The sequence below is a fragment of the Magallana gigas genome, chromosome 3 (assembly GCF_963853765.1).
Source record: "Magallana gigas chromosome 3, xbMagGiga1.1, whole genome shotgun sequence".
NCBI lineage: Eukaryota > Metazoa > Mollusca > Bivalvia > Ostreida > Ostreidae > Magallana > Magallana gigas.
This window is the reverse complement of record NC_088855.1, coordinates 18905960-19047971: the sequence shown is the minus strand read 5'-3', so window position 1 is coordinate 19047971 and position 142012 is coordinate 18905960. Positions and strand designations below refer to the sequence as shown.

The window sequence follows — 142012 nt, the reverse complement described above, 5'->3', positions numbered from 1 at the left end:
CTGCATCCCTGTATATTTTTTTCCTGGAATGTCCAACAACGTGTATGTACAAGTACAAATTTGGTAAGACTTCATTTGTCAAACCGGTGTACGCCGAACACGCCGATTGACCCGGCTTGTTGATTCATTTGATCCACAGGCACCTGACGTTATATATATTTTCTCATAATTATTAGGTATATATTTTTTGGTATCATGTTTGTTCGCCCTACATGTAACTTCCCGTTCGCCAAGGGTCTGGTCGCCATAATTAATGTTCGCCATACACATGTACCTTGTTGCTCCATATCCCGTTTGATTTATTGTACATATTATGTTCAAATATCGCATTGATTTTGTCACCTTTTCATTTGCTGTATTTATTTGACTGTTTTATATTTTAAGATGTACAGATACTGTTGTAATGGTTATAATTATACTAGTACAGTAAATTACATTGTGTTCACGTCATAGTTTGAAAATAAACAAATAAATAAATAAATAAATAAAAGGAAAATCAGCTCTTTTGATTTTGAGTAATATATTCAATTTTTTACCAGCTAAAGTATTTCATTCATCTTTTCCAAGACCATGTAGCTGGGTCAGTCTGGTCATTAGACTATGTATTGTATTCACTGTGTGCAAGTTTGTTTTTATATAAATAATTTGATACTGTATTTATAAAGACATAGCGGATTCCAATAGCTTAGGGTTAGATGATGTAATGAGATGAACAAATGTAGATATATATTTATTAATAAATCGGCATATTCATTGATTGCAATTAGTAAACGAACGTACGTTCGTTTAAAACGTTATACATGTACAATATGACGTTTAATGAAAACAAGTCTATAGGTTTCCTGGTGTTATTTTGTCAGATTTTGAACAAAAAATATACAGATTACAGTAAATTCAGTTTGCCCTTTTTTGACCACTCATTTGTAAAATTGGTATTTCAAACACAACACTAAGATATTTTTCTCAACTATATATATATATATATATATATATATATCTCTCTTTTGCAATGTGCGAGCTGAAAAAATCGTACAATGGATTGTTAATACATGTATCAAATAATCACAGGAACGGAAGGTTAGATTTTTAAAAAAATATATACAATGCCCCCCCCCCCTCCCCCCCCCCCCCAAAAAAAAAAATATATATATATAAAGTAAAACGTTGTGTACATTTGTGTACAAAGTATGTTTTTTCCACTACGTATTTCATTGAAAATCAACATTTTCAAAGAATTGTTAAAAAGTAACGCCTTGACCAATTTTCAAGAGATTTGAACTGATAAATTCAGAATTTTTCTAGCCTTTTTTTGATGATTGGTGATTTATTATGGGAAATGTTACACCTTTTCGCCATTCGGAACTTTAAAAAAAAATTGATTAACTCAACGATATATTTGAAGTTTAAGGTTTCAGGTAGTCATTATTTTTACCATTGGATATTGAAAAAGTACTAAAATATTGATTTTTTATCATGAATTACAAATTAACAAATATAATTCCATACTTTCTATTCATTTAATTCGATAAAGTAATTTAATATCAATTTTAAAAATGCATACTGTTGCCATAGTGTGGTCATTAAACATATGTTCACTCCATAAAGAAACAGTTTAATGGGATGAATTATTTTCCTAATTAACAACATTTTCTGACACCAAATAAAAAAAAAATCATTACGTATGGGGAAGGGGGGAGGGGGTCATGGGAAAATTCAAATATTTGTTCATACAAATAGAATCCTTAAAATCCCTATCATTCACGGATCTTTTGAGCCAAGTTTAGTTGAAAATTGGCTAGAAGTTGAAAATGCTAAAACAGTTTACACACATGTACACATAAACTATGTTTTGTTCACAACATATAAATATTAAAATGAAGCTTATGGCCAATTCAAACGCCCTCAACATATACATGTGGTAATTTAGTCTCCCAAACGAAATTTTCTAGTCTCCCTCCCAAACGAAGTTTGGAGACTTATTGTGATTGCTCAGATTCTTCTGCTTTTTTAGCCCTGAACTTGTCCATCGCGTTTTTCAAAATGACCGACTAGAATGTTACAACGCTCTGCACCCTGTCTTTTTTTTTTTTTTTTTAATCTAGGATTGTAGGGTTGGCCAATCACTTTTTTGGGCAGGCACCAAGGGGGGGGGGGGGGGGTCATTGCAAAAAACATCGACAAGCAAAAAAATAAAAAAAAATAAACACGAAAAAAGGAACTTCCCATGAAAATGCTAATCCCGGGGGGGGGGGGGGGGTTGTTAAGGGGAAGGTGGTGGTAGCGTAGTCTAGTTTATCTATAACTTCATGTTCTGTCTTAATTTCGTTATTTCCTTTCAATATCTTACATTCTCCCAAAAAAGTGGGGGGGGGGGGGGGGGGGCAACTCCATCATTCACAGCTTTATATGTAAATTTTACAAAAAATCTTTGCTGCAACAAAAAGTGGGCTGGGGGTAGCCCTCCCCCCCCCCCCACGATGCTACGTCCCTGTGGGGTGGTCAATGGGGTGTGGGGTCTAACATAGCATCTTATGTGAAAATCGTAGACTCTATTGTAAATGCTTATAACTTGAAAACGGCCATAGATAATGATATGGGGTCTTCAGAATCATATATTTACTGTTACAGGCAAGATAAGGGTCACATTGGATTTGACCCCTGGGTCATCCCCTACCCCCAGGATTAGGAAATGACCAAATATAAAAAAAAACCCCAAAAAGGCTGGGATCTTGACCCCTAAACCTTCTATATTCTTGTTCTCTAGTTACAAGGTAGTAGGTATGTAGGTTATGAGCCCCGAGAGTGGCCCTGACCCCCCCCCCCCCCCCCCCCCCCCCCCCCCCCCCCCCGTAACATGAAGTGGCCCAATATTTTGAAAATGGTTGGAATTCCCACCCCAAACCTAGATATATTCTTGTTCCTTGTGTCAAGGGCCATCAAATGGAACATAGGTCATGATGACCATATGGGATTGTCCCCACGTCTTGAAACAGGAAGTGCCAAAATATCTTGAAAATAGTCGAGATTCCCACCCTTAAACCATATACATTCTTGTTCCCTGTGTCAACATAATATACAGGATATGACCTCTGTGGGACATCATAATTTTCAAGAACTGGAAATAATCAGGTATTGAATCAATTTTATATGTAAAGTTTGATCCATGTGGGTCAACCCAACCCCGAATGATGACCTCGCTTTGTTTGGGAGACATAATCACCCAGATTATAATTACATCTTCTTTTAAATAAATGCATGAAGTCATATAGGACAATCACAACCCAAATCAAAACACATTCATTGAAATTTAACAACTTTATTTGTGAACAACTAGCTATCTGAATACAATTAAAGTAAAAAAAATTAAAAAAAAAGTTTATATATTACAAATGCCATATCTTTGGCATTTGCCTTTTTGTTCATCTCAAACAAACTAAGTCACAATTCAGGTATCATATGACAAAAAAGTTGAATACAACAGAAATATAAAGATACAGACCATGTATAAAAAAAAAAAATTAATAAAAAACATTGAAACATCGAAACAACTTACTTAGTTCATTACAAAATAACTTGCACATGTTTGTGAAATTCTAAATAAAATGATATGCATACAAATACTATTGATCTGGACACTAAGGGGATTAGGGAGTAACAGCCTAATGTAGTTTGAAGGAAGACAACTCTGGGTGGACTTAAATCAGAAACATGGAAGCTGCTCAGAATAAAAGAGAAAATACTTGAGTACTGTTGAGACAAGAGATCAGAGCATTTTAAGGAAAGAGGGAATTCACAAAGAGTAAACGGAAAGGAGAATCTTATGACAGAAAATTCCAGAATGTGCAGGAATAAGAAGGAAAGAAATGAGGAGTCTTGAAACCATGTGGCGTATCAATGTCAATGGTTAAAAGACACCAGAAAAACAATGAAAGAAAACTTGAAAGTGACAAATTCTTAAAAAGAATCTTGGGGAGAAAATAAGTGCAATTGCTTTCATGACTTTTGAGTCCTTACACAGTTCAGGAAGTAGACTACATATACTAGTATCCGATATACTAAGCTGGAAACGCAAGATTGGCATTGCTTACATACTTTTTTCAAAAGATCTCTGAGGTAGTTTTCAGCATATGAAGCTGGAAAAGAAACTAAGGTATTTTAGAGAATCTAAGATAGAAACTGAAATCAAGAGAGAAACAAGAGAAAGTGAGAGACAAAGACAGAGAGATAGACACGATCTGGAACCAAAGGGACACAGATGACGTTGAACAGTTAAAGTTGAACAGTTAAAAGTCAATGGCACTGAGACAGGGGATAACACAATTATTTGGGATGGAGTATTGAGAAACAGAGCACAAGATTGTAGATGAAAACAAGTTGATGAGATACCAGTAAATGACACATGTATTAAGAAATATCAATATCAGTAAAATCAGATTCGTTGATCCACTTATGTGGATTGCTACAGTGGCAATATATGCGAGCAGATCAAGGAATCTGATTTGTACAAATAAACTGAAGAAATATGGAGCAGACAGAAGATGAAAACATCCTAGAAAACAGAGACTTGAAAAATGTTGAACACATTGTACCCGTAGTCTTTTTAATATGAGAACACTATATACATGTATAAAAAAAACCAACAATGGATTATTGATTTTGAAACTTTGATAACAGGCAGGATATGGCACTTAAAAATTTGTAAATTCTATCTAACCTGTATGGGCTATCTATGAAAACGAACACATGTGGCATTTGGTTGAAAAATTGAAAAAAAATTTGCATTACTGGGCAAAGATTATGAATTATGTCTTCTAGTTATGGAAATACCCAATCTCTTTACGACTATCCATAAACTGATGTTGAATAATATAGCTACGGCCGTTAACATACTTTTTACCTCCCATTGAAAACTATAACATGCACATGTATATATTGATCAAAAATTACAAAAATTGTACACGTGAAAAAAACCCATAAACCAATGTACATGTTATTTTGTACATTTAAATCTATAATGCCTTTATGTATTCTAACTAATACAGGCCGGTACATGAACATGACCATGTACATTGGATTATTGCAAAAGGACAAAAAGCTAACAACCTATGACAAAACATATAGAAAATAATTCTATGTACATCTAGCAATATCATGAAATAGTATCAAACAATGGACTGGCCTTTTTTTTTTAAAACTTGTACAAAATTTTCTTGTGGCATAATCTACAGCACTCAACTGGTTAAACATTTTGCTTGTTCATCCAAAATCAACTGACAAAAAAAAATCCTAAGCCTCAAAAATTTCTTTTTTTTTTCTTTTCTCAAATACAATTCAATGGCTTTTTGGATACCTCCCTTTCTTTTCACATTTAAAGATGAGTTGGAGATAATCAGAACATACTAGATTCATTAACCCTCTGTGATCAGGCATTTGTGGTGCGAAAACGAAACCATCAGTCGAGTGTTGTCTGGAAACTTGAAGTTATGCATTTCCTGAAAAGAGAACACAATAAATGGTAACTGTATGTCACCCACATAGGACAATGATAATTACAAGAGACAAAGAAGATGAATCTGAAAAATTGTCCTTAAAAATGGTAAATTTGTTAAGGGCAAATTTGTTCTCTGTTTTTAACCAACACTGCATGCATTTATTCAGTCCGAAATATCTGATGTTTTGCTGGCTTAGTTACTGATTTTGATATTTTACTTGCCAGTAAAATTACAATAATAGAATAGGATATGATTTCCCCCAGACTTAGTATCTACAGTCATTACAGCTTTGAGAACCTGTTATAAGTAGAGTGAACCTTGTTTGTCATAAAAACATTGAAAACCTATTAACCCCAGGAGTATGACCTTACCATTATAGCAGTAACAGCCTACCTAACTTATAATAAGAGCATTGACAGCCTGCTCAATCGTAAACATTACTTACCATAATAGTAGAAACTGTCTGCTCCACCCTCCACAGTAAACCTTACTAACAATAATAGCAGTAACAGCCTGCTCCACAGTCCATAGTAAACCTTACTTACCATTATAGCAGTAACAGCCTGATTCACACTCCACAGTAAACCTCACTTACCAAAATAGCAGTGACAGCCTGCTCCACACTCCACCGTAAACCTTACTTACCATAAAAGTAGTAAATGCCTGCTCCACAGACCACAATAAACCTTTCTTACCATAATAGCAGTGACAGCCTGCACCACCCTCAACAGTAACCTTACTTACCATTATAGCAGTGACAGTCTGCTCCACATTCCATAGTAAACCTTACTATTATAGCAGTAACAGCCTGCTCCACACTCCACTGTAGACCTTACTTACCATAGAAGCAGTGACAGCCTGCGCCACAGTAAACCTTTCTAACCATTATAGCTCACTCTGGAGTGACAGCCTGCTCCACACTCCACAGTAAACCTAACTTACCATAAAAGCAGTGACAGCCTGCTCCACACTCCACAGTAAACCTTACTTGTCATTATAGCAGTGACAGCCTGCTCCACACTCCACAGTAAACATTACTTACCATGATAGCAGTGACAGCCTGCTTCTCACTCAATAGTAAACTTTACTTACCATTATAGCACTAACAGCCTGCTCCATTTTCCATAGTAAACCTTACTTACCATAATAGCAGTGACAGTCTGCTCCACAGTAAACCTTTCTTACCATTATAGCATTGACAGCCTGCTCCACACTACAGTAAACATTACTTACCATTATAGCAGTGACAGCCTGCTCCACAGAAGCGAACTTGAGCAGCGCTCCTTGACATCCTCTGGATCTGAAACATGGATGAGAGTATTATAAATACCGGTACATGACAGTGCAAGTCTCAATTTAGCTTAGTATAAAGAAATAAAAAAGTTCTTAGAAAGCGTTTCTTCAATATACTGTATGCATGAATGAATCTAACAGTCACCTTAGCCTAAACATCTCAAAAATAATCAGGAGTGGCAGGGCATAGAAAGGGATTGTACTATGTGCTACATGTATACTAGCACATGTATACAGGTGAGACATGCATACTAGCACATGTATACACGTGCTTCATGTATACTAGCACATGTGTACAGGTGAGACATGTATACTAGCACATGTATACCGGTTAGACATGTATACTAGCACATGTATACATGTGCTACATGTTCATGTATACATGTGCTACATGCAAATATGAGCTACATGTATACTAGCACATGTATACATGTCTGTGTGCTAAATGTACATGTATACTTTTGATAAATAAATGTAGTGCAATACATAATGGTGCCCTGGGTTATGCAGAGCATTTGTTTAATTCTATATGGTGACCACCAAACCAATCACCACATCAGATTCACAATTTACCATGGGTCACAACAGATCTCTTGAGTCTTCCATGAACAGAAACAAAAGAAACAGAAAATTGAGAAAACGCACATACTGGAAAATTTTCAGTTCCAACACATTTCCATATTCTGAGAATACATCGATGATGTCTTCTCTTTTGATGCTTTCTCTGAAAATAAAATTTACTCATGAAGAGAAAGAACCCTGTTGAATTGCTTATACACTGTAAATATGCATGTATATGTACTTTAATTTGGAAAATACATGCAAATAAATTTTGCAATATACATGTATTTGTAGTGCACCAAGGGCTCAGGGTGATTCAAAAATCCTTTTAACCTTTTTTTTTAAATTAAATTTCTAAATAAAAATGATGATTACTGGTATATGCTGTTCACTTCTTGAGTTAAGTACTAAACGTGCATCAGATACACTAAAAGACTTGTATATGGTGAAAAATATTCATGACAACTAAGTTTTTGAAAACCTTCTGAAATTTTCTTGCACCTGTGACGGTCAGACCGGTTCCAATACCGGCGCCAGATAGCTCAGTTGGTAGAGCACCTGACTAGAGATTCAGGGGGCCCGGGTTCGAAACCTGGTCTGGTCCGTCATTATTTCTCCCATCCCGTTACATTTGGTGCCCTGACCAACCCCTGGAACTGACAGGTGAACTCCTGCCAGGGGAAGAGCCTGGGGTGATCTTCGGGAACGAAGATCATTTAAGGGGAGAGGAATGTGACGGTCAGACCGGTTCAGTTGGTAGAGCACCTGACTAGAGATTCAGGGGGCCCGGGTTCGAAACCCGGTCTGGTCATGTCATTATTTCTCCCATCCTGTTACACACCTAAATAAAAGTTCATTTAAAGGAAACACCCCACACAAAATCATAGTGTGATTTCTTACTGATGCCCAAAGGACTTCCCTTCCCCCCAAAATCAAAATTGGTTCAACAAAATACATGTACATGTATATACATTTTATGTAAACTATTTTATATGACTTTTAAAAGCAATTTGCTTTCCAATGAAATATAATTGAATCTTTGCAGTGAATGACAAACTTTCATATTTCTGAACAAATGCTTTTGCTTAATGATTTTTGTTGCCAGATGAGTTAAGGTGGAATGGGACACCTCCATGTTGTGACGTATTGTTTATTGAAATAAACAATAAAATGAAGTGTAATTATATAAGTACCAGTAGTTTATTTCAGGATATTGTCACCTTACAGCGTAGAGCAGTGGGTTAGAGGGTTTACTACAAATTGGCAAGTTATGAGTTCGAACCCCGCTGGGGGTTTAACATTTTTTTTACCTCTCCAAATATTTTCAAAAGAGATTTTTTCGGTTAAATATTGTAAAATTTGAAAATTTTACACCATTAAAAGTATTTTAATTATAGTGTACTTAAATCCACATTGAAATCAACAGATATCTCGTACCACCTTAAGAATACTCATCAAGTAAGACTTACGGCAGGTGGGACATATGAATGACAGCAGATGGAGCGCAGGCCGTCATCACATAGTTGAAAGTGACCCCTCCTCTGTGTAGCTTACTTTTTCTGTAGTCGGCTGTCATCTACAATCGAGATACCTTTAAGAATACATTACCATTCCTTCAATAAAAACATTGCTGATCCTGAAACATTTACAGTGAATTTCTTATTGTGGATCGAGGCTGGCTTGCTGCATGAATATTTTTAGATTTAATGGATACTACAATTTATTTACAAGACCATGAACCTGGTACATATTTGCATTAACATATACAGACAGGCCTCTTTGTGTTGCGACTGTCACGGCTAGTATTCCACAAATTTTGAACTTCATCCCCACAGACTATTAATTGCTTGATTTCACACAAATATTGGTCTTGACAAAATAAAACAATTCCGCATTTAAATTGTCAATATTGAAACAAACCATATTGGTACATTCATCACATTTAATCATTTTTACTAAAATCATAGGTTATCAATGTGAATGCATTCAAATTATAAAAAATGATGTTAAAATTCAAAACTATCAGTTCCTTGATTGTTAATACATGTAATGATAATATTATGCAACAAATAACAAAATAGTTTAATAGATCTACATGTATGCACTAGCTCATCCATATAAAAATCAAATCAAACTTATTGGTGAATATAAAAAGAATCAACTACATCAGCTCAAAAAATTAATTCAATTTAGGGAGGCTGGGTGGTCAACAAATTCACCATCAGATCTAGTTTAAAGCTCTTCTTCTTAAGGAGATCAATAGAGTCAAAAAATAGCTACAACCATTGAGCCCTCTTAACTGATATAAATAATGTGTATACATTCAGACCAAGCATGATTACAAGTCCGAATTACATGTAACTGTGTTTCTATAGTTGTCAAATCACTTACTTTGAAATTTTCATCAGTGTTGATTGACTTGACTCTAGAATATTGAATATGCAAAGTCTTGTTCTGCACAACCACCCTATCCAAATGTCCCAAGGCTGAAATAAAAAATAATAATAAATAAACATGAGTTTGATGAACACAGATGCTTTGAAAAGTGAATGATCTTAGGCCAAATTAAAATTATTGTTTGTTTGGAATTGCCTCCTGCCTCCTTGAAATACCCTCTGCTGATAAAATTATATTAAAGAAGAACTTTTTTGATATTGAGATTTTTGTTTTTTACAATTTTTTAATTAGTTAATATTCAAGTTTGAAAAAAAAAATTCCCTCCCTCCCTCTTGGGTCTAGAAATCTTCAACTGGCAATTCCAAACAAACACTTTTAAAAGGATGGCCTAAGTTTGACTTAATTGGGAAGAAAACAAACCACTAGCAGCATGTTCCTCTGTATCCATCTGGACCAGGCCAGAGTTTTTCTTCTTGAAAAACAGCTTAATAATATCCACTCTTCCATACAAGCCTGCAAATACCATCATAGACCCATTTCTTTAGAATCACATGTATTTTGCATCTCTGACATTTAGACTGGTTTGGTTCACCAGCACTTGATAGCTCAACTGGAAGAGTACCTGACTAGAGATTCAGGCCTGGATTCGAATCCCTGTCAGGTCCGTTATTACTCTTGTATTTTTGGACAAGATTTGTTTAAAAGTGTACCTATTTATTGTCATATTGCAATTATTTACAGTTCTTTAAAGATTATTTTTGACAATTAGATATTAACAGTTTTCAAGTTACAAATATAAATATATTTTCTTATTCATTATGTTTATAAGAAGATTTCTAAAATTCTATAAGTCTTCTGAAAACCTAAATCTGGCTCTATCATATCTAAGTTAACTTAAAAGAGCTCCCTTGTGATAGATATCAGTCTCACTTTTACAAAGGGAGGATATGGAAACTGTGTTGGAAATGTGAGACTGAGATCTAGTAAGTACTTACTGAAGAGATTGAAAAGTTTCTCTGTGGTGATACTCTGAAAAAGATATTAATTTCATGTCAATCTAAATTTATCATAAATCTGTGAATAATATCCCAACAAATACATTTATATACAATGTATGAAAATCTCAAATTTAAAACAAAAACAGTAATTCCAACATAAATTTACTTTGCCCATATTGACACATTGCTTAATCATTATAAAAATGTGCTTTTAATGAGTGAATATGACTTTCAAAATTAGATGACAAATTTAGTTTCCAGAAACATGGAATTGTAAAGATCTAGAGTTAAACATTATTAACCACATACTTCTTCATTAAGGTTGTGTATGAAGAGGATCCGACCTTTTGCCTCCCTCCCACTTTCTGGAAGTGAAGATGCTGAGGAAGCACTGTGAGGTGAAATACTGACTGACTTTGGGAAAGTCATGAGATCATCTTCATCTGTATCACCTCCCATAAAAACCCCAAAAAACATTATTATGAGAAGCTAATTCAAAACTTTAAACTTTGCTGAAGAGTATAAACTGGACGTATACATGACATCAGAGACATAAATAACAGAGATTGGCAACTCCGCCATTAGCGTGTTTTGATGTTGAAAAATGTTACGGGACTAATCTTACTTTGAGAACTACATATTAGTAAAACTGAGATAATGGTCTTAAACCAAAAGCTTATTGTTTTTATGAAAAATGTGCAGAGGTTTTAGACGTTTTTTTTTTAAACAAAAAATTGAAATACATGTATAAGATTAATAATAAAGAAAATATAATGGCCAGCTATAAAACATTGGCAAAATCTCGGACAACGGGTAGCCAACTGCCTCCTAAAACTTCTCTTTAAATATTGTTTATAAGACATAAACTCATGAAACTATAATATTTTGAATGTTTTGGTAATAGAGTTTAGCTGTTTATATTTCAATATAATTGTTTATTAGAAAGATATACTGATTTAAACTGGCGATATTTTACAATAGGGACCGCAAGATTTTGCGAAATTTTAGTCAGTTGCCAACCTCTGTTATTTATGTCTCTGACGTCATGATGGAGAAATAAATTTTAAAGTATATAAAAATTTGGGGATTAAAACGATTAAAAAGATTAAAACACTGCTATTTAAAGGTCATGCGGGCAGCAATGGTATTTACCCTTAAAAATTACTTCAGTCAATGCATAATGATCTAAATTAATTTAAAACTTAGAAACTGAATTATCTTGCTTTATGTAACTCAATACCTGGAGTAACAAGTGAGTCCAGAAAAGAGTTCTGGTGTAATTTGGTCTCTTGCTTAAAGGACAGTTTCTTTATCTGAGCTTGGAGACCTGAGGAACACTCTGGGCCTACAGTGCCTGTACCATTACGAGAAGGAAAGAAGTCATGGTTGACTTCCCATCCACACTGATCACAGAACATCTGATCTCGTTCGATCCAAGTTCCACATTTCTCTTCACTGCTCAGCACAATGTTTGGACAAGAGATGGCTTCTTTTGAGAATATTTCAGGATCTATTTTCCATCCACACAGCTTGCAGAATTTATTTTTTTGTTCCAAAATATTAGTACATGGTCGACCGTTTTTCTGAAATCCTGGACAAAGCACCATTCTGTCTGAACATCTAAAGGTGAAAAACACATCATTTAAAGGCAAATATACTGATATAGAGAGAGAGAGAGAGAGAGCAACAACAGAAAAAAATAGTGGCCTGAAATTCGAGTATGTTTGCACAGACCCATTAAAAAGACAAATCACAAATAAATTAAAATACGAAATTATCTATTTTGCTATACTGACATGCAAAGCCCTTAATTTATCAGCAAAATTTCTTTGGCGTGTTCCGATTGAGAAGAAAACGTTTCATGCAACTTTTAGCAGGAAATTAAAATCGAACGGTAAAATGAAAACCAAAATCGGAACAAAACAATAACCGGAATTATTATTATTTGAAAATTCTTAATTTTTATCATTAGCTGTATATTTTATAAAAGAGACTACTATTAGTTAGAAACTTTACTGACTATAGGTAATAAATTAAAAAAAATCATTTTTATGTCGAAATGAAGAGTTATCTTTTCATTGTAAGCTTTGCAGGTGCGCGCTTAGCAACCAATCACGGCAAGGGTAAGAACTCGGACAGTGGAAGTGGATGTAAATAATGTCGTTCAGAGCGATGCTGAAGAGTAAACACAGATAACAAGGTACAGCTCAAGTGTTTTCTGTTTAATCTCTCAGCAATAGCTCTAGTTCTGATATTCACGTTCAATTTTTTTTAATGTACAATATGCATGCCATATTTAGTTAAGACTGGTTTAATATGCACTGTTCCTATAGCTAGCTGACACTAGCTCAAATTGAAACAGCATGCTCGGTTAACTATAAGTTAATAAAATTCAGAATTGCGTTTTTTGTAACATCATTATTGCAATATACAGTGACAACATTGCAAAAGGGTAATTTTAATTATTAAACTAATAATTCACGCGCCATTTCCCAGGATTTTTCTTAAATTTTTTGTCATTCTTTGTGACTTACAAATACATGTTCACAGATTAATATACATGTAAATATAAATTTTTCCTGCAGACTTAAACATGAATATATTTTATTTCAATACCATGTAGATTGTAATATAAAATATTCTTTCAGAGTGACAAGTTATAATTAAGGATGGGAAGCCGATCAGGCATGAAGTAATTAACTGTGTTGCTTACTATGTAATCACTGTTATATATATTGATTTGTATGTAAACAATTTTTGTATAATATATAGCCAGATGTGAAAGAATTCTCTTTACATTGTACACAGATTTCCTCGCTAATTCAAAATCAGTATTTACGTTTTTCAGGTATATATGCATTATCTCTTTGCATTGCTTTTGATACTATTTTCATTGGCAGTAACTTGATCAGTCTGGTTTTTAAGCAAATTAAAGTCAATGATAATTACCAATTTGTGATAAAAACAATTTAATGGTAAAACAAATTTCCAGCATAAAAGCCAAGGTTATGAAATGAATAAGAATTCCCTGATTTAAAAATTTTGAATGTTGCTGGATCAGATTGGACACCGAAAAAAAAAAAAGAAGCTAGGAAAATTACCAGCAAAATCCATCCACTCTTCCATATAGAGCAAATAGAAACTATTGTACTATCAGCAGTACAGTAAATTTAGTTGTACAAACCCATCAACAAAGTATTTCTGCTTTACTCATGTTGCAGGGATAAGTATGGAATATGTATACAGTATTTTTGATATGCTTCCTACAGTGCCTTTAAATTTGTTCTATGCTTAAATGTATCATGGTACGGAGCTTTTGTCTGTGATCTGGATACCATAAACCAACTTTTATTCACAGCAACTTTATTTCAAGAAGTTTTGGAGATATAATGAAGATACAATGGTTTGCAGTGACCATTTTTTTGCGATCAGGATGTAGATTATCTGGAAAATAACAGAGACATAAGAGGATCGATTCGCAGTAAAAATATTCGCAACGACAAGGCTCTTGCAAAAATTTCTTGCACGTGAATAAAAGTTGGTTTACAGTACTTTGAACCAGCTTTTGTTCACAACCGATTGCAATTTTTGGGCCTCTACAGCAGAGCTCGAAAAAACAAAATTAAAACTGGTGTTGAATTTTCTCAACCAAGAAATATTCACAATGACAAGGTTCTCTGGTAAATGTCAAAATTTTCTCTTGGTGACTAAAAGTTGGTTTACAGTACACTTATATATTCTAGTATCAACTAGCTTAATTGTGCATACATTCAATTGGCTTAAAGGTATATAGATTTGAAATGTTGTATGATATATGATATATGATGTCTTGTTTATTTGTGATATATTCATATATTCTGAAGTTTTATGTGTCTGAGTAGCAGTTCTATAAAACATATGTAGTATCACAACTTTAAATAATTTTTTTTTTTTTTTTTTTTTAACAATTTCTCTCTTTAATTAATATGATATTGATATTTGATCGATCTGATGCATACAAGAATGATGTACTAAAAAGAAATGATTGAAATCTATTCAAAAATTTGTATTAAACAATTAAACCAGAAAGGACAATAGAGGCATTGTAATCTGTGTTAATTGACTACTTCAATACAGCGTAGAATGTTTATTATTGATACTATTTACACCGACATTGAATTTAATATTAACACAGAATACCAGCCAATATTTCTTTGTGTGCCAATTAGACCCAATGTCTATTTATGGCCTTTCCAACAAAAGTCTTGTTTTATTTGCCATTTGGGAAATAAAGTCATAACCCTGTCATGAAAGGGTGCAATCTCCAGGCAATAGAAATCAATTGGAAAACAATACCGCCTTAGATAACTTGTCCTTGGACCCTATGAACTTAAAAGTCTATGTCAAATGAACTAATGTTTTAATTCATACACATGCTAAAATTAAATGTTGTATATGATGACAGTTCATTTTTAACAACCAAGATTTGCTGTTATATTTTGTGACTTTATATAACTCTTGCTTGTTTTATATAGGACAAGTGCCATCAACATGGCGGATGAATTTGATGCCTCAGGGTGGGCCCAGATCCACCAAGCGGCCAACAGGGGCTACCTCAAATCGATCCAATTTTTCGTCAAAGATGACCCATCTCTACTGGAATTGGAGACCACAGATGGCAAGAATCTCACGCCGTTTCTGTGTGCAGTGGATGGTGGGAAGATTGAGGCTGTACATCAAATGATCGAGCTCGGCTCAAAGATTGATGCCATAAATTCCCAAAACCATGGAGCAGTGGAGATGTGTGCCCTGAAGAGCTATATCGATTTGCTGAATTATTTCATTGAAAAAGATTTCGAAAAGATACCGGTGTGGAAGAATTTATTGAGATTTGTTACATCGGAGAGTGATGAAGAAGCAGAGGCTGCTGGGAAGTCTCTGAGGACTTTGACCCAGGGTAGTCAGGCAGATGGTATAAACCCCAACTGGAAGTCATTTTACGATCATGGTGGAGTTCCAGTCATAATCAAGGTTGCCAAGTCCAGCATAGGAGAGGAGGCAAAAATACCTGCTTTTCAAACACTGTTAAACATCATTGAGCGAGAAGAAGTGAAAGAACAGGTACTAAGTTCCGGGGGAATTCCAACATTTATCAAACTTCTGAAGTCTACCAATCATTTCCTGATTCAGCTGTCAGCTGAAATTCTAAAAGAAATGGCAACTGTGACGGACTATGCTGAGGCAATATCCCAGAATAATGGGATACAGAGCTTGATCAAGGTTTTGCAGACCATCCACAACCCAGAGGTACTTGTCCAAGTGTTAGACTGTTTGGGTAACATTGCAGAACATGACAAAAAGTACCAGGACTTGGTGGGACAACAACAGGGATGTGTACAGACCATAGTGCAGCTTCTGGAGTATGAGAAAGACAAGGACTTCTTGAACTCTGCTTGTCGAACTGTCGGTAAAGTCTGCTACAACAATGAAACCAACCAAAACAGCTTCGTTGATGCCAGCGCCATTCCACATGTTCTTGCTGTCACAAGGCTACGAAACAAGGACATTCAGGTGACGGCTGTGGAGTGTATTCGTAAAGTGGCAGCAAACAATCCTTATTCACAGAAACAAATGCAGACCGATCAAGTGCAGGAACTTCTTTTGAAACTTCTAGGCACAACGCGTTCTGAAGTTGTGAAAGAAAAGACAGCTTTGGCCCTGTGGGCCATTGCTGGTCGAGAGTTTGATGTAAAACGCCTCATAGCAGAACGCATGGGTGTAGGTACTCTAGTAGAATTCATCAACAGTATGTCAGAGGACTTAAATTTTATTGGCTCAGAAGGACTTGGGGTTCTTGCCCAAGGTCCACTGAGCTACCATTCTGATATAGCCAACGCTAATGGCATAGCGCCCCTGGGTAGACTAATACGCTCTGAGAAAGAGTACATTGTGTTGAGTGTGATCTGTGCCATCAGATTCCTGTGTCTTGGAGTGGGCTATGTGCCCCACAAAAAGAATCAGAACACCATTATGACAATCCGAGGAATCAAACTGATCGTGGCTCTGATGGTGCATTCTAGGAACCAGATGATCCAAGTTGAGGCTGCTCTTACATTAGCGAGTGTTTCACTAGGTGAGGAGTCAATCTCTATGTCACTCTCTTTGTCCATCTGTCTGTCTATCTGTCTTACAGTCTTCCTTGTCTCAAATGGTTGAGAGCCCCAAAAATTGAATTTGTAATTACATTTTTCTATTTCCCCAAAAAGTGTCTCTTGGAGTTATATATTCAATGTATATTATATTCATACAAGTGTAATGCAATGAAATTCTAAGACCCAACATTTTATTTGTATCAATTAAATGAATGACACCCTCAGGGTATGTGATGAAATTTAAAACTTCCATTAAGTGTTAAGTGATCGAATTTCTAAAGGTGGACGTAACTTCAAAGTTTCTATTTGATCTATGAATGGCAAAACATTAAGTAATAAACACACACTGTGATTGAGTGATCAATTTTTTCGTTGAAATACGCAGATATTTCAGCTTATATTTTATCTCTGTATTTAAACTCTATTGTCAAGATACTCTAAAAAAGCCAGGATCAATTGGATTTTGGAAGATAAAATGTGGAAAAATCTTGATAAATCTTGCACAGAGTAATACCATTTTTCCAAGTTCATACTTATCCGTGTTATTTAAACAACCCCCAAGGCATTGAATTAACTCCATAATAAGAGAAAATTTCAGAAGAATTTAAAGGACTGTTTTCCAGAGGCTAATTACCATTACAAAGTATTGATATTATTTTGACAGCAAATTAACAGGAGAAATAAAAGATGTTTTCTAGTGTGAGAGTGTATTTAGTAACAGCCAGGACACATTTCAAAAGAATCAATAAACATACCGGTACAGATATACCGTGACATATGGGGGCAAATTGTGATTTCCTTGAATTAATAAAAAAAACTAAACAAAAGACCGATTTAAATTTGACTGAAAGTTTGAAGGACTGTTCGGTAGGGGAGTTAAAAGTATGTCGATCTGATTGAAATGTCTTGGCCTTCGGAGATCTACCGGTAGCTCTTTTATTTCTCAAACAATAGCAGCAATCTTTAACATTGTTACCCATTTATTGAACAAGACAGAAATGTTTGGCAGATTTAAAACCTTGCCCTTTGTGGCATATGCATGATTCATGTTGAGATTAATTGAAACCCCTAATCCTTGGTACTTAGGCCACCGTTGATTATCTCGCTGGAATTAAAACGTACCTGACACTGTTCCAAATCTTGGAATGCAGCCTTATGAAATAATGGGACTCATTTATATCCTTATACATGTAAAAAGGGTTAATCCACTTCAATAGTGCACATGTATCAAGCACACCTAACACTAGATGGTGATTTCCAAACATTGAACCAAAAAAAGATTGTACATGAAAAAATGTAGAATGTGTACATTGTAATCATTTAATTGAAGAAATACCTATCACCCAATGTACAAAGTTAAAAATAATCTACAATTCAGTAAAAAGAAAAAGGGTAGAAGCAGTGTATTCACAGTTAAGACCAGGATATTAAAAAGATATCTTTTATTTCACTCATAAACTACAATTTCGCCAACCAAGCTTAAAACTTCCAAACCTACAATGCTGTAAATTTGAAGACCATAGATAGTTCCATCAGGCTTTCTATATAATTATATATATATATACCCACAGCTCAAATGTAGCATCTCTAGGTCTCTCCAGTCTCTCACCAGTTCTTCGAGTCCCCTCAGCATCTTCATTGCAAGTCTCTGTACTGTATCTCTCAGGGTTTCTGCAGCACAACTTTAAGTTGTGTCTCGTAATGGGAGTTATCTTAGTGTCTTTAGATCAAATCCCAAGTTCATTCCTTACAGGGTCTTTCAACCTTTAATAATACTGTGGAATCATCACTGTTCATGGGGGACCAATGTTAGTGGCTTTTGTGGGCAAGCCTTGTCCACGAATTTACATCCCCACGAACTTATATATACAAACATATGTTTAATATTTATTTACAATGTATGAAAGTACGTCCCTACGAACAAGGAAAATCTTGGCCACCAATGAACATTAACCCCAGGAATAAAAATGATTCCACAGTATTCAGTTACCTGGCACAAGTGGCAAATTATCACATAGAGAATGCCTATGCTACAATTTGTACCTGTACCAGGGTATTTAGTGAATTGGAAATGAGAAACAAACTTGAGAAGTAAAAAAATGTTAATGCATACATGTATATGTTTTGGAATTTATTTTTTCTCCAGTGGATAGTCGTTTTCTTAATTATAATGATAATTATGAATGATTCTAAACTAAACTGTCATTTTTCATTGTAGGAAACCAGGCCATATTAGATGATATTCACTCAAACATAGACTTTAGTTATGTCAGAATCCTGAAGATGATGTACTCCATGGATCCCGATGTTCGACTTCTAGCTGGGCTAGCTCTGGCCACATTTGCCTACAACAACGTGAACCAACAGAAGGAGATCGCAGACCAGGGCGGTGTCCGATTTAACTGCTTCTGTCCATTCCTTCAGTCGGAAGATGAATACTACAGGTGCTTGGCAGCATTTCAGGTAAAAATGCTGTTTCAATATTTGACCAATGCAACAGAAAGTAGGAGGGACAATGTTGATAGTTAGACCAGGGTTATGGCCATAAAGATACATTAGCTCACTTTTATGATAATACAAGTCTCAATTTCCCCATATACACTAAAACACGGTTATAGCAAAGCACTATATATGAGCAGTTCTGATTTGATGTAGCAGTTATTTACATCATGTAAAGTTTATGGTACATTTTTAAAATTCTAAAGGCAACTTTGCTGGAATGTGAATTTGCTATAAGAATGTTCGTGTTTTACTGTATAATCCTCGTGTAAAAGTGAGAGATAAAAAAAATTGGCTTGATATCTGACAGGTGGTTGTCCTTGCGAGGATTATTCCTGATAAAAAATTGGCTTAATTTCTGACAGGTGGTTGTCCTTGCAAGGATTATCCCTGATGAGGAGCAGGCTTTGTCCTCAGCTGCTGGGATCAAGCTCCTTGTGGATCTCCTCCAAGACTCCTCCAATAACGAGACCCTCTCTCTTGCCGCAGACTGTATTGCTAGGCTAGCCCACACAAGGGCAGGTGAGTGCAAGTCTGGAGAGGTGAAGGAATTGAAAGTCATGCATGGCCATTGCTATTGGTCTCACAACTGCCATTATGATTCATAAACAATTCATGATATTTGGTGTGCGTGGTATACAATTGGAATAATCTATCATCAAACTTTACTAACTTTACTTAACTAATTAGAATTGAAATTTTGGCACTATAAAAATAACTTCTAAATCTAAATCCTCATGTAGAAGTTATACAGTTGGTAAATCTTTTCTTTTTCAAGAATGAAAAATTCAATAAAATTTAATTGTCATGGCTATATATAACCTTTTTAACTTAACATTTATAAATCAGTGTAAATTAAGATCATGCAGACTTTTCATAATCTATTTATCAAAATGATTTTTTCTTTTCCAATAGGAGTACCCGCAGCCATGATTTCCATTAATGTAATAGAACATCTATGTAAACTGTTGGTGTCTACAGCGGAACAAGTGAGGGGCTCGGCAGCCATTGCCCTGGGGTATCTCTCTTACAACCACACGGGGGAGAGACAGCTTCTTAACAAGTGAGTAAAAATAACCACCCCAAAACATGACCATATGACCATCAAATAACTACATTAAAGAAGTAAAAAATTAATAGAAATAATTAACAAGCAAAAAAAAGCTGTATTGTACAAAAGGGAATCAATCCAATTACAATATGCTGTTCTGATACAGTGACTGTGGATAGTATGACAACAGCTGATTTTATGGTAATCATGCTTTTGAAAGTAAAAGTGTTTAATAAACTGTATACATGTGTATGATGTTCTTGATTCTGAATTTGTTCTTTGTAGGTGTCGTACTGACCCCTATTTAATGAGGATTCTCCTTCACTACACCAAGAGGAGCAAGATCAGTCCCTGTTTCCTGGAGGCATGGCAACATTACAAAAAAGTGGGACTCCCTCCAATACCGTAAGTGTTACTACACAAAATGGTACTTATTCTAAAAGAGAAGAGAACAATTTCAATTGCCTCTGGTAATTAAATTTCATCTCTGCAGTCATTTGTAATTTTTTAGAGTAATGAAATGTTGTCGTCATGATCAGTTAAACAAAATTTTCATTAGCAACAAGTTACCGGTAATAACCAACGATAACTTATGATAAGTGTTTCATCATCGAGAAATTGATTTTTAGCTCACCGAGACGTAGTCAGGGGGAGCTTATGCTATACCCTCGGCGTCGGCGTCCAGACCTGGTTAAAGTTTTTGTTGCAGGTCCTGTATCTAAGCTATTACTTGTCCTGTCTTCACCAAACTTGCATGGATGATGCATCCGGACCTACTTATGGACTTGAAAGACTTGGATGCTGAATGTGAGTCCTAAATTTCAGATGCTGGAGGAGGTTAAGGTTGTTGGACCAGGTTAAAGTTTTTGTTGCAGGTGCCCTTTGATAGCAATATCTAAGTTACTGCTGGTCCGTACTTCACCAAACTTGCATTGATGGTGTGTCTTATGATACTGATGCACCAGGCAGGCTTGGATGCTGAATCTGAGCTATAGGTTACAGATGCTGAAGGAGGTTAAGGTTTTTAGAGCTGGTGAAAGTTTTTGTTGCAAGTGCCCTCTGATGATTATATCTTAGTTACCGGTACTACCTGTCCTAACTTCACCAGACTTCCATGGATGGTGCGTCTTATGATACTGATGCACCAGACAGGCTTGAATGCTAAGTCTGAGCCATAGGTTTCGGATGCTGGAGGAGGTTAAGGTTTTTAGAGATGGTTAAAGTTTTTGAAACAGGTGCCCTCTGAAGATTTTATCTTAGTTATTACAGGTCCTAACTACACCAGACTTCCATGGATGGTGCGTCTTATGATACTGATGCACCTGACAGGCTTGAATGCTGAGTCTGAGCCATAGGTTTCAGATGCTGGATATGGTTAAGTTTTTTGGAACAGGTCACATGTTTAATAGATAATAGTACTATTTCAAACTTGCATAGTTAATTAAACTGTAATATGAATGAATCACAGATGAAGCTTCAGATGCAGAGCTTGATCTCCATTATCAAGGATGCTAAAAAATATATCTTAGTTATTACAGGTCCTAACTTCACCAAACTTGAATGGATGGTGTGTCTTATGATACAGATGCACCTGACAGGCATGGATGTTGAATCTGAGCCATAGGTTGCGGATGCTGGAGCAGGTTAAGGTTTTAATTGCTAGTGCCCTCTGATGATGATATCTTAGTTATTACTGGTCTGAACTTCACAAAAATTGCAAGGAGATGCGTCTTATGGATACTGATGCACCTGACAGGCGTGAATGCTGAATCTGAGCCATAGGTTTCGGATGCTGGATGAGGTTTAGTTTTTTTGGAACAGGTCACATGTTTTATAGATGATAGCTTGAAAAGTTGATTTAACTATATTATAAATGAAACGCAGAGGTTGCTTCAGATGCAGAGCCTGATCTCCATTATCAAGGATGCTAATGAAATCTCCTACCTCACTCAAACCTGCTCGATAGATAGATGTGTTTGTTGATAAATGATATAACATGATTCCTATGATATAGTATTGTATGGTTTGAAACAATATTGTTTTAATATGATACAATATAATGTCATATGTAATATTATAAAAAGTTATATAATATGATATGATATTGTATCAATTTTTTTGATATTTTATGTTATGATATTGTTACATGATATCATTATGTATAGTATTGTATATTTTTATACAATATTGTATAATATTATATTGTATTATTAATTTATTATTTTATCACGATACTATAACATAAGATATTGCAAAATATAATATTGTATCCTATGATACAATATTGTATATTCTATAATATTGTATTATACGGTATTGTATAATATGATATTAGTTTCAGTTATTGTATTATATAATTATATATGTTGTAAATATGATAGGATGCAATATTTGATTTTATATTATTGTATTGATTAACATATGAACATATGATTATCATACAATTTTTTAACAGATGATATACGATATTGTGTCAAAACAGAATCCATGAATATCCAAGATCATAAAGTATGATTTTCATTTAATATGATAAAGGTGGTCTCATAAAAGTGAAGTCTCATAAGGGTGATGTCTCGTTTCGGTGAGCTTTGTAATCTGTGATTACCTATGTTTATGTTTTATAGTGAAGGAAGAACCAACCTGATAGGAAATCATCCCTTAGGAATGGACGGTAACCGCCCAGTCACTTTCCTCAGTATTGACCCCGAAGGAGAAACTGGTAGCAACACTCGAAGTTCGACCTCAAACATTGGGGGAGAGGACGGAAGGATCACTGGGCGATCCTCTCGAGCCTCTGGGTCAAGACAGGCCACCACCCCCAGGCAGTCAGGGACCCCACTCAATGCCACCACACCCCTAAATGCCAGCCAGATTTCTTTGGACTCCCAGCATTCCTCACGATCTTTACTTCCTGTTACAGCTGAAGGAAATGCATAACATGTCTTGTGAAACCATGCATCACCCTCCCCCTTTCCCCCAAAAAGACTGTGCCTGTGCTCCCTCCCCCTTTTCCCAAAGAAAAAAGGGCTGATGAATTTCATTGCAGCAGGCTTTCACTAGTCATCATTTTGTAGATCATTTGATAATTCCTAATCATTTCCATTGATCAATTTTCAGGATGATACATGTACAGAGTATAACTGTCACAGTGAACCATTGTGTTTCTTGCTTTAACAGGCTTTTCACCGGCTTATGTTTCTCAGACTTCTTAGCTGCCATGTTCTTATTTACTCCTATGATTGTAATTTACAGTACTTTGAAAGTGAACCATATTTACTTGCATATATTTTTCTTTCTAAGCAATTTTACACAGATACATGTATATGTACATATGTTTCTCTCCTCAAGTTCATGTTCTCTCCCAATACTCTGTTGAAAAAAAGTTGAGTTATATGCATTTTTTGAAAATGTAAAGCAGCATACATAAATAGCATAAATTTAATAAATCCTTCTGTCTCCATCCTACACCCAATTGTCAATTTTAAGAACACCATACCACCCCAAGACATTTTTTTCAAAACTATATTTTTTCTTGTTTTAATCCATGTACTAAACTAGCTGTAGTAGGAATTTTTCCAGAATTGTTAACATACTGACCATGGAGTAATTTGGTGGGTTTAGTGCTTGCACCGTTAGTGATTTTTTTGGTGATTATTTTTAGTGTGTATTTTTCTTTTAAGAGAACTGTCAATGCATGCTACATGTATGCTGCAACTGGCAAAGAGAAGCAGATCTGTGATATTATTTAACTGTATAGCTTGGTTTGAGGTTTGTGTTTGTTGTGACTGCAATATTTAATATTTATTGATAAATCTAAAATACATGTATTTTACACATTCTACATTTGGTAAATACATGCAATATTATATATTTCTGGTCTCTTTTAAATTCATTAAAATCTCATCCTGCTTTTTTTTTTTTACACTGTTTTTCTCATAGTTGTTGAATTTTAGATTATATAAAATTTCATTTCATAGAATTTATTTCATAACTCTGATTTGGGTCTTTTGTATGTACCATCTTTTAGTAACAAGAACATGACTTTGTGCCAAATACGGAAAAACATTGTGTACTGGTATTTTACCTATCAAATTGTGTTTACCAGTAAGAGTAGGGGAAAACTGTAATTGTTTAAGAGTAATCTCTGTCAGACACTTTCTTCTCATTCTTTATATCTCTTGATTTAATTTGTAATGAGGATATGTTGGTATGATATATATTGACAATAAACATAATTTTGCCATCAGATGAAGGGTTAGTTATTAATAAATTACGTATGATTTCCCGTCTGTTGTTGAATCTGCCTACTCTATATTACTCCAAGTTCAAGAGATCATAACTGTTTTTTTTGACAAAACTCAGTTTTAAACATGTATTTATTCGCAATTTTTGTGAATTGTTAATCAGATAATTGACCTGTACATGTATGAGGAGTAACCTTCACATAAACTGGCTAGTGTTAAGTTTAGCTAAGTAATAAAGTTACCATGTTTTAAAAAGTGATTTACAATACCATGTATTTTATTTAATGGTACTCAATATATGAAGTGTTGCATTTTGTCCAGAGTGTCACATGATTTTTACCAGAAAGTCACGTGATCACTGTCTAAAATTTGCAGTTGGAAGACCTAGATATTGATACATGTATATGATGGATATTAATCAATTATTAAAATCCACTTTTGGAATTTATATCTATTTACATAGATTCATATTTTTAGGTATACAATCCCATACCTATAAAATTATACATGTACAACTTTAAGAAATTATGAATTTGATCCAATGGTATACATGTATTTATTATTCAGGAAAAGGAAATCACAATATGACATCTTCATTAACCTATGAAAAAACTGTCAATCCAAGAAAAACTGGCCTCAAATTGTGATTATAAACGCAGGTCGGGAAGTGTTCAGGGTTGTTTTGCAAATATAAGTACATGTACCATCATCGTCCATGCATGATTTATGATCAGGCAATTCAGTGTTATATAAAAACTTGCCTTTTTTTAATTGTCATTTATGATCTGTTTCAAGGCAATAAATATTTCATTTCTTTCTCTTATTTAGCCTTGCTATGTGTATAAGTTTACTATGTTGAGTTGCATAAACTAAGTGCACTCTGTTTCAGAGAAAGAATGCAATTTCATTTTCTGATTAAATAGCTTTTTATTTCCAATTCAGACAACATGAGAGCTTGTAGAAACTTACATATACAAATTTTCTGCCTCTACAAATAGATTGTTTGGTGACAGTAATATAAGATAATTGATTTAGATATTATTTAAGAAGATGGGGAATAAGATGGCGCAAATGCCCATTCGATTTAGTCGTGAAATACAATTTTGAATTTATTTTTTCCCAATTAAATCTATTCAAATATATTATAATACGAGTTTGCCAAAGCACAATTTCTAACTATATTCAGTTTTTAATATATTTTACTAAAAATACGAAAAAAAAATATTGCCAGAAATTTTGGTGGTATCAAACCCATACCATAAAAACCCTAGATATATAAGGTGAGCTTTCTGTCAGGAACTCTAACCACTGAGCCATTTCAGACACAATAAAGTGGCTCTTTAAATATTATGTGTCACTTTGGCTACAAATTTACGAACTTGTATTATTTTTTCAAAACGTACAATTGTTGGGATACAAAATAATATTTTTAATGTATAGTGGGTCATCTCTCAACATTTTGGTTGATTGAAATTGGTTTGTTTTCCATAAGACCTTAATTAGACTGTGAGAAAAATATGGAGCCCAGACCCACTCTATAAAAGAAAATGCCTTAAAGGTCTAAAAAATGACACTATTTGCAGGTTTTGATACGTATACGCCTGTTTGAGTCAACATATTCCAAGTATTGACCATATTCATAGATATGTTAAATATATATTGTTTTAAATGATTTTTAAAAAAATATATAAGATTTATAGATATTTTACTTTTTCAGTAGCTTGTCCGACCGTGTATGGGAATTTTACACGCCTTATCCACCCATCTTCTTTCAATATGTGTTGTATATGTACTTAGTAGGGTAAAAAATTTCATAAATTGTGTTTTATGTCAAAAGATCAAAAACATCACTATAGTGGTTGCTCTCTCTCTCTCTCTCTCTCTCTCTCTCTCTCTCTCTCTCTCTCTCTCTCTCTCTCTCAAAATAACAGTTCAGTACTTCATTAGTTCCATTTACCAATGCATCAATGCCAACTAGCATACATTTGTATAAATTGCAGAAACAAGTTTAAGTTACCTGTACATGATTGTTTTTTAAACGCAGTAAAAGCATAATCATGTAAAATGATGACTCCGTGTATTAATTATTCAAAGCAACATAATAAAAATATGTCAACACATATACAGGTAATAGTTTAGCATGTGCAGACAAGTCTTGTATTCTGGCTCAGATGACAGATAACTGACAGTCAATTGTAAAAAAAAAACCGACCATGTTGTAAAATGCACTCTGCCATCTGACCTAGACTATACAGAACAAAACAAAACTGCTGTGGGTTCATTTTCTAATTGCCAATCCCATGTCACTATAATTCGTTAATGGATTATGACACTATATCTGAGTGACATCACTTCCTTGTTGCTAGGCACTGGTTGACAACCTCTATCAGATGAGAGTTCTCCAGAGCTGCGGCTACTCTCTCTTTATCTGCCAGCTGTTTGTTTACTGAAGAAATAAAATATTTTGTTAACTAAGCATCATTACATTCAAATGTTCAAAAGGTGCAAATGGTATTTAAATTTGACACAAAATCAGACAATTTCTCTGACCAATTTCTTTCCAGTGGAGTGGTTAATTTTTTATTTAGGAGGAAAGTGAATTTTTATAGTAAGAATTAAAATATTTCTAAGGCTTGTACTTAATATGAGAAAGAGTACCTGCAACTTCAGAAGCATGAGTCCCTGGAGTAATAGAAACATCAACCTAAAACATGAATTAAGATCATTATTTAAGAAATAGTGAGGTAAGGAAGGAATTGTATGAAATGCTGTGATCATTAAAGCCATATTTTTATGAGAATTGGTTTGCATGAAAAATTATCCGATAATGTAATGGACACAAGTTGGTCGGGCAGTTTAAAGTTTATGTTTTCATTTTAAATCTTTGATATCAAGTTTTCAAGGTAAGATATTAATTCTTCAATGTCTTAAATCTAGCCTTTGGTAATCTTCTAACCTTAAAGCGTGGTGGAAGAGATCGAAGAAGTTTGACTCTTATGGACAGCCCTATCAGTGTTGCCATACTGCAGTGTGGAATAGTGGGGGTGAATTCTATGCCAACATAGTTATTCTCATCATCCACCTTTAGGAAGGAAAATAGTTTATGCATACATGCATGCTTATTACACTAATAATACTAATTATATTTTAGAAGTGAACATTTGATACACTGTATCAATATCAATAGATAGCAGGTTTGTTTTCCTTGTAGTTTATTAAAATCACTCAAAATCAAATGCTTTACAAAAATCGAAAAAAATGCCTTGCACAATTAATTCAAAACATATTTAGGACTCAGTGCAAGACAAGCAGCTGGGGTTTTTTTTTATTAGGAAGTATTTCTTACTTTGACTCGAGCATTTTCTACCACATTGAGCTCCTCCAGTGTCAATGGATGTTCTGGGTCATTGATGTTTCTTATCATATCTGGAAAAAATTAATCCAAGTTATTATCCTCATCATCCTGGTGACTGTGAGATTTAACATGCCATACAGATGCAAAACTGATATGTTCAGCTGTCAACACAGCAAAAACACTCATGTATCTTTAATCTTTAACACTTTGGTTAATGTTATCATAGTATGCTAGTATTATTTAATAATGCAATTAATATATGTCACTTATTCTCAGTTATCATATTTGACATCTTTTTAACTGAACACACGCTTCTCAAGCAGTACATTTACTCAATATCTCATGACAATCAGACCAGTTTAAATACCAGCGCCAGATAGCTCACTTGATAGAGCACCTGACTAGAGATTCAGTGGGTCCGTGTTCGAACCCTGGTCTGTCATTATTTCTCCCATCCCTTTACAATTTATTAGTAAAATATGGGATTCCACAAAGGTATTTGATTAAAACTAACATAAAACTTCAAGGTGTGTCCAAACTAGTAAATATGGCTTACATCATGCGAAACAAAGCAATTCTAAAATAAAGACAGGTGTGTTTTAATGGAGTGTTCTTAGTATGATTTAATGGTCCCAACTTGTTTACGCACACCTATGGTTTACGCACAGGGGCTCATCACAAAGTTCCTTGTGTATTTTATTGTACAGAGCAGAGACATAAATAACTGTTATTTATGTCTCTGTACAGAGGTGGTAGATATGAAAAGTTGAAAGACTTCGTGACGAGCCCCTGTGGTTTACGTAAGGATTTCATGTGCTTTAACGAAGTCTATACAATGGAGTTTAGAGAGCACATATATTACCAAACACTTCTCTATCGTCGATTTTATCGGTAACATCATCGTCTTCCTCTTCAGGCAAGACCTGTCGCTCCTTGCTCTGTTCAAAAATCACTGGATTGGCATTGTCAAGTTTTCCAGCCATGCCTCTACTCCGGATATTGAAAGTATGATCTAAAAAGAAAACCATCCAAGAGGTACTTGGGTTTTCGTGTTTTTATAAATTTTCCGTTTCACCTGAAAAAAAAAACATGATAATAGATTCGAATTATTTTTGGTTTATTAACTGCATTAATTTAACACAAAAGAAAAGGTTTGCTCTGTGTTTCTGACTCATTAAATCGATTTTTGTTTGGATTGCGTTTAAAGGGAAATAACTCTTTCATAGGTACATTATTTAGCAATGGAAAAACTCAGTGAAACTGGTTGTTCTTTATTAATAAATAATTATTGTTTACAATGCGTCTTTGTTTTATTTGTTGTCTATAAAAAATCAAAAATCTAACCTTACACTTGACTAGGTATTCTCTAATTTTATACAATTCAGTGTATTATTTATGTATCTCCCTTCAATCCAATTTTGAACTCAAGAGACGAAATCTATGTAGATTTATCACAATTAAAGTGGAATACAATAAGCTGCAGGTCTGTAGATCCTGGCCTGAAAAAATTTGTATGGACAACAGGTTTCCAATCCCAATTTCTTCACACCGGGAGCTGCTGACCTCGAGCTGGAGTACAAAATTTTTCTGGAGAGAAGCTCTCGGAGATAAATCAAAATATTGGATGAAGTGACAAATCTTAGATTTATAGTTAGCACATTATTATAGCATGTCGCAAGCCATGGTCTAGAGTCTGCATAGCTGCAGGAATAGCTCTCTCTCCAGATGGGAGAGAATCTAGGTGTGGATCTATAGTTGGTCCATGGGTCCGGATCCCTCTCCCGAGAAAAAAAAAAGTCTGGATCTAAGCGTGGGATCATACATATTGGCTGCTTGGTTTTGTGGGAAAGTTTGCAGGGAACAAGATATAAAAAAGGGGGTCTTTTCTCTTAGGAGCAGCCCAGTGGTCCAGAAGTGAAGCCTTCGGGAACAAAACAAATAGATGCTCATAGATTCTGCGCATGAATAACAGAGTTAATTTAAACAAAATATTAAAATTGAGTAAATAACCTTTGCAAATCTTGCAATAATATCTCAGTATCTCAGGCTCTAGTCTGAATTTTTTGACTATGTATGTAAATTAAAAATTACATTTTTTGGCCTAAAGATTATATTCTTGAAAATGAAATGAAATTGTTTTTAATATATTGTCTTTCTTACTAAGATAAAGGAACCATGATATTGGGGTGCATCCTTTTGAGATAACTGTGACACAAGTGAGAACACAAATGAATCAAATTACCACATACAGTTTTATTTCTGAACATGTGAATAAAGAAAAAGCAACAAAGAGGGAAAATGTGATAACATATTTATAATACTGGTAAATGTAATATTTGGCAAGAACATATTAATTAAACCCAGAAGGAGTCATGATTTAATTGGATTGTAAAGGTAAGTGATATAGCACACACAAGAAATCCAGTAATGCACAGAAAAGTCTTACTATAAATGCATCTACATGTATATATATTCTGTATCACAAAACAATATGTAATAGCACTCGTACATTGCATTAATTTGAAAAAAAAGAGTAACATGTGGTAAAGGTACCAAATCTCACTCCATTGGAATCTCAGACAAGATTTCGACTATTCCTGGTACAAATACAGTTCAACTTTGATATCTTGAATACAATGGATATATATGTCAAAGTGATTTGTAAGTCCCAACCCCTTATTTTTTAAAGTATTTTACCCTTGATATCTTGAATACTGATTCCATTGAAGTTTTTAAACAGTCCCATCTGGTTCGAGAAAACAAAGTTTGACTGTATTTTTAAAATAATGTGGAATCATCATTGGTCGTGGGAGACCAATTTTTGGGCCTAGCCCACAAACTTTATTCCCCATGAACATATATACAATCATTTATTTAACATTAATTAAAATTATTCCCATTGCACTACCAACAAATTTACATCTCCATGAACCAGGCAAATGTTGGCTACTCATGAACATTGACCCCCAGGAATAAAAATGATTCCACAGTTATAAATTTAATACTCAGTATAGCAAGTATAAATAAGCAATTAACAAATCAATATACTATGTAGGCATTAGAAAGAATAATTTTGGAATTTTGATAATAATCTAACTGAACACTCTTTCAAAAAAAGGGGGGGGGGGGGAAGGGAAGTACTCGTATCAGCTTGTGGATAAATGGAAGGACACAACAACTATTAGACTCAATCACATTTTATAATAGATTAGATATGCACATAGATTAGTGGATCATAATTTTTTAAGAAAAAACTTTGTATAACATGTAAATAAACAGATATATAAACATCATTTTTTTTTAAAATAGCAAATTATATAATTACAATATCCATGCATATAAATGCATAGTTTTGAGTGCACCATATCAACAAATGTATAATTAAAGAACATGTATGAAAATTCAAGTGTAGCAAAGAACACAGAATATATTTGAACATATTTAACATGACGAGGAAAGAGATTTATGGTCAATATCACCAAGATAATATCAATATATAAATTAACATAAATGTAAAAAAAAAAAATGTATATATTGGTACACTGTATGTATCAAAATATCATAAGTATAGTATAGGTAGTTTTACTTTGAAAAAGCATTTCATAATACCTGGTTTATGTACAAAAATAAGTATCGATCAACTTTTGCAGAAATATAAATAAAGATCAAATAATTATTGGATATCACAACAAAGGAAAAAATATTTCTGTTAAGAGGAATGCCATTTATATTGGAAGCTGTTTTTAAGACTCTTTATTTTTCAAAAAAAAAAGCTTATACAAGTAGCTTCCAACTACAATAATAAATTAAGTAGCAAACAAAAAGGTAAAAAAAAAATCAAGTCTATCAATTCCCATATAAATGTCCAAAACACATTTCCAGAATTTTCATGAACCCATTTTGTCGCAGCAATTGTTAGCAAATTGCCATCTCTAAGTCTCTTGTACAGCCTAAATATATCCATCAAAGTGATTATAGATCATGTGAGGTTTTCATAAACACTTATCACAAGTTGCTGTGTTAACACCTCTTATTTTTTCTTCCCTATGATAAGTTCCTCATCAATATCTTCTAGGTGGGTCTTCAAGTTTGGGTGGTAACTGATTCTACAGTACGATTCACCAGAGTATTTCACTCGGGCTCCCTGAAAAAAAATAAGGCTGCATTGTATCAAACACAGGATTTTTTTTTTTAAATTTAAATTTGTATTATAATTAAGAATGATGTATCTGATTAATGTTTAATATTCAATTTCTCTTAATATAATTAACACTTAACTGAACTAAATACTAAAGAATTTTTATTTTAATACCGTAATTACAAATGTAGAAAGAAAAACCCACACAGTATATTTTACAGTAAAACATATATGTTAACACTTGAGGCTCCAAGACGAGCAATTTTTGATTCATTCTAAATGTACGGTAGTTCCTTACTTCCAATAACTTTAGAATACATTGTTAAGATAGGGAAATAAAACTGCCTTTGTTGTAAGTGTGAATTTCTGATATAAAAGAATGCTACTGTTAACCATGTTTTTTGGTACGTTAAACCTCACCTGGAACTTGCAGTCTGGGGCCTTGATTAAAAGGTCCACCATTTTTTTCATGCATGGAATAAGGTCTTTCTCGGCATAGCGGGAGAAGTAGGACAGTCCTAGAGTCCAGCTGGACTTGTCAGAGACCAGGATTTTCCTGGCCAGACAAACTGCTGCAGAGGCCATCAGGGAGGGAACAGTGCACACAAAATCATCAGAGGTGAGGGTCAGGTCCAACAGGTACTTGGTCATCTGTCTCATCTACACAAAGGAGCAGGACTACTTCATGTAAACATTTTTGTTTTATCTTTTATATTTTTTTTAATAAAATACACTTAAGACTTCCTTTCTCTGAATTCTGTGAAGCATATTTTGGCATGTAAGGTATTTGGTGGAAATTGACTTTTCAACAAATTAGCATAAATTTTACATTGTGCATGCAGGTACTCTTGCAATTTTGAATGCTACTAATTTTTCTAAATTTGTATGTGCTTAGCATTTACTGGTAAACTTGATTCATTGCAAGAAGCTTTCTTCTAAAAAACACTAAACAGAATTCAAAACCCAATGAATCATCTTTTCAAAACATCTACTTTATGGCCGTATAGTTTTTGAAACTTTTTTCAGAGAATTCTCCAGACTTTATCAACAACTCTTTGAGTGTCAGTACATTGAATAATAAAAAAATGCAAAAGCTGTTAAAATTTTGGAAAGACTTTTAACCCTGCAAAGATGAATTCTTAAATGTACTTCTTTTCCAGAAAGATTTTACACCTACTTCTTTTGGAAGGTCACTCTCAATCAAAAGAATTTTGTCCATGAAGACTGTGACATCTACAATGTTGAGGTCAAACCCAATGGTTCTCAGAATCTGTCTCTCCATCTTGAGGACCTGGTTCTTGTCATAGGTGTTGTCTGTCAAATAGCACAGGGTCTGCACCTGTCAATCATATTGCAAACTCTTACTTGCAAAATTAAAAGAGTTTCACTTTCTAATCCATCATCAGAAATTAAGGTGGTATGGGACATCTGTCAATATTAATGTGAAATAAAGAACATTATACTTAAAATATTTTCACAGTTTTAAATTTTACAATATTCAACAAAAAAATATGTTAAAATTTGTTTGGAAAGGTAAAATTTTAAAATCCCCAGCGGGGTTCAAACTCATGATTTACAGCTCTAACCCACTGCGCTACACTGTTAGGTGACAGCTTTGGGATAGAAACTACCAGTATTTATAGAATTACATTTGATTTCGTTGTTTATTTTGATAAATAGTATGTCACAAAATAGAAGTCTCCTGTTCCGATCCCCCTTAACCTATATCCTGTACTCTGTCACATGCGCACACTGATTCACCGATAGGGGGCCAACTCAATTAACTTCTTATATTTTAAAGTTTATGAATATTCATTCATTTCACACGTTATGCACAGTGCATGTATTTCTATTTACTCGTACAGTTAATCTTAATTCAGTATACTAAAATTTTTTTTTTTTTTTATTTCCAACACCAAAAATGTTCATGCAAATATTAATGAAAACTGTGATCCATTTTAATGATTTATAAGTTACATGATCCTTGCATGATTTCTCTCAAATGTTTTCTGAATGCAATAAAATCATTGAAGCAATAATTTAATTCAAATGAAATGCCATAGTCTTGGAGACTCCATGCAATGCCTACCTCGGGAGCAAATCGTTCGTGATACTTGGCAGCAATAAGCAGACAGGTGATTCCGACCAGTTGGAAAGTGTTCAGGGGGATTCTTTGATAGGTAAGGAACCGGTCCACCAGTTCAACAGTCAGGTGCAAAGTTTGCTGGGAGAGCTCTTGGTGAACCTTGAAAACCAAGATAGTACGTTATTACGTACATCAATTCAAAACATTCATCTGTTAATTATTCATTTAACAAATGAAATCTTAATACAGTAATATCTAGACCAGTTGAACATGCATTGCCAAACTCGAAGATGATACCTAATGTGGTTCCAAAGTTTTTGTCGAAAATCAAAATTTTGACAGACAGACTAATGGAGACAGGGAAAAATATTTCATGCCTACAATCTCCAAGGGCACAAGAATAAACATGCTCTGGTACTTTAACTTTCATGAACATATATATTGCATTTAATAATAATTTCTCGAGTTCCTTAACTTAATTGTGTGCACATTATTCAGTTTGTATGAACATATTTTATCCTATTGCTGATCGAGCTTTTGGAACCATATACCGTCAGACTCATTCATAAGAGCAACATAATGGAACACTTAAACTTTTTTGTCTGTCTGTATAAATTCTATAGATATGAGATTGTACGACGGAATAACAAACCTGAACTTGTATGAACCAGTCTGTAAGGATGCTTCTCATTTGTGGGGTCACTTCTCCATTGTTGCTAAGGAAATTCTCGGGGTAGACAAATCTTCTCTCCAAGTACTGTCGAAAAATTATAAACAAATTCTGATATACAATTAAATATTATCACAGTCAACAGCTTAAATTATTAATTTAAATGCATGCCTAAAGCAAAGTCACTTTAAATTCATGCTTACAGCGGATTAGGTATACTTTCATTAGCCTAGCATTTCTTAAAATTGTATAATAAACATATCATACAAATCAAATTATTGTTATATCAAATCAAAATCACTTAATTGTCTCTGGCACTTTACCTCAACCCATCTTTTACTGTAACCCAAGTCCATATAATAAAACAATGAATTATACGCAGGGAGCAATGTGTCCAGACCTGTAGATATTCGTAGATGTCCTCCGAGTATTCTGGACTGTTGAACGGACCATCCAGTCTGCTAGTGATCTCCTGGATTTCCTCTGGGATCTTTACCTGGACTTGCCGTATCTTCTGTAGAGGGTCCACAAAATCTATGTCCATGGGAAGGAAATCTATAAGGCGAATAAGTTTGGCTCCACATGATCAAATGTTAGAATCGAGGGAGGGGGTGTGTTGGTTTATGATTTTACTGAGGAAGTTACTATAATGAAGACTTTGAAAAAGGATTGTTGATGAATTCAGAGGAAAGTGAAAACATATGCCACATCATTTCATAGCTTTTCCCAAGTTTTTGAGGTTTCTTAGTTTGGACTAATATGTATAGTATGGAACTAAATTCATTGAAGGCAAAAATTCAGAATCTCAACCTTTACTGATGTACAGTGAATTAATTTCAAAGTACAAGTGGAAATATTGACGTTTTGATAAATGTAGTATCAAAATGACTATGAAAATTTTTTTTAAAAACAATCAAATCCTCAACCTAGCTACTCTAAATGGGAATGAACTTTAAAAAAAGAGGTATTGAATGTCTTCTCCTTACCTTGAATCTACTTCTGGTTTGAAGTTCATAAGGTAAGCATTTTTGTTTTAAAATAGGATTCTGTGACAGACTGAGATTTGAACCAGCAACCATGCACTTACCATCATCCATCACAGCCAGTGGCTCCGGATTATTCACACTGAACACAGCCTTCTGGAGAGACCTGCTCTTCCTCAGCAACCCTCCTTTCTTAACCCATAATGAATCTGCAAAACATAAAAATCATATTAAGAGGGTACCCTCAAAGCTAATACATGCATGTAATTCTAACCAACTTTCATCTTTACATTATTTCAAGAGAGCATGCATGCAGCGTGCGAGCGAAGAAAAATAGCTTCATTGATGCTTGATGGTAAAGTATATTTTAATATTCATTATTATATGTACATATGGGGGATGACTGTATTTACTGTATTACCTGATGTGGCCTTGATCTCACCTGATGTGGCCTTGACCTTCTGATGACCTCCTTTAAGGTAGGGCAGGGCATTGCTTTTATCCCTAAGGACTACCCTCTCCTTGGTTACCTGATCACTCTGTGTGGCATTCAGAATATAAAAGAAAATGTTTGTAAACAACAATATTCATACAACTTTGGAAACATAGATAATTACAGATTACACATCTCACAAAGAAGAATCGAAACATCTGTACGAGACCACCTTTATTTAATTATATGATAGTATAATATCATATGATAAAAAAATTGTAATGTAATCATATTATTTTTTGTAAATTGTATACAAAATTGTATTATTCAATATTTGTCAATACACAACTATACATTAATGTGTCATATGATTATTCATACAAATGTAGTGTATATAATAAATCAAATAATACAATATTAAAATGTATCATGATACAATATGATGTATCAAGATATGATATTGTATCATATTATAATATTGTATCATGTTATATAATTATATTGATTGTATCATTACATGATGTTGTATCAAATATAAAACTGTATCATGTGAAATGGTATTTTCATTTGAAATGATATTGTATCATATGATACAATATTGAATTATATGAAACAACAATAATGAATCATATTATATGATACAATATCATTAGATACAATATCATACATTACCATAACATATGATACAACATCATATCATATAGTACAAGATCATATGATATTATTAAAAAAATGATACAATATCATATTGTATCAAATAAAATTGTACAATATTATATTATACAATATTGGGGGGGGGGGGTATAGCATAAGGTCCCCTGACTTCATCTTGGTGAGCTTAAAACTTCTTTTAGGCTCTCTATATGATATTGAGAAAAAACTATGGGACAAAAACTTCATTATAATTAAACCAAACATGGACACTGTGTCTTATTTTAATGATAACTTTATTCATGTGTTTCTTGACCTCATCATATCAGGCAACCAAGTTTTCAGAACAGTTACAAAATGTTTTAAGTTAATGGTCGTATACAATGTTGGTGTATTCTCACTCACTAAACAAATTACTTGTAATTTATTCAGGTCTATTTTGAAAGGTCAACATTTTGGGGAAATGTTATCTCAAATCACCCCTTGCACCCACCTTTTTAAACGTTTTGCTGGTTTAAGTTTTAAAAGATATGTACATTGGGCCATGGTGCATGATCCTGCTATGCCTATAGAGCACATTTCCAATATGTGGCATCAACAACCATTAGATCTTTATCTTTTACCATGGTCATTGTAATGCAATAGTATATGACATGTGTGTTGTCCTGTGTATGTGCCTTCCCATGCAGATTTTACCTGAGACAGATTTTTACCCAGAACCTCCCCCCTGCTCTGGGGGCTGACATCCATCCCTTCCACATGGTTTTCCTTTCTTGTTGGCTGCTTCTCAAACGGCACATTCTCCTTGTTGCTCTCGGATTGCAACACGGTTTTCTGTTTACCAGAGTTATTTCTCTGTGTTCCTCTGAGGCCAAGCAAGGCAGCCATTTGTCTATTACGGGATGTAGCTTCAATTCAATCAATAAAATCGACATTGAAGTTCAACATTCATGAAAAGAATATAAACTTTCATTTTTGATTTTCCACTCCGAGTTAAAAGTAAATAAAATTTCAACATGCATTCATAGAATAAAGTGCATATACAAAATCTATTAATGTGTTTGAGATTACATTTTCCGCGATAGACTTACTCTCCGTTGTTGCAACCCTTTTCAGCTTTTTTCCTCCAAACACTAAAACAGTGTTTACGTTTTCATTTGCTTTGAATACCCGGTTCCGGTCACGTGACGAGTGAAATGAAGTCATGTTCGATAGACCATTCTTGGCCCCGGCGGCGGACCGATTACTTGATCCCATATGTCCTTGAAAACTATAATTGCACGAGAAAGATTAGTCATCTTATTTTTAAATCTGGGAACGCATATGTACATTGTATACACGTAGCTAGTGTACACATACGTGGCTTTTCTGAAACATTTACAATAAACAATAAAATGCATTCTTTGGTGATTCATTCGGCATATGAAGGTAGCGACATTGCAGAAAAAATTCATAACCCGCTACAACGGGTTGTAAATTTTTCTGCAATGATCGCTACCTTAATAACCCGCATGAATCATCAAAGAAAGCATTTTATTGTTTATATTAAATCTTTCTTTTAACTAATTAATAAATTGATTATGAAAAGTAAAATTCACTAAATTACTGCCAATAAGTACATTAGCTACAAGACACAGTCAAATCGAATCCTGTAAGACTTTGAGTCTGACCTCATCATGAATATTTCGTGCGGTCCGTGAATTTTCTTAGGTTGCTCTAAATTTCGATCGATCAATAAACAGGGCGTGTCAATTTCAGTCCTGACAGTTTCTTGTCAGTTGCAGTCGCTGTAGATTTTGACCAATCGATAAACGGGGCGTGTAGATTTCAGTCTGGCTGTTTCTATAGAACTATGAATTAACTATAAATATATATACTATTATAGCTATAGTATATGTATATTTGTTCCTTTCTTAAAGTGACAAGTGACATTCGTAAAACCTCGGTTGATTAAAGGGAAATTTCTTTCAAGAAAGTTGTTTTAAAGAGGCATGGTCACAATTTTGGTCAACATTTTTTTTTCGATTTTAATGTTTACAATATTTCAGTGATGCATTTTAATAGGCAACCAAAATTTGATTGTCATTCGTTGAGTTATAAGCGAGTTACAGATCTTACATGCAATTCTTTGCTATGTAAACAAAGCTTTTGTTTACATTTTGAATGTTCAAGACAAAATTTCAGTTTTAGACCTTAATGAATGTGTTGAAGTTTCGCGTTTCAAAAGTTTTGCGTTAATTCTCGAAAGTTACGCGTAATATCGCAAAACTAACGCGTTTAGTAGCGAAAGTTAAGCGTTTATTCGCGAAACTAACGCGTTTATTCGCGAAAGTTGCGCGTTTATTCGCGAAACTAACGCGTTTATTCGCGAAAGTTACGCGTGTATTCACGAAGAAAATATTATTTTTAACCACGAAAATGAGGTCAATGGGCTTTTGTAAGATAGACAAATCCGCTTGAAAACCCTTTTTGACTGATATATTGAACATATGCAAACAAAAACAGTACACGAGCCGAGTAAATTATATCCTGAATATCAAACTTTTCACGAGACTGTAACAAATTATATATTTGCATCTACCGAGTCTGATTCCCTCTATTTCTTACAGAAGCTTAATATAGACAATTCATAGCTCTATGGAAACAACCAGACTGAAATCCACACGCCCTGTTTATCGATTGGTCGAAATCTACAGCGAATGAAACTGACATGACTAAAATCTACATGTCCCGTTTATCGATTGGTCGAAACCTACAACGACCTAAGAAAAATCACGGACTGCACGAAATAATCATGATGATGTCTGACTCAAATTTCTATAGAATACGATTTAGCTGTTTCTTTAAGCTAACTTGCTGATGTACATTCACAGTAATTTATTCAATTTAACTTACTTTTTAAAATCAATTTATGAATGTGTTAAAAGATAGATGTAAATATAGTGATGATCCATGCACGTTATGAAGATAGCGATCATTGCAGAAAAAAATTACATAATCCGCCTATGCAATGTCGCCATATATGCACCTTCATATCCCGCATGAATCACTAAAGAAAGCATTTTATCGCTTAAATATTTACATCAACCAATTATGATACCCTCTATTTCTTACGGAAACTTAAAGTTGAAATCTACACGCCCAATTGGTAGAAACCTATAGCGACCTAAGAAAAATCACGGACTGCACGAAATAATCATGATGATGTCAGACTCAAATTCGTACATTAACAGTAATTTAGTTAATTTGACTTACTTTCTACAATCACTTTATTAACTTGTCAAAAAATAAGATGCAAATATAAACAATAATTTGCTTTCGTTGATGAAGCATGCGGGTTATGATGGTAGCGATAATTGCAGAATTTTTTTTTTACATAGCTCGTTAACGCTGGTTATGTATTTTTTCTGGAATGTCGCCATCTTCATATCCCGCATGAACAACCAAAGAAACCTTTTTATTGTTAAAATAATACACAAACACATAGAGCCAATGGCGAATTGATTAAAATGACAAAGAAATTATGCATGTAAATTCATAACATGAAATAGTTTCATTTTTATAAAATAATACTGAATTCGATTTCTGCGTACAAAGATTCCTTCTTCATGCTGCACAAAATACCTTAGTTACCCCCCCCCCCCAAAAAAAAAAAACCTAAAAAAAACAAAAAAAACAAACCAAAGACAAAAAACAAAAAAAAAACAACAAAAACAAAAACAAACAAAAAAACCCTGAAAAAGGCTAATAAAAATTGACGTATATCCATAAGTAAGAACAGTCTAACTGTAAAGAAAGATTGTCCCTCCTGCCGAAGCTTTGAGCCACATCTAGTTGCAAGTTAAAAATACTTCAGCTTTTGCGGTGAATTTTCATTACAGAAGCATATGTCTGTGACTTAATATAATTTTTTTTTGGAAAATCTGGCATAAGCTGCCATCTATTTACATGATTTACTTCGTGCGAAAGACAACACATTGATTATTGACATTTGACAAAGCTGAAGAAATACAATCTATACATATGGCACGCCAAATTCACAAAAATGAGCGAATCATAGTTTCACAGTCGATAATCTAGGTTGAACATCTGTAAATTATAGTTTTACACTTCTGAAACATACCGGTAGATGATAGCGTTAACAATGGTTTACAGATGTGAAATATAGATTATCGTGGGTAACTATAGTTTCTGTCCGTAAACTATAGTTTACAACTGTTAAACCTAGTTTATCGACTGTGAAACCATGATTAGCCCATTTTTGTGAATTCGGCGTGCCATAAGCATCGGGTTCGGAGTTCAAGTTCATTGGATTGAGATGGCGCGAGAGTGAGAGAGGTACGGTACCTAAAATGATAAAAAATCATCGTACTTAATTAAGGAGGCTAATTTGTCTGTTTTTTTGTGTAAAAACTACAGTTGCAAAACTCTTTATTATTTAAGTATGTGTAATTAACACTAACTCTAGTACATTTGCGAAGTTTCAATAAAATCTACCATCTGCATGATTCTTTCTAGGGGCCATTTCAAAATACAGGTACAATTGCTATAGGTTGTAATTTTCCAGACTTTGAAACAGATTAATAAAGATATTTCATAGCAATTTTTCTCAAATTGTAAAACTATATTATGGTTTATAGTGGGGGTCATCACAAAATATCAAAATGTCAAAATGCACCAATTTTTACAATATATTTGGAGTACTGTATCACAGTTGATTATTGGTACAAAATATTTATTCAAAATTAAAGAAACATAACCCTTAGGATAACATTATTCTGTGTGTAAAATTTCAAAGCTGTACCATTTTTACTTTTTCTTTAATGCGATTTCTCTTAACGTACATACGTACTCTTACAACTTCCTATATCATTATATAGAGGATGTCTATTATATTATTCAATCTTGATAATAGTCATCATTGTCCATTGGCTGTTTATCTATGACGTCACCTAAATGGGCCAAATCCAGCAATTTTGCAAACAATGAAAATCTTTTGCCCTAAATTTGGAAGTAATTAGAGCGCAGGTCTGCTCAACTACGATTTTTAAATTATAATGTTTAAATGTTAAGAATACACAACATACTACAAAATTGCCCTTGAGCAAGCATGCGGTTAATGTTTCCCAGTCGGAAAACTGCCTATAACAACCAATATTTTGCTCCAAATATTAATTTATCAAAATAAGACAATATTTATGAAGTCATATCAATATTTTGACGTCACTGTGGTGATAACCTCTTCCACGCTTTTTAACTATTTTCAACCTTATTTTTAAATTATTACTAAATAATTTATAATTACAGAGGCAAGAAATGCACAATACCCAGGTGCGTAGCTAGGCGTACGCAAGTGCTTCCATATCATTTTTACCATAAAAAAAGAAATAAAGAAAAATAAAATTTAAATAATGCTGATTAATGAAAACTTTCATTTAGGAATAAAAATTACCCGGGTAAACTAAGCCGCTGTTATCTAAGAATTTGCTGAAAATAGCACAGACGACTTGCCTTTCTTTTTCAATAAGTATTAAAAAAAGATAATATATTGCTCCTCTGATATATTATATTATTATTTGCATAAAATTCTATAGCCTGAGTGATAGGTTGACAATGATTATGTATAGATTATTGAGTTCAAAATAATGGAATCTTACAAAGTTTAAATATATAATTATGTTTTGAAATATAAGAATATTTTTGTAGAAAAAAATATTATAGACCATTAGGAGAGACAGCACAAGACTTGATAGATATGAATTAAATTAATCTCATTAAAAATCAGGCACTACTTTATGTTCTTTATTGTTAATTTTATGTTGATGTTGAAGTAAGCATTTTACACATCAAAAACTGGGGTTATTTTGATGAAACTCCTTTTTCAGGATACTCAAAATTAAGTTTTTGAAATGCTGAAAACTTGCCAGCTTCCAAGAGCTGGGCCCCCACCAGGGCTTTGCTCTGTACCCATTGGGGGGCTCAAGGCGGCCCCCAAACCCCCTGTCTTAATTTGCTTCCACAATAAGGAAGCCTTAGCTCCGCCCCTGATACCACACATAGTCCTGATAATTTATTTGAGTAAAAAGAGATGATGGTTGAATGGAGAAATATCTGATTTTTAGGGCCCCATGCTCGGGCCGCATAGTGATCAGTTTGTCCGTCCGTCTGTCTGTCCGAGATCTCTCGCCTTTGCCCAATCGGGATCATACTTCACCTACAGAATGACTTTGGGTAATGAGTGTGCAGTGACCTTGAAACATGTTTCCAGGTCTAAGGTTAAGGTCATAGCAGAGTTATATATAAAATCCTTGTCCGGGGCATATCTTCTCTCCCCTTGGTCAAATCTGGCTCATACTTCTGGTCATACATCTCATCAAAGGGTGTGCAGTGACTTTGAATGAAGTTGGTAGGTCAAGGTCAAATCGGACAAAGCAAAAATCTTTTTTTCAGAGCATATATACTACTTACCCCTATTTTATTCATACTACACATAAACAGAGCTTTTAAGTAAAGGTTGTGTAGTGACCTTGAATACATTTTCAAAGTCAAATCTTAAAGACAAAGCAGAGTTTTATGAAAAATCTTTGTCTGGAGCATATCTACTCTCCCTTTGCTCCAGTCTTTACCCACATGGTGCCTTTGATCAAAGGGTGTGCAGTGACCTTGAATGATGTTTAACTTTGTAGTTCATAATGGGTCACACAAAAATCCTTTTCAAAGAGCATATACATACTGTCTACATAGCCCTATTTGGCTAATACTTTACTTAAACAGAGCTGTTTGGTTATTGGAATGCAGTGACCTTGAACTAAGTCAATGTGAAGAACATAGTGGAACTCTCGTTATAATCAGTTTTAGACCATAGATGATATCCCTTTTGCTAAATTTTGCTCAGATTGAACAAAAATGCCTGTATGTAAGGGATAATGAGATTGAATTAGAAATTCTATGCAAGCTGAAAATTTCTGTGTTATAAGTCAAAGTCAAAGCAAAATTCTGTGAAATTCTTTTCATCCGATTGTCCATTATTTGGGGCCCTTTGAGATGGTCACCATCTCAATATTGTCTAGTTTCTTCAATATTGTCTAGTTTCCCTTATATTGATTTCAATTGTACTTCCTTGACAGGTATGTATTTTTGTTTGAATTGTCACAAAGTGACTGAATTCTTTTTTGCATCTTTTTGGCTGGTCAAGCTTTGGTTGAAGGTTGTAAAGAAGAGGAGTAAAATGCAAATACTTTGGGTAGCAGAGACATGCGCGTTTGTTTACAGGGGGGTTTCAAGCCTATTTTGATAGTTTTACTCTGTAAATTTAATAAGCTTGAATTACCAGCCGGGGGGTCTGACCCAGTGCATAACAGATATGTAAGCATATGTATCTTGGTCAATAAGAAAGTGCAAATGAAAATTTGCAAAAAGGGAATTCAGACTTATATATACTAATTTGCATATAAGACTGAAATTGTTCAGTATTGGATTGATAAACAAATTTATTAAAGGCAATTCAATATTTAGAATTTCTTTTATTTGTTAAAAATCATGCAAACTGATTCAGATCAAGAGAACAATATTACCTGTAATTTAAGTTGCTTAATGAAATGTAAAAACAGTGTTTAAATTTTTCAAAATATTTCAAATAAGATATTAAAGGGACTTGGACACGATTTGAGCTCAATATTTAAAATTTTATTTTTCCAATTTTTATGTTTAGAATGGTTAATATGCATTGGGTATTTTTAATGCTTTATCAAAATTTGAAAGTCAAATATTGAGTTATAAGCAAGATACAGAGTTTGAAAATCTTTGTTTTGTAAACAAAGCTCAAGCTTTTTTATGATTTACATTAGGGCTGGGACGATTGTGTACTAAGCCGATTCGGTACATATCACGATACATGAGATGCGATACGATACATATCACGATACATTGCAACTAAATAAAATTGAATAAGGTTAAAAATTTATTCAATCTGTCGATGTATAACCGCATTTTCAAAGTTATTTTGATATATTTAAAATGAGCGTTGCACAATTTACAAATTACTTTAGTCTCTTATACACTACTTTTTCATAAACAAGTAATCCAAAAGTTGTCCACACTCCAGATTTAGCTTCCTAACAGTTTTGACAATTTTACGAGGTTTTCTGCCATCTTTGTACTTTCATATTAGGCGCGCAGACTAAAATAGCCGATATATGAAGCTCGGATATTTTTGGAAAATAAAAAAAAGTTCGCTTAGGTATCGTTGTATTAATGGTAAATGTATTGATCCAAATATCGTCAATATAAATACCGTGATGCACCGGTGCATCGTCCCATCCCTAATTTACATATGTGTTTTATTGGTATAAGTCTCAATCAAATGTTGCTTTTTTCTGTTTATCATATTATTTATGAACACATGGAATCAGTTTACCTTGTTTGCAAAGAGACATTTGGTCAAAGAAATGATAATTCCATACTTTACAATATTTGTAAACAAATATAAGACTCAAGCTTTGTTTACATAACAATGAATTCTTACCTCTGTATCTCTTAAAACTTGACTTCTAATGTTCAAATTTTGGTCAATCATTCAAAATGAGCAAGTAAACCATTTTATACATAAAAAAAGAAAAAGAAATTCTTGATCTAAAATCGTGTCCAAGACCCTTTAAGGTCAGACGACACGTTCCTCAATTTTAGATAACTTTTTCCAGGAATTTGTTAATGGTTTACTACTACTTTGACAAGCTTTCTTGCAAAAAATTAGGGTACCTTACCAGGCATTTCTGCAAAATACTAGAGTATGCAGTTTCCTATATAATCTTCTTGAAAATACACTTGAATTGCTGATATAAAAATAAATTCATCTACAGCACAGCGAAATTCACTAAATTAGAAGTATATCTCCGCCGGGGCGGGGATTTGAACTCACGACCTATAGAACCTATACGCTTCTGGCAGTGAGTGACCACGGTTCTAACCACTCAACCATGTACACATATAACCAAATTCAAGTAAATTTTGATCATTTGTAAAGTAATTATAAAATTAATGTTTTTTATTAGAACTCTTTATTACGAGGAGATACAAAAAAGATTCTCGAGGAACGTGTCGTCTGACCTTAACTAGAAGTGTTGATTGTCAATGCTTTCATTACATGAATTTTGTTTTATTTCAGTTGTGTACGTAGAAAACCAGACTAGGTCTAGGAATAGAGAAGAGGATGGAGTTCCTAAGTCGATAGTGAAGAAAGAAGACAACTCCTTTGAAATCAATGGCCATTCTTGTCTCACATATTTTCATCCATAGTTACTAGTCAAAGAATTAATTAATTGTTTGTCAAAACCAAAACTTAATATAAAGTATCCATTTACAAGAACATGTACTAGCAATTAGGATATTGATAAGACATGGCTGAATCCAAACCCAAACTGCTACGATATTATATCAGAGACTCGGTTGTGCCTTTTGAAGAGGATATGTATCATGAGTTCAAAGGTCACAGGAATTTATCTGTGGAAGAGTTACCCCCCTGGACCAAAGAATCAAGTGATGGTAGAGAGAGAGCTTCTCGGAGAGCGGTATCCAGGTACATGTACTACAAAGCAGGGGCATTCATCTATTTACTAAACTGAATGATGAATTGATATACATGTCCCGGTAATGTTAAAAGAATTATTTGTATCTACAGTAGAAAAGGGTTAAAACATTAACGCCTACAAAGAATTCATGCCTAAACCGAAGTCGGTTTCAGTCCCCAAGTCTTTAACAGTTGTGAAAACTTGTTAGATATAACGAATTGCATTTATAACGAACCAAAATCGTTAATCACTGTCTCTTTGCTATAAGCGAGTAGTTGGAGTACATGTATTTTAAATGTTACATGTATTACCAATTACAGAAGTCTGAATGGATTTATCAACACTGGGAAAGGTGGCACTGTGTACCTGGGCATCATAGACTCTGGAGAAGTCAGAGGGCTCACTTTGACCCAATTCCAGGTCAGATTGATGGGGTTTTTTTGAGAACTTTGATAATTTGATAAAGTGTAACAAATATATGTTAATTTTGCTGTAAATGAATTTGTATTATATTTTTCAAGTCCATGAACTTGAGATTTTTCAGAATGTCTTATATTTTTTAAATTATGCTGGTATATTGATAAAAAGGTCATTGTTTCAAAGATCATATATAATGTTCTTTTTTTGGTCTGATATTGATTTAATTTATAATTCAGATGCACTACCTATGGTATATGTAATTTGTGAATAAAATGCAAAGTGTCTCTCTTGTTTTTTTTGATAAGACAGTTACAAAGGATATACAAGGAAATCAATAACTTATCATCATCATAAGACAGGATCTGTAAACTACTTTCGTAGAATGCAAACTAGTTTCAGGATGAATGCATTAGGATATTTTGTACAGTTGGGCAACTCAAGTAATTAGAAAAATAAAAACTGGAAAAATGTTCCTTTGTAGAAGGACCAATTGGTAGCAAGCCTGGGTGACAATGCATAGGGTCTCTTGTGTTTTTGATAAGACAGGTACAAAGGGTTTACAAGGAAATCAATAACTTATCATCTTCCTAAGCCAAGGGTTTTAGATCTCATCTGTAATCTACTCTTGTAGAATGCAAAGGTACAAAGACAACTAGTTTTAGAAATGAATGCATCTGAATTTTTTTGTAATTCAAATAATTAGAGAAATAATAACTGGTAAAACCACTCTTCATAGAAAGACCACTGGGTAGCAAGCCTGGGTAGACAATGCAAAGTGTCTCTTTTGTGCTTTTGATAAGACAGTTACAAAGGGTATACAGTAATATTACTAATATTTAATATCATCTTCACAAGCCAAGGATTTTAGATCTACTCTAGTAGAATGTAAAAATACAAAGACAACTATTTTTTGGGTTGAATGCATCAGGATGTTTTGTAATTCAAATATTAAATTAAAAAAAATAAAAATTTGAAAAATGATTCTTTTTAGAAGGACCACTTGGTTGCAAGCCTTGATGACCTGATGTCTCGCTACACCCCAGCTGTGGCCCCACATAGGTACAGGGTCAGATTTGTCCCAGTGGTGCAGAAAGACAGTTCAGAAGAGGAGAGATATCTACAGTGTATGCCTGATTCAGGGTGGGTGTCAAACGGACTGAGAAGAAAACGCCTAGCCACCTTGCAGTCAAATTAGCTAAACTGGAGTGACATATCACATAGACCCAGTTTAGAAAAAACATGATTTTGTCAGTAAAGTGACCTAATGTATGTGGAAAAAATATATTTGATGGCTTTTTAATTTGAAATGAAAAGAGAGCAGGTCATAAATTGTTGGACAGTGTCACAGTGAAGATAAAATTTAAAATATATATATTAACAATATTTTTTGTGATTTTCAGGGAGGAATGTGAAACTGAAGAACGAAAGCGCCCTCATCAGTTACGCACTCACTTATACTGCTGGTGTGACAAAGAATCCCTATCCCAGTACAGCTGTGTGAGTAATAAGCACCTTCTGGCATGCGTTTGGGGATCTCTTGCCTCCTGTCTCCAGCTTTCAAAGTATATGGATATTAAATTGGGGGGGGGGGGGGGGGGGGCGGGGGGGCAAGAAAGGGGAGGGGCAGAATTGACCTGTTTATATAAATCCTTTTCTTTTCTGTCCTCTTGTTTGAAAGGGAAAGAGGGGGAGTGAAGATCATGTGTACATTTTTTGAATGCAAGGTACAAAGAGGACAAATGGTAATACATCGAAGGGTACATGCAGTGTTTTAAATTTCAAAGTGCAAGTATTTGTGAATACCATATCTCATTGTATATATATGTAGGGAATATTAGCAACAGACTACGTTATTGAAATCACCATTAAGCCATGGGACCCGTCTGATACCAGGAACGCAGATGTAGCTTGTGGGACACTTGTCAACATCCACCCATTTCATGCTGACGAGGAAGGGACAGTGTACTTCAGAACACAGGCTAGCCTGAGACAGGTTTGTGATGCTCAAGAAGGGGGTGGGGGTTGGAAGTAGAAAAGGAAAGAATATTGTACTTTAGAACACAAGCTAGCTTTAGACAGGTTTGTGATGCTCAAGAAGGGGTTTGGGGTTGGCGATAGAAATAGCTGATATCACCCAATTTTGCCATGTTTCTTTAAAACACATTGAGAGCCAAGGACATCAGAAATGCATTACTGCATATCCCTTTTTTTATGCAAGTACCTAATTACGCAATCCAGCTGTTTTGTATCAAATGGAAAAAATATAGAACTGCAAGTACAGAACTTTAATCCTAATTTCATGTTGTTTTAAACTTTCAGAGAATAATAGGGAGATAGGTGCTTCTCACGTGGATATTAATTCCTCACATTTAATTTAGAACCTACAGTAAAGGAATACTTTTAATAGTGCTTGAGCTGATGACATTCAAAAAGAATTGGCATGAAAACATGGAATATTTTTAAGGTAGTTAAGAAGGGAAGAAGAATGATGCAAATATGTCTTATTTATTTTCATTCTAACAAAAGGAAGTGCATCAGGATTTAAATTGGATCGGTTTGGGGGGTTGGGGGGGGGGGGGCAGTCTAGTGCAGTGCACGTAGTTTACTGACAAAAAATAAAAATGCCCCTATCCAAAAATTGAAAATATTAGAAGAATAGCAAACAAATTGCAGAATATGGAGTCCAATTTTCAAAAATTGATTTCTCTTTTCATAATACAGTACAGTATGATAGAAGCTGCACATCTTACCAGACAAGAGACTAAAGAATTATGTCAACAGGAGGTCCAAAGGTATATACATGTACTTCTCTGTACTAATTTAAAAACATATCTTTTTTTTTTATCATAATACTTATACTTTGATGTTTTCAATTATACGTGGAAAGAAAAGTTTTGCTTTGGTTATTTAATTATGGTGTTTTTAAAGATATTCTTTGTATATTTCAGACTTGAAAATGAAGTACAATTACTGAAGGAGAAAATAAAGGCAAAAGAAGAATGTGGCGTTTGAATTTTTGAATTGCCACGGTGGGGAAGAAGACATCCTTTGTTGTTGTTTCTTTTTGTTTTTAAGGACTTATATGTTTACTTTTCTATTTGATAAGTTGAATTTTTCTGTTCATTTCGAGTTGTTCCATGTGTTTTGCTTGAGTATACATTTATACGTGAATATAGATTTACCAAGTTATTTTTGTAATGCACAATTTGATGTACATTGATTATCTTTTTCACTGCCAGAGGCTGGCAACACGCAGCAAAAGTACAATTTTAATTGTTTTAAAGTGTTTACAAACAGAAGTTTGCTGGGGAAAAACTACTATTATTTACAAGCTTGAAGGCAGTGAGATGTTAAAAAAATGCAAAGATTTACATAGTGACACTAGTTAACAGTGTGATGATGTGCATGAACAGACAATGAGCCAAACTTTCTAATGCATAATAAGAATAAATAGTACTAGTATATTGTTTACACTATACAATACTAACTGTGCTTGAAAATACAAAATGTGCTGCATTGTATTTAAAAAAGAAACACGTTATGATATAAGATATTTCAGTTCCACTGTACTGGAGGAAAAAAATCCAGATATTTAGATTTTTGAAAATAAAACTCTGTTTTCAAAATGCAGTGTTATTCACACTTCAAATCAGGGGACTTGTCAGCAACAATTCACAGTACAGTAGATGAAAAAAATTCCCAATAATATTCCTGAAAGGTTTAAATGGGACAAGCTGATCACTTCCAAGTTCCAATGGTGGAAATCAAACATATTGACGCAAGAATACTGTAAATTTATTGTTACTTGGTGTCATCAAGGGGAAAAAAGATTAGAACATGAGACCAACAAATTTCAACTGCTGATAAGCTGAATCACACATCGGCACCGTTTACAAACTATCCTTTATATACATGTAACAAGCATGCTTATTTCCTTTATGCTCACTTTTCACGTAAATTGCAAGAACAGTTGGGATTGTCAAAGAAACGCATACAAAAATGCATTACTTGACAGTAGAGCATATTGTTATTATAATATTTATGATTTTTTTTTCTATAATAGTAGTTTCATGTACATATGTTTTGTGAAATATAACGCAAGCGAGGTTTTAGTGTTCATAAAGAAAAAAAAATCCATTTTTTATAAAGATGTCGCACCTTTTTTGAATTCGATTTTATCGCCAGATTCTGTTTGTCACTTTTCTAGGACGCAGATTCTCTGGCCGAGTTGTTGCTACTGCCGTTGTTATTAAATGACCTCGCACTTGTTGACCTTATGCTGATGTTGCCACTTTTAGCTCGGGTCCTGGACCCAGCAGCAGATTTCTTCCTGTTCCATCGCTGCACTTCTTTGCCGATGGTTCCCACGTCTATTGCTACAATGGCGCCTAGAATGACTACGATTATCACGACGCCAAACGAGCCTATGGCCTGAGCAGACGGCCTGTGGTCCTGGCGCGTCTTTGTGGAGTATTTGGCGCTGTCCTTGGCTTTTATCACCGGTTGGGGATCCTCGTTTATGGGCACCTCCTGCCTTGGTGTAGTAGTAGTAGTAGTTGTTGTAGTTGTAGCAGGGTCATCTAGGGTTAAATAGGGACATATTAAGATTAATACGTAGATCACCATCACGTTTACAACGTTTTCACTTTAAACTACATGATGTTTGCTTTAATGTAAAGTAAGCAAGCGATTTGAAAATTCTCTATTTTCAGTACACAAGTGTGATAATTTGCACTTAGTTTTTAAGATATCTGCAAGAAAACGGACGAAATACATCTATGATTTTATTCAGATATCATTGCAAATGTCTAAAACACAATTTGGCATATCGTTTACCTACAATACTACAATTTTTATCAAGCATCACTTCATTGATTTTTTTTATCTAAATCTCAGAAACCCGGAGGTTATTTTCAATGTTATTTTGGCTTCATTATCTTCTTCTATTTTTTGCTTTTCCGCTTAAATGAGGTATAGAATAGGGTACTTTTTATATCCTATAACCAGGCACTATAACCAGGATGTGCGCATGCGTGAACCAACTTTCCATCGGGATCGGTAAACGATTGGGAGGAAATTCGAAAGCTATTTGGAGGAACTTCGAACTGATATATGTGCAATTTAAAAATGCGATTTTTATATGAAAAATTAGATCAGAAGTCATAAAAATGTTATGTACATTAGATTTTACACCAAAAAATTAAATAAATAATTGAGAGAACAATCAAAATCAATATTACAGGAAAACAACAGGCACTTAGCATCGGAGGGGGGGGGGGTTGGAATGGGGGCAGGGACAGGGGGACGGGACTGCCCCCCTCCAGCACACGTTTTCTCGCAGCAAATATTTTTCTTGAATTAACTTATAAAAAAGTAAATTAACATACAGTTGCATCCCCCCCCAATGTTTTTGGGACCATGTAAAATTTGAAATGAAAGAGAGGAAATAAACTGTGAAATTGAAGTTAAAGGTACACTTAGCCCTCTACCCCCACGGATTAGGATTTTCAATTATTTAAAAAGTATTTTTGAGTTGGGTTTTTTTTTCAAGGCAAGATTGGATGAGTCTGCCCTCAACCCACTTTGCTACGATGCTAGGTGCCTGAACAAAATATCATGGTTTCATTACATACATGTATGCTAGTATAAAGACTTTATGGAAACCAATATTATCTCGTGCATTGTTCCATTCACCAGGTTCTACAAACACCTTAGTCCAAAATAAATAAAAAATCCAAGACTAGGAGGGAAAGAAAGAAGAAATCTATTTTCCTTTTTTTTTTTACTCAGGAGCTATTTTGTTGGGGGGGGGGGTATTAGGGGTGAACAGGTCACTGACCCCTTGAAGATCTACCCATGACCTATCACCAGGGTCTGTATACACATAACCAGGGTCAGTATACCCATCATCATGGTCTACAGGGTCAGAGTACGTATCACCAGAGTCTGTGTGCCCATCACCAGAGTCTGTACACCCATAACCAGGGCTAGTATACCCATCACCAGGGTCTCCATACCTATCACCAGGGTCAGAGTACGTGTCACCAGAGTCTGTGTGCCCTTCACCAGGGTCTGTATACCCATAAGAGGGCCAGTATACCCATCACCAGGGTCTCCATACCTATCACCAGGGTCAGAGTACGTATCACCAGAGTCTGTGTGCCAAGCTTGGGGTAATGCTAAATGTAATGGTAATGCATTGCAATGCATTACATGTTTTCAAAGTAATGCTAGTAATGTGTAATGCCTCAAAATTAGCATTACAAGTAATGCTAATGTAATGCATTACTTTCCAAAATCTAGTGTAATGCTGGCATTACATGGCATTACTTTGCATTACTATGCATTTTTATGCATGTTCACTTTAAAAAAAATGTGATGAATAAAGGAATAGTTGAAATTGAATTTGATTAAATTTATTTTTAAAGAAGAAAGAAATAATTCTAATTGAGAAAAAAATATTTTAATTGTACATGTTTTATTAAAAAAGTTTTTTTTAAAATTCTTTTTTGAATTGTTTATATTACTAAAGATAACATCACAAGTTCATAACATTTTTAAGAGTGTTGTTATTAAGAGTTTTTAATTATTTAAACAATTTACTCCAATTAGTTTGCACTTCAATAAGAAATGTGTCAACAACACACTATGCCCCCAGGATAATCTAAGTATCAAAACAATCTATTGTTTTAAGAAGTGCTAAACACCCCAATCCCCTTACCTTCGCTATGTCACGATAGAATAGGAGACAGACATGCACCTTTAAAAGCAAAATGAATGCACTGTCCAACCATGATGAAAATCAATATCACTTCCAATATTATAACCTATTTGAAAATAATCTTACTTATTTTCTCTCTCTTTCTCGCTCTGTCTCTCTCTCTTGTATATTAATTACACTGTACATTAGTTTAGACTGATAGAATTTCGAAAATACAAGATTTATGTATTTAATCTATTATTGCACTTAATATATCCTAAGATAAAGATCGTCAAACAGTATTTTCCAGTCCAAGCTTAATTGACTGCTCCTGCAAAACATTTATTTAGTATAGCCCGGAAGATGGATGCATTTGAAAGATGAACCCTTTGAAACTTCGATCATAAAGTGCAACAGCAATCTTTTGTCTTAAAGTGTCCTCCGGAAAAAGAAATACGATTAAAATATATTAAGAAATATAACTGGGAAAAATCATCTGTTTATAAATTAATAAAATTAAGTGTCCAAAATTATAAAGATTTGTGTAATCTGGGGATATATATCTATATTTAGCTTTTAAAAACCGCAACATTATTTCATAAATTGTTTTTTGTTACGCATGTTATCCTGTGTCTCTATTTCATATCTGATATTGTATCATGCCAAATGTCTATAATATTATTTTACTTATGTAATATGTTGTTCATATTGCCACAATATGATTATATATTGAGCAAATAAAGAATGACTCTTGTTTATTCATTGAATTTGAACCTGATACTGAGCATGAAGCTGTAGATATGTTAAAGAGTGTTGTATATTTGAAACATTTGCAAAAACTCTTTATTAGCTTTACTTTTAAAAATAAAAGTAATGGTAATGGTAATGCATTACTTTACCTATGTAATGGTAATGTAATGCATTACTTCAAGAAAATCAAGTAATGGTAATGGTAATTTAATGCCCAAATTCATGAAGTAATGATAATGTAATGCATTACTTTACAATGTAATTCGCCCCAAGCCTGCTGTGTGCCCATCACCAGAGTCTGTACACCCATAACCAGGGCCAGTATACCCATCACCAGGGTCTCCATACCTATCACCAGGGTCTAAGTACGTGTCACCAGAGTTTGTGTGCCCATCACCAGGGTCTGGATACCCATAACCAGGGCCAGTATACCCATCACCAGGGTCTCCATACCTATCACCAGGGTCAGAGTACGTATTACCAGAATCTGTGTGCCAGTCACCAGAGTCTGTACACTCATGACCAGGGTTAGTATACCCATCATCAGGGTCTCAATACCTATCACCAGGGTCAGTGTACGTATCACCAGAGTCTGTGTGCCCATCACCAGGGTCTGTACGCCCATAACCAGGGTCAGTATACCCATCACCAGGGTCTCCATACCTATCACCAGGGTCAGAGTACGTATCACCAGAGTCTGTGTGCTCATCACCAGGGTCTGTACATCCGTAGCCAAAGTCAGTATATCCATCACCAACGTCTCAATACCTATCACCAGGGTCAGAGTACGTATCACCAGAATCTGTGTGCCAGTCACCAGAGTCTGTACACTCATGACCAGGGTTAGTATACCCATCATCAGGGTCTCAATACCTATCACCAGGGTCAGTGTACGTATCACCAGAGTCTGTGTGCCCATCACCAGGGTCTGTACGCCCATAACCAGGGTCAGTATACCCATCACCAGGGTCTCCATACCTATCACCAGGGTCAGAGTACGTATCACCAGAGTCTGTGTGCTCATCACCAGGGTCTGTACATCCGTAGCCAAAGTCAGTATATCCATCACCAAGGTCTCAATACCTATCACCAGGGTCAGAGTACGTATCACCAGAATCTGTGTGCCAGTCACCAGAGTCTGTACACTCATGACCAGGGTTAGTATACCCATCATCAGGGTCTCCATAGCTATCACCAGGGTCAGTGTACGTATCACCAGAGTCTGTGTGCCCATCACCAGGGTCTGTACGCCTATGACCAGGGTCAGTATACCCATCACCAGGGTCTCCAGGGTCAATGTACGTATCACCAGAGTCTGTGTGCCAGTCACCAGAGACTGTACACTCATGACCAGGGTTAGTATACCCATCATCAGGGTCTCCATAGCTATCACCAGGGTCAGTGTACGTATCACCAGAGTCTGTGTGCCCATCACCAGGGTCTGTACGCCCATAACCAGGGTCAGTATACCCATCACCAGGGTCTCCATACCTATCACCAGGGACAGAGTACGTATCACCAGAGTCTCTGTGCCTATCACCAGGGTCTGTACACCCATAACCAGGGCCAGTATATCCAATCACTAGGGTCTCCATACCTATCACCAGGGTCATTATATCCATCACTAGTGTTTGTGTGCCCAACAACGGGGTCTGTACATCCATCACCAGGGTCAGTGTACCAATCACCCGGGTCTGTACACCCATAACCAGGGTCAGTATACCCAACACCAGGGTCTTCATATCTATCACCAGGTTCAGAGTACGTATCACCAGAGTCTGTGTGTCAGTCACCAGAGTCTGTACACTCATGACCAGGGTTAGTATACATCAGGGTCTCAATACCTATCACCAGGGTCAGTGTACGTATCACCAGAGTCTGTGTGCCCATTACCAGGGTCTGTACGCCCATAACCAGGGTCAGTATACCCATCACCAGGGTCTCCATACCTATCACCAGGGTCAGAGTACGTATTACCAGAGTCTGTGTGCTCATCACCAGGGTCTGTACATCCGTAGCCAAAGTCAGTATATCCATCACCAAGGTCTCAATACCTATCACCAGGGTCAGAGTACGTATCACCAGAATCTGTGTGCCAGTCACCAGAGTCTGTACACTCATGACCAGGGTTAGTATACCCATCACCAGGGTCTCAGTACCTATCACCAGGGTCAGTGTACGTATCACCAGAGTCTGTGTGCCCATCACCAGGGTCTGTACGCCCATAACCAGGGTCAGTATATCCATCACCAAGGTCTCAATACCTATCACCAGGGTCAGAGTACGTATCACCAGAATCTGTGTGCCCATCACCAGAGTCTGTACACCCATAACCAGGGCCGGTATACCCATCACCAGGGTCTCCATACCTATCACCAGGGTCAGAGTACGTATCACCAGAGTTTGTGTGCCCATCACCAGGGTCTGTACACCCATAACCAGGGTCAGTATACCCATCACCAGGGTCTCCATACCTATCACCAGGGTCAGCGTGCGTATCACCAGAGTCTGTGTGCCCATCAGCAGGATCTGTACACCCATAACCAGGGTTAGTATACCCATCACGAGGGTCTCTATACCTATCACTAGGGTCAGAGTTCGTATCACCAGAGTCTGTGTGCCCATCACAAGGGTCTGTACGCCAATAACCAGGGTCAGTATACCCATCACCAGGGTCTCCATACCTATCACCAGGGTCAGAGTACGTATCACCAGAGTCTGTGTGCCTATCACCAGGGTCTGTACACCCATAACCAGGGCCAGTTTACCCATCACCAGGGTCTCCATACCTATCACCAGGTTCACTATATCCATCACTAGAGTTTGTGTGCCCAACAACGGGGTCTGTACACCCATCACCAGGGTCAGTATACCAATCACCCGGGTCTGTACACCCATAACCAGGGTCAGTATACCCATCACCAGGGTCTTCATATCTATCACCAGGATCAGAGTGCGTATCACCAGAGTCTGTACACCCTTAACCAGGGTCAGTATACCCATCACCAGGGTATGTACACCCATAACCAGGGTCAGTATACCCATCACCAGGGTATGTACACCCATAACCAGGGTCAGCATACCCATCACCAGGGTCTCACTACCTATCACCAGGGTCAGAGTACGTATCACCAGAGTCTGTGTGCTCATGACCAGGGTCTGTACATCCGTAGAAAAAGTCAGTATACCCATCACCAGGGTATCAATACCTATCACCAGGGTCATAATGCCTATCACCAGAGTCAGAGTACGTATCACCAGAACTGTAAACATATCACCTGGGTCATTATACCTTTTAGTAGGGTTAGTGTTCGTAGTACTAGGGTCTGTGTGCCCATTATCATGGTCTGTATATTCATAACAAAGGTCAGTTTACCCTTCACCAGGGTCTTAATACTTTTCACCAGGATAGTGTACGCATCAATAGGGTCTGTGTGCCCATCACCAGGGTCAGTATACCTAACACAACAGTCAGTGCACTTATCATTAGGGTTTGTATATCCATTACCTGAGTCAGGTAATACTGACCCTGTTGATAAGTAGAGTGACCCTGGTGATAGGTATCCTGATCCTGGTGAAGATTACACATACCTTGGTGATACGTACACTCATGATCCTTGTGATAGGTATACTGATGGTGATGGTTATACTTACCCTGGTTATAGATTTTGAGATTCTGGTGTTACGTATGCTGACCTTATAATATCTACACTTTTGTGTATACCGACTCTGGTGATGGATACATACTGAGCCCTGTGATTGGCTACAGACCCTTGTGATACGTACACTGACTCTGTCGATAGGTATACTGACCCTGGTGATAGAGAATGTGAGAGATATACTGGTGATAAATGTACTGACTCTTGTGATAGGTATACTGACCTTGGAGATGGGCCCTCAGACCCACGGATGCGTAAACTGACACGGCCGTTAGGTAAACTAACTCTGGTGATAGGTAATAGGTACAGTTATCCTGGTGAAAGTCTACTGATCAAAGTCGTGGATGTACAAACCCTGATGATAAGTGCACTGACTGTTGTGATAGATATACTGACCCTAATGATGGGCACACAGACCCTATTGATTCGTAAACTATTCCTGGTGATAAGTATTTAGACCTTGGTGATGGGCATACTGGCCCTGGTTATGGGTGTACAGACTCTGGTGATGGGCACACAGATTCTGGTGATACGTACTCTGACCCTGGTGATAGGTATGATGACCCTGGTGATGGGTATACTGACACTGGTTATGGGTGTACAGACTCTGGTGATGGGCACACAGACTCTGGTGATACGTACTCTGACCCTGGTGATACGTATGGAGACCCTGGTGATGGGTATACTGACCCTGGTTATGGGTGTACAGACTCTGGTGACTGACACACAGACTCTGGTGATACGTACTTTGACCCTGGAGACCCTGGTGATGTGTAACTGACCCTGGTAATGTGTATACAGACCCTGGTGATAGGTCATGGATAGATCTATTAGGGGTCAGTGACATGTTCACCCCTTATACCCCCCCCCCCCCTCCCCCAAACAAAATAGCTCCTGAGTAAAAGAAAAAAAATATAGATTTCACCCTCTCCCCCTCCTTGTCTTGGATTTTTTTATTGTTGGTTATGTGTATACTGACACTTGTGATGGGCACACAGACTCTGGTGATACGTACACTGACCCTGGTGATAGCTATGGAGACACTGATGATGGGTATTCTAACCCTGGTCATGAGTGTACAAACTCTGGTGACAGACACACAGACTCTGGTGATACGTACTCTGACCCTGGAGACCCTGGTGATGGGTATACTGACCCTGGTCATGGGTGTACAGACCCTGGTGATAGGCACACAGACTCTGGTGATACGTACTCTGACCCTGGTGATAGGTATGGAGACCCTGGTGATGGGTATACTGACCCTGATTATTGGTGTACAGACTCTGGTGATGGGCACACAGACTCTGTTGATACGTACTCTGACCCTGGTGATAGGTATGGAGACCCTGGTGGTGGGTATACTGACCCTGGTTATTGGTGTACAGACTCTGGTGATGGGTACACAGATTCTGGTGAGACGTACTCTGACCCTGGTAATAGGTATTGAGACCCTGGTGATCGGTATACTGGCCCTGGTTATGAGTGTACAGACTCTGGTGATGGGCACACAGATTCTGGTGATACGTACTCTGACCCTGGTGATAGGTATGGAGACCCTGTTGATGGGTATACTGGCCCTGGTTATGGGTAAACAGACAATGGTGATGGGCACACAAACTCTGGTGACACGTACTCTGACCCTGGTGATAGGTATGGAGACCCTGGTGATGGGTATACTGGCCCTGGTTATGGGTGTACAGATTCTGGTGATGGGCACACAGACTCTGGTGATACGTACGTTGACCCTGGTGATAGGTATGAAGACCCTGGTGATGGGTATACTGGCCCTGGTTATGGGTGTACAGACTCTGGTGAAGGGCACACAGACTCTGGTGATACGTACTCTGACCCTGGTGATAGGTATGGAGGCCCTGGTGATGGGTATACTGACCTTGGTTATGGGTATACAGACCCTGGTGATGGGCACACAAACTCTGGTGGCACGTACTCTGACCCTGGTGATAGGTATGGAGACCCTGGTGATGGGTATACTGGCCCTGGTTATGGGTTTACAGACTCTGGTGATGGGCACACAGACTCTGGTGACACGTACTCTGACCCTGGTGATAGGTATGGAGACCCTGGTGATGGGTATACTGACCCTGGTTATGGGTATACAGACCCTGGTGATGGGCACACAAACTCTGGTGACATGTACTCTGACCCTGGTGATAGGTATGGAGACCCTGGTGATGGGTATACTGGCCCTGGTTATGGGTGTACAGACTCCGGTGATGGGCACACAGACTCTGGTGATACGTACTCTGACCCTGGTGATAGGTATGGAGACCCTGGTGATGGGTATACTGACCCTGGTTATGGGTATCCAGACACTGGTGATGGGCACACAAACTCTGGTGACACGTACTCTGACCCTGGTGATAGGTATGGAGACCCTGGTGATGGGTATACTGGCCCTGGTTATGGGTTTACAGACTCTGTTGAAGGGCACACAGACTCTGGTGATACGTACTCTGACCCTGGTGATAGGTATGGAGACCCTGTGATGGGTATACTGGCCCTGGTTATGGGTGTACAGACCCTGGTGATGGGCACAGAGACTCTGGTGATACGTTCTCTGACCCTGGTGATAGGTATGGAGATCCTGGTGATGGGTATACTGACCCTGGTTATGGGTATCCAGACCCTGGTGATGGGCACACAAACTCTGGTGACACGTACTTAGACCCTGGTGATAGGTATGGAGACCCTGGTGATGGGTATACTGGCCCTGGTTATGGGTGTACAGACTCTGGTGATGGGCACACAGACTCTGGTGATACGTACTCTGACCCTGGTGATAGGTATGGAGACCCTGGTGATGGGTATACTGGCCCTCTTATGGGTATACAGACCCTGGTGAAGGGCACACAGACTCTGGTGATACGTACTCTGACCCTGGTGATAGGTATGGAGACCCTGTTATGGGTATACTGGCCCTGGGTATGGGTGTACAGACCCTGGTGATGGGCACACAGACCCTGGTGATACGTTCTCTGACCCTGGTGATAGGTATGGAGACCCTGGTGATGGGTATACTGACCCTGGTTATGGGTGTACAGACTCTGGTGATGGGCACACAGACTCTGGTGATACGTACTCTGACCCTGGTGATAGGTATGGAGACCCTGGTGATGGGTATACTAGCCCTGGTTATGGGTGTACAGACTCTGGTGATGGGCACACAGACTCTGGTGATACGTACTCTGACCCTGTATACCATGATGATGGGTATACTGACCCTGGTTATGTGTATACAGACCCTGGTGATAGGTCATGGGTAGATCTTCAAGGGGTCAGTGACCTGTTCACCCCTAATACCCCCCCCCCCCAACAAAATAGCTCCTGAGTAAAAAAAAAAAGGAAAATAGATTTCTTCTTTCTTTCCCTCCTAGTCTTGGATTTTTTATTTATTTTGGACTAAGGTGTTTGTAGAACCTGGTGAATGGAACAATGCACGAGATAATATTGGTTTCCATAAAGTCTTTATACTAGCATACATGTATGTAATGAAACCATGATATTTTGTTCAGGCACCTAGCATAGTAGCAAAGTGGGTTGAGGGCAGACTCATCCAATCTTGCCTTGAAAAAAAAACCCAACTCAAAAATACTTTTTAAATAATTGAAAATCCTAATCCGTGGGGGTAGGGGGCTAAGTGTACCTCTAACTTCAATTTCACAGTTTATTTCCTCTCTTTCATTTCAAATTTTACATGGTCCCAAAAACATTGGGGGGGGGGATGCAACTGTATGTTAATTTACTTTTTTATAAGTTAATTCAAGAAAAATATTTGCTGCGAGAAAACGTGTGCTGGAGGGGGGCAGTCCCGTCCCCCTGTCCCTGCCCCCATTCCAACCCCCCCCCCCCCCCCCCCTCCGATGCTAAGTGCCTGTTGTTTTCCTGTAACATTGATTTTGATTGTTATCTCAATTGTTTATTTAATTTTTTGGTGTAAAATCTAATGTACATAACATTTTTATCACTTCTGATCATATTTTTCATATAAAAATCGCATTTTTAAATTATATCAGTTCGAAGTTCCTCCAAATAGCTTTCGAATTTCCTCCCAATCGTTTACCGATCCCGATGGAAAGTTGGTTCACGCATGCGCACATCCTGGTTATAGTGCCTGGTTATAGGATATAAAAAGTACCCTATTCTATACCTCCTTAAATCCTACAGTTTAATTTTCAACACTAAACTTCTCCAACTTAAATAATTTACAGTATCGTAATCGCATATAAAGCAAGTCTAAGTTTAGATAAAAACAAACATACTCGTTGTTGGAATCGAAGATGACGTCACATCAGAAGAGGACCAATAGGAGCAGACTGGCGATGACGTGTATGTGACGGTGGCAGTGATGTTAATAGTTATGATTTCAGTAACTGTGATGTTGATAGTTGTTGTAACGTTATAAATAACAGTGAAGTTATTTTGAGGAGTGATTGGGTCTGTTGTTACAACATTCTGTGGTGTTGTTGTGTGTTCAGCTGTTGTTGTGTCCTCAGCTGTCGTTGTTTCGGTTGTCGCTTCAGCAGTCGTTGTAAATTCATCAGTTGTGGGTTGATAAGTTGATAATGGGTCTGAAAATTGATTTCATTCTCTTTTGAATATTTTCGGTGCTAAGTAAAAGAAGTGTATTGTTCATGTACTTACGTGTGATTTAATTAAATATTTTAATAATTTGTTTTTACAAAATCTCTCATAAAAAAATTACTTCTTAATTACTTTCCTTTATCAAGTTTATGGGAGGTTAAAAATACATTGTTTGCCCATATCGAGCTTAAATGGAAATATCAATATAAGATTCTTTCACTTATTATTTCTCGGACAACATAATGTATTGATAAAATTTTCTAAAGTTTCAATTTAAAAAAAATCTATTTTCTTCTGTTACCATTAACAATCAACGCTTAAACCCATAGTTACATTTTAAAAAGCTGATAACAAGTATATAGTAAATAATGTCCAATTAAAATATGATAAGGTACAAAATGGTCTTTATGTCCTTGATGTAAAAATATTTAAAAAAATACCCCCTCAACCCCCCCCCCCTCCCCCTCCCCTTTATTTACCTCCACATGTGACGATGGTGTTCTTTGAGTGATCGGTTTGAGTTGAGAGTTTTGCACCGTCAGCTAGACATTCCGACAAGTTCGCATAGACGCCATTACAATCGACCTTCTCATACCAGATCTTGCCCGTCCCACAACTCGCAGAGTCAAGGCACTCGGCTCCTCTACTGACTCTGTCAAAAGGGAAGATATAAATTAAGGTAAAGATCTAATATATGAAAGAACATAAGGTCCATAAATTAAGGATCGAAATCTTTCAATGATGCTTCATATAGATAGGGTCTTATCAAAGTTTTGGTATACACAATGAAAATTTATGTATTTAATTGTAATCAAAGTACTGAAGAACTGACGGGAGTTGATTTTGTTGATGTTTATTTATTTTAAAATCAATGATATGTTATTTTGCATGACAAGTGCATGTAGTTTCTAATTTGTATTTGAATGATGCACATTTTTATGATATGACTTTTTGGACTTTTTAGACAAGAATGTCGAGAAACCCCCATATGAATCATGTTAAATAATATTTAAACATAAAATTAATTCAATCAAACTATGTATCAGTAATAGAAATATTTCTCGAAAATTGTATGGATCCAAGCAATATTGAACTCTAGTCTCGTTCAAATAAAAGCTCGGCTGACACCGTAAATCTCCGACAAGCAAAGGAGATTCTCTGCTTGTCGGAGATTTACGGAGACAGCCGAGCGTCGAGTTGAACGAGACTATATTGAACTCTGGCGTAGGAATACATACGACTACAAAAAATATCTTAATTCTTCATACCATTTAAAATCTGACTATTTTAAAGGTATTTATAAATAAGATTCCTTGAAAAGCAATGCTTTAGCATACATTACATCGAATTTATCAATTATTTTCAAGAACTTAGTGTTGTCAGCGGCGATGATTTGTGCTGGGGTCCAAACACTGTTTCACTTTCGGTTTGTCAGAGTAACTGCATAGGAGAGTTGATTAAAACCAACTCCCAAAAATGATTTGGGGAAAGAGAATAAAATATATCAAATAGAAGTCTATTTATTTTCTAAACTTAGAATTTCTTCGAAAAAAACCCCAGTCCGAACTGTTTGTTAATTACATTTGTATTGGAAAAAGCTTCTATCTATGCAGTAGCCAGATTTCAGGGAGAGAAAAGCTTCTTTACAGTCCATGTTTATGTATACAATTGCAAATAGGAGAACAGGTTACATTTTGCGTGAAAGGCAAGTGTACCGTTCTAAATGTAAACAAAAAGTAGGATCGGATAGTATAGACCGGAACTTAAGCATGCTAGCGTATTCATTTTGAACTGGGAATCATGGAGAAGAATGGGATAATTTGGAATGCCAAATACTTTTGCTTGCATTTTTAGAATTAAAATTCGATTCAACGGATACTTGAGTGCGTTTCCCATGCAGCAAGATCACCAGATTGATTTCAGAACATAAGAATTAATAAGCAAAAGAAAATATTTATTTTACCACAAGTTATAGAACCATTTTAACAAGACCTTGGACTTTCAGTAGGACGTAGCTATCTATTTCTTGCGTCAAAACAAGTTAAAAATGACGCGGTTTCAAGCGAAATATGCACTGATTGCGTAGTCTTAGCTTAAATGCCATACAAATCTTGTTGATTTCAAAGAGACAGAGCTGAATGGCTGACAATGAAATAGACAGACATACGTCACATTGCTGTTTAACACAACTACCCAAAGTCCAAGCTCTTGTTAAAATGGTTCTAATACATTCAATAATGTATTCACTAAACTCATATTGACGGTAGATATATATTAATTCTGATCAGGCATATCCAAAAAGAAATGGCCATCGAGGTGATGCTATGGGCATTTGGAGGTATAAAGCAAGACAGTTTTTGTTTGCGTTTTACAGGAATGTACAGTCATTTGGGGGTACTTTCACAACTTGGGTGCAAAATATGTAAATCGTATATTTATATTATAAATGGTTTTATCATCAAGTGAAAGCATATTATACAGGAAAACAAATCTTTGTCACAACATTTTTGTGTCTTTGAAATTACTGTAGCGACTTAAACAATATTTCTTATGACACCGCCACTTCAGTGTATTGCGGGCCACTTCTTGGAACGATTATTTCAAATCAGTAAGTAAACTGGCACGTACAAGAAAGCCCGACAAAAATAATATTTCAACGATTAAGTTTACCTGACTTCCTCGACGTCCAAAAATAGTAAAGTTATAATCGTTTTAATAGTCAATGCTTTTGACTACTTTGAATTCAATAACACCCATGTGCAACGTTTACGTATACATTGCAATCTTAAAACACTTAGGAAACGTTTCATCTGTGATTCTTCAAGTAGCATGTACAAGCGATAAGACCAAAATTAATCCATAGCCAGATACATGTACAAAGTTCGTCTTTTATAACACAGACATTCTAATTATCATCGTTTTGCCAAAAAGAAAAACAATTTAACGAAAATTATCCAAGCTATGTGTCTGGTGAGTCCTGATGCATGCAATATATTAACTCTACTGTAGTTCTTTGGATTCTTCTCAACACTGTACTTAAAAGAATAATTGTCATTGATTTAATCGTGTACGGTTATTGTATACACGCGTGATTTGATGTACCCCAACAATTAAGGCCTTAGGGGGTTGAAAGTGCATGAATAATTAGTCAACATTCGATAGGTTTTGTGATAGGCCTTAACAGTTCTTAAAGGCTTTATAAAATTATCGATTTATCACCATACATGTACAGGTTGACAATTTTCTTCGATTCATTAAGGTTACAACATAGAGGAGAACTATTAAACAGTGTTTTCATGCAGCAAATCCCCTCATTAAGGTCAGCGAGTACATTAAATTAAGAAGCAAAAATTTTCAATAATGTATATATTATTTCCTATTAGGATTCTGTATATACACAAGTAAGCTTTATTATACATGCATACACTGCTGATGACGACTGTGATGGTTTTATTCCATTGCAGTTGCGTAGAAAAATGCGCAAATGATCATTTGAAAATGGACTAAAACACAAGTAAATACTGTAAACGTATTATATTTGGCGTGTACGATATTTGGCGGAAATTAGTTTTTGAACAAGTTGGCGTAGATTTGAATTAGCGTATTCCTGTATGTGACTATTCTTATACATATATGCATGGCATTTAGCGGTGTACCTGATTTTGCGGAGGCCCCATTCCGCCAAAAGCGCTAAATAGAATACACAGCCAAATGTAATACGTTTACAGTATGCTCTCGATCGTGATTTAATCACAGGGACTCCGAACTATCATAAAGATATGTCAACCATATACTATCAAAACATTTTTTAATATACGGACGCAATTTATAATACGCTTATTAAGATGGGGGGGGGGGGGCGCTTATGGATTTTACATGAACCTACAAACACGTCGTTACTTTCAATGGCGATTAAATGTAATATCAATGTGCTTCATGTAAAGTAATTGAATTTCATTAATAATTTGTCGACCAAAATAAAAAAAAAACTTTTTTCACAAAATAAACAATAATGAATAAAATATCAACCAAAGTGGTGTTTATATTAAAAAAAAATCCTCGACGCTTCATTATACTCGTTATGTCTAACCAAGGCACTGGAACACTCACGAATGTCCTAGGTCGTTACAGATGATGGCCACAGTGTTTGGGAACTCCGAGTCCCTCAGGGGTCCCCACATGTAGTTCCAGAAAATCTCCACTCGTCCCGACATAGGAGTAGCGTCTACTGGGATCAAAACCGTCGGAAGCTTCCCTGACGTGTACAAAAAAGACAAAAGTGAAATAAAGTAAAAACAAATACAGTCACAACATCTAATTTATAATGCTTTATATGTAAAAATTCACAGAAGTGATCATATAGTATATACTATCTACTACATCAATTGGAACTCTGACCAAATTGTATGTGCTGGTAAATAAGGGAAAACTTTTATTTTGACTTTTATGCGGTAATCATTACAGTCGGGCACGTGAACAAATCTAACAAAGTCGAAGGCTTTTATGGTCAATTTAATCACGTGCCAACTGTAATGATCAACCCTATGCATTAAAAAAAAAATAAGAATGATTCTTTGGGAGGGGGGAGCGTTTACAACATGCGTGAAACTACAGATGTATTGTAAACGAAAAATAAGTTTGAATACGGTTATTTACAGGGCAGGGCGTGAAACATAGTTCCCAGCATTACTTACTTAATCAAATCTTTAACATGTCATGTTTCACAAGCTATGTAAAACCGAATGAAAATAACAAAACGCAATGAATGTCATACAAAGATAATTATCCTTTAACGTTGATACATGAACACGGGGAGGTAAAATATTGACCCCCAACTATATCAATATAATAAACATCAGAATATGCCACATCCATTACAAATGAAAGTTGTTATAGACACACATTTAATCTTTGTCTCACCTTGACCCAAATTTTTTGAAAGCATCTTAAAATGATAATGGTAAATATAGTTCAGCAGTTTGTTTAGATTTACTACTGAAATCAATCTGGTTCATCAGAACGATTCTTTTCGCCACAGTAAAATATAATGAAAGTATTTTCTATGGAAATCGATAGAAATGCATTGAGTCGGGTACTTTATACCAACAATGTTGTCTAATGGTCACAGATTTGACAGAATGTAGACAAACTGTCAATGTATCAAGCATTTTGAATTAATTTTTTTTCAATTTAGATTTACAAATATTTTTAGATCATTTTTACAATTAATACTCTTTTAAAATTTTAAAAAGTTATCGCTACTCATAAAATGTTCCTGCTGTATTCAAACTCAGGGTCCGCGAGTCAGTAATCCGAATCTATCACCCATTGCGCTACAGAGATTGGCATCCAAAAAATGATGATGAGAGCAGTTTCACGATGGGTTGAAATCGTCATCTTGTGACGTACTTTTGATTAAAAGTAACACGCACGGGGTGTCGAGGACCCTTACAGCAAAATTACGACTGATGCTTGAAAAAAAAAACCAACAGCAGAAAGTATAAACTTATCTAATTTTTAGATCTAAAGATGATGCCCCTATAAACATTCTTTCACGGAGGAATTAAGAATTATACCCGTGCATCGATTGATGTTTCAATCCGGTGATATTAACTTTTAATCCTCAGTTCGTTATAAATATACATCAAACAAACCAATCGTTACCAGGCACCCTTCGTTTCCGGAAGCTGCAGGACAGAAGCAACAGTTTCGGAATGGAAAATAATCGTCGCAAAGAAATAGTTCTCTGTTCGCCCAGTCAATTTATGTTTCATTAAATACGCGTTCCTTTCTTTGCTTTCAGTGTAACGACCCCTTTGCTTAAAAAATCTATTCGGTTTAAAAGATCACTCACAGACTTTGTAATGGGTTTGGCGACAAAATTAATTCATTTTAACTGTATCCTAATACGTGCTTCTGCACTGACAGCATTATAGGGTTCTGAACATAATTTCATGTTTTTGAGATATATACCGGCAATTCAACTGCTCGTTTCTATACTTATGGTTGTTCCGCTGCTTTTATTGTTAATTTTATATAATTCAAAATGCTATCTTATCTATTATACACGTATCTGTACGCCTCTTCAGATTTGAAGAATGGTATTTTCGCTAGGTAAAACACCGAATAATTTATTACATGTATAATAATAAACACAAACTATGTAAAACAATCCTATTTGAGTTTTGGCGATTCGATTTGTAAGGTTTGTTTTAATTTATGACATTCTTACTTTTTGGGGAGAAGATAAAAAGACTCTAATTAAAGCATTTGCTGTCCGGATAAGTCAACAAAAATATTTTCCTCTACATATCAACATTATGGTGTGAAATTTGAATTTACCGGGTGGCAGTAAATACAAAATTTACAACATGACAACTAATACAAAATTTACAACATGACAACTAGTTGTAATGTTGTAAATTTTGTATTTACTGCCACCCGATAAATTCAACATTAACAACATGACATTTGATTGAATTTCCAACTTTTTTGCTTGAACTATTTTTTTGTAAATGTAACAGTATATATCATATCACATGCAAACTGGGCACAAACATACAAGTACAGTTGTTAATGTATGAACTAGAAGTTTTCATATAAATATATAAGATTAGGACATTTAAATGTATTCAGTATCAGATATATCAAATATTGAAATTATTTTGAATAAAATGAATGTTATCTTGATATGTAAAACAAGAGAATGATTAAATAGAATTTGTTAATTAAATAGAAAGAAGCGCAGTAAGAGGCAATTAAAATTAAAACAAAGCCATGGAATTCGTAGATTTTGATCATGCCTTTATCTACATGGCTTTGATAAAGACCACTTATTAAAAGACATTTGTCTGAAATTGAAAAAACTTATCGTAATAGCAACAGAAGTTAAAGTTGGAAATTCCAAGGTTAAGGTTGGAATTTTCAAATTTCAATATTAAAAGTGGAAAATCCAAGATTAAATTTGGAAATTCCAAGATTAAAGTTTAAAATAATCAACTTCAAACATAGAAATTCCAATATCAAATTTGAAAATTCCAACTTTAAAGTTGGAATTTAAAAGACAAAATTCCAACGTGGCACTAATACGCTTCCGTAGCTCATCTCCCTCTAACTAAATTACTGAATGTATATTCCCAATAGGCAATTACGTGTAACTATTTGATAGAAAATAGGTAAAATGCGACTCATTTTATCAAGGTCAAAAAGTCAATTGAGATTGATTCTTTCTGGTAGATATTAAACAAAATATGACAATAAATCGGATAGTTCCCCTCCCAAACAATTGATTGTGTTTAAATTGCAGATGTTGACTGATTTCCAATACATATTTTTAGAGTATTTTTTTTCTATTTTATCAAACAGTATTGTTTGAACTATGCCCAAATACAATTGTTATAGTGCACCTTTACAAGGAACGGTAAACACTGCGAAAGGAAATACGTAAAATTTAATCATATGTGTCTGAAACCATACAACGTGTCATCGAACGTTATCGAATGGGATTCTGAATGCAAGTTTCTTTAGTGCAACCATACCACACACTAACCGTTGTAGGGAAAATGCAAAATTTATCGTTACCTGGCGTAGGTACAATGTATTCACAGATGTAATGACATAGCTGGTCACAGGTGTTGGTGTGCCACACCCACACCCCTCCCTCATTGGCGTACACGGTACACGTGCCCCCTGTGACTGAGCCCCATCTGTCCCACGGTCCCAGAGGTTCACTGTTTAGCTGTGTGAATACGTACTCTCCGTTTACATCAGTAAGACCGGTGTAATATTCATGACCTCTGGAAAAAATATACACGTATGTAGTAGATACTTTAAAGTCACTGAATTTAGGCACCATATTCAAAGAAGCTGTTAGAGTCGCGATTTCTGCTCTTTGTGAGGTTGTTATTTTTTTTAATAAAACGAATACTCAGATTTAAAATTAAAACGCAAAAATGTGATTAAAAACACATAGAGAGTGTGGTAATATGTTTCAGAAATTACGCATATCAATTATCGTTATATTGAAATATTTTGAGTAAAAAACAATTCTTTACATGGACCGAGCGATCAAGGCTTACTCAGGAAAGACACAACAATTTGAAAGAAATATAAGTAAGATTTTCTAAATTCTTTAGTCCAGTCTTTTAAAATCATGTCAAGATAACTCGAATAGTCTTACACTGACAAAAGTCCATCGGCGAAAAAGTTGTGAATTTCCAGGTTGTAGACATTGACCACCGTGGATCCATTTAGGAAAGCTTCACACCCCGCAGTGGCGGACGTGAAGTTTCCCGCGGTGGTACCTACACGGTAACAAATGTTCTTATAGGACGGATGCTGGGTCCAATTTGGGGGACAGGTCACATCGATGTTGATCATTACTGTAAAAAGATATAACATAACGAATTTCAGTATTACACAATCTACGGTAGACAAATAACGGAGATGGAAGTGAAAAAGCCCTCCATTTTATATCAATTTGCCTCACTTCTAAAGGTGACTTGAATATAGTTATTAATAATGTCATGATGACGATAATGATTATGTCATGATGACGATAATGATGATAACCATCATCATGATCATCATCCTCATCATCATCATGATCAAACTTTAAATCTAGTACAATGTATTAGTATTGATATATCAACCACGATATTGTTATTGTACAGAAAAAGGCTATACTGGACATAGGATCAGTCAGCGTAAAATTTTTGTTTTGATTTCCTCTTGTTTATTTTTTTTCTTTATGAAATATTTAAAAAAAATGGAACAAAAATTGAAAGAGAAAGAAAAACTAAAGAAATACATATACATGTATATAAACAAAAACTTACGCACGCACCAACAGATACTAAAGAATCGACTGACAATACAGTGAAAAGGGATTAAAGGATTTTGATGCCTAGTTGCAGTGTTTTGCCTTGTATTTGTTAAGAAAGGGAATAAAAATTGAAAACGGTAACCACATATGATGCAAATGTATTTATTGTCTACTGGAAGTCATGTGGCAATTTACTTTCCCCTTTACCCAAATTGCACTCTGAAAAAGAAGTGTTGCTTCTTTTTACATTGATAGAAATTGATGCGCCGAGTCGATTGTAATGAAATTAGTTCTATATGGGTCTAAATCCCTGTCTGAATCTTTGATTTGACCCAGTCAATTGTATTACTATGAGAACTTGTTCCTGCAATAAAGTACATGTATATCGCATACTATAATAACAACAATGTATCTGGCTGTAAAAAAATATGGAGGACCCCATTCCGTTAATTGCTATCGTTTTTGCTTTCAACGGAATATCAGCGGACAAGTGTTTTTTACTACATGTATTCTGTTTTACAATAATTTACATGTATTTACAAAACTATATAAGGCATGCTGAATTCGTACTTTACAATGAAATATTAATGTATTAAACACTGAGATTCATAAAAATGATTTGTAAGTACGTGCTTAGTGCTTCAATTACCTACGTCACCGGACATTTCTTTCTTGGAGCGCACTTAAATTGGCAGTCCTTTACTTGTGTTAATGTGTTAAACACAGGAATTGTTTAAAGCCTACCAATCTAAAATGTATATAAACATCTGGAAACAATAGATATACACCAAAGGGACTTGGGCCTGACATTTTTTAAAATTTGCGTTCCTCGCGGGCAATAATTGCTTTTGGACCCAAAAAGCGCGCGGGCTTTTAGGCGAAAATGTTGATTTAAGAAAAATTGACTTCGTTTACAATCAGCTCATCTTTAAATAATTTACTATTGATTCATTTTCATAAATAAGTGGTACTTAGTTGATAGAGCAAAACAGTTTGATCGAAAGACAAAAAGTTAGGTGCATCGGTCCAATAGAAAGATAAAAAAGATGAACAACAATATGAATTAGAAAAATAACGGTGGTTTGAAGGAAAGTAATTAAAACTAATGAGTAATAATTTCCATAGAAAAAAGCAGAATACAGCTACATGTAGTTGCAGTTGTTTTTCTCGCATAATATTGGAAATTCAAAGACGGTGTTGTCTAGAGCCAAAGCCTCTTTTCTAACGCTTGAATAAAAAAAATGTTATGTTTAAGACTCAGGATCCACACCTGATGCGATTTTTTAAAAGTTTGGGACTCTCGATTATCTGAATCCACATTTGATATTTTCAAAATATTCTTCCCCTCAAAAGGGTACTACTTATTAGCATATAGCAGAATGGTATTAATCTTTTTTTCTATTTTTTACATGTTACATTTAGGTACCTGCTTGCTTCTAACAAATAATGACTCGCGTTTCTACAGTTGCGATTTATTTAATTTTGATAATCGCCAGACGATATTATCTTACAAGAAAAAAATCCCTTTGTTAGATTGCTATCTTTGATTTTAAAATATAGTTAGATTCTAAATGGTACGAACAATTTAGATATTTTTGTAGTCGTATGTACATTCCTACGCCAGAGATGTAGCGTTTGGAATCAAGGACAGAATATCCAATCTAAAGATAGAACCAGTACTGGCGTAGACTAGACTTTATTATCATTTGTTTGTTAAAAATTGTTTTGATGTACTTTTCTTAAAATATTTCGATTACTGATACATAAATCCACCGTAGAGTTTGATGTCGTTAATTCTATCCTTGAGTATAACACAACGTGATTCAGTTGGGGTTTTCCGTCTATAGCTCAGAATTCTTGTCGGAAAAGTCCAAGAATTCATATTTGAAAAAAATAGGTCTAATTATTCAAATAGAGCTAAATAACTACTTGCCATGCGAAATAACATATCGTTGATATCAAAATAAATAATAGATCTAATCTTTTTATCAAAATCAATCCATATTTAAACAATAAAATGTGTTCTTGGTTATTCATACGGGGTATAAAGGTGGCGACTTTGCATAAAATCAAAGTACTAAAATACGTATACTGACGGGAGTTGATTTTATTGTCAGACATTTTTATGTGATAGTAATTTAGGAGGAAAAACCTGTCTTTACATTTTACACTTGGGAATAACAATAAATCTGACATTCATAATTTTTTTTTGCATAATTTGATAATTAATATTGTCATTATAGATATCTAAACGTTGTCACTGGACGGAAAATGGGAGACGGAAATTCAATGATGTTTATACTAAAATAAAATGTGCTTTTTAAAATTTAGAGAGAGAGAGAGAGAGAGAGAGAGAGAGAGAGAGAGAGAGAGAGAGAGAGAGAGAGAGAGAGAGAGAGAGAGAGAGAGAGAGAGAGAGAGAGGGGGGGGGGGGTATCGGTATGGTAAATAAAAGGATATTTTTTTTACCTGAATTTGTGGTAGATGATGATAATATCACCATAATCAGGAGACGAATCCGTGACATCACTTTGTCAACTCCGAACGCAGCGATACCTCACCATCACTGCAAAACTAATTCCTATCAGCGTGTACAACAGAGAATCCATAATGTAAAAAAAAATGACGCACAGATTCGTTTAAAATTCACAATCATAACCTGTTCAATAATGCTTTAGCTCATACAAACACATTAGAAATTCCGGAAAAGCAAAGCGTTTAATATTTTTTTATAAGCTGTCCAACAATGCGCATGGAAGGTACCCACATGTCTTAAAAATTGATCTTATTTCATAAAGCATGCCATAATATTAGGCATGCATGTACTTGACATAAAAAAAAATCAGTAACTTCCTATCCTTGCTATTTATCCAAACAGGTTTCAATTCTTGTTCTCATAATATTGGGACACTATCTGTGAAATTAAAATGGAATATACATTTATTGAATGATGGTAAGGGGAATATGAAAATGCACTCCCCCATGAAAAATCATATTTTTTATTTTTTTTTAGAAGTTAATATAATATTTCAGAAATAAACAACGTTATTTAGTGAACATGGCGTTATGAATAGCAACTGTTCTGTTGGCATATTCCATGATGCGCGCTAGCGCATCATGGAAAATATGCCAGCAGAGCAGTTGCTATTCATAACGCCATATTCACTAAATATTCGTTGTTTATTACTTATATTTGCATTTTACCACTCTCAAATACCTTGTATTAGCAAAGACCTTGACATTTAGTTATTGCATCAAAAATAATCATGCAGACTGTAATGTATCATTTTTGGGAGTTGATTTTTAATCAACTCTCCTATGCAGTCACTCGGACAAACCGAAAGTGAAACAGTGTTTGGACCTCAGCACAAATCATTGCTCCTGACAAGACTTAGTTCTTGAAAATAATTGATGAATTCGATGTAATGTATGCTAAAGCATTGTTTTTTCAAGGAAACTTATTTACAAATACCTTAAAAATAGTCAGATTTTAAATGGTACGAACAATTTGAATATTTTTTGTAGTCGTATGTATTCCTACGCCAGAGTTCAATATAGTCTCGTTCAACTCGACGCTCGGCTGTCTCCGTAAACCTTTGTTGGAGATTTACGGTGTCAGCCGAGCGTTTGGTTGAACGAGACTAGAGTTCAATATTGCTTGGATCCATACAATTTTCGAGAAATATTTCTACCACTGATACATTTAGCACCCCCCCCCCCCTTTTTTTTTAAAAGAAAAATCAAAGGACTATAATGATATGTAAGTGTCCGACTAACCCCTAGGTCTATGCTGTATTAAAATGCAGCAGTCAGCACTGATTTTTAAATTGCTTTAAGCTTTCATTATTATGTAGGGAATCACAAAATCTAAATAAAATATGTAAAATAGTCAACTTCTTGAAATCTTTTTAATTTAATTACTAGTACATGTAACATGTGCACGCAGTCTTCCAATATACAGGAAAGATTCATTCTTTAATTTGAAAATCCGAGAATTTTTTCTTACTGAGGTAATTAAAGTTAATATTTGTCTACATCGTATGCTAACATCGGCTTTTTCATATCATTGGATTTCAGAAGAGATAGAATATATCTTTTTTTCCTGGAGATCGCCCTGCCATGTGACTTTCTAGACCAATCAGGTGATGCATTTTATAGAAATATCACGAGGTTTCATAAAACGTTTGAAAATTTGTTTGAGCAATGGACAGCGTGTCCAAAATGCATTTTTAATAAGATTAGAACTAGTAGTAGTAGTAGTGCAAAACTAAGACTACTGGCTCAGACTGCAGACCTCGGGGACTGTAGAATGCATGACGTCATAGGATTTTGAGGTAGAATACTGGGGATTAATTTTCATGTGTGGGCAACAATTTACGTGAAATTTGATAAAAGACATTCAAAAAGCCTTAATAAAAGACATGGGCTTTTATTGAAGGCAATCTTATTTTGCAGGAGCCAAATAGCATTATAAAATAGAGGTGTACTTTCTTGATTAGAGACGCATGTTTATATGTGGTTGAAAAATGACAAGTTCTGATTTTAATCTACATTTGTTCATCATTTTACCAATTAATCAAACAAAAGGCCGTCAGCAAAACTTCAAAAGTAAAAAAAAAAGTAAACGGAAGCCATATATCCTTTAGAATGTTCCCTTCATAGACGGTTTGAATCCCTCCTCCATAAAGGTATGTAATAGTTTGATAGTTGAGAACAATAATCATAAACTTCAAAAGAGAATGAATCTTGTTATGGCACGCCTCGCCAGTGATGATTTTTTTAATCACATAATAATGGTTAAAACAAAGGAACATGGAATCCATCACTTCTTGCCGTGAGGAAAAATAAAAACATATTGTTCAAATGATGTTGCAATGATCAACCGTTAAACTCTCTCTTTGTAGTTGTATTTTTGTAAACTTAAAGTTGATTTCCCAATTGGATTTTTTTTTGTTTCCTTCCATATCTATTTTTATGAAAACAATTTTTTAAATGTAACTTTACGCAATTAACAGAGATGCAAATAGGTTCATGGAAAATTGTTCTATTTGATTTTAATAATGATAATACACTGTAAATGATTTTGAGCATGCTACACCTACATGTATGATCACTGTAATTCATTTATTTATGCATACATACACATTCAAAATTAAACACATACAATGGCAGTATATGCACTTTATAGAATGTTTATCAAGGCTTGATACAGGCCGTGGCATCGTTTTTGAAAGTTGGAGGGGGGGGGGGGGGCAGACTCATCCAAAAAATCTTGACAAGCAAAAAAAAAAAAGGAATTTTGAATAAATCTCCAAAATCCTATTCTGTGGGGGGAGGGGGGGGGGCTGGCGTGGAATATCTATAACTTCAATTTCACTCATATTTTCCTTATTTTCATACCAATGTTTTACATACTCCCCAAAAAGTGTAGGGGGGGGGGCAACTTCATGATCATTCAATTTTTATATGTAAATTTCAGGAAATTACTTCCTGCGAGAAAAAGTGGGGGGCCAATAGGTTTACCACATCCAGTTGATACACAGAGTCGAGTTTACATCTTCTAATTTACTAAGAAGAAACGTTATCTATCAATTTTGCGCTTCAAATGCGCATTTGTTTATCACTCAGTAATTCAGTAATAAGAAAAGTATGGTGGCATATCTCTGCCCCTTGTGTGCAAGTTATTTTTCTATTGACTATGTCGACATGCAAGATAAAGATGTTGACATGCAAGATAGTTATGTCAACATGCAACATAACTATGTTAACATGCAAGAAAACTGCGATCAAATAAGACTAATAAAAAATCTCAAATATCGCCAACATGTGACATCCAAGATGCAAGATACGCTACCTATTGATGTCAACATGCAACTTATTTATGTTAACATGCACCTTTTTTTATGTCGACATGCAGCTTAGTTATGTTAACATGCAAGATAAATATGTTGACATGCAACATATTTATGTCGACATGCAACATATTAGTGTCGACATGCAACTTAGTTAAGTTGACATACAATTTATAAGTTGCATGTCAACATATTTATCTCGCATGTTAACATAACTAAGTTGCATGTCAACATATTTATCTCGCATGTCAACACAAATAAGTTGCATGTCGACATAAATCAGTTGCATGTCAGCATATTTATCTTGCATGTTAACATAAATAAGTTGCATGTCGACATAAAAAGGTAGCATCTAGCATCTTGGATGTCACAGGTGGGCGATATTTGAGATTTTTTTGAGATTTTATATAATTCTTATCTTATTGCAATTTTCTTGCATGACAACATAGTTATGTTGCATGTTGATATAATTATCTTGCATGTCAACATATTTATCTTGCATGTCAACATATTCATCTTGCATGTCAGCATATTTGATAGAAAAATAACTTGCACACAAGGGGCAGAGATATGCCACCATAGAAAAGCAAGCAAATGTCAATGGATAAATATTTTTATCGAAGACTACTATCGTTTGTCGCAATGAACCAAAGAATACATTCAACTCAATTACAGTAACTGTCAAATAGATGCTTTGAGGCAAGCTTCGTGTTAATAATTTAATACAACTACAGATATTCAGTCACGCCAATTCGTATTCACGTATGATTTTTTCGCTAAAGTGTTGATACTTATATTGGTTAAAGATCTAATAGACGAAGGGGAAAATCTGGCAAGTTCTAAAGCAGTGTCGCTTTTATTCGGATCAGCACTTTTCTTCCGGTTTCTCTTTTTGCAAATACGACTGACTTCCTTTCCCAAAGTTCCCAAATCTAAGGCGACTATGGCAGCCAGAATTCCGACGACAATAAAGATTCCAAACGATCCTATAACTTGAGCAGACGGTCTGTAGTCTTGGCGGGTCTTCGTCGAGTATTTGGCACTGTTTTTTGACTTCATCACAGGTAAGGCTTTGTAGTTTAATTCAGTCTTTGTTGTGGTTGCTGTTGTTGTTGTTGAAGTCGACGTAGATGTTGACAAAACAGAACTACCTGAGAAAAATATGAAGTTTTCTATTAATCATATCAATTCTTATGTACAAAATTTAGAAAGACGGCGATCAAATTACGAAAAGTTCCACTAACTTGATGAAGAAATTGAAGTCAGTGTTTCATCAATTGAAGAACTGAACCAACAAGCTGCTGATGTTGTAACCGAAAGAGTTGTTGTGGCGAAAACTGTTGTAAATTCAGTAACAGTGACGTTCACAGTGGCTGTGACGTTATGATATATAACGCTGACGTTATTTTGAGGAGTGATTGGGTCTGTTGTTACAACATTCTTTGGAGTTGTTGTGTCCTCGGCTGTTGTTGTGTCCTCGGCTGTTGTTGTGTCCTCTGCTGTTGTTGTATGTTCGGCCATTGTCGTGTCTTCGGCCGTTGTTGTGTCAACGATTGTTGTTGTATCCACGACTGTTGTTGTGTCTACTAGCGTTGTTGAGTGCTCGGTTGTTATTATGGGTGTTGTTGTTATATCTACAGCAGATATATCCTACTATATATATACAATTATAAAACCGAACGAGTATGATAATACACATTCCCTTGCCAGGCCAAAGTTTCTTATTAATTAGAATAATTATATAAGGTACCTTTCATTACAGACGTACCCCCCCCCAAAAAAAAAAAAACAAACAATAATTGAAATATAAAAGTTTTATAAAACTTCTTAGTTTATACATGTACAGATTGCTTCTAAAGTTAATTGTTTTATTTTCAATTAATATCATTATGTTTAGTTTTATTAGCGAAACAATATACTTATCAATGCAGTTTTGGAACTGTAAAATACACTTAGTATGAGTGTAAAATTGTATGGTTTACTAGGTGTGTTTATTATGACGTTTATATGGTATAACCACAATGCCCTGCCGGTGGTTACAGTCTGTGGTTAATTATCGTTAATTCGGTACCTTTGCACCGGATGATTGTGTCTTTGGAGTGGTCATCATTGGTATAAAGTTTGGTTCCGTCGAGGCATTCCGACATGTTGGCAGAATCTACGTTGCATTTGACCTTATCATACCAAATTTTGCCTGTACCACAAGTTGCACCTGCACACGACTCGCCTATATCTGGTCTAAAAATATGGACAATAAACTCCAATGACACACACGTTGCAATCATTACTTATAGTACTGCCAGCCAAAAACTGGTGCTAAACATAAAGCTGGTCGTTAGGTAGTGTTAAAACAACTACTTATATGCTAAGTACAGCTTTACAAGAACTCACGACAAACTTTTTATTTACCCTCTCAAGAAATTTACAGTTAATATATATATTAATTCTTCCAGTTTACAAACATTTTTTTCTAATAAAGAATCGTTTTGTATAATATTAAAATGAGCTACAGTTAGTTAAAATAATGGAATTTTAATCTTTAAACTTATATTCAAACATGCTCCAATTTCCGGTGGTAGAAGCTTTGCTGTAAACGAACGTAATACATGATTGTGTACATATTCTTTGTTTATGAATCAAAATATATGATATTTGTATTACAACAATTTCATGCTATGTGATAGCCTTAAAATCAAAATTATACTTTAATGATTTTTGCCTGTTACAAGTAAAAGTATCAATACCACAAATATCTGCTTGGCGTAAGATTTGATAATTCTGTACATTTCATTGTAATTTATAAAAAAAATGATCATCTTATTTTTGCATTATTATGTTCAATAAGTATCGAATTTTTACTCATATAAATTAGGTTTGAACACTTGGATTTGTAGTTTTTAACGCATAAGATGCTCAACTTATCATAAACCCACATAAATTTAGTGGCTGTTATCAATTCCTATATCCTCCCACTGATGAAAAAGAAAATACCACCGAATTTTGTCAAAGTTACACGTTAATGAACAGTAGTCAGTAGTTATAAATATTATTGAAATAAATCTGTTTGCAAGAATAAATTATTATGTTATATAAAATACAGTACGGGTCCGAGTTACAATATACTGTGGAATCATATAAATTCTTGGGGGCCAATATTTGTGGGTTGTGGGCTTTTTGCTTATTCCTGTGGGTAAAACTTCGTGGATACGACGGTTTGTAGTTTCAGTAGAATTAAGACAATTCTCTCTAAATTCGTTTTCGTGGAGGATGTAAATTCGTGGGTGTGGGCTACCCACGAATACCACAAAACATTGAGCCACCACGAATTCTATGATTTTACAGTAGGTTGTATAGATAAAGTCCTCACAGATAACCTAGGTCCGGACACACCACGCCCACCGTTTCCTTTGGCCCTGAATCCCGCAAACCTCCCCACATGTTATTTATGAATATCTCAAGACGACCCGACAAAGGCATACTATCAACAGGAAGCAGCACCAAAGGCAACTGACCTACATAGCAAAATGGCACTCAAAGCATGGTTCCATGTCAAAAAAAAAATAAAAAAAATAAGTCTTTGATTAAAATGAGTAGTATCGTGTCTTTGTCTAACAGAGAGAGAGAGAGAGAGAGAGAGAGAGAGAGAGATAGATAGATTTTTTTTAGACGCTCACAATGAACGTAAAAAATTAAGAATTAGAGAAAATTTCTTAAATTTCCTGTTAATCATTTTTATGTGAGTAGTTCTTTCACTAATACAAGGTCAACGAGCATCAACATACCTGGCGTAGGTACAATGTATTCACAGATGTAAAGACAGGGCTGGTCACAGGTGTTGGTGTGCCACACCCACTCCCCTCCCTCATTGGAGTACACGGTACACGTGCCCCCTGTGACTGTACCCCATTTGTTCCATGTCCCCAGAAGTTCATTGTTTAGCTCTGTGAACACGGACTCCCCTTTTACTTGTTTCAGACCGGTGTAATATTCATGACCTCTGGAAAAGATGATCACGATGTTAGATAAAGTACACACGAACTGTTGTTTGATCACTGTGGTGCTATATTTCATATCTTGAAGACAAATATCGTCTATTTAAGAGAATTCTACTAACACATAAACAATATTCCATAGACAACATGCTGTCATACAGGATAAAATATGGATTAAAAGCCCAAAAAATCACCAATATTATGCTACCTCTGTTGCTTATTAAGCATTATTTCATTGGTTATCGAAACATAGTGACCTTACAATGACAAAAGTCCATCAGCTAGAAAGTTGTGGATTTCCAAATTGTACACATTGGCCACCGTGGATCCATTCAGGAAAGCTTCACACCCCGCGGTGGCTGACGTGAAGTTTCCCGCGGTGGTACCTAGACGGTAACAAGCGTTCTTATAGGACGGATGCTGGGTCCAGTTTGGGGGACAGGTCACATCGATGTTGGTCAACGCTGTCAGTGTACAACGAACGAATTTCAGTAAATAAAAACACATTGTTTGTACTGCATTATGTACATATACATAAACGATTGGTAATTTTTTAACACATTTTTTTTATTTTTAACACGTAAAAGGGAAAACAAAAAAGTTGTGCCCAAGCAATCAATATAGAGAAATTTTTTATTTTTTTTAACGTTCAAATCTTCGCTTCTTGTAATGAATAAATGACTTTAATTTCTAGTTAAACTTATCTTTTTTTTATTAGTACTCTGCATTTAATGTTTGCGACTTGATGATAAGCAGTGTAAACAGTTTTGGCATAATATTAAAAAAATGATGTAGTTTGATATTCCATTTTACTAAGAAACTATTGATCAAAAATTATTCTTAGAGTTTTTGAGTTTACGAGATGTACTATAAATGATAAAGCACAACTGCAATGTTGTTGGACTGATGTTCATTTTAACGTATGAATTGAAATTCAACACAAACCAAAGGCCTTTAAAGATAATCTACACTGTATTTATTTCTCCAACCTTCACATCATTTTCAATGAATTCAACGTATGTACTCGATAATGGAAATAGAATATGAAATCTTTTGTTGATGTTGAATCAAGGTTCAAAAAGTGATTTTGAATAAAAAACAAAGAAAGAATAAAATGGATATGTAAACACTATTTTACCGATTTTTACTGTTTTAAGTACATCAAGTCTACTAAACAAAGGAATGTCTTGAATTTGTTTAGTTTTATGCGAAGGAAATCAATCGTTAGACAGGCTGATGTATCACTGAAGCGGAAGTCCGCGTTGCTTCGACGCTTAAGAGCATCATTGTTTCTCTTTATTGATAGGTACATGTATGTCAAACACCGGGGTCATTCTATCACTTTTCGAAAAAAAAATCTAAATTGATATTGATTTTCAATTGATCGGCATAATAGGGTCTTGAAAAATATATAATGCTTTCTTCATTGACATATTTCATTTATGCGTCTTTTTATTCAAATTAACAATTGTGTTGCAACTAAATCGAAAAAAAATTAGCAAGGTTAAGTAAGAAATTCATAAAATACAACGAAGATTTGCTCCTCAAGTTGGCGTGACAGAAGTTACAACTGATGTTTTGCCATTTTTTGCTCCTTTTAATTTTAAGTGTTTAAAAGGGTACGAATGCATGTACGTGCGTATTGTTACAGCATATTTCCATTTAATTTTGTCCATAATGGTAAGCCAAACAATATAACATTTATTTTTGTTTTTTTCAATGCGTTACTCCAGAATTCTGAGAAGTCCTAAATTTTTATAGCCAGTAGTAATTTATGCTACCAATTTAATTTTTGGCTGTCTCCTAATTGAAACACTTGTCCACCTTTATAATATGCGCGTATTTCGCATGTGACGGAAAGAGAAAACGTCATCGGAATGTTGTGCTATTAACCGACCGTTTTCATACAGGCTGTTTGCGAAAATTTGTTTCACGATTAAGCGACATAAGCATTAAGGATGACAATTAATTGCAGAATTTTTCATCGAGTTAATCGCAACTCGATCAGACTAGTTAACCAGTTCATCGTATCAAATTTGTTACATATTTATTTATTAGCTTCCCCCATAGAAAACACAATTTGTTGTCGTAGACACAACTTTTTGAAGCACAACACGAATACTCTGTAATGTGTTCAGAAGAACAGAATTTAATTTTTATTTTAACAGTGTTATTATTTAAAAAGAAGCCGGCAAATGGGTATAGTATATTCTGGTTTCTCGGCCACATGACGCAATTTTGTTGTCAGTTAACGTAATTAATTTTAAATTGACATATACTCAACAGAGATCGAAAAAAGTTTGCCTATGACAAGATCTAGTTTTCTCGTTTAAAATATACTTCGAATCGTCATTTGTGTCCACTATAGAAAATTGCATTTGCTCTCAATTATTCTTATATGAATATATATATCTAATTATAATTATGTATAATTGAATGTAAAATGAAAAGTCAAAGATACGCACTGAGAGAAGTTAAAATTGATACCAAATAATGCTCTTTTAATTCATTAAGTATTGAGGTAAAGCAAAACAGGTCCTGCCGTCACCAAAATTTTCAAATCATTAAACACAGTCCTTAATTCACTCAAATACTTTAGGAGAGTGGTAAAATAGGAGGTCAACACTCAGATTTAAGGCTGAATTCAGGAAAGTTTGTAACATAGGGGTGAGACCTAACAATGACGAGCTGTTTTGAACAAATTATAAATTTACAATTATTAAGCGATTACCCTCCCCATCTCAGCCTCGCAGTGTTTTTTACTGCCCCCCCCCCTAATGTCTACAATCTTCTGTTATGAACACTGTTTGGTTATTTCGCATAAAAATTTAGATCCTCAGAAACAACAAACTATTATCTGATTTTTTAAAATTTGTAATTTTAAAGATCATTTTTGTTGTAACAAACGTTAAAAATTCTGGACAGTAGAGCTCAAATTGTAGTAAGTAGCTTTGAAGAGAGAAACTCTTTTGATGTTAAAATATGCATCAGAATAGAACACTGACAATTTGTTTTCTACTGAAAAAAAAAATCAAAATTGTCGATTTCATCAATCATTGCTTTTTATTACGATAAAAAAAAATACCCGCAGCATTTCGACTATATTCACTTTTACATTGCACACTTTAAACAAAATCTGCTTCTCCAATCAATTTATCTAAATAAATATCAAAGTTTGACAATGCATGTATCACTAATTAATAATATACAGAATGGCCTTACCTTGACCATAAGGACAAAATACCGATAGATGAACAAGAACGGCTAGAGCAAGAAAAACCAGCATGGCTTTCCCTCAGTAACGACAACAGTTTAGTATAAGGGTTTCTGTTATTTGAAAAATAAAATCTATATACGCTTTTTGATGCTTATCAATAACAGTATCTGTAGTGTTCGCAGTATTGATCTAGTCCTCCGTCAAGTGGGTGTGCATAGACACTGTCTTCATATTTGGCTCATGTTTGCATTATCAAAATCTGTACTCTCTATGCATGTACTTATTTACAGAAAATTCTAATGATTAACTGTATAACCATCAAGAAATTTAGACAGGTGCCTCTAAAGAGATTGTTCTTAAGTGTTTTGTGCATCAAATACAAAGCTTGGAATACTCAATACATTTTTCCGGAAGTCGCATTGCTGCAAAAAATAACTTATTGAATTTAAGTAAACTGATGAGATCTCTGTTTTGTTAGTAATTTTTTTTAGCAGGCTTCAGTAAGATTAGTTCCAATATAAAGGTACTGTCTTGTGATCACGAAATCACAAGTCACGCTCATACCTACACGGACATAAATTTACAACGGAGTCTACTACAAAAACATATAATTATAGTTATCTTAACTCATTTGCAATTTCTATTTAATGCCCACTGAAAGCCCTTAAATAAAAGACAAAAACCTAGAATAATAAATGTAGAGTTTTAAGTAAAGCACATAGTTCAGTGGCCATGGGCGTTAGGCCAGTAACCGAAAGGTCGCTGGTTCAATCCGCTGTGGTCTCTTGATGTTGTGCACTTAGACAAGGCACTTTATCTACATTGCCTCAGTCCATCCAGCTAAAAGTGGGTACCGACATATGCTAGGAGTTAACCTGCGATGGTCTAAGGCGTGTTCAACAGAGCGAGCACTCGCCAAAATTCCCTTTACCTGTTTTTGCGAGCGATCCCGATGGCTCTCTCTGCTGAACACGCCTCTGGGGTCCCACCCAGGGGTAGCCAATGACTCCCATCAGTGTAGCACCATGGAAACCGGAGATAAGCACCGGCCTTATGCGCCTAATGGCACGAGAAGAATTTTTAAAAGTAAAAATTTATTATAAAAATTGAATAAATAAGTTTTATTAAAATAAAACCAAATAAATTATATGCACATTCACAAAAACACTTTAATACGAAACACGCATACACAAACTAAGGATAGCAACCAATATGGTCATACTTTATGCAGGTTTTTTGTCAAGCAAAATAATTCGAGACAGCAGTTCCGTCCCCAACGAAGAAACGTCTGGTCCTTAAGGACAGCGTAACTCGCCACAGGCCTCGTGATGTACGTTCTTGGCGCCAAAGCCGCAACTCAAGGCTGTATTCTTCGTTCATACTGGTATGGTTTCATTGAAGTAGCATAAAGACCTAAATGAGTCCCATGGAACATTTTTTTTCTCCTCAAATCCTATACACGCTACAAGATATCCGAGATCAACATACGCCTGTATGGCTGATTTCAATCTTATTGAAACTGCCTCTTCTGAAAATAATAAAAAATTCAAATATCATTACATATGTATAACATAAAAAAAAAATGATCTCCATGTTAAAAAAAAACTCCGTACAATCGCGATTGTTAAACAATTTTTCTTAAATACCGTGTACTTCTGAAGCTTTTTCGACTAGAAGCAATATTATTTCGAGCTCTGGCAGAAACGCTCAAGAAGTTGCCGCTGATGCCATTGTATTGATTATGAGAAGTTTTAAATCGCGTCATGATTTTAAAATTAGAAGAAATAAGAAAACTTACAAACAAGCGACTTTCTTGAGTGTGCACCTGTTGCGATACGACAGTCCGTCCGTCCCACACACTGGCTGGAGTTGTGACGGACATTTTCGAAATTCTAGACATTTTCCTTTCATAATCGGCACACCTTGTCTTTGTTGAAAAGTTTTGTTAACTGTCATCGGATTTGCATTTTTGTACACAACAGTGTTGGTAGACCTATGCTTGGTGAAAGAATACTGTTTTGGTATAACTGCTGCACGCATATTCAAAGTTTTCTTGTTTGGCCTTACTGCCAAAGACTTGAAGACCCCTTTCGCTTTTAGTGAAATTCTGTTTTGCAAGGACTTCTGTTTTTGTAGACTCCTCATCTTGTTTGGTAATGTGTTTGCCTCTTTCAACACAGGAAATCTAAATTGTCTTTCAGTCTTTGCGAAGCGATATTTTGGAGGAAATCGCTTTCTTAAACCTCCGTTTTGTATTTGTGCAGGCTGTTGTTTCAGAGTATTTTTGCTTCCTAAGATTTGTTGTCCAATTAAACTGCCCTTAACATTTTTGGTTTTTACCGTGGTGGTTGTTTTAGGCGCTTTCGTTGTTGCGCTTTCCGCCTCTTGTTCTGTAGCCTGTGTTGTCGTTGCCTGTTGTGTCTTTTGTCCTTTTGATGAAGGCGTAGTTGTTCTATCTTCAGCTTCTATTTCCTCTGTGACAGGTTTTTCAGTTGTTGTTGTAAATTTGGCTCCTGGTACATTAGGTTTTGCTGTAGTCGTGATGTCCTCGGCTTCAATTCCACTTCTCCCTGATGAGGTTTTAGTCGGCAAAGAGGTAGTCATATCCTCGCTTTCATATTCTGGTTCTTCAGTAGAACTTACAAAGGTGGATCTTTTTTTCCCGGAATATCCGAAAGTAGGAGTTGGTGAGACTGTGGCTGTGTAATAATCGGGATAGTAATCGTGTCCAAAGAAAAAGTTATGCAGGAATTGTCCTGGAGACATAGTGGTCATATCGTAGTAGTAACTGTTATCAGGCAATGGTGTTGTTGTTGTCATCAATTTAGTTGTCGGTGGAACTGTTGTTGTAAGTTTTTGCTGAGGCTGAAAGTTGCTTTCAATTACTTTCCATTCGTAAACAATCGGTTTAGGTTTCACAACCTTGGTAGGTTGTAGGTTGTTCTGCACTCCGTTCGCTCGTTGTCTAATGGGAGCTGCTCCCCCATTTGAACTTGGGTGGATAGGAGTAGGAAACCGCTGTCTTTGGGTGGGCTTTGTTTTATTAGACTCCCATGGAGATATTCTATTAGGATTGTAATTCGGGTTAATTATGTCGTTCCACGAGATTTTCTTCTTCGGAGTTTGTACATTTCCTGTACCTTTGAAAATAAATTGAAACAATATTTCAATTAAAGTAATCATCTTCTGCTTATGAAATTTTTAATACAACCCACTTTATCATAATATCATTACAAGTTAAATATATTATTATAATAAATTTTCCTTTGAAAATATGTAATGAGCAATTCAACAATTAATGTAATAAAACATATCATTTCTTTCCAACTTTTAAGTCAAAATTCAAATAGAATTTTCTCTGCATCCGACTTTGTTTATCAAAAAATAATTTATTTGTAACGCACTATTCTATTGACTTAACAGTTTATTATGCATCTTTTGTTCTTATAAATATTGCGTTATTAGATAATTTTTCTAAATGCGATCAAGACTTAAATATAAATTATTCAATTATATTTGACAACTAAGCCTAAATTGTTCACATTTGTGTAAACTTTTTTCCGGTTTAAAAACACACTATCAAACTGATCAAAACTTTTTTAAAAATGAAATACATAAAAATTGAGTAAAGCCGTCAATTTGTCGGTTGAGTATTGCAGGACTGAACATTATTAGATATATTATTAAATTGAAAATAAACTTACATTGATTAAAATTCCAGAAACAAAGAAAAAATACAAGAAACGATGATCTCAGAACGCCTGTCTTCATTTTAGCTGTTCCCGAATAGAGTCTACTTGGAAGAATAAATAAAGCAGTTTTATTTACAAAACACGTGTTGTTCAATATATGAATGTATAATCATAGATCAGGATGAATAATTCTGACCATAAATCACCATCAATGACCGGAACGAACGTCATCGTATCAAAGACCAAACAACGCGGAAAACACGTTTAGCGGAAGGTTACGGTCTGACTAATAACCTCACGGGACGGCGTGACACACAGGAGCCAAGTGGTCATGTTTTGGCGAAATGAAACAACAGTTTAGCATCGATGATTTGGAGTTTTGTACACAGTGAACCTGAAACAAAAAGAAGAATTCGAAATAAAGTGACAATTATTGTCAGGAATTCATGTAAAAGAAAATTACTACCTTTTGTGCTAAGAACGAGTAAAAAAAAGTGAATTCTTTTATAGGCACATTCTTTCCATTCCACGCCTGTTTGCTATGCGTTGAGTTTCATTTAGAATGATAAAAGAAATGCTTCATTTAATTATGCGGTAACAAGACAATGCCATGCTAACACAAATTTAAATTTTACAAAAATTAAATTTTATATAACTTAAACTTAAAATGACAATCCAGTTCTCTCATCATATTGCAACAAATACCATATGCATGATGTGTTAAAAACTCGATTAGAGACAAACACATCATTTCATTTTATTATCAATTTTCAAAAAAGATAATATTATTTTAATAAAAAAATCTTCATCTATCGTTCATTTTGGGTTTCTATGACACAACAAAAAGCAACAGTATGTGAACAATTATGCACTCATATAGAAATTACACAAACCTAAAATTTTATATAACATGTACATTCCTTAAGAATATACATGTAAACACATGAATTGTTTAAGACTGGGTTTAAAGCCAAACTACATGTACTTGGAAAAATTTTGCTCTCAGTGTCTATTAATGTAATTACTGGTATTACAACTTTAATTTGTGTTTCTGTTTTATAAATTCATTGTGAGCATCACTTATAAAAACTCTCAGTTTGGTATGAAAACGCTTCTATCTTTATCAACAGCGATTCTCTGTTAACTTGAAGTCTGTACATTTAATTTTTTAAGATGATACAAACGGTCCGATTTGGCTTAATTCTTTATTTTGCTATGTATACAATGTTGATGAAAATATGACATTGAATTCTTTACAAAAAAACCGAAACCGATTTGACCAATTGCCTTCCCACGTCCACGTAAATATTTATAATTGTCAATCGTAACAAGACTTGGTGGACGTAAACAGACCAACACTGGCTACAGGTTCGTCACAACCGAAATGACATCTTTATCGTGTCTGCGCAAAGGTGTAGGATTTGATAACTAGGCAATAATATTGTTTATGGTCAATTCAGACCAATGAAAACCCCACACAGAACAAGAACGAAACAGTGGCCAACCAGTGCTATGACTAGGGTAATACAAATAATAAAGAGCGTTTTTCTCACCAGAGTCGTAATGCCATCATAAAATTCTCAATGCTTGATTTCCAGCACTGTGTATTTAAGGTGGCTCGACACACCAATGCATTATTTGATGGTTCGATGAAGAATCATTTTTGAGAAATGATTATACAAAAATGACACCTATATCGGCCTCTGATTATTTTATATGAATTTTTTTGTATTTTTTTTATAGAAACCGGAAACATCGTTTTAGCTGCGAACAAGATATATTACAGCTAAAAATTTGTTATCAATTAATGCACAATACAATTATCTATAAATATATATTAAAAATGGCCAGAAAAACTTTAAAATATTTTTGTAAAAAAAATATTTATGAAAATGAAAAAAAGGATTGTAGATATTTTTTAAATCTATGGATAAAAACTGCAGATAAACTGTTACTCGCATTTAACAATTGCTGTACAATCATACTTCAACAAGAAATTGAAACCAAATAGTGAAATTAAAGAAAAAATGGAAAATTTTAAAATCGAACCGATCCCGATTGTAATTAAACTGATCCCGAACGAAATCACATTAAGTTAGAATGAATCAGAATTTTGCAAAAATTTCAGGTTGTTTAGCTGTAAAATGGTTTCGTCATTTACTAACTTTATTATTTATATCAATCACTTAGAAAAAACTGCAGTTTATTTGTAAAATTTCAATTTTAAAATAATTCTGATCGGGATCATTTTTTTTTAATCGGGATCGGTTAAAATTTGATAAATAGCAATTTTTCCAAAATTTCGCATTTTCATTTCAATTTCTTTGAAAAATATCATTGTTTAGTAAATAGTTTATGTGACTATATGTTATTTTTAAAATTTTATCCATAGATTAAAAAGATATTAAACAATTACAATTTTGATTTTCAGAAATATTTTTTTAATTAAAAAATTAAACACTTGACCAAACGATCTTTGGCATGAATTTATTTATAATTATATTACACATTAATTGACAACAAGTTTAAAGCTCTAATATATTCTGTTTGTCTACCAAACAGTTTTTCCTATTTCACTGAAAAAATACAAAAAAATTCGTATAAAATAACTGAAAGCCGATATTGATCTGTGTTTTGTGGAATCATTTTTCAAAAAAAATTCTCTATCGATCCATAAAATAAAATTTTGATGTGTCGAGGAACCTTAACTTTAAGTTTTTGTAAAATATTTATTTTACCAAGTTTTTCGCATATATAAGAAATGATATGCAATGTGTAAAATATGTTAGAATTTCAATGCTAGTTTATGATGAAATGTAGCCTTCCAAAAAAAAAAGCGAAGTCGATCATTATTACTTGATAGTCAACATACTAATTAAGCAATATTAGTAAATGTATTTCAAACAGGCTTCTTTGAGGCAATCTGTCTCGTTGTTCATGCACGGTGCAAGATGAATGAACATTAGTAATTTAATCATTCAATTAAGTGACCTGAACATTCGAGAAAACACAAAGGCATCCGTCTTGCACACGAAAAAATACACGCATCAATCTTGCACATGAAAATTACATGTACATTCATCAGCATTGCATACGGTAATTACTAAGCAATTTAATTAACCATAGTGATTCAATTGTCCAAGTACTAGTATTAGTACATGCATATCAAAATTAATGTCATGCAGTAGTACCTCAGCAATCATCGAACATACATGATAAGAGAGTATTGCATGTTCAGTTTTCAATTGCATGTTCAACTAATTTTCGCATTCAAAATCTTAGAGTCCTTTTGTGGATTTAATGTTTTATTTTGAAATAAATATCATTAATATTATATATACTTATTACTGTTTCTAGTATTTTCTTATATATTACAAAACATTTTTCAGGCGTCGTCTCAAAAGAAAGACAACTCTTTATAAATTGAATATAAATAATTGAATTTTCAACCGCCAAGTATGATATACTCAGTAGTCGGAGACATCGAAATTTATATTTTCAACGAAACTCTGTGTTATAATTTATACAAATTTTATTGACAAATTCAATGGAATTAGGCAAATTGTACAACCTGTATAATCCCTTTACAAAATACAGTCGGGTAGTGGAAATATTTTAACTCAAGATATTATTATGGAATATACATGCATTGTTATTGATTTACAGAGTAATATTTGAAAAAAAAATTAAGCAGAATTCTGTATTCTCACGAATGTTTTTTAAAAAGTAGGAAAAACACATTGTTGAACATACATGTTATTTCATGCGGATGCAAAACTAAAATTGTAATAAAGTTAGAATTTGATTTGAAAGAGTTTCAGACAAACATTGAACTAAGAAAGACACCGAAAGCTTCTTAACTTAAAATTTTGTCTACAAAACGTATAATTAAAAAAAAACCCCAATGGTATCTTATCATAGATATAAATATTTGTAGTAGGTCATTTTTTTTTAGTGAGATTGTGTAATAAAAGTGTAAACAGAGGAATCCATGTAGTTTTTTTCCTTCGAGATTGTTTGGAATTCATATACTGACTTACATACTGATACTAACTATACTGTGAATAACGGCCTTTAATGATAAACCAAATAGCTTTGAAAACTTATTTTTACATGCTGATTCCAAGTTCATTTGTATAACCTACCATTTCAGGGACAATTTTATACATATGAAGGACGAAAACTTTCCGAATAATTATTAATACAGCATACCTCTCAGGAAATGACATTTCGTACATCATTTTATTCCTAAAAATATTTCTAGGAAACGATCGGAGAACAGCATACTTTTTTTATTCAATGATAATTACTTTCACATATGTAACCTTATGCAATCTGCACTGTGGAACTTTTGCCAGAATCTAAACTCTTAAAAAGCCAAGGCTTTTAAGTCCATTCCGCTTCCTTCAAACTTGAAGGAAAGCAGCTTAGACTAAAAACCAAAGGCTTGCAAAATTGAAAATTGGAATAATTGAATTGAAGCACACATTTCAATAAGCAAATGGTTTTTCATTCGGGTAATAATGATGCATTTATCCCTCATCGTTTTGCAATTAGTTGTCAGAGTTATATAAAATGTGTGTCCGAAAAACTGTAAATGATTTATTCTGAACAATATCAAACACAACGGCATTTTATAGCATACTGCAGCATCAAAATTAGTCCATTAACATTATATAGACAGTAGCAGGGCCCAGCAAAAATAACCCCAAGACCACTTTTGATTATTTCTTTTATAAACTAAATAATATAATTTATGGAAAATCAATGTTTTCCCTATACAACGCCAAAACAAAAAAAACCGCATTGTGCTAAAAGAATGAGATATGTTTCTTAATGTTCATTGGTTACAAAAGCACAAGCTGCTCATTTCCCGCCGGAGGCAAAACGTTGTATAACGCGCACTCGTGGCCATGACAGTTTGGTCCGTTTATTTCATTTTTGATTGTTTTTGTTTTGTTTGCTTAATTAATCTATTTACCAAATAAAATCTAAAAACTCATTAATCGAAAACCGTTTTTAATCATTGCAAGTATATTAAATAGAATTTTGACACCTAAGAAATTAGTCATGGATTTGGTACACGCCCTAATCTGTCCGACTGACCGTGATCACCATGCGAACGAATATACCGGAAGTCACAATTGTTTGAATAGTTGTGGAGGGAATGGTATATTGGAAACAATGGACAGACGTGAAAGGTATCATATATTGTTATTTAATTGCATATAGCTTATTAAGTATTTACTCATTATACTGTTCATGTATTTGTTTGAAAAAAATACAGTTGTTTTTAAAAACACAAGGTTTGACAAGAGTTGACCTAATTTTGCATAGTGTTCCCATCATGTGCAATTGATGTATGTATATCAAGACGTTGTAATTACCCCTCATGATTAATCAGGTCAACATTTGTGAACATGTGAACATAAAACTAGGGCACGCAATATTATGCTCTTTATGTCTTCAAATGATTTCGTAAATCAATTGTAAATATCCTGAAATGTTTTACGGCGACATTAACGTGTGTTTTGCCTCGATCTTTGTATAGATAATTTATGGATGTAAAATCTTTGTTAGAATCATCTAATTGGATAATATGAATTAACAAAAAACCAGTAAATTTTTAAACTTTCTTTATTTAATTTGTTCAAATTAATCTTATAATTGAAAAAAAATTAACCACATATTTAAACATGTAATTATGACTTCAAATCTGACTGATGTTCTCTCATCATATGCAAACGATCAAAAACACATACCAAAATGCTTTAAAAAGATACCGTTTCGATCTTGTTTGAACATATTTTATTGCATTAACATATACAAAAGGTTCGAACACAAGTTCTTACAACTAACGAGGTTCCTATAACAATTTACAACTGTATAGTTGTTTAGAATGAAAAGTACATAGAACTGGATATTACTAAAGTGAATAAATTATTTCAAAAACAGTTCTGTTTGAATGAATTTGGTCTAGGCAGTAAGACCGTTCCGATCGTGACCCATTTACATAAATTATTAATAACAAAATAAATTTACCTGCAAGTCTCTGCATTCGGTCATTTACATTTATTCTCCGTAATGTCAGTTATTTTTTTTATAACTCATTTAAATTCTTTTTATAAGACAATTCATTGCTAAATAAAACAGGAAGAAAAAACTGAAACAGAAAGAATAATATTGTTAGTTTTCTCTCGTGTCGTAAGTGTAGAGGCATTCACTTGCATAAGTATATGCGCCATGGTTCCTCGATGTTAACATTACTTGATTTGTACATGTACTTTAATTATCAGACAGATTAATGGTATTCATTGAACCACTTCTGACGTGGACAGTTTTTCAAAATGAAATGTAAATGCCTCGGTCTAAAGATTCAACTCAGCAAACGTTTAGATACTTAAATTACTTTTTAGTACAAAATAGGAAATTATTTGTTAAAAATGTTTCTGGTCAAAACACGTGTACTATGAATCTTCATTTAAAACTACATTTCATAAAAAATAAAAAAAAAATTTAATACGTAATTCACCGATTTTTTTCATTAAGGATATTTTCAATTATATAAAAAGTGAAAGATTGTAATACATATTTTAAGCGTTGATTCCAAAATTTATTAGCCCCCTACTAATTCTTGTTAGAACTAAAATGTTATGCAAAGTGTACATTTCTATTAATAGTTAGAAAACTATCATTTTACCGCGTCTTCAAATGTATCTTTTATTAATGTTTTTCTCAATACTACTTTACACAAATGTGCTAGTGGAATGTCAGTTAGGGCTCATGTGCACGCATAAGGTGGCCCTTCTAAATAAGTGATTACATGTATAATGTTTGCATTTCCATGATTAATAGCTCATGATTTTAAGCCATAAATCTAATTAAAATCTTTAACTGGTTCGCCCAATGGCTGTATATTGTCAGCCCCTACCAAAATAAAATATCGTAAATGTATGCGTTTTTTATGAGTCATTTGTTTCATAGGACTGGATTCTGCATTGAAAGAGGTAAGTTGCCGACAAGAAATGTATCAAGGAAAAAGAATTCGTAAATACTTAGGTGGAAAATGGGATATTTTACACGAAAAATTTTGTATACGTGGAAAGATTTGTTACATTTATATCTTATGTTGACCAGTGGAATTTTGGGTGTACGGTTGTATAATTCGTATGTTTATAGATGATAACCGGAAAATGTTGCTGACAACAAAGTCATTCACGTTTGACACAAACTATTTAACAATTGTGTTGTTGTTATTCATCTTGAGTTCATTCCCCTATCTCCATCTGAATTCCAACACGTGCTAATATATGTGTGTAGAACTTGTGAAACGATCCAAAAACTATGTATTTACAGGGTACAAGATCGAACCCAAAGCAATAAATGACACAAAAAAGACAGCTGGATATATGAGGTTGAAAGAAAAAATGATTATGTAAGTAAATCTGAATTATGACAAACAGGTAAGCAGCGCCTTCCTCTTTAATCAATTTGATCGATGATAATTTAAAAACAACAGAAGATAACCAGAACGTTCACACCTACTGATTAAGTCTTTCTTTCGATTCAGACGATGAACCATGTTTTTCTATGCATTCACCACTTCGGTTTTGTTTGCTGCTGTAATCCTCGCCAGGGAGCTCGGTTGGATGAAATGGGATGCCTTTGACGAGCTGGATCAACAATTCCAAAGCGTAACAGGAGAAAACTGCAGATCAAAGCGACTAGAAGATCTTCTGATGCCAGAAAATGTGGTCACGCAAATACCTCTGTACAATAAACTGCAGACCAGTATATTTTACAAGAATCGGACCAATCTCGTTCACTTGCACAATATGGCTCTGAATAGAGCGTTCTTCTTCGGATACATCCATCAAAGACTGAACACTTCCGACACCTTCAAACTTCTGCCAAACGTTCACTATTTACACTTGTCCGTTTCAGCTGACTTGAATGCGAACCCAACAGTCATAAATGGTAGTGCTTTGTATTTTGATAACGATTGCTATTATCCCAACTGGCTTATTAACTACGACATAAACAAGACAATCCCGCTGTTTGCACCCCGGGCTTGGAGATGGGACGATACATTCGATATGGATAACCATCTGAGGGAACCCACTCTGGACACGGCTTTCGTGTTGGATGCTGGCAGTGGATTCAACAAAAACTACACCGTAAAAAGCTTTCGCATGAACCCTTGGTACAACTTCTGGCTACCCGACAACCAACCGATATACGACTCTACTCACAAATTCACGTGGGGCGTGCATTTAAAGTTTACCAACAGTTCGGGAGTGTTCAGACAGAAAACGTTTGAGGAGTACAATTTTTTCGGTCCCAATAACCCTGGAATGCATGACACCGAGGAGAAACTCCCCGTGCGCTTTACGAGACCTTACTTTGACTGTGGACGGTCAAACAAGTGGGTGGTGTCTGCGGTGTCCCCAATCACCGACTTCATGCCGAGGTATAGCAACTGGACCCACTTAAGACGACCAAGGTGAGAAAAAGTTTACAGCTATGATAACAAGTTGTAATAATTTATTTGAAATCATTCAATCAATATCATGTTATATGAGCATCAAATACATATATAACTTCCATCAGACGAAGTACACAGACACCGCAATCTATAACTTCTTTTGATTCCAAAACTACATTTCTACTACTACTACATGTACTTCTTCTGCTACTACTAGTACTTTTTCAGCTACTACTACTAACTACCACTACTTCTTCTGCTACTACTACTAACTACTACTTCTTCTGCTACTACTACTACTTCTTCTGCTACTACTACTACTACTACTGCTACTACTACTACTAACTACTACTACTTCTTCTGCTACTACTACTACTACTACTACTTCTTCTGCTACTACTACTTCTTCTTCTGCTACTTCTACTACTACTACTACTACTGCTACTACTTATAACGGTATTGTATTTATATTTCCTTTCCGATTAAAAGATCCAATACTTAATCATGTCATGATGAATTGTATACACTATTCGGTAAGTTAAGTGAAAGAAAAAATAAGTAACCCTTAGAATCTGCTTTGGCGACATCGGATCAACTTAAGTTAATCATTCCAAAAATGTGACAATGACCTGCTTGCCGTTTAATAAGCAGAACACTAGTCTCATTACAAAGGAGAGCAGCGCCAATTGGTTATAATTTTTATACGAAAACATTGCTTGTATAAATTAAGATAGAAATTTCACGCAAGGGAAAAACAAATGCATGTATATAATTATGTACCATTTAAACACATGTATATATCAAATTATCACAAGAACACACATTTTTTAATAATATATTAACAATTATAATAGAATACAAATAAAATAATAAATTATTTACATAATATATAACAATTAACAAGAACTGGAAACCAAATAAAAAAATATTAAGCGCTATCCTTAAATAAAATAAAATATAATGGGTTTTTAAAGGTTTGCGACGCATTTCAGGATTACACATTTTTTGTTAACTTTGTTACAAAGCTCTAACTCTTGCATGCCACAGTTATGTATTTTTAGAATGAATATACTATGTACTAAAAATGTCAACAATTTTCATTATAAAAAGAAAACCGATTTAAACTTTCTAATTTTGGATTATAAAATTTCTAGAGTCAAATCGGATGCGACATTTTGGTTAATATTTCTACTTTTTCTTTGCTGTTCCTGTTTTTATACAATTTTTCAGCTTAAATGGACATTTATAATGCAATTATGTAAATATAGCATAAATATAGTTGTTTTTTAACATTGTTCATTATAAAGCACATATTTGTATCTAAACAGCACAAGGTTGTTGCGCCAACACATGCAATATTGTACCAAACCTTTTAAATCAAAACACCGTTTCATGTACAGGTAGTCAAAACGATAAACGATTCACTTCGTGTTGTAAATTAGACATCGACATGGGTTCATTTGAAATAAAGAGTTCTTCTGCATATATAGTTTTTCCTGCAAGAACTATATTTGTTAGCGAGCGATATTCTGCTTACTTATTAGTACACTGTAACTACACATTCGACAATTGATTTCAAGGTAATGATATTTCGCAGTTTTTTTGTGTGAAGGTTTATTGGAGTAGCTGTGATGGACACAGACTTCGAAAGAATCGACTTCAATCCGTGCGATGCAGGGGACGGGAATCCGGGACCGAGTTACCTGGCTGGCACCCACAGGTGTAAGAAACACTCGGGGGTAGGTTTATACAAGGGTTGTCGAAAAAACCCACCACACCATCCTAATGTAATTGCTTCTTTATGAAAAGATAATATATTCCTAGTAAATGTATAAAATAATGCATGACATGTATACTAGATTTTTAAAAAAGTACGATTTCTTTCAATATTTGCCCAAAATTTTTAAAGTTGTTTAAATCTCATGAAAACGCAGATATACCATCTTGAACACGCCTGTGTATGAAATACAAAGCTATAAAATTTTATCCCGTTTTCAAAAATAAAAAAGACTTCTACATATTGTTAAATATCTAAGACGTGGTCATTTCTTGATATTTAGGTATTTCTTTTTGTAAATGAACATACGTTACATTTCATTTTTTTGGTGATATTTTAAAAAGCCACTTTTAAACAGGGCAAAAACATTGTGACCGAAACTGTACAAATTACAATATATGTAATTCAATTCAGCAGAGAACTTGAGTTTAAGATGTCAGTTGTTAAAAGGATAGCACTGCAAATGCAATAAGCAAACTGTTGAATACAAAAGTAACTAAAGCCATTTTAACTGGTTAAAGTTTTAATATATCAATTTTTCTAGGGCATTTTAATTTTTAAAAAATGTTTCGCCATCTGGTCGCCAAATGCCATCAGGAGGGAACGACATAATTATGGTTTTTAAAGTGCATGTGTTTCATTGTTTCCACATTTTATTTATCCATTATCTTCAAATAAACGCTTTCTGTATACCTTAATTTCAATTATAAATGCAAATGAATTGCAGGAAATTACGTAATGTAAACAGGCGTTAATCATTATTCATTCAAAACATTTTTGGGTTAATCACTTCCGTTGTTTTTATTCACATGAAGAGTGAGTTTCTTAATTTATATACACCATCTTGTTTTACTAATGCAACAATGTAAACGACATGTTTAAATAAGATTTTTAAATAAAATATGCGTTAAATTGTGAGAATAAAATTTTTTCTGCGCTGAGCAGTCTGACGATGAATCTAAACATAATGGCATAACATCCTTACATTTATATACTACAATAACATGGAATGATATACATGTAAAAACGGTGGATTTAATTTTTTACGATTAACATTGATACTTGTAAACTAGGAGAGAATAGCCCATTGTTTTGAAAATTTACGTTTTGTAATTATCTGCATATTATTTTTTTTTTTTCAATTTAAGGCCCAATTAATTTCAATTTTTTTTTATGATATTCTTTAATTTCAATAGCATTAATTCAATAATTTCAACATCAAAAATCGCACGTTGAAACGATAAAACGATGACTTATTTGCATATGTTAAGAGCAATCATGAATGTAAATATGAATTACAATTGCAAAGAAATATTTGGTACGTAAATCTAATAAAATTACAACAAAACTCGAGTGCACTTTAAATGGAATTCAAGCCAATAACATACTTATAGTCTATAACAAATCCAACACTGACAACAAGTCTAGACATGTAATCTAATTCGTATTCATAACGTTACCTTTCTTTTGGTAGTTATGAGGCCAAAGTATTCTCTTAAACAAGTTATATCAACCTACCTAATGTAAAATGTTAATCCTTTTATTACAGAGAGAGAGAGAGAGAGAGAGAGAGAGAGAGAGAGAGAGAGAGAGAGAGAGAGAGAGAATCTATAGTAAATTAAAATATAAATGTACACAAGAGCATACTCTTTATTTTTCAGTGTAAGCATCTGAGAGAGAGAGAGAGAGAGAGAGAGAGAGAGAGAGAGAGAGAGAGAGAGAGAGAGAGAGTCTGTATTAAGTTAAAATATAAATGTACATAAGAGCATACTCTTCATTTTTAGCCGGACTCTGCTGAAAGCAGAGTTCTGGCTATAGGCAGGCAAATCGCCAATGTTACTATAAATAACACAACTTCAAAAGTAAACAAAAAACCAAACAGCGTCAAAGTTAAAAAGCTCCGCTATATTAAAAAGTTACAGAAAGAGTCACGTTTTGTAAAAGTGTTGGCATTTTGTTTCTTTTTTTTTAATTTCGAGAGAATTGTCTATCTTTTTTAGTTTTCCTATTAGTAACGTGTTTTGAAAACAAGAATATGCATTTTGGACACATACAATGCGCATGAATTTCTATGAACTACTCTGCCGCGCGTTGAAGAAATGAGGATGCAATATATAACGCTTGCTGCAAAATTCAAGGCAGCAACTGTTGAACTTTTTTTCTACTAGACAGACATAATTATTTTTGTTTATAGCCGCTTACAAAATTTGATCGCTCTCTGACGCTTTGCCGACATTAAGAGAGAGAGAGAGAGAGAGAGAGAGAGAGAGAGAGAGAGAGAGAGAGAGAGAGAGATATATTTTCAGTCTTTTATACTACACAATATGCATAACTAAAAACACGCCAAAAGAGCCCGGCTTTCAGTACTTCAGAACTTTGATTCAGTGTAAGCATCTGAGAGAGAGAGAGAGAGAGAGAGAGAGAGAGAGAGAGAGAGAGAGAGAGAGAGAGAGAGAGAGAGAGAGAGAGAATCTGTATTAAGTTAAAATATAAACGTACATTAGAGCAGACTTTTTTTTTTCAGTGTAAGCATCTGAGTGGTTTTGGGTTCAGGCGAGGTGGCTACCGCTGTAAATGCCGATGGGGTCATCGTTATCCAAACGACATAGAACATCCTTACTGGGGATACAATATCGAACAGTCCACCTTAACTGAATATAGGAAAGGTTTCAACTGTCCAGCCGTAGATTGTATGTATAAGTAACACGAACCTAGAATTTTCGCATTTCTTAAGGTTCAACGGTATCTTTAGAAATAGTTTCTCTGATTATAGATAATTTGAGACACTTTTTCGCTTTGTAGATATGCATGTTTTACCGGTGATTAGTCAAGTATCTAGCGTCTCTGTTGAATTCTTTGAAGAAGAATACAACACAGGAGTCTTTCAATCTCGATCACTGAAATCCGTGAACATTATAAAATCTCCAAGAGGTTTTGAAGAAAGGACAAACCGTAACCGCAAGAAGAGGTCCCTATACGGTAGACCTTTGTTTGACCCTTCGGCTTACGAAAGAGTTCTAAGAATTTACCGCCAGAAGACCAGTGTGACAAAATCAAACTGCAAGAAACTTTCTCCATCTTCTCTAATTCTTCCTGGGGACGTTGGGTATGGTGTGGACTCTCAGTTCAAGTATCAGGCCAGCACCGCCCTCAGACTGGCCCATTTCCTGTCCGCTTTTCTTCAGAATATGGAAGACATGGATTCGTTTGGACACATCAAAGGAGGAGGTCGTCTGCATCAAGAACATTTGTTTGGAGAAGTATTAGCCAACGTTATGGCCGATTTCAAAATATTGTCTAGTGGTATATTCTATGAACCGTACACTTTTCGAAATCCTAATGAAACAGTTCGTGAATTATTTGGACCCTATGCTTACAGAAAGAACGGAGGTTTTTATGCTCTTGACTCGGCAGGACTTGATAGGCATTACACCCTTGAGCTGTGGTACCGAGAGATGAAATATCGGTGGAATACGAACACAGAATTCCTAAAAACCTTCAATATCCGGTCAATGATGCGTTCGGATATAAACGGATCAAGTAGTGTCCGACACGAACATTTTCCTGTGACCTACAGAGCTCCAACCATTGAGCAAGGTCTGTGGATGCCGCCTGTGTTCAAATGTGATGACCGTGTGGATACTTGGGTCATGACATATGTAGTGCCATTCTTTCGGGGAATCAAAATATCTCGAAAAGTTCAGTTCTCGTACGTATTGATCAAAGTTCATTTATATGACTTACATTCATATTTCATGTCCAGTCATTGTATAATTATAATAATAATTATATAATTACTTTCTCCAGCTTATCTTTTTTTTTAAAGAGGGGTAGTAACAATTGATGTGCCACTCGATCGCCTGGAGATAAATCCTTGCCCCCAACCTTTCTATGTTCAGAATGCTTTCAAAAACACTGCCCGGTGCCATACAGAATCTACAACTGTGAGTACGAACACTCCCTTCTAAAGTTTATCAAGAACAGTTTTTTAAAAGTTTTAAAAAGAAAGAAACATAAGCAAGAGAAAAGCTGTCATTGTGACAGCAAACCGGGCTGTCCTGTGTGTGAACAGTATTCATTATTCATCTTCAACCCTGAATTGATTAGCAATACCTATCAAGAGATTGGGGTACTCTATATGCAGTATTTTGCAAAAAATGACAAAGTTCAAAAGCTGTTTTTTCCGCAAAATTTATCAAAATTCCATTAAAATATACATCTCCGATATGTGTGCATTAGATCTGCAAACCAAAATTTTCCTATCTTGAAAAATGTAGGAGAAGTTATTCGTAACATATTCGGAACCCATATGCAATATCATGCAAAAAAGGGGTTTAAGCTGATATTTTTGTATAAGTTATTATAAATCAAAATTTAAGTAATGTGCACATCTCTGATATGTGTACAATTGATCTTCGAACCAAAGACTTTCTATCTTAAAACTGTAAGAGTTGTCCGTACAATAGGGATACCCTTTTGGCAGCTGCCCTTTTTACCATTTCAGTAAGCTATTTTTTTCCTTCGAAAAACCCGGTTTAAAAATTCGAACGCGACCACTCCCCCCCCCCCCCCCCCCCCCCAAAAAAAAAAAAGAAAAAGAAAAACACTAAAAATTACCGGAGAACAAAAAACACAACAAATTAAACAAAATTAAACAAAATATGTTTGCTATTATAGCAAAAGATGAATATAAAGATTATACATACATGTACATTTCCAGTGTCGCCGGATTAAGGGGTTCCGGTTTTCTCGGACAGCGTATGGCTGTGACTGTAAACAAGGCTACGAGTATATATTCAAAGACAATAAGAGATGGATTGCTGGGGCGCTGATAGAGCTGGAATATCAGAAGAAACTAAGGGGGCTATTCAGCAGGTATGTAACCCGATGTACAAACTTTCCAAATGACTCAGTCCCATATACATACAACTAGCTACTAGTATATGAAACTAGTTTCAAACATTCATGTTTACTTTTTGTTATTATTTACTAATAACATGTACAAATGGTAATATGACCTATGCTTTAAGGCGAGTATTATTATTCTATTGAAATATCAAAGTACTGAAGAACTGACGGGAGTTGATTTTGTAGATGTTTATTTATTTTGGAAATCAATGATATGTTTTTTTGCATGACAAGTACACGTATACGTAGTTTCTAATTTGAATTACGCATATTTTCATCATATGAATTTTTGAACTTTTTCGACTAGAATGTCGAGAAACCTCCATATGAATCATGTTAAATAATATTTAAAGATAAAATTAATTCAATCAAAGTATGTATCAGTGGTAGAAATAGTCCTCGAAAATTGTATGGATCCAAGCAATAGTGAACTATAGTCTCGTTCAACCAAACGCTCGGCTGACACCGTAAATCTCCGACAAGGGTTTACGGAGACAGCCGAGCGTCGAGTTGAACGAGACTATATTGAACTCTGGCGTAGGAATACATACGACTACAAAAAATATTGAAATTGTTCGTACCATTTAAAATCTGACTATTTTTAAGGTATTTGTAAATAAGTTTCCTTGAAAAACAATGCTTTAGCATACATTACATCGAATTCATCAATTAAAACTAAGTCTTGTCAGGAGCAATGATTTGTGCTGAGGTCCAAACACTGTTTCACTTTCGGTTTGTCCGAGTGACTGCATAGGAGAGTTGATTAAAATCAACTCCCAAAAAGTATAATTTAAAAACATAATTATTACAATCGTCAAATCTTTCAAGAGGAAATCAAGTTAACTAGTTGATTTTGATAAAACAGTACAACATGCGATGGTTTTAAGGTTGAGATGGAGCCAAGATTTAATAAATTTCCGTCATCAGTCAACCAAATAATTTTTTAAATGTAAATAATCATTTAAACAACACTTATTAAAGCTGCTTGGTCCGATTTATTTGTTATTACAATATCAATTTTTTTTTCATACAAACTATTTATCTTAGAAAGTTATGGACTTTCTCCTATTTACACCAGCAGAATCAGTCTCCTTTCAAAGTTAGAAATATTAAAAGTAAATAAAAATAATTTCTTTTAGGGCAAACGAAAAAACAAACCAAAATGCATCACGGGAATGTTTAGAAAAAGAAACTTTTGGTTTCGTCCCCCGAATGATTGGGGTCATTTAACCCGCTGGCTATGCATCGATTGTAAAGAAAGCAAACTTCAGAAATATTAGCGAATAAAACGTGCAAATGTTTATTTGTAATTTGTCTGATCATTACGACCTTTATTCAAAGGGATGACAAAGTCGTATTACAACTATACCCGTCTCGTCGTCAGGGGTGAAATTTAACATGGGGCGAAATAACGCGGTACCCTTTTTTGTCGTTTGTTTTGTCAGCAAATTTTGTACGTATTATTCTTTATTGAAATTTGGCTTAATTGACTGGGAAAACTACTGCAATGTCTAAAATTATACATATACTTAGCATAACCATTTTTTAAAAGCGTGCATAAAACTTGATATAAAATCGGACCAAGCAGCTTTTAAAACAATCTAGAAAAAATATAACATTATATCTGCATACTAGTTTTTTGTGAATATACATTGTACCTGTAATTTTTCCGTTCACATGACCTTCATTTTAATACAGCGATTGTTTTATAAAATCATTCACTAGAACAAATCATTTCACTATGTAAGCTAAATTTTATGGTAAGCAAACAATATTTTCTTGGTCAGAAAGTAATGACTTTCGATAGGAAGGATACAGTCATGTAAATAACTTCATTACAATATGTTTAACGACTGTTCCTTATTTAATTTTTTTTTCAAAATTAGTTATTTTATAATTTTCTTTACGAATGCCAAGGGTTTTATCTGAAGCTAACATACAAATATGTTTTATCATATTTGTCCACGAAGATTTTGAAATCCTTTTCTATATATTTAATCTGTATTTCCTCTTTAAACAGTTAATTTTACATATTAAATTTTAATGATTGAAGTATTAATTTTACAGGTTGAAATGTGAATTTCCATACTGAATTTTCGAAAATAAAAATATATAAAAGGTCTTTGAGGCAACTATACGCTTCAATAATATTCTAATTCGAAATTATATCTTTTCAGATACGACTCGCTGAAATGCAGAATTTCTAGTGATTCCAAGATATCGTATAGTTCTGTGATTGTTTTCGCTAACTTATTTATTGTATGTGCATTTCGTTATTTATGAGGACATACTTATAATCTGTATTATATTTAAATTTTAAATATATATCAAATATGGTCACACTTGTACATTGCACAGTTCTAGCTATTATAATAGTAAATTGAAGTATTTATCACCGTGCAAAATTCACTGTTTAATTATAACTTTATTTTGGACTTTACTTTTAAAATTCAACTTCTGTTTTGTAATATTTTCCCACAGTCTATTTCTTACAAAGTTACTTATTTAATTAGTGATTAACACTTTTCGGACTCTATGTCTCAAGGACTGTTAATCTCTAAAAACAACATTGTGCAATTATCAGTTTTTCATGTCTTGTACATCAAAGACTCATTGAGTTTATTTAATTATTTTATATCTGTGAACCTTTCACTCAGCTTACTTATGTCATCGCCTGTCAATTTATACTCATTGTTCAGATTCTTATAAATAGTTATGTACAATTGTCAATCGGCAGTCTGGAATACGGCGGCCAGCTTCGGCCACGTCCGACTCACCCAGAGTCTTGAGTCCAGAGGCCACTACTGGCCATATCCGACTTGTTTGTAAAATGTCTGTCTGTTAAAATGTTTTAATGTTGCCATCGCTGAATCTCGGCCAATAAATACGGAATCCTTCATCACTTGGTTTATTTCTCTGGAACTGTATACTGGTGGACCTTTGGGAATACGGCAAACCTACCCTTCGTTATTACCCTACGGCCCACAGCGCGCCTACACCTTATACCTTATACCATCGACGCCAACATTCCCTCACCCCGTCCGTACTGCACACGGCGGATATACAGCTCCAGACGAATTCCCTAGCACCGTAAAACTACGCGGTCACATATTTATGGTTGTATGTCATGTAATACCGGTATATTATTTATCTTTATATTCATTTGCTACACTTTTTATATTTTTAGAATTAATAATTTATAGTTTTTATAGTATTTTTATAATTAATAAATATCTTGCTTTCACTGAAATATATCTTTAGCTTGTTTTGTTTATGCACAGTTTTGTAAAAAGGGTTTTTTGGGTTGTCCAACTTTGTTCCTTATTGTAAATTTTTATTTTTTAAGATGAAAAATCATAATAGTTAATATTTCATGAATATTTTTATTTACACGTCCGTGCACAATGTTGTAAAAATTGTTAACTTGTTTAAATAGATTTCTTAATAGTAAAATTTACCAAAGAATGTATATTGAAACTACATTTAAACACAACAAGCACACATCTGTGTATACATTGAATCTCAACACGCGAACAAGTACTATTTATTGCAGAATTATAACGCCAACGTTCAAAGCGAGCTAACTAGCCCGTCTATATCGTCTTGTTATGTTAACTGAGACAACTTATAACCTTTCGCCTAGCTATCAGTTTGCAACACAAATGTTTAGTACTACAATAAATGTTTATTACCCTAGAAATACCCCAGTATATGGGAATAGACGGTAGCTATCAGTTAGCAACACAACTGTTTAGTACTACAATAAATGTTTATTACCCTAGAAATACCCCAGTATATGGGAATAGACGGTAGCTATCAGTTTGCAACACAAATGTTTAGTACTACAATAAATGTTTATTACCCTAGTAATACCCCAGTATATGGGAATAGACGGTAACTGGTAACCAGTCATTCTTAGAGTCCAGGAAATTACAGATTTTTCTGCAATGTTTTTCAGTGACATGTAACATTTTTCAGTTATCTTAAAGATCAACTTATGCTTGATGTTTTAGACTTAATACCCTTAAAGACTAACCCCGAAGCATCTCCACGGCTGCAAAATTTACGATATTACGAATGTAGTAACGAAATGGATAGGGAATTTTCATATTGGTCCATTTTCTTTCTTAAGGTGGAATGTCCCTCTGATAAGAGAGATAACTTCTGTAGAAAATAATATCACTTTGTTTCTGTTAACTCACAATTATTAATGCATGTAACAACAAGGGAGGTGGTGCATGGTCCCAATTTATGTTGGAAGGCGATACACTTATTTGAATTCAAAGATAGAAAAAGAAAATTAGAACTGAACCCCATGGCTCTTTTGAAGCAGGGGGGCAAAAAAAGAAAAACTTGTACAAAATATTACAAGAAATGTATCATAATGATAAAGTATTTATGAGGCAATATCTACATGACTATTCCCCCCCCCTCTCCCCTCCCCCTCCCGATGGATTTATTCTTTTTTTTTTAAATATAACTAAATTTTATGTACTTTGTCAGTACATGTACGGTACATGTTTGATGTTTTAGGCCAGAGAATATTTGGATTGAATATTTTTATTTCTCTATCTATAGCTCATTCACAGAGCTGAATGAATTATAATTGGGAAAAATGTGACCAAGACAATTACATTTTCTAGACTTAGTTGATATCGTTTAATTAAAACTTATAACATTTCAAATGTTTAAAATTGAATAAAGCTTTTCTATTCTGTGGGAGCATATATGGGAAAACAAATTGAAAAAAACCCCATAATATCTCAGCTCATTTGATTCAAGACAGTATATCCCTGTATTGATATCATACCAATTACTGGAAGATTATTCACTTGATCCCCTTTTTGTGTTACATAACAAAATACATTTTTAGGATTTCTTTACTATATATCTCCATTTACTATTATCTTATCCAAATTTAAAAAAGAAAACCTTTTCTGAAATTTAAGAAACTGTGGCAATTTTTCTTGCACTGTATGTAAAACATGTATGTAAAACCTTCAGTAGTCTATGATAAAGAAAGATAACTCTTGCTGATTGAAGCAATTTTTGTTGCAAACCTATACAACAAAGTGCTATTCTGAACTAAAATGCAGCGCTTCAATATGTTTTGTAATATGAATTGAAAATGTATATAACTATATATTATTTTCATATACATTTTGGATTTTTAATTTTATGCTGCGATATTAAAATTTTGTTTTTTCTAATCACTATGTCTAGTTTTCTTCATATCATGATTAGACATTTTATCAATTTTTGAAAAATCTAGCAGCGCTTCATCACTTAAAATTTGTTTCATATGAATCGATTGATATTGACTTTGATGAAAATCAATATGAACTTTTTAAAAAAATTTATGGCAAAAATAATAGCAGAGGGATATTACACCTTAATCATGGAGAACCTATTTGTTATTTTGTTTACAAAGAAGATACAGTACTCCGAACGAAAATGACTCCGGATAGGAATTTAATTTCCTTTTGGAATATACCAGTGTAAGCAATCAGACTTACTGATCAACTTATTTAAGATGATGAAAGCACTAAGAAAGTGATAAAAATAATACTTGGTCCTCCTACAAAGAGCACGCCTCATTGAAACCTATCCGACCTAAAGTCAAATATCCAATGAGTGCAAACTGACCACACCATTCTAAAACAAGAATGAATACTGCAAACTGACCCCATCATTCTAAAACAAGATATATGTGAACCATTGCTCACTAGAGATACATTCGCTCTGATCTAAATAATCGCATGCTGACTGACGGTTTTCATACTAACTGTTAGACCATAATTAATCACGTATTTGTATACGGACTTTCCGTTTTTTCCCTCTAGATTATAATAAAGAGCACACGGCAGGTGTGACCGGTCAGCAGATGATGCTCACTCCTCCTAGGCACCTGATCCTACCTCTATCTTTTTGAAGGTCCGTGTTGCTCTGCTTTGAATTTGTATTTCGTTTTATGGATTTTTGAGATGGTTGACGGTTTGTTAATGTCAGGAAGTAAATATCGAATATAATAATTTTACAATTAAAACCGAATAATTAAAAGTTTGTTTTCCAACTTTGGCTATCCCATAAATGGAACCATTATTGGAGAATTGCTGCATTTCATAGAACCTTTTATAGGCAAAGGGCTATCCATAAGTGATTTAATAAGAACATTGCTAAGGAAGCATTGTGCCTCAACTAGTGTTTTTAAAATCATTGCATGTTTCACCAAAGATCACACGTGTGTTTCTTTTGAGGTATTGACGTAATTACAAGAGCCTGACGTATTTACAAGAGCCTATTATAAACGTTGCAATTGGATCAGCTACTCAAAGCTTCAGCCAATCATAAAACAACGCTTGTAGAGATATGTCAGGGATTAATGTGGGGCGAAGTGAACAGCAAACAATTGGCTAGCGAAGATGTGGTGGGATTTATTTTTTACGAATCTGACATTAGGTTCTGTTTAACCTAGTCTAAAATATCTGACGTTTTCTGGCTTTTCTTAAAACAATCTTGATATTTACTTTTCAGGAAAACGTCAGACCTGGCCCTATAATTACGAAAACTGAAAATTTCGCCACCTCCGATTTGAGGCGGCAATCTCGGCTCGATTTCAAATCCTTGCGAATCTTATCTGATATTTAACTCACAACTAAACAATAAGGGATGACTCATACAACTTAAAATAAATATGACTCCATATTTTGGGAATAGAGGCAGACAATTGTAGTCAATAATATTTTCATTGTCGTTTGGGATAACGAGTCTCGTGACTCGAAACTTACCAGAAGTCGTGGGAAATCCTTTAGACAAGTGACAGGAGAGCGCGAGATCCAAGAACTAAAAAATGGCGCCATAAACGATTGATGCGATATATGGATGTTGTACAGGTGAGTTTTCGAGGAAATACCTTTAGAAGGGACACGTAACCCTAATTTGAGGTCTGGTTTTGTCGAAAATGAAAAGTTTTCAAAAAGGTAACCCCAACAAGGACAATTTTTTTTAGCTTGAAAGAATTGAAAGTGCACAGGGTTACGATTTAGGCCACGGGGTTAGAAAAACCCCCCAAATAAGACCCTTACATGAAAAAGTGTGCTCTAAATACGTTTTTAAAGGGGAGGTATTAGGTGGTGACTTTGGAAGCTAAACTTGCTTACTTTTTACCGTTCAAACGTACTTCGGACCACGCGAAAACAAAAAAGGAGGTTAGGTATGGTAAAAGGGTTTGAAAAATAGAAGACATTCAATTCGCTACATACTTTCTGCATAATGTCAAAACGTAAGAAAAAACCTCAGTCATTTTGTATAAGCTGTTGAAATAAAAGCTAACTGATAACAATTTAAACTTCGGCGACTTCTAATGTTCATTGTTAATAATCAAAAGAATTAATATAAAATTCAAAGAGTTGGCCTTTAGTGCTTTATACATTAAAAAAATAAACACAAGAGCTCATTTTGTTTGAAATATCAAATTTCATAAATCAGTTGGAAAAAAACTATTTCAATGTACGTATCAAGTGCAAATTGAATCTACTTTATCACTCTGAGTTTCTTTAAAATGGGACAACAACGATTGAAAAACCCTTTAAAAAAATTGAGTGTTGTTTACATTGAAATATATAGGGAAAAATAATTGACATCCTTTTGGCGCACGTTCTACATGTACACGTGTATATATCTATATTTTCTTTATCAACATGGACTTTTATAAAAAAAACAAATTTATATTAGGCTTCACTTTACTAGTCATTCTGTTGTTCATGAACGAATTTTTGTTAAAATAATTTGAATGAATCATACATTTTAATTTAATAGCATGGCTAATGTCTTGCAAAACCACCTCAACCTATCTGTGACCCCAGGAAGGAATACATTTCTATGGTATTAATGCACAAATTTGTTAACATTACTTCCTGAGAAAAAAACCCAAGCATATGCAGATGTTGAGGAGAAACTGCGGAAAGTGCAGGTACCACCGTACCAGGAACCTATATCAGTCAGAATATTTCCGGGTTCCAATAAGAAGTTTGTAGAGAGACATAGAGTGTCTTTAAAGACCAATAGGGTGCTTTTTTACCACGGCAAATATCCCATAAATCTTCTGCAGAGACGGTATGTTGATTAACATAACATTGTGACACAGTCATGTGAAAAACTGGTATAAAAATTACAGTAATATTACTTATTCGAAAAATGTGGAGGAAACTGTACATCAGTCATTAAATCTTCAGCTGTATCCTGTAATTACATGTGTACATAACGTAAAAGAAATATCTTGAAATGGGAGGGGTGGGGTTAGCGTTTAATGGACTTCATAAAATAATATATTTTTGGTCACAAGTAAATTGCAGTATTAGTTAACATCACCTCGATTGGAAGAACAGTGGTTTCCCTTTCAAAAGAAAAACACAAGTGTGTACTCAGAGGTTTGTTCAAGCATAGCAGGAAATACATTTGCGACATCTGTGACACAGTTATGAATGAATTGAAGACTTGGTCAAAAGGTACTGTTTAAATCCCGACAAGTTACATTAGAGATAGGCTATAATTAATGATTAAAACAACCCAATGTAAACCAACAGTTATTCGTGACATCCTTATTTCCAAACTTGTCCGGAAACGTAGTTGTTTATATTTCTTGAATAACATTTGTTTTAAAATATAATGTTATATATAACGTAAGTTGATTATGAATTTATACCTTTTTACTTTCAGATTGTAACTGGATTTTCTTAGGCACAGTATATGGATCCATATTAAGAAGTCAAAGGGCTTTGACCTAGGGCATGTGGGAACATGTGGTTGACTCTATAATATTTATCATTATACATGTACATGTATCTATACATTATGGGTGAAACATCTGAATTCGAAGGCGTGCAGCCGATAACGGAAAAAACTAATTGATTTGGGGTCATTTAATTCAAATGAACTAAGCTTCCACGCCTTCCAAGACTCAAATATTCCCCTGTGTCTCTTTTAGGGACAAAGTTTAAAGATTGACTGATGAGTTAAATAAGTAACCACATGAAAAAAATTGAAAGATATAATATGGTTGACTGGTTATTACAATTTCTTTATATGTAAAAAATGAATTCATTTTTATAATTTCATTTAATATGAAGGGTGGTAAGACATATGTCAAACTCTCCCCAAAACCTGTAGGAAATATAAAGATTTATCTCTATATCTTCTAATGTAAAAATTTGACCACCCCCCCCCCCCAAGTGGCCCCATAATACCCGGGGATTATGATTTGAACAAATTTGAATCTACGCTGTCTGTCTCTTCCACTTAAATTTGAGCTTTTCTGGCATAATAGTTTTTGAGAAGAAGATTTTGTAAATATTTCCCTTATATATTCCTATGTAAAAATTAATCCCCCTATTGTGGCCCCAACCTACACTTAAAGACCATGATTTAAACAAATTTGAAGCTATACTACTTGAGAAAGCTGCCATACAAGTTTAAGCTTTTTCTGGCTAAATAGTTTTTCAGAAGTTTTTAAAAAGATTTTCTCTTTATATTCCCATGTAAAACTTGATCCCCATATTGTGGCCAAACCTTACCCCCGGGGACCATAATTTGAATAAACTTGAATCTACACTACCTGAAGATGCTTCCATACAAGTTACGGCTTTTATGGACTAACAGTTTTAACGTTGAAGATTTTTGAAAAATATTAACAAATTTTTAATTATTTTAAATTATCTCCCTTTTAAAAAGGGTGTGGTCATTCATTTGAACAAACTTAAATCCTCTTTACCCAGTGATACATGTACTTTGTGCCAAGTTTGGTTGAAATAAGCCCAGTGGTTCTGCAGAAGATGAAAATATGAAAAGTTTACAACAACACCAACAGACAACGGGCAACTTTTGATCAGAAAAGCACACTTGGAGAAGGCAAAGGTTAAAAACTTACATTACATTACAATTCACTGAGTTATTATTGTGTTTTGTGTCAAGGAAAAGGTTAAAAACTTACATTACATCTCACTGAGTTATTATTGTGTTTTGTGTCAATCTTGAAGTCCTTCTGTCAAAGCATATTCAGGAAATAACTGAGAATGTGAAATTTAAATAAAAATATAAGGCAAGGTCAATAATGTTGGCAGAGTTCAGGTAAGTTTTCTGCAATCTAAGATTCAATTTTAAGTCTGTATGTTGAAGGATTCTATAATTGATATGTGAACAATATTTTGAAGAAAATCTCCCACGACAGGGAAAGTACAGAAGAACATATTGAAAAGTTTATTTTTACTACGTACATGTAGATACGAGATTCCCAACTTTTGTTGTGGCGGAGCACAATTATCAAGCATTAAGTTTATCTTCAAGTACTGTGGGAGAAAAGAAGATTTTAAGTACATTTTGAATTTTCACTGTATGTATGGCCATGTATATTAGTCCAACAATTGGTCTCAACCCCTGCCTTTAATTTAAAAAATTTAGATAGATAGTTTCATGGACATTACAACCATTTTTTAAAAAATATATTACAACCATTGTGGGAGCAATAAGAAGATTTTCTAAGATTTAATTTTTACTACATGGCCATATTGATCCCAATCCAAAGACCCATAAATTTCAAATTTTGATAAGGGTTCATGAACATCATAACTTTGAATTAAGTTTATATTCACACATTTTTGGGGGCTACTGAAGAAAATTATTTAAGAAAATTTGGCCTTTAAAGCAAAGGTCTTCCGGCCCATGAGGCCCTTATGGTCGTTTGGTCAATTTTGATGATCCCTTCTATGAGCATCGACGTTCATTGAATGTCTGGGGTTGTAAGTCACATCCAAGAATATTTAACTTGTTCGTTTCTGAGTCACCAAAAGCCGATCACGATGGAGTAGGGTTCTTTATCGTGCCAATACCTGCTGTTTTATAGGTCCCATCCGAGAGACTCTCATTAAAGAGTAAAAGTAAAAAATTTTTTACCTAATTTCAGAGAAGTTTAGAAAAATTTTACTCCAATTTTGGCCTAAAATTAGCTCATTTTGTGCTATATCTCAAATTTTTAAGATGTGACCCCTACTTGTTTTACTTTTAAATAAGACATTTAATGTTTGTCTATTTGTATTCAACGTTTTGGAAAGATGACATTACTATATATTTTTTAAAATTTGCGTTATAGTTTGATTACCCAAAAATATAATAATATCTCTAAATGTCTAAAGTGAAGATGTCCACAAAGTCTTCTATTTAAACTTGTGAAATTACCGCCGACGGAGCAGGGTTGAGGCTTTTCATTTGGGGTGGGTGACAAATACCGCCATTTCAACATTTTTTTGAGTTTATGGGTAACCTAATACCGTTGTTAATGTGTTGTTTGTTAACACTTTTACATTTTTAACTTTAGCTTTAAAAAAATCAATTTCCTTGTTTGCTTGTAGCAAAAAAAGGTGCGTGTGAAATGTCTTGATATGAAACTGTGAATATTTTAAAAGATTGACAATTAAAGGCCTCGAGGTATCTTTCTACCAAAAGTTTACATATTTTGATCTCTATAGTCTTAACAAATCTCTAAAATGGTTTAACTGGTTTAGGGGTCAAATTGGCTAAGAACTGGCATATGTGAACGCGTTGAATGGGTTCAAGGAAAGCGAGAAATTTATCGTTGGTTTCCTTCAAATATTTTTTTCTGATGTAGTATTAAATCAATTAGCTGTCGTAGCGTTTTGTTTGAGTCCCGGTTTTGGGGAGAGATTCTTTAAAATTTTATTTCAGTAGACTCAATAAGATTTGTGTTAGCTCACGTTTCTCTGTTTTTAAAATCTATGGAATAGTTGACGGTTAAGTGTTGATAGCCTTTAGATTGCAATGAAGACTTTGCCTTCCAACAATCTGACAAAATGATTGTGTCAAGTTCAACAAATTACTTGATGATCGGGATTAATGTATTTGCACTTCTGTCTTCTACAAATTAAAAACAGAAAACTTCTTTGATTCTCTCTATCCCTTCGAATACCCACACTCCGTCTACTATCTTACCATGGTGGTACTTTTGCCAAATTTACTGTCGTCAATTTCAACGAGCTTTTCGGGTCCTCCGATTCTTTCACTGTCCTGTTTGAGAATGCAAAAATACGCATCCATGGCGAAATTTTACTATGGTATGATCACTACCGATATTAATTTCTCTGGATATGAACTCGCTCCGTATATCATTAATCAAGTAATGTCAATTTTACAACCTGCTCCAATAGCAAAATGACAGCCGAAAACCACGATCTTTCTCTATCAGGAGTTTTCTTATTGCAAAGCTAGTTGCTTCACCGCCGTCTTAAGTGTAGAATATCTTCAACAAGTTTCGCTGTTCCAACTTTACAAGAGTCACATATACCACGTGCACTAAAATTCGTAACTCCTGAAGACAATGAAATATTGCCCCTCACGACAAATTTCATACAAATCATCATAAAATTGGTAACGGTGGGTGTCATAGACTTGTGAATCTTGTTTCACTTTACATGGCTTCTGAAGTTGGTGTAGTTATAGTGGCTATACCGGCACAAAGGGCACTGATAGGGCCAATCGTTCAGAGAGACGCCTTGCGTACACGTTCCATTATACTATATTGCCCACCCCTATATGGGCAGACAACTCAAGCCCACACACAACCTCGGCTTCCAGCTTTGGTCATAAGAAACATGAATCAAAGTACTGAAGTACTGAAAGCCAGGCTCTTATGGTGGGTCTTTATGTATATTGTGTAGTAAAGACTTAAGATCTCTCTCTCTCTCTCTCTCTCTCTCTCTCTCTCTCTCTCTCTCTCTCTCTCTCTCTCATTTGAAACGCAACCAATTTGATTAACGTTTATGTTAATTACAGTTTCCGATTTTGTATGAAAAATAGTTGAATAGAAGATTTATGGAGAAATGTCAATTCCAAAAAGACTTAAATCAGGGACCAAAAAATGAAATCTATGCAACTTTCTCTCATCTATCATGAACACTCGTCGAAAAAGTGTGGCATTGCAGATCCCTGATTTCTCAAATGGATCAAAGGCCAAAGACAAGGACGAAATCAGTATATGAACCATTGTCTCTACAGGCAATGCTGAGGGTTTGCGACAATTCATCAAAGCCAACGGACATGCCAGTCTCAGCAAAAGAACAGGCAACTTCCGGTCTCCGTTGGGACTTGCTGTGTATCTTGAAAATCCGGAACTGGTACAAATAATGCTTGAATGTGATCCCAAACCTTATGTGAATATCGCGGATAAAAATGGAAACACGCCTCTCCATGAGGCGGTGGAACGGGGTTATTTAAAAATAGTTAAACAACTCGTGAACACAGGTATTCTTTTTTCTCTCTTTCATTCTCTTTTTCTATCTCTCTCCACCTCATCCATTGGTTTACATATACATGTGTATTGCCTCTCTCTGACCAAAAGTATATATATGCTATACAAACAAACTTGAAATTTCCATATATAAGGAAGTTTTAATGTAAAAGGTTTGAGATCATCAGCTTTCTGGGTTTCAATTTTAAAGACAATTCTCCTGGTTTATTATTTCCTAATAATATGTTCATGTATCTCACTTTGAAAGAGGACCGGGTCATTTATTTTACATGTAACTGAACTAGACTCCATTACTTCGGATCCCTTCATCCAGGGATATTTTCTGTCAAGTTGTGTTGATGTTGGCACAGTGGTTCAAGTTTGGACAGACACGAAAATGTGAACAGTTAACCACGATTTCTCTCACACATGCTTTTAATGTCGGCAAAGCCTCAGAGAGCGATATTTTGTAAGCGGCTATAAACAAAAATATGTCTGTCTAATAGACAAAATTCAACAGTTGCTGCCTTGAATTTTGCAACAAGCGTTATGTATTCAATCCCAATTTCTTCAACGCGCAGCAAAGTAGTTCATGGAAATTCATGCGCATTGTATGTGTTCAAAATGTATAGTCTTGTATTTAAAACACGTTATTAATAAGAAAACTAAAAAAAAGATAGACAATTTTCTCGAAATTAAAAAAAAGAAAGAAACAAAATGCCAACACTTTTGAAAAAACGTGGCTCTTTGTGTATTTATCTGGTATAGCGGAAGCTTTTACTTTGACGCTGTTTGGTTTTTTTATTTACTTTTGAAGTTGTGCTATTTATAGTAACATTGGCGATTTGCCTGCCTACAGCCAGGACTCTGCTTTGAGCAGAGCCCAGCTAAAATGCCATGTAATTTATATTTACATATAGTATGATTTGTTTAAGATAACTATCATATTTCTTTAAAATAGCTGTAGATTTCTCTCATGAAGAATACCCCATTAATCTAAACCAATTGTTATACTTGCATCATATAAGTTTGAATATGATAAACAACAATTCATTTCGCAGCACTGTTAAGGTTTACTTTGTGGTGGCGCTGACCAGAAAGTACGGGAAATGTTAACTATGACATCATACAAAACAACAAGTAGTCAAAAATGCTAGTAAATAAAGTAATTTCCGATTGTTATGGGGACGAAAACATAAAAGCTGTAGATTTCTCTCATGAAGAATACCCCATTTATCTAAACCAATTGTTAAACTTGCATCATATAAGTATGAATATGATAAACAACAATTCATTTCGCAGCACTGTTAAGGTTTACTTTGTGGTGGCGCCGACCAGAAAGTACGGGAAATGTTAACTATGACATCATACAAAACAACAAGTAGTCAAAAATGCTAGTAAATAAAGTAATTTCCGATTGTTATGGGGACGAAAACATAAAAGCTGTAGATTTCTCTCATGAAGAATACCCCATTTATCTAAACCAATTGTTAAACTTGCATCATATAAGTATGAATATGATAAACAACAATTCATTTCGCAGCACTGTTAAGGTTTACTTTGTGGTGGCGCCGACCAGAAAGTACGGGAAATGTTAACTATGACATCATACAAAACAACAAGTAGTCAAAAAAGCTAGTAAATAAAGTAATTTCCGATTGTTATGGGGACGAAAACATTAAACTTCATTAAAATTACCTATGCGTGCAACTTTGTAGTCAAATAGGTCCAACAAAGATAAATATAAACAACTGACTGATCGCACTTATCGATGTGACGTCATACTGTAAATTTTGACGCATTTTTTGTGTAAAGGGAGGCGGATCAATCAATTTTTTAACATGCCACCTACATGTAAGGCAAGTGTTATGCCTGGGACAGGGTAGTATATTTGTCTTGTTATTTTATTCTGCTCAAGAATTTCAATGAAAGAAATGACATACCTTGGTAATTCACGTCCATGTGCATTTAGAAATAGAGAAAGAATAAAGCTGTGTATCAAAGTTAAGATATTGTGAAAGTTAATTTTCTTCCTGTGCCTCTCATAACGAAGTTATCTTTCCTTGCTTCTTCATAATGGACTTATTAATCATTGAATATAATATAGTTAAGTTGTATGATAAAAAAAACTTTGCAAATATTTTTATTTATTGAAACAAACAGTTTTTGAAGTCTTTATATAAATAAATAGACTCACTTATAGTAAAATATTAATTGGCTAACCAAAATCACTGATAAACAGTACATGTAAAATGTTTTTGGTATAAATACCAGATGGTGTACCTTAGGATGAAAATTCGGAAGTTGGAACAGAAGTATTGAGATGATGTTATATCGCTGTTCTCTTTTATGTTTTTTTTTAGATGCCCACAGGGAGAGTTCCTGTCTGCCCCTGGGGATGGGGAATGGGAGGTTTTTTTTTTTAAAACATGTCTACTAGCCACCTTGTTTTATTTTATCTGAAATACACATAAAACCTATCTTTAAAGTTAACAAATATGGGAAAATTATTTTCATTTATTTTCTTGTAGCTTTTCAATATCAGGTCATGCACACTATTATGATCTTTATAAGTTTTTTTGCTAAAATTATAGGTTTCATTGCCCTTTTTGAAAGATTTCAGACAGGAAGGTGGTTGTCATTACAATATTATAATTTTGTTTTACTCCAGAATGAAAATTAAATGCATATATGAGACTCCTCGACAAGTTTGTGTATAAGATATGGTACTCAGGTGAACGTTAAGGCCTATTGGCCTCTTGTTTAGGAGAATCAGGTATTTTTTTAATATATTGCCATGATTGCAAATATATATTTTCTTTCAATACTCAAGTAAACTAAATAGTTTAAATATGTTGTTTTTAGCTCACCTGAGCTGAAAGCTCAAGTGAGCTATTCTGATCACATTTTGTCTGTCGTTCGTCTGTCTGTCTGTCCGTCTGTCTGTAAACTTTTCACATTTTCAACATCTTCTCAAAAACCACTGGGCCAATTTCAACCAAACTTGGCACAAAGCATTCTTAAACTAAGGGGATTCAAAGTTGTGAAAATTAAGGACCACACCCTTTTGCAAAGGGAGATAATTAGGAATTTATGAAAATTTTCGAGAAATTTTCAAAAATCTTCTTGTCATGAACCATAAGACCAGGAAAGCTGAAAGCATCCTCAGGTAGTGTAGATACAAAATTGTGAAAATCATGACCCCCGGGGGTAGGGTGGGGCCACAATGGGGGGTCGAATTTTAACATATGAATATATTGAGTATATCTTTAAAAATCTTCTTCTCAGAAACTAATCGGCCAGGAAAGGTGACACTTGTGTGGAAGCATTCTCAGGTAGTGTAGATTCAAAGTTGTAAAAATCATGGCCCCCGGGGGTAGGGTGGGGCCACAATGGGGGGGGGTCGAAGTTTAACATAGGAATATATAGAGTTAATCTTTAAAAATCTTCTTCTCAGAAACTAATTAGCCGGCAAAGCTGAAACTTGTGTGGAAGCATCCTCAGGTAGTGTAGATTCAAAGTTGTAAAAATCATGGCCCCCGGGGGTAGGGTGGGGCCACAATGGGGGGGGGGAGGTCGAAGTTTAACATAGGAATATATAGAGTGAATCTTTAAAAATCTTCTTCTCAGGAAAGCTGAAACTTGTGTGAAAGCATCCTCAGCTAGTATAGATACAAAGTATGTATTATGTATTATTGTACATTTTCTAGATAGTTTGTATTATGACGCCTATCATACCTATTGTTTCTCAGGTGAGCGATTTGGCCCATGAGCCTCTTGTTTAAAGTTGATTGTAAAAAGTTGACTTTTACAATAAGTCAAACTTGGGGATGATGCAGAAGAAAATAAAAACAAATATCCTTTTTAAAATGCCCCTTCAAGAGTTCTGTAATTTTTGCCACGGGGAAAGGTGCGTAATTATGGCACATCTATGTGACATTTTCAAATCCTAGATTTAACACTGGATATGGAATGAAAAAAAAAGTATTTACAGCCAAGATCGGCGCATTAAAAGGCATTGGGGTATTTTCTTGCAATCATTTTTTAAAAAATCGCACTGTATTTGAAATACAAAACTGTTGTAGATTCTTTGTCTTCGCGTTTTTAATAAAAATTTAAGGATAAAGTCATTTGAGATATGTAATAAATATCAATTTATCATTTTTTCTCTCATACCGAGGTTTTGAATTAAATAGAAGATCCTTCAGAAAGGGGTAAAAATACTACTTATATAATATCAAAGTAAAACGATTGTAAAATGCAATGACAATTGCCAAAATTGCAGTTAATGTCCTATTTTACATGTAAATATACAAATGTTACTACAATATTAAACTGTTGTTTTATATGTCTAAAATGCTGAACTACATTAGCTTATGTTGAAACTTTTTCAACAAAAAGCTACACATCTGGTGAGATAAAAACTCCTGTAAACTCAAAGAATTTTGACCAAACTTTGAATTTTTTTTAAGATGCGTTTAGAAAAGTATTCTTCTCGAAGTACGATGATTGTTCCTAAAATTTTATATTTCAATATATGTAATATTTCAAAGTGCGTTATATAAACTTGTAAATAATATACACCGTACTAAGGAGAGTTTTAAAAATGCATTTTTTCCTGTTTTATTGATATGAAAATACTAATTTACATCACTAGAAAAAATTTAAATAATGCAATATGCGAGCATTGTGTGTATGTGTGTGTGTGTGTGTGAAAGTGTGTGTGTGACAAAAAAAAAATGGTTGATATGGCTGGAGGTATGTAGCTCCCGGTCTGAAAAAATTCGAATGGACGACCTGGGAGCTAAACTGACTCCAATATTAAAAAACTGCAATTTACGGCGCACAAAAATTTGCGCTAGTTTTGGACTGATTAACCCTATTTTCACACAAATTCTGTGTAAACAGTTAGTACCATTAAATTCTTTAGGCAATTTGCTACCGATATCGTCACTTTACTTGCCTCAGACTTTCTTCTCTTAAGCATGCTAAACGACCTCGGAAAATGAAGCATATTAATTCACGTCGAGATCGAGAGTCGCCATTTTAAATGTAAACAAAACTGCACCACTTCACTTTTCGGGACTGGTGATGGTGCTTAAAAGAATATCAGAGGCAAGTGGAGTGACGCTATCTGTTGTAAAATGTCCAAGGATTTTTTTGAAACAAACAGTGTTCGGAAATAAGATTAATCAGTCCAAAATATGTGAATTTTTTGTACGCCTTAAATTGCATTTTTTTTTACTATGGGAGGCACTGTAGCTCCCAAGTCGTCCATCCGAATTTTTTCAGACCAAGAGCTACAGACCTGCAGCTATGGTTGATAAAGTTTTGATAGTCCCATTTTGTGAAAAAAAGCTACACTGTATTTAGAATCTAGTCAATATACAAAATGACCTCAAGAAAATTGCTACAAAAGGTTGTTCTGCTTTAAGTTATACTACAATACAGTCTTAATAACATATTAAAAATACACAAAAATATAAATTGCGGAAGACGTTGAAAAAGGGATCATTAATGTGACCGCGAATCGTAAAATTTCAATTTTTATTTATGGTGCGGTTTGTCCTCCGTACACAGAAGATATGACGTCATGATGACACAAGACAGTTGGCGTATTCGACTGGTAACTTTTTGATGAGTAAAAATAGGCTCCGCCCACATGCGCAGCGATAAGAAGTTGCTCATCAGTCTAGTGCCATTCGAATGTATTATATGAGAAATGCGTAAAAATTACGCGAAAGTACCAGACGAATGAAATGAGAACGAAGTAAAATCTCTTCCGGTTGAGAAATGGAAAACAGAAAATATATAGCACAAGTGGCTTTTTTATCAGTCTTCTTTGATGACAGCAGTGACAGTGATGATAGTGGGGAAGATGATCTTGTCGTATATCCACTGCCATTGGCTTCGTAAGTATAAATGCAATTTAGCTTTTAACAGTATAAACTTAAACAGATAAAGGGGTAGAAACTACATACATGTCTCTGGTTACAAAACGTAGATTTTACCAACTTAATAGGAAATTCCCTATGACAAATGAAAGGTATATAATCAACTTGTTGGTAAATAGTATCATAGAGTAAACGTATTTTCAACCCGGGTTAACCTTAGGGTCCTGCTCCTTGTGCAATGGTGTGTAAAAGATGCACGCACCCCTCCCCGAACGCACACGCCTAATAACAGGTGAACGTGAATTGCATGTCTGTGAATCGATAAATAACAACAGTGGTTCGAAAACGGTGGGGTGTAATCTCTTGTTTATGGGTCTCCTTTTATTTTGATAATGACCACCACCGCGCACACACAAACAATGAAAATAATAATTTAACATAAGCCCCCCCCCCCTCCCCCAATCATTCTACAACAGTTTTTAAACATTTTATTCCTTGTTGTAGGTCATCATTAAAATGGCAAATTATACCTAGAGAAAGACACAGACAAAAGAAATATACCAGAAACGTTGTTTCCCACTTTCACCTAGATGAATTTAAGACTTTTTTTAGAGTCGACAGAGTGAGTGTTCAAGGTCTGAAAGAGAAAATTTCTTCAATATGTACCCAACAGAATATATCGGGCATTTTATGTCGTACATCTACAGGAGGTTCAGCCCAGACTCCATTTGAGGACCGCCTACTGATGTTTCTATGGTATATGGCCAGCTTGGACAAGTATGCTGCCATTGCAGATCGGTTTGGAACAAGTGAAAGCACAGCTTTATACGCAATACACAATTTCATAACTTTTATTAATGACTATTTATTAGATGCAGTTATTCTGTGGCCTTCACCTCCAGAAATGCAAGAAATCAAGGATATGTATTTTGAACTTAAAGGTTTTCCTGGCATTATTGGATTCATTGATGGCACACATATTCCAATTAAAAGACCATCAGAAAGGGGAATTGAATATTACAACCGTAAAGATTTTTACTCAATAGTACTGCAAGCTGTTGTACGAGAAGATCTTCGCTTTATTGACATTTTTGCTGGTTTCCCAAGAAAGGTCCATGATGCGCGAGTTTTTCGCCATTCAAAATTGTTTGAAAATGGACCCGAGTTATGTGGAGATGGTCATTTGTTAGGTGACTCAGCTTATCCTAATCTTTCATGGTTGTTAACGCCATTTAGAGACAATGGGCATCTTACTGAAGTCCAAACACATTATAATTACACCCACAGCAGCATTCGCAGCACAGTCGAACGTGCGTTTGGTTTACTAAAAGGACGATTTACCAGATTAAAGTACCTTGATCAAAATGATACAAAATTAATGGTAAAAACTATAGCGACAGGGTGTATATTACACAATATATGCATCCTAAACGATGATTTCCAGGATATGATGACAGATGAACAAGTTCCTCAAGTCATGCCCAGTGCAGGTGAATACGACCAGGCCTTGATGAACAGAGGGTCACTCAAAAGACTTCAAATTGCAAGAGCATTATCACATATCTAGAGTCCGAATCCTTCACTTATGATGCCATGCAAGATTTGTGTTTATGAGAATTTTGTTTATTTTTTATGAATAATAAAAACAATTACATGTACTTCAACTTTATTTTTTAATAACAAAATAAAAAGAGAAATCACTCTTCCCGCGTCAAAAATATAACAATGAAACAATGCACATTTGCAATAAACTAATTCATGGCACAAAACAAAGCAAATGTATTTAGAGATACACATGAATAAAAAATATTTGAAATATTTGCCCACCAAAAAAATATCTCTTCCTGAGTTTAAATACACAATATTTCTGGGACTTTCAGGTAGCAAAATTAAAATAATGACTCACCACATTACAATTTTACATCATGTCAAATTACAGCACGCACCTAGTAAAAAAAAAAACCCATGTTTTTACCCCCCAAAAACTATTTTTCGAATATCTTACAAATGTTTATTTTTGATATGTTATTTGTATATACAAACACCTTTGATTACAAACACTTTTGATTTCAGTGGTAATTAGCTTTGTAGCAATTTTCTTGAGGTTTTGCTGAAATTTTGACAGATTGACTAGACTAATTTTAAGGGGTGTATTGATACTGTACGAAATGTACAAATGTTTGCTAATTCCCTACGATAAGTTTTTCTTTTGATTCAAAAGATTTTTCAAATTGTGATTATCACAGAGAGGTTTGTGTTGCATGCACAATTATAGGTATCACACCGGTAATCGGCCAATCAAAATGAACTTAGTCAATTGTAGTTCCATATATACTTCAGAATTATTTTTTTCCTTGACTGCATTTTTACATTTTCCTTTACTCAGTTTTAAAATTTTTTGTACCACTGAGTAGGATATTTCATGTATTTTGTTAGGTGATGATTTTCTTTCACAGGGACTACTTCTTTCAGGGCTCATGCAGCAGCTTCCTGGGGAGTGTGCAGTCTGTTTACATACAAATGGAAAACACGTGGTTTTGAGGGTAGACCTGTTTGGAGCTAGATATTTTGAGAAAATGCAGTATCGCTTGCCCTTTTGATGGTGTTAGCTGATGAGATAGGTAACAAATAACATTTCCTCCGAATATTTTGTCATGAAAAATACAAACTGATTTTTAAGAATTTTTTCCCCTCTATAGTGTTATATAGTGAAAACAATTACCGGTGTGATACCTTGAAGGGCTGTGTGTCAAATTGAAAAAATGCATGCAGGTGCCAGTTTTCAGTATTTTATGTCAAATCTTGTTAACAGAAATTAGTTTCTGTAGTCTGAAGATAGAAAAATGCTTTTAAAATTTTTTAATGAAAAAAAATATGAAAAATGATGATTTTTGGTGTGGAAAACATGTAATTTTTAATATATAATAATAAAAACCTTTAAAAATGGATGATATGAAGTCACTGGAGCTTAGAATATTGGTTTCTGTGTTCTAGATGCTGTAAAAGTGTGCAGATCAGTTGTCGCAGTCATATTTGATGCCCTCAGACTTTGTCGTAAGAGCACGCAGCGACTAGTTTTTCATCGAATGACCAATTTTGAGTTTACGTGCAAGTCTCAGAATTAAGCGACAAGTGCGAAACATTGCGAAGAAGAACATGAACAGTCTATCGAAGGATTATTTTAACAAAAACTTTAATTTCTTTGATTTCTGCTCACCTTATGTGAGATTTAATTTCATTTCCTACATAGTCCTGATTCAAGGAGTTAAGGGATTTGGGCAAATATGTGCTATGTTTATGTTTATTTTACACTGAATTATCCATTTGTAATAGTTTAAGGCAAAAACATGCTTTAAAACCATTTACAAGATCACACAGATGCATATTTTGTGTAGAAAAAAGGTTTCATGCATTTAGTTGAGAAGGTCATTATGAGTCAAGTATATATAATATCATCATGATTGAATCTAGGAACTTTTCATGGTTTTCATCCTTAAAAACTGATGAATTTCAGTTTACCAGAAAATGTTTTTATGCATTATAGCCAAAAAATCAGTTTCTTCCCACATTTTAAGGGGAGTTCCTTATTTACAAAATACAAATACTGATATTTATGTTTGAATGACCTAAGATATTGAAACATTAGTCATTGTTAAAATGTTTAGAAGGAGATATTACTATTTTTTATATGGTAACCTCAGCACACCTGTCCTATTCTAAGTAATGAAAATCAAAATTTGAATGAAATCATATCATGTAACATGTATGGGTACAATATAGATGCCCCACCCATATCCACAACTATGGGGGTTGGTAGGATTCTTTTTTTAGTATTGTGATATGGCATGCACTTATGTGATTTCTCTTGTAAAATATGCATCAGAAATGCATTGCCTTATTGAATTACTTCATGTATATGCTTATTGCTCTTGCTGTAAATTATCTAACATGTGTCAATCATCATTGATCAGTAATTCTCTTCAAATTCTATAGGGATGGCCTGATGAGGGGTATAATTAAGTGTGTCCAATTGAAATTTCATGGCTACTTTTGCTCTACAGATAGAATGTTACATAAATCACAGAGTGAAGTTGCATCCCAGTTGTTTCTTTTACATTTCTTATCATCAAAGCAAGATTTATGGTTGTCAGAGCAGATCTGAGCTCCATTACATGCTGATATCATTTGGGCTGTCCTGTGTTACCATGCTGCTTTTAGATAAAAGTGAGTATGGCAGTGTGTAGACAAGTAAACAGGCTTTACCTGATATATAAATTTACCAGATACAGATTTCATTTTTGACCTGATAATTCACAATATAGTTATGAAATGTGTGAACAATAGGGGTAAATTTCTTCTTTGTTATGCAATGATTGCATAATGAAGTGACTTTAATGGAATATTTTTATTTTGATGTAAAGAAAAATGTATATGCTCTGATTTGGTACCAAGATGATTTTGTATCTTGTTGTTTTAAGGATAAAAATTGGCTTCAGGTCATGCATGGTGTGAAGCTCCAAATGTGTTTCATCTGTGCTATTTTCTTCAGTCTGAGTAAGGGAGATAAATCCTCAATAGCTAAAGAAATATTGGGAGCTTGGGGACAGGGTTTTAGGGATTTGGTGACAGTTGATTGGGAATTCTCAGGTGCAAATTTGAAAGGGATCTGACATCTTTAGAGTCATTTTTATATTAGCAGGTTTTAAAAAAATCACAAAAGGAAAATCCCTGTAAATATATTTCTTACGGCTTGAAACCAAGATGTAAAATTGACTTTCCAAAAGAGGTTATAGGGAGTCAAAAAAAGCTTATTTTTTTAATGTACAATTTAGATTACAGTTGTCACTGCAAAGCACCGCTGATCAACGGCGGGATCAATAACTGGACAGTTGTTAGACAGAATCTGATTCCATTAACCCTCCTTTGATAAGCTTTTCTCTCACGTGCTTTCGGCAAATGAATAACCGGATATACTGGCAAAATGTGAGAAGTGATTGAAAGTAAATTACAATCAAGATCCAATCGCAATACAATTTCTTGATTAATTGTTTAAAACCAGCGTCTGTCTGGCACTTATTATAACAATATAACAACATGTAAGGCACTTTTATACATTATTTGAGTTAAATATTTATACCTGACAATTATCACGTAGCAAACAATTGGGGAAAAATCAAAATTAAATTTATTTTCTCTCGGATAGGGTTTATTGTATATTACCAAACAAACTGCGATTAAAATGGAAAAGATTTTTATTGTTATTGTATTTTTATATCTTTCAGTATGACGGTACGACTTTTGTCATTTGAAAATATAAAAGGAAAAAAATTACACTGAAGAGTTCCTCTTTTGAATTGGTGTTTATTACATGTATATTTTTTCATAGTAACATGCAGTATACAGTTTGAGAAAAGAAACTAGCATGGTAATTTCAATATTCGGGCAAGGTAAGGTATAAAGTGTCCAATTAACATTAACATGGAAAAACACAGAAAAACATTCATCTATAAAGAATGAAATTCTTTCTCTAAAAATATAAGTAAGGTTGTATGATGGACGTTTCAAGTTCATGTTAAACTCTTGACGGGATCGGGTTTCAAGAAATTAATATTATAGATAAGTGTTGTAAAGATAATTATGTGATTCAGCTGTTTTTCCAAACAATCACGTGATATGCAGGGTTCTTAAGAAGCAAACTGGGTATCAACTTACAATAAAGTTATAATAGAAATAACTCATTCTGAAAAATAAGAGGTCAAAAGGAATTTTATATGAAAAACATGTTTGAAGAATTCACACTTTAATTAGGGCCCCGCAAGGATTTGCGGGTGCCCTATAGTAATCACTCTGTCCGTCCGTCCTTCTGTCCGTCCGTCTGTCACTCTTCCGTCCACAAATTTCCTGTTTTTTTCTAATAACTTTTTTTATGGTTGCCCAATCAAGTTCAAATTTGGTATGGTAGTTCAGTAGGCAGAAATACATATTTTGATGCTAAGTTTGGTTCTCTATGTCTTCTGGTTTGGAGCTGGGGTGGTGGGGTAGATTCCTAAGATTCCCATAAGAATGAATAGGCAAAGAGAGATAACTACTGAGAATGAATGGGCAAAGAGAGATAACTGCTGAGAATGTTATTGTATACATGGAAGGCTGTGCAATATTTGTCCTTTGGGACTAATTAACCTTCCACAGGAAGAAAATCCTAAGCTTTATCTTTATCTGTCACATTGAGATTAATTACTGCACTGCCTGTGTCTGCAAATGAACTTTGTTTTGAAGTTAAGGTCAATTTTGAATGATGTGTAGTATTGTGTACATTCTTTGAAATATGGATTTAAAATATAATATTCATATTTTATTTTGGTTAAAATACCGTACACAATGATTTATAATAATTTTATTGAATTCTAAAATCAAGATATATATAATGCTGTTAATTTTAACAGGTAATCAGATATTAACCCCATTCTGTCATTTCTGAAGAAAAAAAATCTTATTGTAAATTAAGAAGAAAAGGATGAGAGAGCAAAACAATTTTTCCCCTCGGATAAATTATCTAGCCTGCTGCAGAAAATTTAGAGGCTTATATCTATCTGTCATATCGAGATTAATGAACACCTTTGTCTGCACTGATGTTTGTTTTGAAGCAAATTAAACTCTCATTTCATGAGCTGCACCCTAATATTTTTACCCCTCAGTTTAAAGGATGGTGTTTGATAAAGAATATATTTCATTCTAGTCCAAATACTTATATTCTGTAAAATAAAAAAAAAATATATGAATTACAATAAATTAAACAATTTTTTTTTTATTAGATATCAGTTTTTTGATTCTTTTTTTTTTCTTTTTTAATGGATGTTTTGGTGTTGTTGTTGTTTTTGGTTGCTATGTTTATATTAAAGGAAACTTAAGAATAGTACCTGAATAGTACCTGAAAATGTTCCTTCTTTAAGCCCTGATTAAATTCAATAAATGGATGAGAGCAGGATAATTAATCCCCTGAGATTAATTATCTTGTCTGTTTCAGAAAATCTAAGGTCTGTCTTTATCTGTTATATGTATTACCGTACACATGTGTCTGCAAGTGAATTTGTTTGAAGTTGAGGCAAAGCTATATATTCCAGTTCTTTACATCTTCTGCCGGGCATTTATTTTTCATCATTGTTAATATAAAGAGGATGGAATTCAAAGTTTTTTTCACTTCTCTATATTAATTGTCATAGCGGGGCCCTTCCTGACTGGTCAGTTTTCTAGTTGTAATTTAGTTTTAATTTCATCCATCTGAATAATAATTCGAAGATGCTGAGCGTTCAGATATAATGAAAATTGGTATTTAAAAGAGCGAAGATTATGAAAAAGTGGAAGAAGTGTCGTTTAAGACAACTGTAGACATACCTAGCGATTTTGGTCAGAGAATTTTTGGATCAAGCGAGACAAAACCCCACCCTACTCAAACATCACATCACAAGTGACTCTTCAACGTGTTTTCATCAACCGGATATTAAGGGCAAACTGTGAGAAAACAGTGTAATTTACTATTATTATTCCATTAGAAGTACTAACTAAGCTTAAGAATATATTTTTCATATCGACTGTCTGTCTGTCACTTGAAATTCCAATACTCTTCAAGCTTTAGTCTACAACAATCATATCTCCCGAAAAATTTTAAAAGTTGCATTGATATTCAAATACAGCTGCCAATATAGCTTTGTAGAGAAAAATAAAGGTAATAGAGTTGTGGATCTCCGACCCATTGATGCATATTGATTTTGCATTGGAAAATATGAATGGAATCACTATAATTTTTTTGTTTTTGTTACCATTTTTATAGAGGCAATAAACAAATTAAACGCAGATACTATCAAAACAATTCTAAGCGAATAAATCAGTTCAATATTGTTGATAACCTGAGATAAAACTGATAAATAATAGTCATCAGAATGAACAGCTTGACATTATAATTGACCTGTTTTGAAAGTTTTTCATTTATATTAATCAATCAGAATAAAAGATTTGTCGTTTATTTCATTTCCCATTTTCTTGTTTGTCTTTCTAACGCCAATCCTTTGTATATATGGAGTACGTTAGGGGATTTTTTAAAGATGTTTAAAGAAACATTTCATGAAGAAAATTTGACTCGGAAAATAAATGATAAAGAGTTAAAAATTCTCTACGCTCAAGGAATCCATTAAGATTCCCTCATAATTAAGAATTAAACTATATTCAGAAAGTTAAATTAAAACATGTTCGCAAGTTTGCCTATAATAACATCTTGAGTATACAATATACATGTAAATATTTTTGTTGTTGGAAATTTTGACAAAGTACTGTATTTAGCTCAACGGGATGATGTAAACTGAAAGTCGAAAGAGATATAAAAGTTCCGTGAAAAAAAATAGACTTCGAAAAATTGTCAAATAATTGAACGAATTTCTCAATCTGTTTAGCATAGCCTTCATATATGGCCAGAAATTAGTCCTGACTTTTAACTCTTTTTATTTGTAACCAAGAACATTTGTTTCATTAGTTACACTGTTTGATTATGAATAATTTACAAACTTTTAGGTACTTGTGACAGGTTACAGTCGTTAGTGGTTACAGTGTACATTGGTTATATATTAGGTTAGGTTTGGGTCAGGTTTGGGCTTAGGGTTAGGTTAGGATTAGGATAGGGTTAGGATTACGGTTAAGGGTAAGGGTCTCAGTTAACCAATGTTATTCCTGTAACAAAATAAAATGAGACCCCCTGTAAATCATGAACATGTCAGCCACTACTGTTACCCTATGTCACCAAGAGAATATACCTGTAACTATTGTTACCAAATAATATAAGACCCCACCCCTGTTACTGCTTTACGTCTGTCACTCCGATTACTTTGTCATATAACGGTAAGAAATGAACAGTTGGGTCATTAGGGTCTTCTGTTTCCAACGGAAGACCCTCTGTTTTTTCTTCAGATTCTTTTCCATTATTAAGGTCTTCCGTTTCCAACGGAAGACCTTATTGTTTTCGTTCGGTTTCTTTTTCCCTATTTAGGGTCTTCCGTTTCCAACGGAAGACCCTCTTGTTTTTCTTCGGTTTCTTTTTTTTATTATTTTATTTTTAATTTTTTTTCTGACTACTTCTCGGCTTTATATCTCAAAAAGTTTTCATCAGATTTCAATGAAATTTTCAGAGCTTTTGTAAAGTAACCGTGCCTCAAAGATGTTAAAGTTTCAGCATTTACGTCACTTCCGTTCAAATTTGGTGGCCATTTTTAAATTTAAAGGAAGTGATTTTGTCCGGAAGAAATCTCCGTAAACCTTAAAGATATCGCTTTGAAATTTTTACTGATGATAGATGTATCAATTCTATAATGTACTGGGGGGTTTAAAATTTTGTTCTTCAATTTTGCTCAAAACCGGAAGCAGTTCCAATTTTTGGAAATTTTCATTTTTTTGAACAAAATAAGACAATAGTACAGTCTTATACAACATGCCATGGTGAATTCAAATCTGAAATCCGTTTTAAAATCAAACGATACATTACAGAGATATCGGGGTTTTAAAATTGATTTTTCCGGAAATTTTGATTCCGCGTCCTTTGTTTAAAAAATAGCGTAATGTTCAAAGTAAAATTAATTCGTACCAAAAATAATTGTTGAGTCGTGCTTGAACACATTCGGATTTTTTTTGTCAAGTCGTTCTTGAAATCAGAAAGGTTTTTGTTAATTCGTACTTAAAATCATTCGGATTTTGTTAAGTCGTACCAGGAATAATTCGATTTTTTCATCTTTTTATTTTAGTTACTCTTGTTGTTGGTTTAAGAGCTCTGCTTCTTACAGAAACTTCCGGCTTTACTTCCGACATTAACGGAAGACCCACTCGTTGCTTTGCAACGAGCTTTGCTCTAGTCTTCTTATTATTAAGGTCTTCCGTTTCCAACGGAAGACCTTATTGTTTTCGTTCGGTTTCTTTTTCCCTATTCTTCTTCTTATTAAGGTCTTCCGTTTCCAACGGAAGACCTTATTGTTTTCGTTCGGTTTCTTTTTCCCTATTATTAGGGTCTTCCGTTTTCAACGGAAGACCCTCTTGTTATTCTATTGTTTTTTTTTTATTATTATTATTAGGGTCTTCCGTTTTCAACGGAAGACCCTCTTGTTATTCTATTGTTTTTTTTTATTATTATTATTCTTCTTGTTTTTCCTTCTGACTTCTTTTTTGCTTTATATCTCAAAAACTATTCAACCGATTTGCAAGAAATTTTCAGGGATTATGTTAAATACTTGTCCCTTGAAGCTTTTCAACTTTCAGACATTAAGTCACTTCCGTTGTCTAGTTACGTCATTTTAAAAATTTTCAAAAAGTGATTTTGTCCAGGACTTTTCTCGTAAACGGTTGTTTATAAAGACTTGAAATTTTCTGTGATTGTTAATCTGCGGATTTACTTATGGCATTTTTACAAAAAAAATTATTTTGTCACTTCCGGTAGAAACCGGAAGTGATTTTAATTTTTCGAAAAATTGAATTTTTTGATCGAATCAAAAAAAATATGTGTTTTGTAGAGCTTTTTATGCTGAATCTAACACTGAAAACCGTTTAAAAATCGGACGATGCATTACAGAGATATTTGGCTTTAAAAATTGATTTTTCCGGAAATTTTGATTCCGCGTTTTTGGTTAAGAAAGTAGTATCAAATTCTTGGTTAAATTAACTTGTACCTAAATTTATTTGCTAAGTCGTACTTGAACACATTCGGATTTTTTTTGTTAAGTCGTTCTTGAAATCGAATAGGTTTTTGTTAATTCGTACGTAAATCATTCGGATTTTGTTAAGTCGTACCAGGAATAATTCGATTTTTTCATCTTTTTATTTTAGTTACTATTGTTATTGGTTTAAGAGCTCTGCTTCTTACAGGAACTTTCAGCTTTACTTCCGACATTAACGGAAGACCCACTCGTTGCTTTGCAACGAGCTTTGCTCTAGTTCTTCTTGTTTTTCCTTCTGACTTCTTTTTTGCTTTATATCTCAAAAACTATTCAACCGATTTGCAAGAAATTTTCAGGGATTATGTTAAATGGCTGTCCCTTGAAGCTTTTAAAGTTTCAGTCATAAAATCACTTCCGTTTTCTAGTTACGTAATTTTAAAAATTTTCAAAAAGTGATTTTGTCCATGACTTTTCTCGTAAACGGTTGTTCATAAAGACTTGAAACTTTCTGTGAGTGTAAATCTGCGGATTTACTTATGGCATTTGACCAAAAAAATGTATTTTGTCACTTCCGGTCGAAACCGGAAGTGAAACAATTTTTTCGAAAAAATAAATTTTCTGATCGAATCAAAAATGAAAACGTGTTTTGTAGAGCTTGTTAAGCTGAATCTAACACTGAAAGCCGTTTGAAATTCGGATGATGAATTACAGAGATATTGGGGTTTAAAAATTGATTTTTCCGGAAATTTTGATTCCGCGTCCTTGGTTTAAAAAATAGCGTTATGTTCAAAGTAAAATTAACTCGTACCAAAAATAATTGTTAAGTCGTACTTGAACACATTCGGATTTTTTTTGTTAAGTCGTTCTTGAAATCGGAAAGGTTTTTGTTAAGTCGTACTTAAAATCATTCGTATTTTGTTAAGTCGTACCAGGAATAATTCGATTTTTTCACCTTGTTGTTTTAGTTACTCTTGTTATTGGTTTAAGAGCTCTGCTTTTTACAGGAACTTTCAGCTTTACTTCCGACATTAACGGAAGACCCACTCGTTGCTTTGCAACGAGCTTTGCTCTAGTTATTATTATTTTTATTTTTTTTTCAACCAATTTTGTGTACGCGATTTCTCTAAAACTACTCGACCGATTTACATGAAACTTTCAGGTCTGATAGATTATGATCTGAACCTTATTGGAAATTTTTTTTAATGATGACGTCACTTCCGGTTTTGAGTTATTTACAATTTAACGATTTTCAGAGGGTCGGCTTGTCCAGGGGTAAACTCCTAAACGATTTAAGATATTGAGTTAAAAATTTCAGGGATTGTAGACAAAAGGTTGTAGATCTGACATGTAGTATATATATTTTTATGTGATCAAAAGCGCCGAAGCTCGCCCGAGCTCGAAAATTACAGTTAAAAAAGCGTCGTGATTTTTCGTGGTGTTCTTTCAATATCTCGTTCATCGATAGTATTTTGTTATAACATGTAGAACAAAAAATCTTTATAAAGTCAAGAGCTTTCATTTGACATCAAGAAAAAGGGGCTGGCCCTTCAAATAAGGGGCTGAGGGGACTCTAAAGTCTTTTGATGATAACATTTTACTGTGAAATATTTTGTGATACGTTATAGAAGCAATGTTGTTCATTCTAACGGTATTCACCTATACATGGCAATCATTTACTCCTATGTTACATAATTAGGGATTTTAAGGGGCCAGAAGTCCAAAACTTTGATGCTCAATATCTCAAAATGGAGGAAAATTTTGATTAGCAATATTGAACAAAAGATGCTCAAAATATTGAGCTTAACAATAATCAACCATATTTTCTTTGTTATGCGGTCCTTAAAGGGAGTTACAGGGTCGGCCCCTAAAACGACCCTCTCAAGATATCTCGAGAACGGTACAAAATTTGTAATTACTTGTTGAACAAAAAGTGTTTGAATTGACAAGAGCTTTCATTTGAAATCAAGAAAAAGGGGCTGGCCCTTCAAATAAGGGGCTGAGGGGGCTCTAAATTCTTTTGATGATAACGTTTTACTGTGAAATATTTTGTGATACATTATAGAAGCAATGTTGTTCATTCTAACGGTATTCACCTATACATGGCAATCATTTACTCCTATGTTACATAATTAGGGATTTTAAGGGGCCAGAAGTCCAAAACTTTGATGCTCAATATCTCAAAATGGAGGAAAATTTTGATAAGCAATATTGAACAAAAGATGCTCAAAATATTGAGCTTAACAATAATCAACCATAATTTCTTTGTTATGCGGTCCTTAAAGGGAGTTACAGGGTCGGCCCCTAAAACGACCCTCTCAAGATATCTCGAGAACGGTACAAAATTTGTAATTACTTGTTGAACAAAAAGTGTTTGAATTGACAAGAGCTTTCATTTGAAATCATGAAAAAGGGGCTGGCCCTTCAAATAAGGGGCTGAGGGGGTTCTTTAGTCTTTTAATGATAACTTTACTGTGAAATATTTTGTGATACGTTATAGAAGCAATTATTTTCATTCTAACGGTATTCACCTACACATGGCAATCATTTATTCCTATGTTACGAAAATAGGGATTTTAAGGGGCCAGAATCTCCAACACTTTGATGCTCAATATCTCAAAATGGAGGAAAATTTTTCTAAGCAATCATATTGAACATAAGATGCTCAAAATATTGAGCTTAACAATGTACAACCATATATTGTTTGTTATCTAGACCTTAAAAGGAGTATTACGACCGGATATCAAAACGATTTTTCCCAGATATTTCAAAACGGTAACCAATTTCTAAACACTTATTAGTGGTACACAAAAATACCTTTAACTAGAATGAATGAAAAGGAGCTGATCCCTCAAATAAGGGACATTAAAGGGATAGATAGTTTTTCACCCAATACTCTTAGATCCCACCTCCTTTTCCGGATACGTTTCGTTGACGCAGATCAAGAACAAGGTCATTCCATATTCTAAAAATCGGACGGAAGACCTCCTCGTTGCTCGCAACGAGATCGTGTCTAGTTATTTTTCTTTTTTTTTCTTACAAATTTTGTGTACAGGATTTCTCAAATACTACCCGACCGATTTACACGAAACTTTCAGATTTGATAGAAAGTGGTCTGAACCTTATTGGAAATTTTTTTTACTGATGACGTCACTTCCGGTTTTGAGTTATTCAAAATTTAACAATTTTCAGAGGGTCGGCTTGTCCAGGGGTAAACTCCTAAACGATTTAAGATATTGGGTTCAAAATTTCAGGGATTGTAGACAAAAGGTTGTAGATCTGACATGTGGTATATATATTTTCCTGTGACCAAAAGCGCCGAAGCTCGCCCGAGCTCAAAAATCACGGTTAAAAAAGCGTCGTGATTTTTCGTGGTTTTCTTTCAATATCTCTTTCCTCGATAATTTTTTGTTATAAGATGTAGAACAAAAAATCTTTATAAAGTCAAGGGCGTTTATGGGACATCAAGAAAAAGGGGCTGGCCCTTCAAATAAGGGGCTGAGGGGGCTCTAAAGTCTTTTTATGATAACTTTTTACTCTGAAATATTTTGTGATACGCTAAAGAAGCAATTATGTTCATTCTAACGTTACATGGCAATCATTTACTCCTATGTTACGTAATTAGGGATTTTAAGGGGCCAGAAGTCCAAAACGTAGATGCTCAATATCTTAAAGTGGAGGAAAACTTTGAAAAGCAATATTGAACAAAAGATGCTCAAAATATTGAGCTTAACAATATGCAACAATAATTTCTTTGTTATGCAGTCCCTAAAAGGAGTTACAGGGTCGTCCCCTAAAACGGCCCTCTCCAGATATCTCGAGAACGGTACAGAATTTCTAAAAACTTGTTGAACAAAATGTGTTTGAATTGACAAGAACATTCTTATGGCATCAAGAAAAAGGAGCTGGCCCTTTAAATATGGGGCTGAGGGGGCTTAAAGTTTTTTAAATATAACATTTTACTGTGAAATATTTTGAGATACGTTATGGAAGCAATTATGTTCATTCTAACGTCATTCACCTATACATGGCAATCATTTTCTCCTATGTTACGTAATTAGGGATTTTAAGGGGCCAGAAGTCAGACACTTTGATCTTCAATATCTGAAAATGGAGTAAAATTCTGAAAAGCAGTATTTAACACAAGATGCTCAAAATAATGTGCTGAACAAAGTACAACCATGTATTGTTTGTTATCTGGGCCCTAAAAAGAATTATAGGACCGGCTATCAAAACGATTTTTCCCCAGATAATTCAAAAACGGTAACCAATTTTAACTCAAATGAATGAAAAGGGCTGATCCCTCAAAAAAGAGACACTAAAGAGGTAGATAGTCTTTTCCCCATTACTCTTAGATTCCGCATCCATTTCCAGATATGTTTCGTTGACGAAGATCAAGAGCAAGGTCATTCCATATTCTAAAAATCGGACGGAAGACCTCCTCGTTGCTCGCAACGAGATCGTGTCTAGTTATTCTTCTTCTTCCTCTGACTTCCTCTGACTTTTTAGTGGCTTATCTATACTACTTTTTTAAAATAATAGACTCGAATGTTTGAGCTTAAATACCGAGAAATCGGAAGAGTACTGTCTTTTGTTTGATCTATTTTAAACATCATTGGTACCTGAAGATTACCAATTTGTTTTTAGCTTTTCTCAATCAAGTTTCGCTAATTAATAATCAACGAAAATTCCTTTGAACAATCCGGAAATCGTCTGGATTTTTTGGATTTTACAATCTTGCGCCTGCGCATTACATTCACGCCGAATCACGGGAGACTTTTAGTTATGTTTCCACAATATCACATTTGCATGGATAAACTCAGAAACGATATTACAAATACGTGTAAATTTTCATTGAAATTTTGTCATATATTCTGTTCATCAAAGGAAATACGGGAGATAACTCTAATTCAGTGCATTTTTAAATATGAAAAATCCAGAGAGTTCCGAATGTCAACAATGGTGTGTAAATTCCAAGCGAGTAAAAAACGTTGGTGAAAATTTCTTCATTAAGTTCTTCATTCTTCATGGTTCTTATTTAATATAAATTAAATTTTTAGATGAAAGGTTTTTACAGCTTCAAAATGGTTTGTTATGAAAAATTTGACTTATTTTCAACGCAGCTTCATTAATTTTCTCCAAAATCGTTTCGGAGCGATTCTCCAATTTTTTGCTACATTACGGGTATATGAGATGCATTTTAACTGTGATGAAGGCCTGTCCCGAGACACAGTTAGATTATTCTAACTAAGCAGAGTGTAGTGAAATTGATAGCATTATTGTAGGCTTAAAGCTTGGTTATGTAAATGTCAACGATACGGTTTGTCGATGTATCTATTTCATAAATGTCCGATATCATATGCAATGTCAACGCTTGCACGCACGGGTTAAAGCCTAGTATCTCATAAACTATTCAACCGATTTCCACGAAATTTTCAGAACTTGTTTGGTGTCGTTTATACTCGAGGTTGAAATTTTCAGGGATTGTAGATGAATGTCCGTAGATGTACCCCATTGTCTTCAATTATGAAAATTACGCAAGGCTTCGAAGCTCGCCTGAACCTGAATTTTTTTTCCAGGAAAAATTTGCACATTTTCTGTTATATCTTTTGATGCATAAATATTTTGTTAAAATATGTAGCGCAAGAGTTGTTCATTTTTTACGGGCTTTTATTTGATAAAAAAAAAAAAGGAACTGGTCCTTCAAATTAGGGCCAGGAGGGCTTTAAAGTCTTATTGCAATAACTATTTACTGAATAATTTGTGATCAATTATAGAAGCAAAAATTTTCATTATACAGCTGTTTATCTATACAATACAATACCTAAGTCATGTTTTACGTAATTAGAGGTTTCAAGGGGCAAGCATTTTAAGGGGTATTTAAGAATCACCTTGTCTGTCTGTTTGTCCGTCCGTTTGGCTGTCCGTCCGCTATGCAATCGTGTCCGGTCTATATCTTTCTTATGGTGAAACATTGGAAGTACCTTCTTCACACAAAGATTGCATATGACCTGAGTGTGTCCCACGATTTTGACCGAAGGTCATTTGTGCAAGTTTATGTTCACTGGAACAAAAAGTGCAAAATTTTGTTTCCGGTCTGTATCTGTCTTATGGATAAACATTGCAAGTTCTTACTTCACACAAAGATCACTTATGACCTGAGTGTGTCCCACGATTTTGACCCAAGGTCATTTGTGCAAGTTTATGGTCACTGGAAGAAAAAGTCCAAATTTGTGTCCAGTCACTGTAAAAACGGAATAGCGCATTCATGGATTTTTCTCCAACCAGCTCCATTGAAAAGAGGGATAATTCTTTGAAAGAGTTGCCAATGTATCCGCGTTATCTTGCATAGATAGTGCTGCATTTATATTTTGCGTGTACATCGATTATTTGTATCGTTCATTCAGAAAGCATATTATAACTTCTCCATCATATTGTTGACCCCGGCTGCACCACATTCAACATAATAATTAAGCGATCATAGTAAAACGAAGAAAGTAACAACTGAACAGATACAAAAATATTCTACATACTAAAATGACCTTGAATCTATAATCATCGCATACTCACATTCTGTGACACACGCCTGGAAGCAGGAGTTGATACTGTAGATTGGGATATTATTTAAATCATGTGTAAAACATGTGTTTTAAAAAGATTGAACATTATGAATATTATTGGTGGGAAAATGGCATTTAATATTTAATATAATTTTTAGTCATGTGTTTTGAGCGAAATGTCTTCTTTTTTAAACCGCTAAGCATAGCTGCAGCGCTTTTTTGTCGCCAGATTTCTAAATGTACTTCCACTTTCGTTTTCGCGTTTCCTATATACCGCCACCTACTGGCGGATGCTGGAGAAGTCGTATCATGGAGAAGTCGTACTCTGGAAATATCATAACTATGCAGTAGGGAGAACTTAATTATCTTCAAGTTATCCTGCCTGTAGATGCATTTGTTCTACCAGTATTAAATTAACAAAAACAAATGACCTCGATTTCCAAAAATTGCTAAAATTTTAAAATCAAGCATTTTTAAACATGCTTTAAGGCAGATTGTTATATTGTAAATTGGAAATTTTGACTTTACAGTCAAATGGATAAATCATTCTATGCCCCAAAATAAAGATACACTTACATTTATTGCGAAATGCTTTTATCATGTTTATTATGATTTTTTAAAAAGTCATCAGCGTTTTGTTTTCACTGTAACACGACAACATGCATTAATCATTAAAAAAAATTTGCATTCTATAACTGAGACATATCCAAATTCTACATCATTTCAGAATTGTGAGTAGGTGCATTTTTCTCAATAACTAACAATATGATTCTTTACATGTATTTTCATATCAATCGATATATTTTTAACACTTTCTTCCCGACTTAGCGCTTTTCAGTACTTTCAGTACTTTGATTTAAATGTTAAGCTGTCTTACATTAACCAGAAGTGTTCCTGTTTACCAAATAACGGAACTTTTCTTGGAAAATACAGACAAAATGTTCTTACAAGCTTATCTTTTAAAAAGATTGGTGGGCTATCGCTGTAGCACAAAAGGAGATTTCTTAAACATTGTTTTAATTTTCTGAATCGATTCATTTATAATAAGGCACAGCGATGCATTCATATTGTGTTGGGAAGGGGTTGAAGACTATTTATTTGGGAGTTGAGTTTAATCAACTCTCCTATGCAGTTACTCAGGCAAACTGGAAGTGAAACAGTGTTTGGACCTAAGCACATAACCGCTGAAAAGACTCAGTACTTGAAAATAATCGATGAATTCGATGTAATGTATTGAGAAGCGTTGTTTTTCAAGGCAAATTATTTTTAAATACCTTAAAAATAGTCAGATTTTAAATTGTACAGATAATTTCGTAGTCCTATGCATTCGAAATACGAGAATATATTGAACTCTGGCGTAAAAATAAGCTAACCCCCCCCCCCGCCAAAGGATTAGGAATTTCATGTTTTTTAATTTTTTTTAAAAATTTGCTTGTTAAGATTTATATTTCAGATATTACGTCTAGCTGTTAACTGGTGCATTTTAAACGATTGCTCAAAATATTCAATGTTAAAGTCAAGTTACAAGCGAGATACAGAGGAAAAAATTGATCGTTTTGTAAACAAAGCTCGGGTCTTATAGTTGTTTAAAAAAATGCAATGTAGAGAATTACCATTTTTTATACAAAATGACATGTAATAAACAATTTAAACTAATTCAATATCTTAATAAATACTATTATCAACAAAAGAAAGATACATTTGATTGAAACTTACACCAATACAACACATATGTAAAGAAAGATAATATTCACGGTTTGTTTACAAAACAAAGAATTAATGAACTCTGAATCTTGCATATACAATGTACCTTGATATTTGACTTTCACATTTTGACATTTAAACAATAAAATGCTTTCTTTTGTGATTCATTCGGGATATGAGGTAGCGACACTGCAGGAAAAATACATAACCCGCCTCAGCGTGTTATGTAAATTTTTTCCTGCAATGATCGCTACCTTCATAACCCGCATGAATCACAAAAGAAAGCATTTTATTATTTAAATGTCAAAATTTGAAAGTCAAATATAAAGGTATATAGGTACCCATTCACATCGAATTTTCAGATCACAAAAAATTAACTTCACGTTGACAGCCCCGACAATTTTCGGGGTCCGTGCAACTTAAGGAAGGAGTCTTTTCTGGTTTTCGACTTG

General features: G+C 34.5%; 10 protein-coding genes across 13 annotated transcripts; 4 read left to right on the top strand and 6 right to left on the bottom strand.

Moving 5' to 3' along the window:
* Window positions 1–3329: 3329 nt before the first annotated feature.
* Window positions 3330–12658, bottom strand: LOC105329589 (polypyrimidine tract-binding protein 1). The gene is made up of 10 exons (XM_011430886.4): window positions 12538–12658; window positions 11982–12361; window positions 11051–11193; window positions 10739–10772; window positions 10164–10256; window positions 9738–9832; window positions 8816–8922; window positions 7435–7509; window positions 6726–6792; window positions 3330–5492 (listed from the first exon to the last, which is right to left on the bottom strand). The coding sequence occupies exons 2-10, from the start codon at window positions 12346–12348 to the stop codon at window positions 5409–5411; spliced, it is 1065 nt and encodes a 354-aa protein (XP_011429188.2). The 5' UTR covers window positions 12349–12361; window positions 12538–12658; the 3' UTR covers window positions 3330–5408.
* A 177-nt stretch (window positions 12659–12835) lies between these two features.
* LOC105329590 (ankyrin and armadillo repeat-containing protein) lies at window positions 12836–23399 on the top strand. Its single transcript, XM_011430887.4, has 8 exons — window positions 12836–12941; window positions 13390–13433; window positions 15256–16853; window positions 19091–19335; window positions 19737–19893; window positions 20287–20434; window positions 20708–20827; window positions 23047–23399. Exons 2-8 carry the CDS (start codon window positions 13411–13413, stop codon window positions 23357–23359), a joined length of 2604 nt encoding a protein of 867 aa, XP_011429189.2. The 5' UTR covers window positions 12836–12941; window positions 13390–13410; the 3' UTR covers window positions 23360–23399.
* Window positions 23400–25774: 2375 nt separating this feature from the next.
* LOC105329591 (cytosolic iron-sulfur assembly component 2B) lies at window positions 25775–29041 on the bottom strand. The gene is made up of 5 exons (XM_011430889.4): window positions 28884–29041; window positions 28013–28092; window positions 27623–27748; window positions 27325–27370; window positions 25775–27112 (listed from the first exon to the last, which is right to left on the bottom strand). The coding sequence occupies exons 1-5, from the start codon at window positions 29002–29004 to the stop codon at window positions 27015–27017; spliced, it is 471 nt and encodes a 156-aa protein (XP_011429191.1). The 5' UTR covers window positions 29005–29041; the 3' UTR covers window positions 25775–27014.
* Window positions 29042–30254: 1213 nt separating this feature from the next.
* On the bottom strand, window positions 30255–38266 carry LOC105329592 (G2/mitotic-specific cyclin-B). 2 transcript variants are annotated; one of them, XM_011430890.4, is made up of 10 exons: window positions 38074–38266; window positions 37679–37890; window positions 36341–36437; window positions 36003–36107; window positions 35316–35470; window positions 34898–35002; window positions 34249–34404; window positions 33337–33498; window positions 32580–32819; window positions 30255–32165 (listed from the first exon to the last, which is right to left on the bottom strand). In XM_011430890.4, exons 1-10 carry the CDS (start codon window positions 38237–38239, stop codon window positions 32052–32054), a joined length of 1512 nt encoding a protein of 503 aa, XP_011429192.2. In that variant the 5' UTR covers window positions 38240–38266; the 3' UTR covers window positions 30255–32051. The 2 variants fall into 2 exon arrangements, with proteins under 2 accessions (XP_011429192.2, XP_019923332.2); XM_020067773.3 differs by having other exon boundaries at window positions 35316–35449.
* Window positions 38267–41214: 2948 nt separating this feature from the next.
* LOC105335330 (uncharacterized) lies at window positions 41215–50533 on the top strand. The gene is made up of 8 exons (XM_034480835.2): window positions 41215–41320; window positions 46146–46556; window positions 46869–46968; window positions 47960–48108; window positions 48369–48465; window positions 48797–48961; window positions 49690–49760; window positions 49917–50533. Exons 2-8 carry the CDS (start codon window positions 46378–46380, stop codon window positions 49978–49980), a joined length of 825 nt encoding a protein of 274 aa, XP_034336726.1. The 5' UTR covers window positions 41215–41320; window positions 46146–46377; the 3' UTR covers window positions 49981–50533.
* Window positions 50534–50889: 356 nt separating this feature from the next.
* On the bottom strand, window positions 50890–74172 carry LOC105335328 (uncharacterized). 2 transcript variants are annotated; one of them, XM_034480834.2, is made up of 7 exons: window positions 73973–74172; window positions 70859–71060; window positions 70261–70475; window positions 66790–66934; window positions 63159–63331; window positions 62358–62666; window positions 50890–51548 (listed from the first exon to the last, which is right to left on the bottom strand). In XM_034480834.2, exons 1-7 carry the CDS (start codon window positions 74028–74030, stop codon window positions 51172–51174), a joined length of 1479 nt encoding a protein of 492 aa, XP_034336725.1. In that variant the 5' UTR covers window positions 74031–74172; the 3' UTR covers window positions 50890–51171. The 2 variants fall into 2 exon arrangements, with proteins under 2 accessions (XP_034336725.1, XP_065934866.1); XM_066078794.1 differs by lacking the exon at window positions 73973–74172 and adding an exon at window positions 72153–72242.
* Window positions 74173–77996: 3824 nt separating this feature from the next.
* Window positions 77997–84693, bottom strand: LOC105334753 (uncharacterized). Its single transcript, XM_034483481.2, has 7 exons — window positions 84570–84693; window positions 81610–81811; window positions 81138–81352; window positions 80723–80867; window positions 79427–79593; window positions 78600–78989; window positions 77997–78506 (listed from the first exon to the last, which is right to left on the bottom strand). Exons 1-7 carry the CDS (start codon window positions 84631–84633, stop codon window positions 78094–78096), a joined length of 1596 nt encoding a protein of 531 aa, XP_034339372.2. The 5' UTR covers window positions 84634–84693; the 3' UTR covers window positions 77997–78093.
* A 977-nt stretch (window positions 84694–85670) lies between these two features.
* Window positions 85671–88425, bottom strand: LOC105334748 (uncharacterized). The gene is made up of 3 exons (XM_011438303.4): window positions 88269–88425; window positions 86363–87704; window positions 85671–86092 (listed from the first exon to the last, which is right to left on the bottom strand). The coding sequence occupies exons 1-3, from the start codon at window positions 88333–88335 to the stop codon at window positions 86044–86046; spliced, it is 1458 nt and encodes a 485-aa protein (XP_011436605.2). The 5' UTR covers window positions 88336–88425; the 3' UTR covers window positions 85671–86043.
* A 4728-nt stretch (window positions 88426–93153) lies between these two features.
* On the top strand, window positions 93154–105814 carry LOC105334746 (uncharacterized). 2 transcript variants are annotated; one of them, XM_034480832.2, is made up of 9 exons: window positions 93155–93457; window positions 95613–95691; window positions 95827–96759; window positions 98354–98480; window positions 101043–101208; window positions 101321–102227; window positions 102345–102462; window positions 103239–103393; window positions 105604–105814. In XM_034480832.2, exons 3-9 carry the CDS (start codon window positions 95837–95839, stop codon window positions 105707–105709), a joined length of 2502 nt encoding a protein of 833 aa, XP_034336723.1. In that variant the 5' UTR covers window positions 93155–93457; window positions 95613–95691; window positions 95827–95836; the 3' UTR covers window positions 105710–105814. The 2 variants fall into 2 exon arrangements, with proteins under 2 accessions (XP_065934864.1, XP_034336723.1); XM_066078792.1 differs by having other exon boundaries at window positions 93154–93457; window positions 95613–96759.
* Window positions 105815–122495: 16681 nt separating this feature from the next.
* Window positions 122496–124181, top strand: LOC136273316 (uncharacterized). Its single transcript, XM_066077747.1, has 2 exons — window positions 122496–122632; window positions 123119–124181. The coding sequence occupies exons 1-2, from the start codon at window positions 122514–122516 to the stop codon at window positions 124179–124181; spliced, it is 1182 nt and encodes a 393-aa protein (XP_065933819.1). The 5' UTR covers window positions 122496–122513.
* The last annotated feature ends 17831 nt before the right edge of the window (window positions 124182–142012 follow it).

What these genes read in the sequence shown, in the direction of transcription:
- LOC105335330 (XM_034480835.2), top strand. Translation starts at nt 46,378, where the DNA reads ATGGCTGAATCCAAACCCAAACTGCTACGATATTATATCAGAGACTCG. An exon ending in CCCTATCCCAGTACAGCTGT is followed by an intron (nt 48,466 to 48,796) that starts GTGAGTAATAAG and finishes ATATATATGTAG; the next exon opens with GGAATATTAGCAACAGACTA. An exon ending in CACAGGCTAGCCTGAGACAG is followed by an intron (nt 48,962 to 49,689) that starts GTTTGTGATGCT and finishes TTCATAATACAG; the next exon opens with TACAGTATGATAGAAGCTGC.
- LOC105335328 (XM_034480834.2), bottom strand. Translation starts at nt 74,030, where the DNA reads ATGTCACGGATTCGTCTCCTGATTATGGTGATATTATCATCATCTACC. An exon ending in GCCGATGGACTTTTGTCAGT is followed by an intron (nt 70,476 to 70,858) that starts GTAAGACTATTC and finishes TATTTTTTCCAG; the next exon opens with AGGTCATGAATATTACACCG. An exon ending in TGTAACGACCTAGGACATTC is followed by an intron (nt 63,332 to 66,789) that starts GTGAGTGTTCCA and finishes CCCTTTTGACAG; the next exon opens with AGTCAGTAGAGGAGCCGAGT.
- LOC105329591 (XM_011430889.4), bottom strand. Translation starts at nt 29,004, where the DNA reads ATGGCTGGAAAACTTGACAATGCCAATCCAGTGATTTTTGAACAGAGC. An exon ending in TAGAAAATGCTCGAGTCAAA is followed by an intron (nt 27,749 to 28,012) that starts GTAAGAAATACT and finishes TCCTTCCTAAAG; the next exon opens with GTGGATGATGAGAATAACTA. An exon ending in TCATGCTTCTGAAGTTGCAG is followed by an intron (nt 27,113 to 27,324) that starts GTACTCTTTCTC and finishes TTATTTCTTCAG; the next exon opens with TAAACAAACAGCTGGCAGAT.
- LOC136273316 (XM_066077747.1), top strand. Translation starts at nt 122,514, where the DNA reads ATGGAAAACAGAAAATATATAGCACAAGTGGCTTTTTTATCAGTCTTC. An exon ending in TATCCACTGCCATTGGCTTC is followed by an intron (nt 122,633 to 123,118) that starts GTAAGTATAAAT and finishes TCCTTGTTGTAG; the next exon opens with GTCATCATTAAAATGGCAAA.
- LOC105329590 (XM_011430887.4), top strand. Translation starts at nt 13,411, where the DNA reads ATGGGAAGCCGATCAGGCATGAA. An exon ending in GGAAGCCGATCAGGCATGAA is followed by an intron (nt 13,434 to 15,255) that starts GTAATTAACTGT and finishes TGTTTTATATAG; the next exon opens with GACAAGTGCCATCAACATGG. An exon ending in GAGAGACAGCTTCTTAACAA is followed by an intron (nt 20,435 to 20,707) that starts GTGAGTAAAAAT and finishes TGTTCTTTGTAG; the next exon opens with GTGTCGTACTGACCCCTATT.
- LOC105329592 (XM_011430890.4), bottom strand. Translation starts at nt 38,239, where the DNA reads ATGGGATCAAGTAATCGGTCCGCCGCCGGGGCCAAGAATGGTCTATCG. An exon ending in ACGAACGATTTGCTCCCGAG is followed by an intron (nt 33,499 to 34,248) that starts GTAGGCATTGCA and finishes TATGATTGACAG; the next exon opens with GTGCAGACCCTGTGCTATTT. An exon ending in AGAGTGACCTTCCAAAAGAA is followed by an intron (nt 32,820 to 33,336) that starts GTAGGTGTAAAA and finishes TCCTTTGTGTAG; the next exon opens with ATGAGACAGATGACCAAGTA.
- LOC105334748 (XM_011438303.4), bottom strand. Translation starts at nt 88,335, where the DNA reads ATGAAGACAGGCGTTCTGAGATCATCGTTTCTTGTATTTTTTCTTTGT. An exon ending in TTTCTGGAATTTTAATCAAT is followed by an intron (nt 87,705 to 88,268) that starts GTAAGTTTATTT and finishes TTATTTTCAAAG; the next exon opens with GTACAGGAAATGTACAAACT. An exon ending in CTCAAGAAAGTCGCTTGTTT is followed by an intron (nt 86,093 to 86,362) that starts GTAAGTTTTCTT and finishes TATTATTTTCAG; the next exon opens with AAGAGGCAGTTTCAATAAGA.
- LOC105334746 (XM_066078792.1), top strand. Translation starts at nt 95,837, where the DNA reads ATGTTTTTCTATGCATTCACCACTTCGGTTTTGTTTGCTGCTGTAATC. An exon ending in CAACTGTCCAGCCGTAGATT is followed by an intron (nt 101,209 to 101,320) that starts GTATGTATAAGT and finishes TTCGCTTTGTAG; the next exon opens with ATATGCATGTTTTACCGGTG. An exon ending in CTAAGGGGGCTATTCAGCAG is followed by an intron (nt 103,394 to 105,603) that starts GTATGTAACCCG and finishes ATATCTTTTCAG; the next exon opens with ATACGACTCGCTGAAATGCA.
- LOC105329589 (XM_011430886.4), bottom strand. Translation starts at nt 12,348, where the DNA reads ATGGTGCTTTGTCCAGGATTTCAGAAAAACGGTCGACCATGTACTAAT. An exon ending in GGACTCACTTGTTACTCCAG is followed by an intron (nt 11,194 to 11,981) that starts GTATTGAGTTAC and finishes TTTTTATGGGAG; the next exon opens with GTGATACAGATGAAGATGAT. An exon ending in TACACAACCTTAATGAAGAA is followed by an intron (nt 10,773 to 11,050) that starts GTATGTGGTTAA and finishes TATCTTTTTCAG; the next exon opens with AGTATCACCACAGAGAAACT.
- LOC105334753 (XM_034483481.2), bottom strand. Translation starts at nt 84,633, where the DNA reads ATGCTGGTTTTTCTTGCTCTAGCCGTTCTTGTTCATCTATCGGTATTT. An exon ending in GCTGATGGACTTTTGTCATT is followed by an intron (nt 81,353 to 81,609) that starts GTAAGGTCACTA and finishes CATCTTTTCCAG; the next exon opens with AGGTCATGAATATTACACCG. An exon ending in GACTTCAATTTCTTCATCAA is followed by an intron (nt 78,507 to 78,599) that starts GTTAGTGGAACT and finishes TATTTTTCTCAG; the next exon opens with GTAGTTCTGTTTTGTCAACA.